Consider the following 144,179-nt stretch of genomic DNA (forward strand, 5'->3'; position numbering starts at 1 on the left):
ACTGTCAGGACAACACTTTGATACACCGTCAGGACAACACTTAGACACACCGTCAGAACAACACTTTGATACACCGTCAGGACAACACTTTGACACACTGTCATGACAACACTTTGACACACTGTCATGACAACACTTTGACAAAATGTCATGTTTTCCTTGTAATGATGTAGGAAGACAAGCCTTTGCAAGTCCGTATTGACCCTCTCCAAACTGTTGGCTTATTACAAGCAGGCGATTCATAAACACTCATACTGAACAACATGCTTATTGCAACCATTTTTATTTTTTCCTTCTATTCAAACATATAACATATAAGTCATAAATATTGAGTTAACTAGATATACACCAAAGTGTAATACTGAGTAAACCTGGACGGTTCTTTGACATGTATAAATCAAGGCATGAATAGAATCGTACAGTTCCTTCCAAAATATAGTGACAACAGCTGGTAACTTGTAGAATATAGGTCATTCTATGGTTACATTATCTGTGTGTTTCAAACAAACTGGGTTTAAAGAAAAGCATGAAACATTACCCAGACAATAGTTCCAAGCCTTTGACTTAAAAAGTCTGCATCAGATTTTTCTTTGGCATACATATTAGTTTAAGGTGTTGAACTTTATATTATGAATATGTGATGGACAAACTTCTTGTTGGCATATTTGCAAAAGAAATGAGACAGAACCCTACCTGCAGAAATATTTGATGACACATGTAATAAATAGATAAACTGACACACAATGAAAACGCATAATCAACTTTTACTCAAAATCAGAAAATATGACTTTGGGTGTAAAATGAATTTTGAACCCATTCAACGACATTGTTGTGAAATCTTAATTAGAATTTTGTAGCCATTTTGCCAAATATTACCAAAAATCAAATGTTCATTTTCAAAGTGTTTCAGTTTATTAAAATACAAATCAACAAAAAACAATAAAATAAATGTGAAATGTCACAGTTAAATCGCACAGAACAATACACAGAATATATTCAATATTATGGGGACACATTTCCCAGAGTGAATGAGTCAACTTTGTTTTATGCAGCACTCAGCAATATTTAAGCTATATGATTTCAGCATAAACATAATCATGTTTTGGCCATAAAACAAGTGGTTGATAGCATGACCAAGAGCACCATTTTTGGGGCACAGTCACACACAGTCAGTCTTGTCACCATCTGATCCTCATTGGCCAGCTCACCAACCCGTGGTGTAGTGGATAAAGCGTCTGCCCGGAGATTCGATCCCTGACCATGGCATACCAAAAGACGTTAAAAGATGATACTTGATGTTACCCTGTCTGGTCCTTGGCATTAAGGGGATAAGACAAGGACTGGTCAGCTTGGACTCAGTATACTGTGTCTGAGAGGGGTATCCATGTTAAACTATGGCATGGTATCTCAGTGGGCTGGCACCATAAACCTGGCATTAGTCCAGACTAGTACAAGCAGCCACACACGTATATACACATGAGCATAATCTTGCACATAACAGTAAACCCAATTTCACCTAACGATGACCCATGAAGATCCGGGTTAGGAAAGGATTTCAGCAACCCATGCCGTAACAGGCAACTATGCTTGTCGTAAGAAGCGACTAACGAGATCGGGTGGCCAGACTCGCTGACTTGGTTGATGCATGTCATCATATCCCAATTGTGTGGATCGATGCTCATGATGTCAATCACTGCATGTTCCAGGCTTGATTATTTCCAGACCGCTGTCATTTAGCTGGAATATTGCTGAGTGCGGCGTTAAACAAAAAGAAAAAAAATTTCAAAAACAATAATCACCTGACCTCATTAGTAGGCTCTTTCAAGCAAGAGGTACTAGACATCTACTGAGACCCAGGAACCCACAGCGGACATGTCACAGGAACTACTCACAGAATCCCAAACAAAAAACAGAAATTTTATGCAATGAAATTGAAAGTAAGGCAGTAATGGCTGTGGAATATAATGTTGCTACCATTGCCTGTAATCTGAAACTGTCACATGAATATAGGCACAGTCACTACCCGAGAAGATTCAGCACCTTCAAACATTGTGTCCAGGATCGGACTCCCAACATGATATGATACACCAACAATACCTTTTCTACATATATACAGGGACGCGGTGTGGTTCAGGAGGACTTTTCAATCACCTTTAAGAGTGGTAGAAGTGACCTCAATTGACCTCTGTGTTCCAGTTTGGCGTATGATCAAAGTATGAAATTTATAAATTGCCAGGACCCATACACATTTGAAACTTATGGGCCCGACACCACAACTACCTGCCACAGGCCTACAGTCAGGCACTTATTTCAAACACTGCATGCAAATACCGTCAGTGAGAGGTGTGGGACGAAATAGCTGCGTGGGGTCAGTGATTTAGTGACAGTAGCCTTAAATCAACAAATACAGATTATGGTGTCTGGTGCTGAAACAAGGGTCACTGCTCTTGACACAACCTTTCAGGGTGACCTTGACATTAACTGAATAAATTAAAAAATAACTTATCAACAAAACTCCAATCATCAAAAGACATAAATGGATCAACATATCCGTCAAACTCATGCACCATATCTTTATCAAACTTTGGTAAAAGCTCAAAGTCAAAGGAATAGAGTTATTGCAGAGGGAACGAGATGAACAAAGCATGACCAATGATGAACACCCGTCTAGCTGAACACCGTCTTGTCAACATCATGTGTGAAGGCTGAGATAGAACTTCAGGAACGTAGGGTAGATAGGGAGTTTTAGATATTCTTAAACAATAACAAATTTAAAGAGTTGAGAAAAAGTAATCAATCATATTCAAATCACAAGCTGACATCTTGCACATACACATTAGCAATGAGCGGACTGTATCACAGATTTGATAGGCACAGTCATACTGTACAGCACTCAAACAAGTAAAGTTGGTGCCACATGTTAAGCATTCAAAGAGTGATATTGAAATTGAATTGAAAGGGTCCTTTATTCCATCAAATTTTTAATAAAGGGAAATTAATAAGTCTTTCCAAAAACCATGCTTAAAGTTTTCTGAGAGGGATCATAAACATGAGTCTCAAGAGCCCTTATCAAAATATTTAAAACAGGAAATCACTTTGTTTCCATGTTTCATCTGCTCAAAAACCAAGGAACATTACTGGGCAAATCTGGGATTCAAAACTATGATCACAGGTTCCTGGCATGCCTAAGGGATGCAACTCTGCATCCAAAGTATTTTTCTATCACACTTTTTGAAGAGAGGCTATGGAAGGCACTACCTGGAGAATCTCACGCCACAGGATGTGCTCCAAGGAACTCAAAGTGTTTCTTACTCATGAAGGGCTCTCTGAGGCTCCTTGAGTGCAAGTGATTAAAATGACACTTATAGTTCTAGGGTTTCATGAGCATGTTTAATCTCCAGGGATCAGAAGACTTGTGGCTTCTCTAGGAGCCATTTTCTACAACTATTAATATTAGAGTGAGTGAGGGAGTGAGTTGGGTTTAACGCCGCTTTTAACAATATTCTAGTTATATCGCGGCGCGTCAGCTTAATGTGGGAGGAAAGCCTGAAGTGATGCAGGTCTCAGACGTTTACCACTACGGTGAAACCCACGAATACGGGTATGTATGGTGCTGACAAACCTAGAAACATAATTGGGGCGAACCGGGATTCGAACCCACAATCATAGGTTTCTGGCATGCCCAAGGGACGCAACTCTGCACAGTGAATCGCTGCGCCTTAGACGACTGGGCCACCCGTGCCCCCTATTAATATTAGAATTACTGCTAAAAAATAGACAGTAAAATAACAATAATCAGACAGTTCACGAGACAAAAACTTTCTAGAGCTCTGTTCATTACTACACCATGTGCACAATTCTTATTCATTCTTTGACCACTTAACACTTGCAAAGATTAAAACAACAACATAGTGTCAAAGTAACAGTTGGAATAAAAACATGGGAGTTGCCACTTTTTATACTTGGAAAGTGTAAATACAGTTAATATTCAATAAAAGGTCTTCATATATTCCTGGAACATATTGAAACATATCTATGTATCACAGATTTGCATCAAGAAACAGATACTTTTAAAAATGGTAAAATTGACAATGGAATAATGCTGCATAAAAATGGACACTGTCCTTTGGCGTTCAAACACTTTAGCAAATAACAAATCTGTACAAAGTTTGTTAAAATGACATTACCTCTGTTGAAATAAATACAGAAGCACTGAGCTATAAATATATTTACACAGAGAGATGCATGATACAATATCACAGTGATGACAGTTTAATGAGAGCAACAAGTATTAGCAGAAATTCTGCGAGCTTCCAAGATGAATAGAAGCTAGTACATTCACAAGCATGTCAACTTTAAGACTTTCAGTGTCAATACTAAAAATAAATTAGATCAATGATATTCAATGTGTCTCCTTGACGAGACACAAGGTATGATTGATTTAATTTAATCAAAGTTTCCAGTAATATTGAATAGCCTGCGACCTGTATATCCTGTGATGTGTATTCTAGAGAGCGTTACAGAATTGGAGTTGAAGGAGTACACCATATACAGCACACAATCTATATGACTGCAGTTTAAACACCATCAGCTAAATCATAAAGCTGAGATTCACCTATGCCATGCCACTCCTTCCACTAGGGGAACACGGCCTACAAAACACAAGCCTCAGAGAGTGGCAATGTACATCTTCCGGAGGCAAGGGAGTTAACTGAATATAAAAGTCCAGTTTCCACCCTTGCCGAACTAGGCTGGAATTATGGAGTTACATCTTGGCTGGACTAACGAGTCTATGTATAGTCCAATCAAAATCACGCCGAAATTGAAATCCGGTTAGTAAACTGTTGTGCAGATTTCGGTCGTTTGCAGGATTTGCAAAGAATCTGCACCGCCAACTTGTTGTCAGCAGATATTTTCCAAGTCTTTTCATGTTTTTAATCAAGGTGCTCACGTGATTTGATGCACTTTGCGAGGTAAGACCCATGTTATCACAATATAGATCTTGATTATCGATCAGATCATCTTGACTTGGCGCCGCCATTTTGTGTGAAACAAATGCAAGTGATACGAGAGGTGGAATCTGATTGGTCCATAGGAGAGGCTTAGAAAGGACATAGCTCATAATAACCACTGGTGGTGCTACGATCAAGCCCAGGAATCCCAACCTAGTCAGCAAGGGTGGAAACTGGACTTTTACAGTCAATTAACTCCCTTGCCTCGGGAAGATGGGCAATGTCAAGCCAGACTTTTGACACACACTCTAGATACACCAAGTGACAATCAAATCATCTTGTCATATTCAAATTTTGCTACTTACATTACCTACAGTATATTATTGTCACCAGGGCAGGTGTTTCGAGGTGGTCACAGCACTAATGCTGTCATATATCCTGTACCTCAACAAATTCTTACCGAAGATGTAGCGCTGTGATCACTTTGTGGAAATGGGCCAGGACCCGGTTCCACAAAGTGATTCAAGTGCCATGACTCTCATAATTCTATGTTAAACTATGGGAGTTAGGATTGCCTTAGTGCTAAGATCACTTTGTGAAACTGGGCCTGGTGATTACAATCACCTTTGGTTTAGTTGTTTAAACATTGCCATCACTTCTTCCCCAGGATGTAGATTGTGTGGTAGTTGGTACTCCTGTCTCTAACATAGATCTAAATCACCAGATTTGTAACTTTATTGTAATATTATTGTAACGTTATCGCAACTTACAACAAACACAAGCCCACCTCAGCCCAGAGACTTCATACACACCCTGTACAATTAGACTTCTTCTATGATGGTGTAACACCCTGTTCTACCATAGCACACACATAGATCATGGCCCTGATGGCCTGTCATACATAGTCAAAGTTATGTCCCCTATGGTCTTCCTTCCCCCAGCTGTAGTTCCTCCAACTGGACGATGGTTTGATGGTGGTCGCTTTCGAACTCGTTCAGCAACTGTTCAGCAATCCGACTGCGTAATCGTCCGCCCACCTGCAACATGCAAGGCACCTGTTGAAGCAGCAATATGACTGGTAAGATGAAAAGCAGCAATAAGACTAATGTGTCTGAACACAGCAATAAGAATCACGTGTCTGAACACAGCAATATGATCGACATGTCTGAACACAGCAATAAGATTGACGTGTCTGAACACAGGAATAAGAATCATGTGTCTGAACACAGCAATATGATCGACATGTCTGAACACAGCAATAAGATTGATGTGTCTGAGCACAGCAATAAGAATCATGTGTCTGAACACAGCAATATGATCGACATGTCTGAACACAGCAATAAGATTGACGTGTCTGAACACAGCAATAAGATTGACGTGTCTGAACACAGCAATATGATCGACGTGTCTGAACACAGCAATATGATCGACGTGTCTGAACACAGCAATATGATCGACGTGTCTGAACACAGCAATAAGATCGATGTGTCTGAACACAGCAATAAGATTGACGTGTCTGAACACAGCAATAAGATCGACGTGTCTGAACACAGCAATAAGATCGACGTGTCTGAACACAGCAATAAGATCGACGTGTCTGAACACAGCAATATGATCGACGTGTCTGAACACAGCAATAACATTGACGTGTCTGAACACAGCCAAATGATTGATATGATCAAAGCAGCAATTCAATCTCATTACAATCAGAACTTAGTTCTCGCTATTGCTAAACAAAGATCTGGGAAACTGTTAAGTGTTTGATGTTACCAGACTTCATAACTACCAAGTTATAACAGACAGAAGTGGTTGGTTATTGGATTTACTTCTCAGCTTCAAGAACACCATCAGACAACGCCAACAGTGATGTAATGCATATGTGCGTACAGTAAGGGAGGTAACTCTCAAGTCATCAATTCATAACAGACATCCCATTAAGAATCACGTCAGAATGACCTTTCATCCGACCAATCAAAGCGTTGCTTACCAGATCATGAAAGTGAGTCAAAATGTGTTTTCTAATCATGCAACCTCGAAAACGTTAACATGGAGTATTGCGAAGATCAGTTACGACCCATCCGTCAAAATTATCGTCCATCACGTCTGTGGGATAAACATTTGAATGGAGGAAGCATTACACAGTATGTGGGAGCATTGCCATACAATCCCAAACATTTATTAGACATTCCGGAATGTTCGTTTGTTCAGTTTTCAAAATTTGTATTGAGAACTGTGTCAACATATTTTTCAAGTGTAGTCTGAAATGGAAGTTGCCAGGTTGAAACAAGCGCCGTAAAACTCTAGAGAGCTGCTTTCTAATTGGCTTATGTTGGCTTCTTGTTAGTCATTTCAGTAGTCAGTCAAAGTTCGTCCTCAGATCTTTGTTTAGCAGCAGCGAGAATTTAGATCTGATTTTAATTGAGATTGGCAGCAATTATGATCGGTAATTCTCAATGGTCAGTAAAAATTATACTTTTTAAATTTCCCAACAACAGCCTACACCCATAAATGAGCAAAAAAGAATAAATACAAAACCAAACTTTACAAGTTTTGACATTGAAAATAAAAACTTGATTAAAATGCATGCCTAAGGAAACATGTCATGTTATCAAACATGTATTCATTAAAAAATAATTATTACAACACACAAAAGGTAAAAGATGAAAAATAAAACAAAACAAATAGGTTTTTAATTTCTGAGATGTAAGCACCAGCTGCAGCTGTAAGCATTATGGTGACCAGCTGCGTCCCGGCTCAAACACACACGTGTAGGGAATGTTGTCATCATCAGCATAGCACACTCTATGCCATTACCCGTTTAGCTCACTTATTAAACATACACACTACAACTATTGCAAGACCCTTGAAGATCCGGGGTAGAATAGGTCTTCAGCAACCCATGCCTGCCGTAAAAGGCGACTATGCTTGTCGTAAGAGGCGACTAACGGGATCAGGCTCGCTGACTTGGTTGATGTATGTCATCGATCCCAATTGTATGGATTGATGCTCATGTTGTCAATCACTGGATTGTTTGGTCCAGACTCGATTACTTACAGACCGCCGTCATATAGCGGGAATATTACTGAGTGCTGCGTTAAACAACAAACAAACAAACAAAGCTACTGCAATATTCTATTCAGTCTCATGATTGAGTCAATCTTGCAATATCTGGTCATCCTCAGAAACAAATGACAGTAGTGTACGAATGGACCGTATTGGTTGAGGTAAATGCCACACTCAGCAATATTCCAGCAATATGACGGCGACCTAATAATAATCACTGGATCAGACAATCCAGTGATTGACATCATGAGCATCAATCAATGCTGTTGGAACAATGACATGCCAAGTCAAAGAGCCTAAACACCAGATCCACTTTGTCGCCTCTTATGATGACCAGCATAGGTTGCTGGGGACCTCTATTCCTACCCGGAATATCTATGGTTTCTTGGTTGTGACTGGATATTGGCCTAGGGCCTTGGGACAGGGATAGTGGCATCACATGTGGATACTGTTTTGTTTGATTGTTGTTTAATGCCCGAATATTCCAGCTATATGATGGCAGTCTGTACATAATTGAGTCTTAACCAGACAATCCAGTGATTGATATTGTGAGCAATGATCCCCACAGCCCAGTATTAGGACAGGCCATCAACCTGATCCATTGAGTCGCTTCTTATGACCAGAAAAGGAGCCTATTGCAATCTGGAATCCTGATGCATTATCCTGACATCAGATGCATATGTTTAGTTACATCACAGCAAGAGAGAGGTGGGCATGGGTGGCCCAGTCGTGTAAGGCGTCACAATTCACTGTGCGTCCTTTGGGTATGCCAGAGACCTATGATTGTGGGTTCGAATCCCGGTTTGCCCTGATTATGTTTAAAGGTTTGTCAGCACCATACCCGTGCTCGTGGCTTTCACCGAAGTGGTAAATGTCTAAGACCTGCATCACTTCAGCCTTTCCTCTAACATTAAGCTGACACGCCGTGATATAACTGGAATACTGTTCAAAGCAGCATTAAACCTAACTCACTCACTCAGAATTAGGGAAGTATAAAGAGGGTAAAGTTTGTCCTCTATCTCCAGTAATCATTTGTTATATCTATTCCTTTAATCAAAAACTATTTCACTAGAGCTAACAGGAAGTAATTATTATTGACTAACATACCACAAAACATACCAAACATCTAGCCAACATTAATATTTTACGAAAAAAACAGCAATTACAAGTGTAAACTTTATCATATAAAACAAATAACATGTCATTTCCATTGTGTTGTGAAAGGTTAAACCACACATCACTACTCCAACAACAACAACCCCTGTATTAATCATATCATCCTGAACATGAAACATTCTACAATCTATCACTGTTACCTTCAGCGAATGGAGGGAAACAACTGAAATCAAATTAGATTAACAACTGAAAAAAAATTGTGATAACTAACATAGACTAACTAATATAGTCCAGTGAAACCATTCTACAGGACATATCTGCAGTGGTGGAGGTGGAGGTATACTACTCAATATAAGTTAAGGACCACCCAATTCTTTAGAATCAGGTAGTCCTTAACTTCTTTTTGGTAGCATCAAAGGTTTTATAATGGATAATAAAATCAGACACATCTATATCTCTCTGTATACAAATCACTTTGTCAGAAAATCTTGAGTGTTTTCTGTTAATATATCAAATTAATTTGGATCAACTTCAAAGATGGATTTGATGATAAGATACAAGAGTTTTTTGTTACGGTCATTTTTCAAATGCTAAAAGAATTGTCAGTTTTCGTTTGAGTTCATTGGTGTTCTGTTTTTTTAGATCTGATAGCAATTTTTTTCATGAAATGACACAATATCCTAAATAAGAGTAAAAGACCAAAATGTTTGTGATTCACAAGATCTTCCTGTCAGTGTATATTAAACATAGGATCATCAACATGCCAAGTATCGTCACACCACACCACACCACAGCACAACAAAACCCACTGTCACACCAGGAGATTTGAAAAACAATAACACCCCAAAAAGCAATCATTTGTCATAATTTCAGATTTAAAAGTGATGATATCAGCAACGGCTCCTGGTGCAACAATAAATAGACACACAGACAGATAGGTCATGACCCAACACATGCAGGTCAGGTGAGGTCAGGTCATGACCCAACACATGCAGGTCAGGTGAGGTCAGGTCATGTAGCGTGCATAAAACTGAAATAGGGGTGGGAGGAAGACTATTTCTCACCTTGGCTCTCATTAACTGGAAGATTAGCACAACAGTAAATATATTGTTGCTTAATTAGATGAGTTACGCCACATTCAACTCTTATCAGCCGTTTCATGTACCCAATTTGATATGATATTGACTTTGATTTTATCAGAAATAATTTTTGACAAGGCTAAATTTTGCAAATGACTTACTTTCTACGTTGTAAAAAGTATGTTGAACCTTACAACAAAATAACACATTTTTGGTAAATGTTTTACTAAAGCTGCTCTAACATAATTAGCCGGACACATGATTGTATCACACATTAGGCAGCAACACTCAGCAATGTTCCAGCTATATTCTCTTACTTATATATGAAGGCAGCCTGTAAATAATTCAGTCTGGAAAAGACAATCCAGTGATCAATATTGTGAGCACCGATCCACACCCTTGGGGTACGATGACACAATATCAATTAAGTGTCAAGGTCTGACCTCCTGGGCCCACTTGGACAAAGCAATCTTAGTGCTAGGACCATCGTAAGCCTATGTTAAAGTATGGGAGTTACGATCATCTTAGCACTAAGATCGCTTTGAGCAAATGTGCCCTGATCCAGTGGGTCACCTCTTATGTTCGCTTGTTTGTTGTTTAACGCCGCACTCAGCAATATTCCAGCTATATGATGGTGGTCTGTAAAATAGTCGAGTCTGGACCGGACAATCCAGTGATTGACATCATGAGCATCGATCCACGCAATTGGGATCGATGACATGTATCAACCAAGTCAGTGGGCCTGACCACCTGATCCCCTTAGTCGCCTTTTATGACAAGCATAGTCGAGAATAGGCAAGAATGGGTTGCTGAAGACCTATTCCGGATCTTCACCGGATCTTCACCGGATCTTCACATGTTGTCACCTCTTATGACCAGCACGGGTTGCATGGGGTCTATTCTGACCTCGAATCCCCACAAGGTCCATGAGGAAAGTATTTTATTGAAAGTTTGTGTATTGATATCCAAAGTTACCAGTTTACATAAGAGGAACATGCAAAAGTGTATGAAGTTCTATACAAGTTTTCCAGACACAGTCATTTTAATTGCCTAAAATGTCTAAATGTTTGGAGTTTTTTTTATTTCCTTGATGATGGAATATCTTTGTCAAATGTTTATATGTTGGATAATGTATTATGTCGTGACTATACTAGCAAGATATGCACAAATATAACCTTCTATGTAAATACACCTTCGATATATGCCAAAATAAATTTCTGATAATATATAAGCACTGATAAGGTTGAGTATGACATCAGGAATATTCATGTTACAGATCAATGACTGTTGTGTTGACTCAAGGTGAAGTCAGTGTGTACATATCTCACTCGTCCAAACCTTGTTACTATGGAAACCTCACTATCCAGATGACTGGTGAATAGTCTGGATATACAGGGCTGCACTGTAGGCTTTTGCAAATTGCAATTATTCCTCTTTGAAAAGCTGAAAATCTCATATTTCAGACAAAACTAACTGCTTGTTTTACATAACTACCTGTCGCTCACTGGACATTTAAAAAAAGAAAAATTCTGTAATTGGAAATAAGTGCCTCAAGTAAGCATCTATCTCAAAATTTATCAAGATTAACAATTTGCTTGTGAGAAGGAAAGCAAAAAATGAATTCCATTTTTTATGGGTGTTATACATAAGAAAATACATAATAGGCATAATGCAGTAATAGGTTTAGTCCCTTTTTTTAAAGAGGAGTTCTTTGAATTAACTTTCCCTTAAATCTTCAGGTACTTTGTTAATAACAAATTATAAAACAATAAATCAAACAAATCTAGCCTTAAAAATTTGTAGAATTCTTAGTCTTTCTTTTTTGTTTTATTAACAAATGTATTACATCCATTTATCGACTCTGAAATAAAATTTGATCGGTAAAACTATTGAGTTATCTTGTGCATGCTTGTAACCAACACCCAACTCTCAGTTTAGCTAGAACATAGAACACTGTATGAGGCAGGGACTCCACAACACTGATATAGAGGTGACCATGCACACACATGCTTATGTCTTGTTACGAATACAATCTAGGTCTGGTTAAAAATTGTAGAATGTTAAACTCTTTCCTGTCATTTTCTGATTTTCCAAAAGGGGTTGAAATCAGAAATATATTCTTTTCTGTAAATCAAATATCAAATATGTCCCGATTTCATACCAGTTCCTACACAGGTTAATTTCAATAAATGAAAAAGAAAACTTGATGCATATTCCCTACAATTACATAGATGGAATATCAGTCAACATTTTGTAAGCTAACCACTACTGGTAACCAGATGTGATGAAGTGAGTGAGTGAGTGAGTGAGTGAGTGAGTATGGTTTTACGCCGCTTTTAACAATATTCCAGCAATATCACGACGGGGGACACCAGAAATGGGCTTCACACATTGTACCCATGTCGGGAATCGAACCCGGGTCTTCGGCGTGACGAGCGAACGCTTTAACCACTAGGCTACCCGACCGCCCCAGATGTGATGAAGATGCACAGAGGCATTTGTGAACAGTGGGCACCAATGATCATGCAATGGACGATACCAATAGAAGTAGTTCTGTGTGCAATATACACACCTGGCAGCCACGTGCATGATACTGTTGCAGGTGACAGCATCACTCTCATAGGGAATGCACAAACCATGCACATTCTAGAGGGGGTGCACATCCTCCATTTTTTCAGACCTTACTGTGCCCTCGGCCAAATCATGAAGTAATCTGGGTATAACGTGCACACCCCATTGTTTACAATGATAAGAATAAAGACACTCTGTGGTTACACTTGACTGATTGTTAGTTTGTCATTAAGTGATACAGAAACATATCTTCTTAACAAAACTTCTCTGAATGTTTCTATGGTTTGTGTTTCTTTTCTGTGAGTATATATACCAATAACTCCTGCAAATGGACAGTGCCAATCAGTGATATTCATCGGGGATACAACACCGATCATCTCTTCTCTGTTTACCAGTAAGCATCACATAGCTTATCATCTACCTTTATCAGTCCTTCACAGGTTTGTATACATTGCCTTCCTCCATCACATCCTCTTGTGCATATACATCTTACAGTTTACTTGTAGTCGCCATTTTTAACCAATGAACCAAACAAAGGCCTGATTCACTTGATCGGTTGACCAATAAAGCACTCAGCTTACATCACAACAAGGGTTTGTTTGTTGTTTAACGCTGCACAGCCATATGACAGTGGTCTGTAAATAATCGAGTCTGGACCAGACAATCCAGTGATTGATATCATGAGCATCGATCTGTGCAATTGGGATACAATGACATGCATCAACCAACTCAGTGAGCCTGACCACCCGGATCTTCGCGGGTATCACATGTTCATTGCTTAACGACGTGTGCAAAATGTGCTATATCTGAGTGGCCGTCCACTCCGTGCACTGCCGCAATGGTGGGATTCGCTCAATATTGATGTAAAGAATTTTGGACAAAGGATGTGTATGAGGTATAAACGGTGTCATTTCACTAGTGACCTAAAAGTAGATATATGTCACTACCAGACAGCACAGCATTGTATGTATTCACATGTGATTGAAGAACGTAGTGATTACAAACCCGGGAAGTAATGACAATGATCATCTACACTTGCAAGTTCATCCACATCAAATCACTAGGCCGCTAGCTGCACTGTAATAAGTCTGTACTATGTTGGGGACTTACAGTCTTGGGTCTCTGCATCTTCTTATAGTCCAAGTTGTTGAGGAAGTTGTCCCCAACGGGTGTCTGGCTGCGGTTACCCGGCCACGTGATCTGGGGGGGCCACATACCCCCGGCTGATGTCCCCCGACTTCCAGGCACCACCGGCCGCCGACCTGTCACGCCTGCCGACATTGCCCGGGACCGTATCTTGGCAGCTGTAAATGTGGGGATAGATGTGTGGAATCTTGCAGCATCTGAATAGATACTAAGTCAGGACTGGCATAGTAAATCACAGTATCATTATATCACTTTAACTGGACTAATAAGGATTTTGACCATGTGCAATGATGATAGTAAAATTCTTGGATATTACCGTATTCTACATAATAAGCGCCCAGTGCACTCTCAAAATTAGAAATAGGGGGCTCTTATTAGAATATTATTTTGGTGAAATAAAGAGTTGAAAGATCGTTAATTTCGTGGTTTATGCTGACAGCCTGAAATGTTTATATACGACAGATATATTTATGAGTTTAATTGCCCATGATTGAAGGTGCATATAACACATGATCGAGTGCATATTATACACAAATAAATTTAAGTCTTGTGTACATTGATCAATCGAAAAGGGTGCTAATTGGGATTGTTGACTTGCTAATATATTAGCAAATATTGCCGTGGGTGCTTATTAGAGTGGGGCGCTTATCACGTCAAATACGGTATGTGAAATTGAAGATGGCTGTGTTCATGCCTTGGACCCCAAAAATTATTACTGAGAGTTTTCTGGACAGGAAGTGGAGAGAGCAGGAAAATTCCTGATTGATATATGTCTTTCCATGATAAAATGATTCACAAAAGGAGAATATTAATTTTAATCCAGAATCCCAGAATCTGTTTATCAATTGCTCAACCCTTGGGAGTGAGAGAATGACGAAGATTGATTCAAACAGTGCTTTGAATAGGTTTTCAGTTATACAGCTGAGTGACAGCTGATTGTGGACATTTTCCACGGGTATAATGCAGGCAAACCAAGGCAGATTCTTGCATTTAGTGAACAATTATTGGATCCTGATATGGGAAAGGGAAGCAGCTCGGAACAACTGGGCCAACCATGCCCAAAACAAAGTCACAGAGCATGACTACCCGATCTAATTGGTTGCCTATTATGACCAACATAGTAAGATTGGGACCTATTTAACCCAGAATCGCCATGGGTTAATACCAAAAGAGGAAATGTTGAGAGTTTGGGCCTATTCTAACCTGGAATCTCCATGGGTTAATACCAAAAGAGGAAATATTGAGAGTTTTGACCTATTCTAACCCTGAATCCCCACAGGTTAATACCAAAAGAGGAAATGTTGAGAGTTTTGACCAATTTTAACCTGGAATCCTCATGGGTTAATACCAAAAGAGGAAATGTTGAGAGTTTTTGACCTATTCTAACCCAGAATTCTCATGGGTTAATACCAAAAGAGGAAATGTTGAGAGTTTGGGCCTATTCTAACCCAGAATCCCCATGGGTTAATACCAAAAGAGGAAATGTTGAGAGTTTTGACCTATTCTAACCCAGAATACCCATAGATTAATACTAAAACAGGAAATGTTGAGAGTTTTAGAGTAAGATAGGAAGAGCCTAAGTGATGGTAGCTCTACCCTGAGTAGTAGTGTCAGTTACATACATGGAACTGGCGGCTGAAGTGCAGCGGAGGACTGGGAACGATTCACGACTGTCTCGTAGTCATACACCTGCACACAGAATACATACATAAACATAGTCAACAAAATATAGTTCCAACACAATTCTCGAATGGATACACAGTCTAATGTTGACAAGCTACAAACCTGATCTATAACAGTTCTACAAATATTCTATAGCTTTATTCTTCCCACCATTCCAATGCAGTAGTGACACATATTTTGGCCTGTATATACTCAAACACAAATGCATCAATGAGTGAGCATGTTTTTATGTATAATATTGTGAATTTTTAGAGGTAAGGTGAAATGTTGTTTAACGTTGCGTTCAAGATTATTGCACTTGTATAGCAACATGCATGCATGCATGCATACATGCCATGGTGAGTGTATGGCTGCTTGTAATTGTCTGGACTGATGCCAGTTTTATAGTGCCGACTTCAGTAGTGTTAGAAATTGGCATTAGTCCTATAACTCCTTGCCAAAATGCCCAATAGTTAAGTGATCCTAAGGACTAGTAGAACTTTGCCTTTTTTAGTTTTTTTTCTATATGTTATCATAATAGCTGGTGGACTAAAACTGATAGTTTCTATGGCTGTACTGATCATGAGACACCATGCCACCGTTTGACATGAATACTCCACACATACACATTATACTGACTCTGAGCTGACCAGTCCTTGTTTTATCCCGTTAATACCAACAAGAACTATCTCTCGATGTCTCTTAACATAAAGCTGCCGGGAATCAAGCCTCCCTTTAGTTCTCTGGGCAAATGCTCTATTCGTGAGACTACAGAGGTGGTCCGTCAATTTCTATAACCACACAACTAAAAAAATATCTCTTTTTCAAGATTTGAAGAGGGCTCAGTGCATTTTGACTTTGATGTGTCAGTAATTATTCAGCAGACTTCCCTATCACAGAATAGAAGTATCAACAGTAACCTTTGTTAAATCAACGAAACATTACGGAGTGGTAAACGCACCGCAGCCTGCAGTTCATCAACACGCTGGAAGGCATCCAGCTTGAGGTTCCTCTCGTGGGTCAGCTGTTTCTTGATGCAGGTAACATCCTTCCGGACCTTCTCCTGGGTCATGCTCTGGAGGCGGACATTCCGTTCTTGCTCGTCCGACAGAATCCGAAGTCGCACCTCCTTATCCTCCAGCTCATCAAGCTGACAGAGAAACAACATACAGTCGAGAGTTGTTGAGAGTTTTGACCCATTCTAACCCAGAATTCTCATGGGTTAATACCAAAAGAGGAAATGTTGTGAGTTTGGGCCTATTCTAACCCAGAATCCCCATGGGTTAATACCAAAAGAGGAAATGTTGTGAGTTTTAGTGTAAGATAGGAAGACCTTGAATGATGGTAGCTCTACCCTGAGTAGTAGTGTCAAATATAGTTCCAACACAAACAATATCCTAGTGCATCACAATTCTCGAATGGTATATGTGTTCCTGGCTATTAAACCCAGATCATTCTTGTGACAAGCTAGTGGTTACCTAATCACAAGAGGAGAATAGGACAAGGTCAGCTATTTATCATTTTACATAAAATGAAACATATGAAATAAAATCGTATAATTATTTAACAAATCATGTATAATATTTCTAATGGTAATACTTATTTTTTTAGTTTTTCACTAACTATTTATGGTAGCATTACAGTTTGTCTGTTTGGTGTATAACGTCACACTCAGCAATATTCCAAGAACATGACTGGTCTGGACCAGACAATCCATGTTTGTGGGTGAATATAACTGAATTTATTTATGACATGTATTCAAATCAATGGCTGATGCAATGTTAAGATGTTAACTCTTGTTAACTCATCAACAAGAGATATGAACTGCAAAGATTGAACAAGTCCAGAGACTACATTGAAATGATTAGACCAAACATATTTTGATATCGTCAGTGCAAGTTAGCAAGAATCTACTGACCAGTTTCTCTATGTTGGCTTGCTTGGCCTGCTCCAGCTGTCTCTTGCTGCGTTCCTTCTGCATGGTCTCGTGCTGCTTCTCCAGCTTCATCTTCAGCTGCAGCAAAAACCACAGATACACATGGGGTGCAGACATATACATGAGGTGCAGACACACACATGGGGTGCAGACACATACATGAGGTGCAGACACACACATGGGGTGCAGGCACACACATGAGGTGCAGACACACACATGGGGTGCAGACACACACATTGGGTGCAGACACACACATACATTGGGTGCAGACACACACACATACATTGGGTGCAGACACACACACATACATTGGGTGCAGACACACACATGGGGTGCAGACACACACATTGGGTGCAGACACACACATACATTGGGTGCAGACACACACATGGGGTGCAGACACACACATTGGGTGCAGACACACACATACATTGGGTGCAGACACACACACATACATTGGGTGCAGACACACACACATACATTGGGTGCAGACACACACATGGGGTGCAGACACACACACGTACATTGGGTGCAGACACACACACATACATTGGGTGCAGACACACACACATACACATGGGGTGCAGACACACACACATGGGGTTCAGACACACACATTGGGTGCAGACACACACATGGGGTGCAGACACACACATGAGGTGCAGACACACACATGGGGTGCAGACACACACATTGGGTGCAGACACACACACACATGGGGTGCAGACACACACATACATTGGGTGCAGACACACACACATACATTGGGTGCAGACACACACATGGGGTGCAGACACACACACGTACATTGGGTGCACACACACACACATACATTGGGTGCAGACACACACACATACACATGGGGTGCAGACACACACACATGGGGTTCAGACACACACATGGGGTGCAGACACACACACAAACATAGGGTGCAGACACACACATACATTGGGTGCAGACACACACACAAACATAGGGTGCAGACACACACACATGGGGTGCAGACACACACACATACATTGGGTGCAGACACACACATACATTGGGTGCAGACACACACACAAACATAGGGTGCAGACACACACACACATGGGGTTCAGGCAAACACATGGGGTGCAGACACACACACAAACATAGGGTGCAGACATACACATATGGCATTCAGACACACACATGGGTACAGAAACACACATATATGGGGGTACAGACACACACACACACATACATGGGGTACAGACACACACATGGGGTACAGACACACACACATGGGGTGCAGACACACACACGCATGGGGTGCACACACTAAATGGGGTGCAGACACACACATATGGCATTCAGACACACACATGGGTACAGACACACACATATGGCATTCAGACACACACATGGGTACAGACACACCAAATGGGGTGAGGACACACACACATGGGGTGCAGACACACACATGGGGTACAGACACACACATATGGCATTCAGACACACACATGGGTACAGACACACACATATATGGGGGTACAGACACACACACACATACATGGGGTACAGACACACCAAATGGGGTGCAGACACACACACATGGGGTGCAGACACACACACATGGGGTGCAGACACACACATATGGCATTCAGACACACACATGGGTGCAGACACACACATATATGGGGGTTCAGACACACATACATGGACAGGTGGGGTGAAATGGAGTTTAACGTCGTGTCCGAGATAATTGCACTTGTATTCAGACGTGTATGCACATGCGTGTGGCCGCTTCAGCTAGTCTGGACCATGCCACTGTGTAACATGAAAACCCCCTCAGACACAGTATATTGACTCTGAGACTACCAGTTGTTCTGTTAGCCCCTTAATGCCAAGCGCCAGGCAGAGTAACAACAAGTACAATCTTGGTATAAGACAGCTGGGGAACGCATCCCAGACCTTCCGCTCACCGGGCAGACGCTTTACCACAAACATGGACAGACTTTCTCGAAATCACAATATCCACTGCAGTCTTGAAATAGGATTACAAAGATGAAGAGACATTTCATACATTCTGGGAATCGGTGTCATTTGCTAATGTGTTACGTACACATGGCTGAGTGTTTAATGATACCTTGACTGACTGGCTTACATTATACAATAATCTACTGCAGTTGCATGTTGCTGTGAGATGAGTGAATGTAGGTGAGACAAATACTGTTCTGGACAATTAGCACTAACTGGCTACAGAGATCAATCAAAGTCTTTGTAATGGCACAGACTGAGGAGAGGGTGGGGGTGTGGGGAGCCATAAAATTGAAAATTGAAGTATCTTGCAATATCAAAATTATATACATAATTCATGTTGAATCAAGGTTACTTGACACGCCCCCACTAGCCATACTCTTGACATGCCAGTATTATATGTACAACACAGGTCAATCTCATTTAAATCAGACCTCAGTTCTCGCTACCGCTAAACAAAGATCTGAGGACATCCCATTAGGGGTCACGTCAGAACGACCTTTCATTCGACCAATCAGAGCATCGCTTACCAGATTGTGAAAGTGACAGTCGGAATGTGATGTCTAATTATGCAACCTCAAAAACTTTAACTCCGAACGATAGTTACGGGTTTAACCACTGAATCCATACAATCTAGACCATCTATTAGCCATCCCAGAATGTTCAGAATGTTTTTTTGTTCAGGTTTCAAATTTGTAATCGAGAATTTGTCAAAATATGTTTTGAAGCGTGGTCGCCACTTTGAAATTAGTGCCGTAAAACACGAGAAAGCTGCCTTCTGATCAGTCATTCCATTGGTCGGTCAAAGTTCGCGCAATGTCGGTCTGACGTGACCCGTAATGGGATGTCCTCAGATCTTTGTTTAGCGGTAGCGAGAACTAAGATCTGATTTTAATGAGATTGAACACAGGTCTCCCCACAACTAATGTAATGATCGTGTAGATTCTGTACCCAGCCACTGATAACACCCAATCAGGTTGCAGATCTAGCAGGCTGAGCTTATTAAGCCACACCTCCTTCTTAGGGCTTTAAGATTCGTTCGGGTTGTTACAAATACAGACCTCAAAATTTTAATTTCTTTTAATAAAGCGTAACAGCGCTAAGTTTACATTTTCACACTTTAAATCTCGGCCATCGTTTTGTACATCATACTGGCTACATAATGATGTAAGAAAACTCTATCACTATTTTTCATGATACGTGCATTTTAAGTTTAGAATAAGAACCAATCCTCCATCTCTACTGTTTCTACAGTACTAACTGCTGACTGGTGTTTCCCTCCCTGCCTACCTCCTTGTCCAGCTGTTTCTACAGTACTAACTGCTGACTGGTGTTTCCCTCCCTGCCTACCTCCTTGTCCAGCTGTCTCTACAGTACCAACTGCTGACTGGTGTTTCCCTCCCTGCCTACCTCCTTGTCCAGCTGTTTCTACAGTACTAATTGCTGACTGGTGTTTCCACCCCTGCCTACCTCCTTGTCCAGCTGTCTCTACAGTACCAACTGCTGACTGGTGTTTCCCTCCCTGCCTACCTCCTTGTCCAGCTGTTTCTACAGTACCAACTGCTGACTGGTGTTTCCACCCCTGCCTACCTCCTTGTCCAGCTGTTTCTACAGTACTAACTGCTGACTGGTGTTTCCCTCCCTGCCTACCTCCATGTCCAGCTGTTTCTACAGTACTAACTGCTGACTGGTGTTTCCACCCCTGCCTACCTCCTTGTCCAGCTGTTTCTACAGTACTAACTGCTGACTGGTGTTTCCACCCCTGCCTACCTCCTTGTCCAGCTGTCTCTACAGTACCAACTGCTGACTGGTGTTTCCCTCCCTGCCTACCTCCTTGTCCAGCTGTTTCTACAGTACTAACTGCTGACTGGTGTTTCCACCCCTGCCTACCTCCTTGTCCAGCTGTTTCTACAGTACTAACTGCTGACTGGTGTTTCCACCCCTGCCTACCTCCTTGTCCAGCTGTCTCTACAGTACCAACTGCTGACTGGTGTTTCCCTCCCTGCCTACCTCCTTGTCCAGCTGCTTCTTGATGTCCTCTCCCTCCCTCTCTGCATCAGCCAGCGCCTTCTTGACGGCCATCAGCTGCTGCCGCAGCAGAATCACCTCTTCTTCCGCCATCATCTTCACCTCAATGTACTCCTTCTTGCTGTTGTCGGCATGGTTACGCAGACGACCAATCTGTCAAATTTCAGGGTTTAATTTAATATAGAAAGCCTACAGGCCTGAATAAAGGCATTCTTCAGAAAAAATCTCTATCAGATGCCTAGAGGACTGTTGCAATAGAACAAATATGGGTACATCGATGTAAAATTGAGCCGACATGATGAATCTAGTTCAACCATACTTTTCACTTTGCACTCGGACAGGATTACTCAAATGGCTACGATGTGGTTTCAAGTTATTAGGTTTTGGTCCCAAATGGTTACGATGTAGTCTCAAATGGCTACAATGTGGTCTCAAATGGCTACAATGTGGTCTCAAATAGCAATGAATTGGTCTCCAATTGCTACAAAGTGGCCCCAAATGGCTACAGTGTGGTCTTACATGGTTAAGAAGTGGTCTCAAATAGTTACAATGTGGCCACAAATGGCTACAATGTGGTCTCAAATGGTTACAATGTGGTCTCAAATGGCTATGATGTGGTCTCAGGTTATTAGGTTATGGTCCAAAATGGTTACGGTGTAGTCTCAAATGGCTTTGTTTTGGTCTCAAATGGCTTTGATGCGGACTCAAATGGCTACATTGTGGTCTCAAATGGCTACAATGTGGTCTCAAATGGCACAATGTGGTCTTAAATGGCTATGATGTGGTTTCAAATGGCTACATTGTGGTCTTACATGGTTAAGAAGTGGTCTCAAATGGTTACAATGTGGCCACAAATGGCTACAATGTGGTCTCAAATGGCTATGATGTGGTCTCAAATAGCTATGAATTGGTCTCAAATTGCTACAAAGTGGCCCCAAATGGCTATTGTGTGGATGTCTACTCACAGTTTTGAGGAAGTTGTTGGTGGAGTGGTTCTGTCTCCAGCTAGTCATGGTCTTCATCTTCAGCACCAGGTTGTTGAGGGTGTGGTTCTCGTGCTGCAGACCACGCAGCTTCTCCGACTGACTCAGGTTCTCATTCATACGCTCATCATCTGACACAAAAACACAGATAACCTGTCGGTGCAAAGAAACCTTCTTTCCTAACAGCCAGATATTCTGTTAAATATCGAGTTAACCCTTTCAGAAGGCAAAAGCCCTTGTTACAAAGCACTGCTACAACAGTAAAACCGCAGGAATCCAATGTTATGATCAAAATATTTATTTAGTAAATTATTATCAAATTATCTGTGAGTATTTTGCATTAGAATAGGTCCCCAGCAACCTATGCTTGTTGTAAGAGGTGACTGCACGGAGCAGTGGTTGGGCTCTGTGACTTGGTTGATTTAACATCATTGTACCCTGATAGCAGTGTAGTCATATATAGAGTGGGATGTGGGAGTAAACAAGACAATGTTCCTTTTACATCACAACTTCAGCTTCCTGTGGCAAAAAAGTATGGGAGCACTTAGATCGCTTTGTGGAACTGGACTCAGACCTATAGGCCAAGCTGCCCCAACTTCAAACACTCCCCTGACCCGTGAAGATCCGGGGTAGAAAAGGTCTTCACCAACCCATGCTTGTCGTAAAAGGCGACTAACGGGATCAATGGTCAGGCTCTATGACTTGGTTGATGCATGTCATCATATCCCAATTGTGTGGATTGATGCTCATAATGTCAATCACTGGATTGTCTGGTCCACACTCGATTATTTACAGACCGCAGTCATATAGCTGGAATATTGCTGAATGCGGCGTTAAACAACAAACAAACAAAACAAATCAAATTCTCCTCCATGAAGGGCCTACCTCCTCCTCCACCACCGACTTTCTTCTCCAGTTTGCTGATGGCCTCCACGGCCTCCCGCCTGGTCTCGCTGATCTTCTCAAACACATCGTCGTACAACACATCTCTGCAAACACAAACATGTTTCAAAAATAGTCTCTCAAGTAACAATTTTCTGATTAAGACTAATCAAATGTATGTACCCCTCTGTCTGAAAATGTCAGGACACCTCCATTGGAGGTCGTCTGGGGAACATTCTGATCAGCCAATCAGTGTCGAGGCTTCTAAGTTATCTGTATGAGTTAGTGATACTACCAAAACCTTTAGAGAGAACATTACAAACATTTCAGGTCAACTTACTTGAACTCGTCAAACTTGCCCCGCAGTTGGAAGGTGCAGTTGAAGAGATTCTGTACCAAGTCCTCGTACTCCGACTTGATCCGGTCCCGAACATCTCGCTCCTGTGTCATCAGCATCTCTCGCATCTCCGCTATCTTCGCTCGCAGTGCTGTGATCTCTGTAACAATAGAGGGAGGGGGTCACTATCAGTTGAAAAGTGCCTGTCTAACGTTATACATCTTTGAGACGTGTTTACAGACTGCATCAAATTGGGCAAGTGTGTGAATAGTAGCTTTTTTTCATGTTCGGCAACATTACAATTGATCAGTATTGTCCATAAAACTTTAAATAACTCTCTTAGTTGATTTCAATCATGTTTTATGACCAAAATGTACTGCCACAAATACTATAACCTCTACTCTGTATCCTCAAATTTTACACATCATGATTTCAAACGAATACTGACAATGAGTGAGAAAGAATTACTTTTCAGGTAATATTACATTGTGTCAAATCAAATCAGCCAAGGATATCCAGAGGTGGTTATTGTTAATTCAAACTTCTGACTGACCACTCAGAATGGACTATGTTCCAAAGTTATGGTAGAAGTTAATAAATCACTGCTTGCACAGGACTGATGTATAATTTTCTGATAAGATATGACAGTTATTACCCATGAGGAGGTCATGTGCCTGGGTGGCCAGCTGACACTGGACGTCCACGCTGGCCGTGTGCTGTGAACCCTTCAACTGCTCACGCATCTGCTTGATTTCCTGAAAGCAAGTCATATATTAATGAGATCTGCGGCTTTTGTTAATGTCTTAGGTTCATATTGCTTTAAACTTTATCAAAACAAAGCAATACAGATTTGCAGAAAAGTCACCTTCTGGTGAAAACAATTGAATAAAGTCACGAAGATTACCATGATTCAAAGTTCTCTTACAATATCAACTTATCAGATTGCGACACACGGTGTCATTCATGGTATTAGTGCATCGTTTCTGACTTTGTAGTCCACACAACCAGTATCCCTCTGCCACCTCAGACTGACATCCATTCTCACACATGACCGTCAAGGATCCCTCACCCTCTCACAGCAGCATGCCCACTCTCCCTCAGGATGGTACATCAATGGAAGACCCATCTTCACCTCATCCGCCTAACCACCATAAGACTCCAAATAAAATACCTGTTCTCTCTGGTACAGCAACAGACCACCCACCTCTTTAAAATACCATCCTGTTGTCTCGGGTACAGCAACAGACCACCCATCCCTCTACAGTACCATCCCGTTGTCTCTGCTAGAACAACAGATCACCCACCCCTCTACAGCACACACCTGTTCTCTCTGGTACAACAGACCACCCACCCCTCTACAGCACACACCTGTTCTCTCTGGTACAACAGACCACCCACCCCTCTACAGCACACACCTGTTCTCTCTGGTAAAACAACAGACCGCCTACCCCTCTACAGTACCAGCCCGTTGTCTCTGGTAGAACAACAGACCACCCCCATCAATGCCCACCTGATCTCTCTGGTAAAACAATAGACCCCTCCCCCCCCTGCAGCACCCACCTGTTCTCTCTGGTACAACAGACCACCCACCCCTCTACAGCACCCACCTGTTCTCTCTGGTACAACAGACCACCCACCCCTCTGCAGCACCCACCTGTTCTCTCTGGTACAACAGACCACCCACCCCTCTACAGCACCCACCTGTTCTCTCTGGTACAACAGACCACCCACCCCCCTACAGCACCCACCTGTTCTCTCTGGTACAACAGACCACCCACCCCTCTACAGCACCCACCTGTTCTCTCTGGTACAACAGACCACCCACCCCTCTGCAGCACCCACCTGTTCTCTCTGGTACAACAGACCACCCATCCCTCTACAGCACCCACCTGTTCTCCCTGGTACAACAGACCACCGACTCCTCTGCAGCACCCACCTGTTCTCTCTGGTACAACAGACCACCCATCCCTCTACAGCACCCACCTGTTCTCTCTGGTACAACAGACCACCCACCCCTCTACAGTACCCACCTGTTCTCTCTGGTACAACAGACCACCGACTCCTCTACAGCACCCACCTGTTCTCCCTGGTACAACAGACCACCCACCCCTCTACAGCACCCACCTGTTCTCTCTGGTACAACAGACCACCCACCCACCCTACAGCACCCACCTGTTCTCTCTGGTACAGCAGCTGGTGGTTGACTCGGAGCAGGTTCTCATAGTACATGCTGTAACTGCAACCCAACACAGACGTACAAGGGAGATGTTGAACAGGTTAAAAAGATTCATGTATAGGATACATACACATATTTCAAAGTATGTTTGAACAAGACAGCATTCCAGTTTACAGTTTACCATTCAGCGATTCACTTCCATGTTTGGTCCACCAAATAGTATTTGTTACTCTCCATCAAAAATACCAAACTAATACCAGTATAATCATTTGGACAATAAACTACACAGGTATATATCTTTAAGTATTTTTATTATTTCCAAGTATCTATAAAATGGTATTGAGCTTGTAAGGTTTGAGTTTGTTTTATCGTCATAATTTATTTCATTCAATTTTCCTTGATAACTGGAGGTGAGGTGAGGTGAAATTGGGTTTAACGTCGCGTCCAAGGTTATTGCACTTATATAGTGACGTGCATGCACACGTGTGTGGCTGCTTGTACTAGTCTGACTGATGCCGATTTATAGTGCTAGCACACTGAGATACCATGTCGCAGTTTAACATGAATACCCCACTCAGACACAGTATACTGACTCCGAGCCGACCAGTTCTTGATTTTAGCCCTTTAAGGCCGAGCGCCAGACAGGGTAACAAGTACCATCTTTTAACGTCTTTTGGTATGACGCGGCTGGGGATCGAACCCCGGACCTTCCGCTCTCCGAGCGGACGCTCTACCTCTAGACCACGGAGGCGGTCTTTGATAACTGGAGTCATGGTAGATAAACTGTTTAATCAGCCAATCAGCACCAAGGCTTCTAAATTCTTTATACGAGTGAGCAAAGCATTCAGACAAGCATATCTGATTTCTGTATCTCAAAAACACTTTTGTGGCTTCATCTTGTGGATTTTGCACACCCAGTCACTTCTGAACACAAATGGTTTCACAAATTATTTGCATTCATTGAGCATGTTCCAAGTTCACCCTGTTTTTAAAAGAAGCTGTATCCATGCTCCTATCCAAACCATCACCTTTTGCCTACCTCTCAAATGCCAACTTCTCCCGGCCCATCACCCCCCTGGCGAGGCTCGCTAGACTGGAGTACAGGTGAGTCCTGTTGAAGGTGATCTCTTCTCCAGACTCCCAGCAGTCTGTCATCAGCTCTTCCACAAAGTTCTCCACAACATGCGGCCGTGCGATGGTATAACTCTCCTTCATCACCTTCAACACAGAAACAGGAGTGAGTTTGTTTGTCTGTTTGTTTGTTGTTTAGTGCTGCACTCAGCATTATTCCAGCTATATGATGGAGGTCTGTAAATAATCAAGTCTGGAAAAGGCAATCCAGGGATTGACACCATGAGCATCGATCCACGCAATTGGATCTAAGTCAGCGAGCCTGACCACCCCATCCAATGAGTTGCCTCTTATGACAAGCAAAGTCACCTTAAACGTCAAGCATTGGTTGGTGAAGACCTATTCTACCCCGGATCTTCACAGGTCGAGTGAGTAAGTGAGGGAGTCAGGGAGGTTTTATGCTTCTATTAGAAATATTCCAGCAATATCCTCCAGGGATAAATATTAACTTACAAAGTCTACTAGCCCGAATAGTGTTTTTTTTTTTGTTGTTAAACGCCAGACAATCCAGTGATTGATATCATGAGCATTAATCTATGCAATTGGAAAACAATGACATGCATCAACCAAGTCAGCAATCCTGACGACCCGATCAACAGACCACCTCTTATGACAAGCATGGGTTGCTGAAGACCAATTCTAACCCAGAATCTTCACGGGACCCAAAATAGTGATGGCATACACCCCCCAAAATGTTTGAAATTCTACCAGCCCTCAGGACACCTTTAACAATCGTGAAACTGGCCCGGTATAGCAGGCTATGCTAATACTCCCCTACACTGTCCACTACACTAGTCCTACTGATACTGCCACTCACGAGTGAAAGAGTCCGATTTAGCCCAGATTGAACAGTGTTTCTGTGTTTAACCTAGCTTCATGTGGTAGCTTTAATGATGTGGGAAGCCTGAAGGGAAATTCATGAGAACAAGTATGGAGCTGACTGACTATGATCATTATTTGATGAATCGGGTATATCTGAATCTCTCTCTTCCTATATAAATAGTGCTATGATTGTCTTTGTTTGCTGTTTAACGCATCACTGAGCAATATTTCAGCTATATGATGGCAGTCTTTTTAATGTTTTTTTTAAAAGCCAAGTTAATTGGCGCAGCTTGGTGATTAGCAATGGACAAATGGAGGCCAGCTGGCAGGATAATTAGCCTTGACCAGGGGATAATGCGACAGATTGATGGTGGAACAGATTAATTAAATCAATCAAGTCTCAAGCACTAGGCAGATATGTTTCCTGGGATGTTGTGTGTCTCATAATAACAAAGTTGACATCCATAATTCTCTCTGAAGTTTAAAACTATAGTGCCCAATGATACCACCCACCGGCTTCTTCCACAGGTCAGTGGACAGAGCACCCTCCTCCCGAGATCTCTCCGACAGAGCAAGGGTCGATTCCTTCGCAACTCGTTTGCGAACCTCGTTGATCATGTGACATTCTAGGTTCTCAAACAGACGCACAAGCTGGAAAACACAAAGTCACAAAAGTTACAAAATGATCTGAATTGATTACAAGACAAGAGTAGACAGACAAGAAGGAGTGGTTGTCAGTGGGGTTAACATCAAGACCATTGATCATGTTGCTACATGTGGAAAACAAATTAGTCATTATCTTAAAACATATACTTTCTTAATTCTATGACATGGCTATAATTAGGGACCAACCATTTGATAATCAAGGATGGAGGGAAGGCTTGGACTATGTATGGAGACTAGATATTCATTCAACAACAGATGCAAAATCAGAAAAAAAAATTCAAAACACACCTTTTAACAAAATAACTTTTGTGGCAGACATTTTCTATTTTTTTTCAACAGTCAGAAGCATAATAATACTTTTCAAGCATTTTCTGGGATAATTCATCTATTAAATAAAATACCCAGCCACCCCGCGAATATCAAATGGTCGGCTCCTTATTTAGCTCCCATTTCACTTGCCTATTTGTATCACATGATAATGGCGGATGCTACCTATAAAATATCTTGAACACATGAAACACGTAGGGCTTGGACGAGTCCAAATTTATTACCCGGGAACCCACACCCCTATTACCCGACCCTACCCGGGTACCCACTGTAGGTCTCAAGAGATAGGTCCAAATGTCCGACTGGGAATAGTTTGACCATAGTACCTGAGTTACCTGTCCAAGCCCTACTCTTAAGCACTGTTTTCAAAACTAGAATGAAGGAAAATGCTTCTATAATTTAGTTTCTATAGCAGATATCAGTAACTCTAAGAAGTCATATAAAATATTCTATGTCAGAATTTGGCAGCTCACAAGTGCTGTAAACCACAGTAAATATTAACTTCAAAATTATGAAACGCATTTGAAATAATCCAGTAACCCCCTGGGCCCTGTTCCACAAAGCGATCGTAGCGCTACGACTATCGTAAGTCTATGTTAAAGTATATGAGCGCTACATTCGCTTTGTGGAACGGGGCCCTGGTTCCCAGCTCACCTGTTTAGCTCGGACTTCAATCTCCGAGGCCCCTTTAGGCATGACGAGGATGTCCGTATCTAACACCAGCCCCTCGTACAGGTCGCCCTGACCCAGACGTCGAGCCACGCTCTGCAGCACCGGCAGCAACACCTCCATGCGGTACAGTTTGCTGGGGAGAAACCATTCCTGTCAGTAATTCATCATACTGTGGCTCCATGCTCTTATTTCCACAAACAAAAGTAATGACACACTCACTAGTATTTCAGTTGTATGCTGGCAGACAGATGTCAGCCAAACCAGCGGTTGATAGCATGACCAACATTCCGTGCCATCTGGGTGCAATGACACACTCTAAGCAAGATCACAGAGCCTGCATACAGTCAAGTCCCGTTAATCCGACATTGTTGGTTGCTTATGATTGTGTCGGATTAACGAGTATGTCGGATTAACAAAATTAGGTGATTTGTGATAGAAAATCAGCCATCTTCATGATAGATAATAATCATGTGTTAAGCTAATCTCTGCAGCCAGTGTGGGTCAAAACACGGGCTGTGTACTTGCGGGTAGATGCCTGCAGAGTACGCTGATCACTGTGTCGGATTAACGAGACTGATTAATGAGTGATTTTGGTAATTCATTGCAAATTAGGTGTGTCGGAGTGCGAGAATGTTGGATGAACGGGTCTAAATAGCACTGAATTAATCGGTTCCCATCATTTGTGTCGGATAAAGCCAAATGTCAGATTACCGTGTGTCAGATTAATGGGACTTGACTGTATATAGCTGATCTCCAGTTTAATTGGCCCTTACACATCTTCCCAAGGCAAGGGAGTTAACTGATACAAAGGTCCTTTTTCCACCCTTGCCGAAAAAGGCTGTAATTATGGAGTTACATTTTCGCTAGACTAGGAGTCTTTGCATTATCCAATCAAAATCACAAAATGAAATGAACATACGGTTCATAAACTGCCGTGCAGATTTCGGTCAATTGCAGGATTTGTAAAGCATCTCTACCGTCAACTAAGATATTTACCAAATCTTTATGTTATTTACCAAGATGCTCATGTGATTTGATGTGATTCGCGAAGTAAGATCCATTTCATAACAATATAGATCTTGATTATCGATCAGATGGTCTTCACTTGGTGTGACCATTTTGTTTGAAGAAAATGCAAGTGATATGAGAGGTGGAATCTGATTGGTCAGTAGAAGGGACAAAACTCGTTAAAGCCACTTGTGGCGCTATGATCAAAACCAGAAATATTTTACTAGTTCGGCAAGGGTGGAAACTGGACTTTCACAGTCAGTTAACACCCTTGCCTCCTACAACAAGATTGGTAGTGTGGAAATATTCTAACCCATACACTTTGTGTGGATATTTAGAAATGGTCATCAGTGAGTACATGATCTCACAATGTTCATAAAGATTTTCACCAAGTGTAAGTCATTTAAAGGCCTTTTTACAGTTTTTAAGGCCCCATTTTTCAAAATGAAATGTTGCTTGTGATTTGGGTTGGATTAATCAAAGCATGTTTCTCCAAGTCTCTGGCTGTCACTCTCCAAGTTTCAGTAACAAAATCAATAAGTAAGACACAGCAAGACTATCTTGACACAAATTACTCAAAATAAGTAGACATGACAAATTATTCTATGCTTGCACTGATAATCAAGGCATTTGGTCTGATTTCTAAGACTTCCAAAGCTGAATAAGCATTAACAGTTTTCAGGGTATTTAAGAATGTCTTCTGGTCTGTTAGAGAGTATTTAACTTTTGCTTTCAGAGGACTGAATCTAACTTCCCATTTGAACAAAAAGGAAGCATGCATTACATTGAGTTTTCAGCACTTATCATTGGCCTCACTAACTTCACACTTTACTATAGAGGAAACCACTCACCATGTTAAAACCTTTTGCAAAAAGGTATATTCAGTAACACTTAACTTTGTAAAATAGTTTACCCATAAACATATTAAATGTTCATCTGTAAGAAAACATTATAATTTCCATCAATATCAAGCAAATGGATAAAAAGATGCACATTTACATAATTCCCTCAGTTTCTAATTCGCAACAACAGTCCAATTATGACCTATGAGGTCACGTAACAAGGTTTCAAGGCAGCGATGACATAGCTACTCTCCTTCACTTCTACCATAAGAAATAAGTGACTTGTCATAAAATGTGACTTAATTCATTTTTCATTTGATATTTAACTCTTTTGACTATTTGACTTTTTGTCCAGGATTGTTGGATAGATTGATGTAAACATATTACATATACATTAGTTGTTGAAGGACACCTGATAAATGACAGTTCAAGGTGAACACAAAATCATACCAGCAGACATCTTGAAGGCATTGTCAAGACAAACATCTCAATCCAAGGCCCTTTCCAGATTAACATCTCAATCCCAGGCCATATCAAGACAAACATCTCAATCACAGGCCATATCAAGACAAACATCTCAATCCCAGGCCATATCAAGACAAACATCTCAATCCCAGGCCACATCAAGATAAACATCTCAATTCCAGGCCATATCAAGATAAACATGTCAATCCCAGGCCATATCAAGACAAACATCTCAATCCCAAGCCATATCAAGATAAACATCTCAATCCCAGGCCATATCAAGTAAACATCTCAATCCAAGGCCATATCAAGATAAACATCTCAATCCAAGGCCATATCAAGACAAAAATCTCAATCCCAGGCCATATCAAGACAAACATCTCAATCCCAGGCCATATCAAGATAAACATCTCAATCCCAGGCCATTTCAAGTAAACATCTCAATTCCAGGCCATATCAAGACAAACATCTCAATCCCAGGCCATATCAAGACAAACATCTCAATCCCAAGCCATATCAAGATAAACATCTCAATCCCAGGCCATATCAAGTAAACATCTCAATTCCAAGGCCATATCAAGATAAACATCTCAATCCCAGGCCATATCAGGACAAACATGTCAATTCCAGGCCATATCAAGACAAACATCTCAATCCCAGGCCATGTCATGACAAAAATCTCAATTCCAGGCCATATCAAGATAAACATCTCAATCCCAGGCCATATCAAGTAAACATCTCAATTCCAGGCCATATCAAGACAAACATCTCAATCCCAGGCCATATCAAGACAAACATGTCAATTCCAGGCCATATCAAGACAAACATCTCAATCCCAGGCCATATCAAGACAAAAATCTCAATCACAGGCCATGTCAAGACAAACATCTCAATCCCAGGCCATATCAAAACAAATGTCTCAATTCCAGGCCATATCAAGACAAACATCTCAATCCAAGGCCAAATCAAAACAAATGTCTCAAATTCAGGCCATATCAAGACAAACATCTCAATCCAAGGCCATATCAAAACAAATGTCTCAATTCCAGGCCATATCAAGACAAACATCTCAATCCAAGGCCATATCAAAACAAATGTCTCAATTCCAGGCCATATCAAGACAAACATCTCAATCCAAGGCCATATCAAAACAAATGTCTCAATTCCAGGCCATATCAAGACAAACTTTAGTCAGGTTACACACCAACAAGCAAGGGGTACTGGGGACCTGTCCTGGAATACCCACAGGGTGTCAGAAAAGGGTTGATTATTTCAGTGACAGATGTGATGGACATGATCAGGGCTTGCTTGCCTGAGCAGTCATTCAAAAATGTACAGTTAAAAGTTTTAGTTCTCAATGCTGCCTACCAGTATTCCTTGTACAGGTGATGGGTCTCTATCCTCTCCACGATCAGCTTGCGTCGGCCCCACTCCACCTTGGCCAGCTCCAGACACTTCCACAGCTTGAGGAAAGACTTGAGGAGTCGGTAGGCATCCATAGGCTGCTGGGTCCGTGACAAACTCTTGGACGGCTGGGCTGCTGGAGTGAGATCATGAGTGAGTGAGATCATGAGATCATGAGTGAGTGAGTGAGGTTTGATGCTGCTTTTAATTGGTGTTGTCGATGTGACAAACTAATGTGATAAACTTGGCATCACAATAAGCAATATATGCAAATGAGGTCACCTAAAAGGGATATCTTTAACCTCATACATCGATGCAATGTCTGTTTGATTAGTACATGATTGTCTGACGTTCCCAATACCCCGGCCGCGTCATACCAAAAAACGTTGAAAGATGGTACTTGTTGTTACCCTGCCTGATTCTTGGCATTAAGGGGATAATGGGCTAATATTTGGTGGCGTGGCACATAATTAACATAGCTATGCCATAAATGACAAAGAACAATGAAGAACTGAGCATGTTTTATTTCATGACAAAACATTGTTCTATCATGATGTCATTTCGATGTCATTCGAACATATGCTCGCAAGTTGATGACGTCTTAAATTGGACAATAACATTTATAAGAGGGAAGTGTCTCGTGAGATGTTCCCATAGATGCAGCTGGGCAACGCAGATAAACGCGATGGCCGAACAATCGCATCCAAAAGTGGGTGAGATATGACAATCGGTATTGGGAGAAAAGGTATAAATAATCGGTCTGACAATTATGAGAATATCCGGAGAATACAAACTTCACTCCCCTGTTCATAAAATGGACCTGCCTGACATTGCCGAGATCAGATGGTATTGAGGAAGTGATCATTATTGAAATCAAGTAAATATTTTCAAAGCTTGTACATGCTATTTAACCTTTAAACAGGATGTACATAATGTCGATATCTCATATAAGAAATAAACGACACATGGATTGAACAATAAAACACTGTAGGGAGAATAACCACTTACGCATTATGTTTTATGTCTCTCTGCAGTGTTTTACTGTACCATAACCAACTCCCACTGGACATTTATTTCTTATATGAAACATCATTGGAGAAAAACAGCTTTAAGGAAATACAAATTATCTATCCCTTGTGAATTGAAAGGATCAGGGCTTATTTCATTCATTCACTCGGGACAGATAAACCTGTAATCACTTGTAGCTCACCAGTTCACCAGTTATGTGCTGGCTGACTATATTGGATTCTACCTGCAGCCTTCTTGCCTTCTCTGCCCTCGCCAGTAGCGCTGGTGCATCTGGACTCGGTCGTGTCTGCTATAGACTTGACATCTGCATCTTCAGGGGCCTCCAGGAGCGTGTCCTGGTAGCCTGTCTGTAGCACATCCTCCATCAGCAGCGTCACCCCCAGGATCTCACCGTTAGCCACATGCCTGGGGGTCACACACACACACATGTAGTATACATCAATGTAGAGACAACAGCAGCATCACCCCCAGGATCTCACCGTTAGCCACATGCCTGGGGTTCACACACACACACACACACATGTAGTATAAATCAATGTAGAGACAACAGCAGCGTCACCCCCAGGATCTCAACGTTAGCCACATGCCTGGGGTTCACACACACACATGTAGTATACATCAATGTAGAGACAACAGCAGCGTCACCCCCAGGATCTCAACGTTAGCCACATGCCTGGGGGTCACACACACACTTACATGTAGTATACATCAATGTAGAGCCAACAGCAGCGTCACCCCCAGGATCTCACCGTTAGCCACATGCCTGGGGTTCACACACACACACACTCACACACATGTAGTATACATCAATGTAGAGACAACAGTAGCGTCACCCCCAGGATCTCAACGTTAGCCACAAGCCTGGGGTTCACACACACACACACACACACACACACACACACACACACACACACACACACACACACACACACACACACACACACACACACACACACACACACACACACACACACACACACACACACACACACACACACACACACACACACATGTAGTATACATCAATGTAGAGACAACAGCAGCGTCACACCCAGGATCTCACCGTTAGCCACATGCTTAGGAGTCACACACACACACACACACATGTAGTTTACATCAATGTAGAGACAACAGCAGCGTCACCCCCAGGATCTCACCATTAGCCACATGCTTAGGAGTCACACACACACACACATATAGTATACATCAATGTAGAGACAACAGCAGCGTCACCCCCAGGATCTCACCGTTAGCCACATGCCTAGGAGTCACACACACACACTTGAAGTATACACTACACACACACATGGAATATTCAAAATACAAAAATCGTTTGTTTGACCTGAAAAGATTTCTGGTGGTGACGTGTGTCATTAGTCATCCAATGCAATGAGGCCATGCATAAGTCAAATGAGCCCTGCCCCGTGCATGAACAGTGTAAACCCACTGAAGCTACATGCAGAGTGGGAGCCACAAGACCACGGCACATGCTACATGAGACATACTGGGCCTCCTGGGCCTCCTAACCTCCGTGCAGGACTTGACCTACAGAGGAGGCTCCAACTGCACCCAGTTCAGAGGTTCCTGGCACCCTACATCAGGCGCCAGGACCCCTCCGTATCCATCATCCTCACAGATCATCTCAAGCAGCATCTCAGCAACCTCATTGGTCTGAACACATGCTGGGTTCCCTCCTATTAAAGTCAAGTCTTCATTCATTGTTTTAAAATAGCAACCACACCACAAAACAGCCTTATTTATTCACAGGTGACGAAGGAATGTTGTGTCAACAAACCCACAAAGTTTTCCCAATGTACCTGTCGACATCTTTGAGTCCAGCCAGACAGCCCTGGATGTGGAAGTCAATCTGCTGCCACTGCCAGAACATAAGTGGGTGGGGGCCGTTCTGGCAGACGAAGGACCTCCAGGGGTACAGCTTCCTGGCCAGGAGGTCGCGGGGCTCCAGGGGTTCCGGCACGGACAGGTAGGCACTGGTCAGACTGGTCCGCTGGACGTTGCTGAGGGCGGGCAGGGCATGGTACATGTTCTCCGTGATGGCCTGCAATAACATCGGTCACGTGGAAACAATGATAAGCACATAAAAGACATTTTAATTCAAACAGTACCCTGTTTGCTGTATTTAGGGTTTGGCTCCAATAAATGACCAACTTGTAGACCAATCTGTGTAAATAATCTACATAATCACTCTGTGCTAAGCCCGAAAACTGACATGACAATTCGTATTTGCTTGTGTATATTACAGATCTTTTCTTCAGTGACATACACGCTGATACATACTTCTCGGCTGTGTCAGGTGACTTCCTGATCAGTTTGTTCATGGAGCACTTTGTTTTTATAAAAGCTAAAGGACAAGACAGGATAATGGCCCTTGTTTGCACACATAAAATGTCAAATTTTGAACTTGCTGTAATTTTTTAAACAACTAGGCATGGTTATTCTTACACTTTTTGGACTTTTACATGATTAAATACTGAGGAATACATGTGTAAATGGATGAAAAACGGTGATTGTATAATATTGAAGGACAATCTAACTGTGAACAAGTCTGAGAAGAATTTCTTAATAAATATGTGTTCTGTTTTTATCTACATCTTAAAATCAGCAGGTCAAAGACTTGCTTATGTTCAAACAGAACATTTCTTCCCAAAGATCCTTTAAATCAGCCTTTATGACATATTTTAGGCTCACCTATTTTTGAAGTGACCAAACATACAAGTGTTGAAATGAACAGTCTAATTGTCATTCATATGATCACATCTGATAACACTGTTACAAAACATTGTCTCCATTTCCTAAATTTTGTATTTCACATGGACCAAATAGGACACTTATCACACCCTGTCCGTGAAGAACTGTTTATTGAACAGCGTTATCTCCCAGCTCGTTTCAAGTCTGTATGACCCCTGACCTACCTTGAAGCCCTGTTGGTTGCCCGTGGAGAGGAAAGTGTCGGCCATGTAGTGTCGGACGGCAGTGTCGAACTCCAGGAACATGACGTCCCGGCGTAGCGTGAGGAACTCCACCACAGTGCCAGGGTTGGTGGGGTTGGGTAAGTTGTTGATCTGTTTCTGAATCTCACGCAGTTCAGCACCTGGAAGTGTTCAAACATTTCATACATTATCTCTTGCATCATCCTTCATTGAATTTACCAAAAGATTTAATCCCATGACCCTAAACTGACAAAAAAGAGAAATGTTAGGCTAAAAAAAAAGTCTTGGTTCCCAGGCACCACCCACATCATCATTTTTATTTCCATTTTCCAAAAAAATTCTAAATAAAAAAATCCTAATACTTCAAACAGTGCGATTCAATATACACACAGTTACTTCCCTTTAAATGCACACTGCTTTACTGTGCATCTCGTGTTATGGTCATGGCGGCAATAGGAGTTTGTATGCTTGTTTAAGTAGGGAGGCCCTTTCCCAGGTTGATGGTATACAACTGTTTTTTTGGTTACATACTAGAGGGTCCTGATGGGGGGGTCCCATAAGCAGTAAGCAGTAAAATTTAGGGTACTGTTTCATTAAGCAGTAATTTTTCCATAATATCGTTGCAAAATTTCCTAAATCGGCCATGGCGGGACATGGGATTTTTAATTCTGCTTTTGTTTCATCCTGACAATTCATATTTCTGATAATGGGTAAAATCTCAAATCGCTAAACATTCTAGACTGGTCCCCTGCGATAAAAAAAGATGAATTTTATGTTTATGATAGTGTTTGAAGGGTGTTTTACGTTAATCATTAAAACCCATCAGGACCCTCATACTAGTAACGCCTGCACCGCCCCCACGCGCACTATATTTTCGTAAGTCATTGCCTGAGAACCTAAACAAAAGATAATCAACCTCTTATGTTTTTGTGATCCCATCTTAAAGTTTGGTAATATCAAGGAGGATGTCAAAGGATGTTTACTAACAGGCTGAAAATCTGATACTGCATATTTATTTATCATAATGTAAAATGTATTTATCAATATGTCATCATGTATTTGATCGCTTTAATGACAACTTAGCAATAACATTTCCAACATGAATAAATCACTGTAAATGTATGAACTTCAACTGATTTACATATATCCAAATTACAAACAAATTGATTTCCAATTCAAATGCATTATCAGGCTAACATATGACCTATATACAGAAAATTATGAAATAATGCATCACCAACATAATGCTTGTTTAAAATGTGTCATGACAATAAATGTTAGTAGCCCCACGATGTTAAGTTTGCTCATTTATGGAGAGTCGACCTACCAATTCCTTCTGTTCCACCCCAGTCTGCAGACACAAACTCCATCTTCTGGGAGCCGAGTCTCGCGTGGGAACTGCCGAGTCGTGAGTGTGCACACAGGTAGTGCAGCATGTCGTGCTGCGCAGCAACGATAGCCAGCGTGTACTGCAACGCTCGCACACATTCACTGTCATCCATGGTCTTAAACATGATCAACACCTCGGTGTGATGGGGGATAAACCACAGGTTGAGGACATGGCGGCCATCCGGGGATAACAGTCGACGTGGTCTCGTCTTTAACACTCTGGGATATAAAGAGTGAAAGTGAGGGTGAGAAAGTGAGAGTGAGAGTGAGAGAGTGAAAGGGATGATTCATAAAAGTCAATAATTTAATGCCACACTCGGCTATATTCAAATAATCAATCCAGTGATGATTATTATGACTGTTTGTTTGTTTGTGTTTTCTTAAATGCCAAATTCAGCAATATTCTGGCTATATGACGTCTCACAGTATATAATCATGTCTGGACCAGACAATCAAGTGACTATCATTATGATTGTGAGTTTGTTTGTGTGTTCTTAAATGCCAAATTCTCAATACTCTGGCTGTATGACGTCTGACAGTAAATAATCAAGACTGGAACAGACAATCCAGTGATTGATATTGTAAGCAACGATCCATACCATTGGGGTACAATGACATGCAATCAACTAGTGACAGAGTCTGATCACTTGTTATTGATATTCAGTAGTCACTGTGTCAATCCAATCCCTAGTGTACTTCCCATATTTTTGCAAACAGCATGGGTACGAGACTGATACACACTATCAGATAATGGAACCTTACAAACCAAACATTGCAAAAACCTTTCATATTTTTTTTCTCTTGAGTTGAATAGCAAGACAAAAAATAACCAATGATGGCACATTAATACAATAATTATATTTGTATTTTATGGATATTCCAGCCCTAAAGTATGTAAAAGTAAATACAGAGGCTTGTCTAATGAAAATCCTGCATTCTTAAATTCTTTAATTCAAGGCATCGTTCAAGAAAGAATAATCATTGATAAGAATATTTCAAATCATTCCTTTTTACAAAAAAAAAAAAATATATATATTGAAACGTCTGATTGGAATATAAGTAACCATGACAATGACTCACTTTGCATCAGGCACCATTCCCTTAAGGTCATCTGTGTCCATCTTCTTCTCGTTCACTTCCCCTCGCATGAAGTACGTGTCCCTGTCGATGCAGCAAACTCTCATTAGGACATAACAAGTTCTTTATTAGATATTTTAGTCCAATATTTTAAAACTGTGAGACAGCATCCTTTTGTCCTTAATAATAAAGGCATCTGTGTACATAACTGTTGAAGGTGCTTCACATGAAGCAGGAATGTTTGTAAAGAATATATACTGAAACACTGTGAAAATGGATAATCAACTTAAATCAGTTTAAAGATTCGAGCATCCAGACTTAGAACCTAACTTGAAAGGGCTCTTGTGTGCAGCAAAAAATAGATTTGACCTCGCTTTGAGTAATCGATTTCAACTGTAACATGCCACACAATTGACAGGTTGTATTTTTTGACATCATCAACATCCAAATTCATCCAGACCAAGTACTATTTCACTTCCATGTCTGCAACATGGACGTCAGGGAAGTGATGTGAGTTATCTCCCCTGGTTGGATACCCTTGAAAGTCCTTAACATATGACTCAAGGCCATTTTAACCCGACACTGCACAATGAAATAATAATAGTTTGAATTAATGTTTATTCGGTAGACAGCTCTGTCTATGAAGGATTACAAAAAGAAAAAGATACAACTACCAAAGTCATACAAACTTAAAGTATTATTACTGACTGACTGACTGAGTATGGTTTTACGCCGCTTTTAGCAATATTCCAGCAATATCACAGAGGGGGACACGAGAAATGGGCTTCACACAATGACTCATGTCGGGAATCGAACCCGGGTCTTCGGCGTCACGAGCGAACGCTTTGACCACTAGGCTACCCGACCGCCCTTAAGTATTATTAACTTTTAAAATTCTAATTCATCAAATGCCTTGCATCATGTGTGTTTGTTTGCATGCATGTGTGCTTTTGAGTGGACTAATACCACTTTTATAGTGCTAGACCACTGAAATACATTCCCGCAGTTTAACATGGATACCCAACTCATATACCAACTCCCAAGACAACCAGTCCTTGTTCTCCAGGTAGATGCTCTATCCACTAGACCACAGACACGGTCCATTAAAATGTAGACATGTGTCTCACAGAGAGTGTGTGGTGTTTACCTGACTGCAGGGAAATCCTCGAGCAGGCGGAGTACGCTGTTGTAGTAGGCAATGATCTGCCCCCTCAGAGAGTACTGGGACACCCGCTGTGAGAAGTTCATGCAGTATTCCGATATCAGGCGGCTACAAACAAGAAACCAGTGTCATCAAACACTCATCCATCTATCCACTGGCTTCCACATACCTTTCTGTGGGGCACCCACAAACTATGTGTCTTTCTGTGGGGCACCCACAAACTATGTGTCTTTCTGTGGGGCACCCACAAACTATGTGTCTTTCTGTGGGGCACCCACAAACTATGTGTCTTTCTGTGGGGCACCCACAAACTATGTGTCTTTCTGGTTTCACACCTGACTCTAATCTGGAGCCCCACCCCACAATAATTCTCTGGAAAACAGCAACACGACCCCCCCACCCCACCAAAAATTGACGTTCCTACCACGTTTTGGAAGGACTGAAATAGGACGCATGTTTGTGAAGGAGGAATTTCATTGATTGTTTCTTGTTTAATGACACATTCAGCAATATTCCAGCTATATGTCAGTGGGCTGTAGATAATTGTAGACAAACCAGTGATTGCTATAACGAGCACTATCCAGGACATCAGGGTATAGTGACACACAATCAACCAAGTCACTGAGCCTGACCATCTGATCCGTTTAGTCACCCTTACTCGCGCATAGATGGTTTCTGCCCATCAGAAATGTTAGGCTTAAAATAATAAAAGAATTGGTTCTCTGGCAATGACTTTTGAAAATATAGTGCGCACAGTGTTTTTGTTTTGTTTTTTTGCTTGTTCAAACTAGTATGTAACCAAATAAACAGGTGTGTACCATCAACCTTGGAAAGGGCCTTCCTACATAAATAAGCATACAAACTCCTATTGCCGCCATGACCATAACACAAGATGCGCAGTAAAGCAGTGCTCATGTAAAGGGAAGAACTGGGTGCTATATTGGATCATATTCTTTTTAAGTAATAGGATTTTTTAATTCTTTTCAAAATAGAAATAAAAATGAAACATGTGGCAGACTTTATGGTGATATGGGCGGTGCCTGAGAACAAAGACTTTTTAGCCTTACAGACAGTTACACGAAAAGAAGCAGTTAAAATGTCCACTTTCACAAACAGGATTTAGCCTGATCACTCAATGAAAGGGAAAATGACTGAGCTCACCGCTTCAGTTTCACAATGTTAACACAAGATGCTACAGAGATGTTCGCGCACCGCTTCAGTTTCACAATGTTAACACAAGATGCTACAGAAATGTTAGCTCACCGCTTCAGTTTCACAATGTTAACACAAGATGCTACAGAGATGTTAGCTCACCGCTTCAGTTTCTCCTGTTCCTCGGGGTTCCGCAACACAGTGCCCATCTGCTGCTTCTTCTGGATGTAGTCATTCAGCATCAAGTCACGGCTCGGACGCTGCCAGGGAAAGGGAACATTACAGTTGACATCATCACTCACAAACATAACATTCATATTACAAGTCAAAGATGACTGGAAATCATCTATGTAGGATTTCATCACAGAGCACAACGGAAGATGCAGCAGCTTACCTTCTCCAGCTGCATGGAGATGAAGGCTTCAGGTGAGCGGCGGTGCTTCCCGGTCTCAGACGTGTGTTTAGAGGCAAGCCCTGTACCCCCCGTCCCGCTGGAGATGCTGGTGAACTGTGTCATGGACGACTTCTCACTCTTTGTCTCGGTGGGGCTGGCACGCCCACTGAAACACATTCATTTTAAGATGAAGAATGACTCATTTACAAACTCCAACTTCTTTTCTGTTCTGTTTATTCAAGTGACTTTTACTGGTGCCATTAGCAGGCAAGCCAGCGACTGATAGTCCAAGCACCAATTCATTCTGTCCTACTTGACATCCCCCATACATGTTTGCGTTAAATTTTGGCGACCCCCTTTTTTTGCTGTGTCATATTTTCATGACCCAACCACCCTCTACATCACCACCCCACTTCCACAACAATACATGACCAGTCCCTGATCTATTATAGATTGACAACACATTTTAGGAACCAAATTTGCTCAATCTCATTAAAATCAGATCTTAGTTCTCGCTATCGCAAAACAAAGATCGGAGGACATCCCATTACGGGTCACGTCAGACCGACCTTGCGCGAACTTTGGCCGACCAATGGAATGACCAATCAGAAGGCTACTTTCTCGTGCTTTACGGCACTATTTTCAAATTGGCAACTTCGATCGATACATATTTTGACAAATTCTCGATTACAAATTTGAAACCTGAACAAAAGAACATTCTGGAATGGCTAATAGATGGTCTAGATTGTATGGATTCAATCGTCACACCCGTATCTATCGTTCAGAATACTCCGTGTTAAAGTTTTCGAGGTTGTATGATTAGAAATCACATTCCATGATCTGGTAAGCGACGCTCTGATTGGTCGATGAAAGGTCGTTCTGACGTGACCCCTAATGGGATGTCTTCTGATCTTTGTTTAGCGATAGTGAAAACTAAGGTCTGATATTAATGAGATTGCAAATTTGCTCAGTATTATTTAGCCATTTCCACAAGTTCTAAAACAGTTGCAAGCTGCGACCATGTGAAGTCTACCTCTTCCAGTCCTGCTGTCTGACTGGCTGACACACGTTGGCCTGCTGGACGGCAGAGATGAGGGCGTTCTTGTGAACAGTCTGGGCCTTCAACACCACCTGCAGGTTCTCCATACCCCCGGGACGCAGCATCTAGAAATGGCGAGTGATAGTGCATGAGGGGAAATCAGTTTTACATGGGCACTTACATAGCGGCCTGCATACACATGTGTGTGGGTGCTTGTACTAGTCTGGATACATGCAGGTTTAAAATAGCTATTCCACTGAAATACCATGCCACAGTTTAACATAAATAGATACCAAGGCTGCTGGGAGTGTCAGGCTGGGTAACAGCAAGTACCATCTTGTAATGTCTTCTGGTATGATACAGACAGGGGATGGAACCACCGACCTTCTGCTTTCCAGGGGAGTGAGACAGTGAGCTGGGTATAATGCTATTTTGAACAGTAGTTCAGTTTTATTACAGTAAAACCTAATGTGGTGAGATCTTAAACCCTTTTTCACTTTGGTAAAACCCATAAGCACGGGTGTGGTGCTGACAAACCAAGAATCATAATCAGGGCAAATCTGATATAAGAACAACAATTTTAGGATCCTGGCACACCTAAGGGATGCAACTCTACACAGTGCACCGTTTAGCCTTAAATACCTTGATGACACACACTGTAACCACCTGATCCTCAGTAGTCAACTCTTATGACTATCGTGGGGTACTGGGGTACTTGGGTAATGGGTACTTGGGTACTTGGGTACTGGGGAACTTGGGTATTTGGGAACTGGGGTACTTACGTATTTGGGTACTGGAGTACAGGGGTATTTGGGTACTGGGGTACTTGGGTAATGGGTACTATACTGGGGTACTTGGGTAATGGGTACTTGAGTACTGGGGTACAGATTCTGCCATGGGACACCACTGTTAAAAAACCAGAGGTTAATAAACCTGGTCTGAAGCATTGTTTGTGTATATGCAAAGAAACACTTAATCAAGATTTCAGAGACAAAATATCACAATCCAGAAGGTTATTATACCAAACATCAGTCTCACCTGCAAGATTCCGTCCCGACTGCGGAATGAGAACCTTCCCACCTGCCCCTCATCCAGCTCATGGATAGCTAAGAAGATGACGTTGTTCTGGGGGGTGTATCTGGAGTGGAAACACACTGTGTCGTGAAAAAACATGCTGGGACTCACAATACACAGCCCTAAAGTATATGTATTCATTACAAGTAGGTTAGGCAGACTCTTTAACTCATCAATGTTAACAATAAGTTACACAAACTAATTATATTTTTTGTTATCAAGACACTGAGTTAATTATTGCACAAACAGCTAAAGAAATGGACAATCGAAGAGTTGACTTCAACATTTTTTGGCGTTTTATGGTATAAATATAAAAAACAGTGTTCACACTGTGTCAATCGGTGTAGCAGATTTAAGCAAAGTGTGCTCGCCAGATTTTATGTTTACAGGTATACCTCCATAAATGCAAGATAAGACTGAAGTAATTTCATATCAAATAAGTATTTAATCATTAACATAAGAAAAACTGTAGACAACGATACAAAATCAGTGCCATCGATCAGAGCACCAAAGCAGCACAAACTCTGTTCACTATATTTTTAGTCCATTAGGAAACAGTAGTCCGTTACTCGGTGTGGCATAATTGTGTTTAGGTTTATGGAAACATGAACGCCAAAAATATTGCTTAATTAGCAAATGAATTAGCCATGGTTTCAACTGCAATTTATTTATGAACCAATAATTAACTAGACTTTTTAACAAACAACTCTGCATATGGATGAAGTACTGTTGCTTTGTCACCTTTCAAAGGAGGATTCGTCTCCCTGGACAGAGGTGATGAAGATAGGTGGAGGTTTCTTAGCGTTGTCTTTGAAGGAGGCGAACTCGAACTGAATCGGCCGAAGGTACATGTGACAGTCAGGGAAGTTCATCTCCGATGCTTGTTGGCGGTAGATCTAGAACAATCACGCCAATTTTTTTATATAACTATACATGTAACTAGTAGGGCTGGGACAAGTGCAAATTTACTACCCGGGTACCCGCCCCCCTATTCCCCGACCCTACCCGGGTACCCACTGTAGGTCTCAGGAGATGTCTCAAAATGTCCGATTGGGAACATTTTTTAGCATAGCCCTGGCAAAACGTATTTTATCTTACTTTCAGAGATATTCCCACATTACCACACTGGGTTTTACATGTTGTACACAAGTGGGGAACATGACGAGTGACCACTGAGGCTGTTTGGCTACCATTTTGAACTGTAGTGAGCAAACAGAGTTATCTACCTTTGAAAGGATCTCTGTCTCCCATGCAGCGTCCATCAATCTGGATCTCAGTGTGACCGTCTGGGATAAAGACAAATACAATGATACTAAGAGTAACAACAACAACAATAATAATAAAGACGATGCCAATGATGATGATGATGATGATGATGATGATGACGATGATGATGATGATGTGTTTAGAAACACATGTTTTAGTACAGGTGCTGATGTCATGGCGCAAAGAGAAATAAAGAACTGGATACAGAAATCTGATGTGCTGCTGTGAATGCTTCATTCATTTATACCAAATATTACGAAGCATCCATTCTGATTGGCTACTTAGATGGTTCACCTGACAGGACATTCTATGGAAGGTTTGTCAGATCTTTAAGTGATAGTTTAAAGACCTGGTTTGACATCTGACCGACTGACCTCCATGACCCTGGACAGCACGTTGACCATGCCAAGTTGTTTCTCCTTGGTTGACCGACGGCTGCCTCCCTCCTGGTCCTGCTGGGTGACCAGACTCTGGGCGATCTCACACAGGAACAGCGGGTCGTCACAGTACACGTCCGAGAACAGCTGTAACACCCCCAACAGGAACTCTTTATGCATGTACAAAGCATGAACACATTGTCAGAGGGAACTGAGTGGAAAGGCGCAGGGAGTGAACAGGTCTTGAGTTATGTAAGAGAATGCTAACTGTGGGATGAAAGTGTAAAGTGTTGTGTTGATGTTTACTGATTTGGTAAAACACATGAGCACAGAGCTCAGAGTAAGCTGGATTTAATACAAATTTTAACAATATTTTAGTTTGTCAGCTAAATGTGAGGGAAACGTTAACCACTTTGGTTAAACCCACAAGTGTGGGTTTGGTGCTGACAACCAAGGATCATTATCAGGGCAAATGTAGGATTCAAACCCAAAATCATAGGATCTTGGCACACACCTAAGAAACATAACTCTGCACAGCAAAATGTGGTGCCTAAGCTACCTGGTCTACCTATACCCCACAGGAGTACTGATATATGTGGCGACATTTTCAAGTAAGATCAAAAAGGCAAGTGAGGGACTGGGCTAGGGCTGGGAAGGGTAACTCGGGTACTTGGGGCGGGTGGGTCATGAGTAGGACCCGGGTACCCACAGGACTACCCGAACCCGTAGTTAGTCATGTGATATATTGTTTCATGACAATAACAATAAAATTCCAAGGTTACATTAGTACGAGTCGCAAATGTTCGCATTTCATTCTGAGAATGCACACATTCCTTCTGACTTTCATATGTTTGAGAAAAGACAAAGCTTCAGTCAGCTTCAGTGTATGCATGATCCAATAATTTTATGCTACAGTATATCTAAATACTTCTTGCCAGAGCTCCAGTAAACAAATTCCCAATTGGACATTTTGTAACCAACTTGAGACCTACAGTGGGTACACAGATAGGGTCAGGTTACAGGGGGTCAGGTACCTGGGTACCTGGACTCATCCAAGCCCTAGACTGGACATCCTCAATGATCCAGGGTATTACATCCGGGTAATACCCTGTGATAAACACCCTGGACCAGTTAGAAATCAAAAAGCCTCGTCTGATCTGCAAAGATCTACTTTCAAAATCACTGACAAGCGACACGGAAGACTGTCATAAATGAAATTTCAGCTGTAAAAAATGTTTCCTGAGTATTAAAACAGGGGAGGAAATCCTTATATTAAAAGTCATTCAGTTGTATTTGAGACGGTACACAACAAAACGAATTGGGTGCTGGTGATATTGTTGTTTGTTGCAATGATGAAACAACAGTGTAATTTGACTGGATGGCTATCTTTAGAATGGGTCCAGGGTATATGTCATGATGAAATGGATGTTTGATACACAAGAGTCATGAGTGGTGACTGGGTACTGACATCTTTCTGAAGCTGGGGGGAGTAAGAGGCCCCCATGTTCTCCATCCTGTCCCACTCTCGCTGCGCCACCTCCAGCAGCTTCTTCTCCATCATCAGCGTGTCGAACACCGTCTCCGGCTTGTGGATGTGGATCAGCTCCTGGGGAGGAAGTAGGAGACGTGAGGGAGAGACGAGGGTATCATGAAAGAACGCATAAACAGATTTAAAAAACTGTACCTGGGTGTTTAATTCTGCTTGATTGAACACTAATGTTACGTTACTCCATTTCAACCATTTGACGAAATCAAGTAAAAAATTAGGCTACCGCAATTAAAATATATAGGTATATCAATTTAACCATAAAGCTTTGTCAATTCCTGTAAGTCTCACCCAAAACGCATGTTCCAGGGCCTCTGGGATCCTGCTGGCTACGGCCAGGGTAGGGTGGAACTCCAGCATGAACACATTTTTCAGGGCAGGTCTGTACAAGGAACAAGTAGAATGAAGTCAACAGGTGTATCACATAACAAAGAAACTAGTGCTCTGATGAGTCCAAATTTACTAATCTGGTACCCAACCCCCTACTACCTGGCCCTACCTGGGTACCCTCTGTAGGTCTCAAGAGATGGGTACAAAGTGCCCAACTGGGAATTATTTCACAGGAGCCCTGGCAAAATCTATTTACATACACATTTAAATTGATCTTATCATGTATACACTGAGAATTGACTGAAACTAATCTTTACTCAAACTTATAAAAGTCAGAAGAAATGCATGCATTGACCATTAAACAATATATCATGTGAATAACTACGGGGTCCGGGTAGTCCTGTGGGTACCGAGTCCTGCAAAGCATATATCCGATCCGGGTAATCGAGTAATTTGTCCCAGCCCTAAATGAAACAGCACATTTTCTTTCTGCACCTTAATGACATAATTGTATCTAAATTGATTATTAGCCAACAAATTTGTAAAACAATCTTCCTTACTAATGTGCCTAACTTGGCTGTGCAGAGTTGCATACCTTAGCCAGCCAGAAACCAATGATTGTGGGTTTGAATGCAAGATTTGCCTGTTAATATTTGTAGGTTTGTCATCACCATACCCGTACTTGTGGGTTTCAAAGTGTTAAGGCCTACATCCCTGCTTAACTAAGACAGACAGATGTGCCTCTCAGCACTCGACTCACCTGCTGAGGTTGATGGAGACCGGCTGTTTGGGTACGATCCTGTACGGCAACCCGAACTCCGTGTCCCCATCTCGACACACCCTCTGTGTGTACTCCCTCTGCTCCTCAATCTGAGTAACGATGATATGATAATAATGAACAATTGTAAAGCACCAAATGGATAAAATATAAAATAAACAAAAACAAACACACACGGATGCATGGTTACAGTACCACATAATTATTAGCTTTACAATGGATCGGTGTGCTTTCAAATTTCATTCTCAGCTCCCTCGGGAGTATAAAAGCAAAACTGTCCAATGAGACACTGGAAGGTTTACAGCCATATTTCAATCTCATCCTACCAGGTACCCCTTCACTGCTGGATGAACAGGTGAGGTGAAATGGGGTTTAACGACACGTCCAAGGTTATTGCACTTATACCCCACTCAGACACAGTATACTGACTCCGAGCCGACTAGTCCTTGTTTGAGCCCCTTAATGCCGAGCGCCAGACAGGGTAACAACAAGTACCATCTTTTAACGTCTTTTGGTATGACGTGGCTGGGGATCGAACCCCGGACCTTCCGCTCTTCGGGCGGACGCTCTACCATTAGACCACGGAGGCTGTCGCTGAGTGAACAGAGGTATATTTCAAACAAAGCCACTTTCCCAAGGAAACACCACATGTAACGTGTGCTTCAGTGGGTAGGACCCGATCCCTAGAAACTCTCTGGAGTCGAGTTTGCACACGGTCACCATCCACCTTCTCTGTCACCTGATTGGTGATCTGTACTGAGTGAGTGAGTGAGTATGATTTTACGCTGTTTTTAGCAATATTCCAGGATTGTGTACTCGCTGGCGATGTGCTTCATTCCGATTTGCTTTATAGACAGGGTCTATAAATTAGCATAGATTTTAAAGGCTTGTACAGGGGTGGCCTTATAGGTTGGGTCTCTTTATAGACGGCAGTTAGGAGATACACCTACTGTGTTTTGAAATTTGATGTAGTCCCACTGTAAAGTAGATACCTCTTATTTTGATTTGGAGCCGAGCACTTTAGGCTTAATATATTTGAAATTGGTTTCCGTAGCAAAAAGGAAACCTCTTTTTAACCAATCAGAATCAAGCATTCATCAATGTCATGGTAGAATATACAGAAATGCAATCAGAGTTGTTGTAACATTTTTGCAGAATTTCTGCAAATTCAAAAATATCAAAGACATTTCATAAACTTCAAAAACTTGAATCTTGGATTTGCTTAATCCAAGTTTTGCAAAATGAGATAAATATATTGATAGCTTTTCATTGCTTAAAGATTTTCTAACTGTAAGATCAGATATGACCTTGCAAGTTTCATTTTCAACTCTGGAAAAGGGGATAAGAATTGTGAAATGTCTTTCATGTTCTATTTGTCAAGGCCAGATTGACATTTCAAGTTTGTTTTTTCTTTGTTATATTTAGTTACTTGAATACATTTCCATGCGCACATTGTTCATTAAACGGTTCTTGCAGTTTAATCATTGTATGCACACCGTATGCACATTGTATGCAAGATAAAACAAAACTACTTTCCAGATTTCCTTTTCCAACTTTTGATTTTTTTGCAGTTGAAGGATAAATAAATATTTAATAACAAGGCAAAAAGTGAGCAGGGCTCATTAATACCCCGACTTCGACTACAACTTATTTCTAAGTTCAAAACATGATAAAAAAGCAATACTTTCTCAGGAAATCAACTTATAGAAATCAAGCTTTGCACTTCGCCTCTTTGCACTATAGAAACTGTACTCCCAATTAGAAAAGAATCCATGAAGTAATTATCAAGTTATAGTTTTCACAAATGTTGAATTAATAAACATTCTGAGTTCAAAACAAGAACTCAAAATCAATTTTTTCAGAAAATACACATGTCAAAATCAAACCTTGCACTGCACCTCTACTATTTGTAAGGCAACTGTTCATTAATTTGAAAAGGTCCCAAGCAGTAGTTTTCAAGTTGTATGTTGCACAAATGTTTCACTAATAAATTTTAAGTAAAAAAATGAATTCCCTCCCCCCCCCTCCCCCAATAATCCAAATATAAAAAAAACCCTTTGCACTGAACCTCTCCCATTGGTATAGAAAGTGTTTACCAAGTTTGAAAAGAATCTATGCAGTAGTTTTCAAGTTATAGGTCGCACACAAAAATTTCCTTGGAAGGACGGAATACCGCGGTATAACTATATACCCCCGCCCTTTTATCACATGTCTGTAACAAATTAAATACAAAACATCAGTTACTTTCTCAACAAATGCTTTAGTGACCATTTTGTTTAAATATCATGTTCATCTTCCAAATATAGGGTCCAAATCAAAGAAAACTGAATGGTTGGCTTTACAAACAGACAATACACATAGCTACCTGTTTGTCCAGAATGGTCTTGACAAGTGTGGCCTGTTGTCTCAGCAGAACACACTCTGCCCTGTAGGTCTTCACAAAGTAGGCTGAGCTGAAGTCGAACCTCGGCCGCTTGTGTATAATGTCGGTGATGACCTGGGCCAGTGACCTGCGCTCGTCACGGTCAAACACATGCTGGTAGGCTTCAAAGTAACAGTCGAGCAGCTGAATAGTAAGAAACATGCACTCAGATTAATCACACGGACACTGAGAATCTCACCCGAGTGTCTTCTGAAATCAAATAAACTGCCAGATTTTGATTGGTCAATCAGAGGTATCAAATCAAAATAAACCCCCTCTGATTGAAATAGCCAATTTTACGGCCGCATCATATTTTAGAAGTATTATTTTTAGAAAAGTACTTCTTTCAGTCATTGTCGGCATACAAACTATAGGCTAAAAATGCAAAGTACATTTTTGAAAGGATGTGTGGCAACATATATTTCATGCAGAAAATACAACAGAAATCTTCAAAGAGAAGGTATTTCAAGTTTTGTGGAAAACAGAGAGCTTGCTATTTGGCAGTTTTCTATATACACAATGAGCAATATGACGTCATAATAGTGACCATGACATCACGGTTACCGATGACATCACAATGATCTGCAAGTGATGCAATTTCACTTCAGCGATATCTCCTGAATCAGCCAGTTTCAGATGACAAATTGAGACTACGTTACACAGTGTTCATTTGTTTAAATATATTTATTTGTTGATGTTGACGTGCATTCAAAGTGTCATAAAACACAGTTAAAACATAAAGAATTATGCCTACTGTAATGTTGTTGTTGGTTTGCTGTTTAATGCCGCACTCAGCAATATTCCAGCTACATGACAGGGTCTGTAAATAATCGAGCCTGGACCAGACAATCCAGTGATTGATATCATGAGCATCGATCCACACAATTGGGATCGATGACATGCATCGACCAAGTCAGCGAGCCTGACCACCCGATCCCGTTAGTCGCTTCTTGCGACAATCATAGTCGCCTTTTACGGCAAGCATGGGTTGCTGAAGACCTATTCTACCCCGGATATGCATGTGACCTACTGTAATAAGTGAATTTTGCTTTAAGCTTTGAAAAGTATTTCAGTTATATCACTGCATGCCAATTTAATTTCCCATTATGCCTAAAGTGTCACAGGCCACTTGAGCACTTGTACACATTCAAGGGGCATAATTGTAGCTAATCTTGGATCCTGCTAAAGCAAAGAGCCACAACTCTACAAAGCACATTGCAGAGCCTCAGACCATTTGATCATCCATTTGTCCCCACATTGATTTGAAAACTGATGCAAATGTTTTCAACTAAAATTAACAAAATCCACATTATATTTTAATAACCATTTTTTAGGTTCTATCATATAAAAAAAAATCACTTAATTTTGAAAACCATAGTCACTTCACTAGTCAATACCAAACATCCACATATATTTGTCAGCATTTTAAAAAATATATGATCAGTGGTCAAAATAAAAAAAAAAGAGAATACATGATGTGGTAAGTTGGTGCGAGAATCTGCCAGTAACTCACCTCTCTCTTACACTCGAGGAAGGATGCCTCGTTGCTCCATAAGTCCAGCATCACCCCAAACCGGTCCAGTTCCTGATGGGCGTAGCTCTCGATGTCAAAGTCTCCAGCACTATTTTGCTGTAACACAGAAACAGCTTACAGCAACACTGAATGCAGAACCCAGCTTTTACACTTCACTTGCATACAATAACATCCTTCTCTATAAGAAACACGATATTATACAACTACTGCTTTGGACCATCAAATAAGTGTTGAGGTATATGTAGGACTCAGCCATGACCACAAAGTAACATTTCCTTAAACAAGAAATCAAGATAATGGAGTTACGAGTTTACAAGGATTTACAGGGCTCCAGATGATTTATTAAGCCACCGAGTATAATAAACTCAAGTTATAATTCACATTGGGTATTGGGTATTTTTAGGGTATTCAATATATTTTAACACCTTTGATCTAGTCTAACGGGTACTTATAAACCAATGGGTAGAAATATTAAAAACTGATAAATAAATTTTTCACTGCAGTAGAATTTATGAATAAGTGATGCCTGCATTCGATAATAAATACAGATGTGTATAGATATTCGGGTATGCAATCTGGAAGAGCTAAATTGGGTATTTACACAGTGTTGTTATATTATTGGTTTCAAATATGTATTCCTAAGTATTTGTACACAATCAACTCTAACTTATGGTGATTTATTGTGTCTATTACATAAATACGAATTAAAGCTTATCTGGAGTTCTGGTTTCAGTGTAGTTAGAAATCTTGCTAACCGATCGTCGTCGAGATGACTCGCTGAGTTTGATCCTTGTGGCAATGCGAAGATCTCGGTCCTTCTCTATGAAGTGTGTGGCTATCAGCATGAAGTCCTTCTCCATGTTTCTGATCATCGTATAGAGAGGTTAGAGCAACAATATTAAACAGACATACAGACATATAGCTCAACAGGATCAATTACAGAGGAATGCCATCTTTGGCACTGACAACTTGAATGAATATCTGACAAACTTTCCACTGAAGTTGGCAGGACACAAATTTTTCTTTAATAGTAATCCATTTTGTGTGTAAATACCAAGGCTTCGCTCACTGCATCCAAGACATTTGAAACCTTGATGTTGATTGGCTGATTAGAAAGGTCACCTGATAAAACCTATGGATGTTTTGTCAGATTTTAACACAGTGAGGGAACATACTGGAGAAACAGATCAGATTTTAATGAGATTGGTTGAATTGGGAGGAAATTTATGGTCTTAGAAGTTTAACATTGCTGTATAAATGTATGGGGTCATGTAGGTGCATACACGGTATGGACAATAACTGGAAAGAATCTGGGATTCAAACCAGTGGATTCAGCAAGCTCCTCACAGTGATAACCCATTCTCAGAGCTCTCTATACTAACACTGCAACCAGCCTCAACTCTCCACTGTGCTTGGCAGACAACTACCATGCAAGGAGTTGAAATCGTAACCGAGTGGCTGTTAACTTTACAATCAAGCCCTGACTGCAGCGACAACAACTTCTGTTCTCTGATTTCTATTCTGTTTCCTTAAATATAAGGTAACCAGTTATATGAGAATATAAGGGAAATGTTGGGTGTCTTACCATTTGCCTGCAATCTCAAACCAATCACTTACAACGAACAAACGTAGAATCATTAATTATTTACTAAAATGAAATTTTAGGTTGGAGGGAACATTTTCAAGATTCTTGGCTACGTTGATCCAGACTGGTGGCAGTGATGGTACAGGGAGGGTAACAAAGGCCCTGGGGAGAAACTAGCGGATCCTGTACGTGGCAAGGGCACACAACTCAGCAAAGCAGCTTCCTTGGACATATGAGACTAGATTGAGGTGAGGTGAGGTGAGGTGAGGTGAGGTGAGGTGAGGTGAGGTGAGGTGAGGTGAAATGGGGTTGGACATTGTCAAGATTATTTCACTTATTTTCACTAATTACGTGTGTGGGGCTGCTTGTACTTGTCCGAACTCATGCTGGTTTTACTGTGCTAGCCCACTGATATACCATGCTGCAATTTAACATGGATCACCCACTCAAACACAACATATGCTCTCTGAGGCGGGGAGTCTTTGGCAGCCCCAGGCAGAGTAACAAGAAATCTCTTTTAATATCTGTTGGTATGACGTGGGGATTGAAACGATCACCAAGGGTTGGTTCCTAGGTTAGGGAACAGGAACATAGTAAGACTCACTCGACATCTGAGACAGCCATGTCATACATGATGTAGTAACCTCTCTGGTCCACGACGTGGATGCGACCCTCCTCAATGGTGTAGAAGTCATCGTGGTTTTCTACCTCTGAGAATTCTATAAACTCTGATTCACTCATTCTGCAAATATATAATTGTCATTATAGATATAACTGGAAAAATTATTAACAATCATAATTTGTTTATGAAAATTGATAGGTATTATATATATTGTGTAATCTAAAAGTGAAAAATAAAATACGTGCTATTTATCATGAAGCAATGTGCAATGATATATGGGATTAATCAAGAAGGCACTTCCAGTATTGGTATCGGCTAAGATTAGAATAACATGAAAAATTGCAGAAGTTGTTGAAGGTCAATGAATGCCAAGAAGATCCTAAATGTGAACAGCACCATAACATATTAATTTTGCTCTTGGTACAACATATTTTACTCTGATCTGCAGATGCCTCTCTGCATGAAGATCTTGCATCCAATCTAAATGAAGGATTTGTTGGTTCTTTAGCCAATCAGATGTCAGCTTTCAAAAACAATCTGGTTTCATTTCTGAACTGCCTAGATATGGAAATTTTTCATTACGATCTCCCGATTATATTAATTTTCAACATACAGAAATCCGATATGCTTGTCTAAATGCTTCGCTCACTCATGCCAAGAATTTTAAAGCCTCATTGCTGATTGGCTGAAAAGAAAGTTAACCTGACACAACCTTCTGAGATCTTCACATGGTACTGTATTGGAGTAAAAGGTGTTAAAACAATTGCTCTAGGCACTGCATACAATATATAGCATCTGTGTGCACACAAAACATGATGTCCTGGTTGTATGTAATAAATATTGCATATGTCACTGAAGGACAATGCGTCTTTTGAGCATTAATGACAACATATCATTTGTGGTTATAAGCATATTTACAATCAAGGGGAATCAGAGTATTCCCCTTATTTACATACTTATCCAGACACAACATCATATGACAGTGTTGTGGACAGAATGTGAAAATGGATAAAGGATACATGTTCGAAATACGCTTTAATTGTGGAAAGTGCACGTTAAATCCCCAGTTAGAAGAAGAGTGAGTGAGTAGGGTTTTACACCGCTTTTAGCAATATTCCAGTAATATTACGGCGGGTGGCACCAGAATTGGGCTTCACACATTGTACTCATGTCGGGAATCGAACCCGGGTCTTCGGCGTGATGAGCAAACGCTTTAATATTACCAATAGGCTACCCGACTGCCTAATTAGAAGAAGAAGAAGGATACCTGTCGACAATATTTGTTTGATGCTTCTAGTTGGTTGGTTGGTTTGTTGTTTAACGCCGCACTCAGCAATATTCCAGCTATGTGACGGCAGTCTGTAAATAATCGAGTCTGGACCAGACAATCCAGTGATTAATATCATGAGCATCGATCCACGCAATTGGGATCGATGACATGATTCAACTGTGTCAGCGAGCCTGACCATCCGACGATCCTGTTAGTCGCCTTTTACGACAAGAATAGTCACCTTTTATGGCAAGCATGGGTTGCTGAAGACCTATTCTGATGCTTCTAGCCTAATGTTACTTGACAGCTGGCAAATTGAAATATATGTTCCAAAGCTATATTTTAGAAAAAATAAATCAGAAAGCACTTGTTTGGGTTTATAGAAATTATACCTCCAAATTCTCCAGTATACAGCAATCTACCCCTAAAGGACTCCAGTCCTGATCTTGCAGACACAAACTCTTCTGCTAAATGATCAGATAATCAAGAACATAAATTGAGGGAATGAGTTAAGTTTAACTCTGCTTTGAACAGTATTTCAGTTACATCAAGGCATGTCAGCTTGATGGGGGAGGAAGCGCAAAATGATGCAAGTCTCAAACATTTAACAATTTGGTGAAACCCACAAGCACAAGCATGGTGCTGACATACCAAACCCGGATTCAAACCTATAATAATTTTTGCTTGGAATACGGCCGGGCTTAACTCTGCAGGGCACATTTGAGTTCCTCAGACAATTGGGCACCTGTGTTCCCAGAAACAAGAAAACAGGATGCAGTATTCCCAATGGACATATCTGCCAGGCTTACTTGAAGTCAGCTGGTGTGTTGTGGAGGTAGCTGTGACACCCGAGACCACCGCCGCCACCAACTGTACCCTCCGTCTCTGTGTTGCGACGATGGTTCTGTGGGCTGGAAAAAATACAAAAATGTTTTTCAGACTTTGTACCTGGTTCATTGTTTGGTCAAGGGGAGACAACTCAGTGTCTAGAGATGCAATCAATGTTAGACTGCATGAAGTTAATTAAATGTTCCTGAGACAAAGAGTGTTTATTAATTTTACTTTTATATACAACACAAGCAATCATTTTTGTTTTCTGCTCAAGAACAGCTACACAAATTGTCTCTAGGCAGGGCTGGTTGATGGGGAATGATGTGATCACTTTTATTCAAGGCCCGGATGGATGAAGACGAACACTAGTGAAGAGTGATTGAGGAATAAGATCGTATCCCAAGTGCATGGATCGATGCTCATGATGTCAATCACTGGATTGTCTGGTCCTGACTCGATTATTTACAGACCGCCAGCATATTGCTGAGTGCGGCGTTAAACAACAAACAAACAAACAAACAAACAATGGTTACACTTGAGCTCTAGTTGTGAATGACCCAAATAGCCCAATAATCTACAAGGTGAGGTGATATGTCGTATTATCATGATTAACGTCTTGTTCAAGTTCATTGTCATTATACATCAAAGTGCATGCACGTGTTTCCGCTTGTACTAGACCAGACTGATTTTATAGTGCTGAGATACCATGCCACAGTTTAACATGGATACCCCACTCAGATTTTATACTAACTCAGAGCTAACCAGCCCTTGTTTTATCCCCTTATGCCAAGCACCAGGCAGGGTAACAACAAGTGAACGCCATTTGGAATGAAGCGGCCAGGGAATCCAACTACCAACTTTCTGCTCTAAGGGCAGACGCTCTATCCACTAGACCACAGAGACGGTCACAATCAATAATGGCTAACATCTTCTACCTTGAGTGCTATGTAGCAAGGTTAGTGATGTGTTTGGTTATTTGTTCAATGACTGATAAGTAATGTTTGTGTTACAGACGCTCTATCCACTGGGCTACAGAGGTCAAGGTCTCCCAATATTCTACAAACCTTTGCCTCTTCACGTTGCCTGATTCATGTGACAGTCCACCATCGTTGATGGTCAGGGTTCTCTCGATGGAGCGGAAATAGTTCATGATGCTGAGACACTGCAAAATAACATTCAGGATTAGAACTGGATCTGCCTTAATACACAGTATAATCAGGTGCTGAACAATCAGTTGGTGATGAATACAAATACATTGATTCAAGGATTCAGTGATTCAAACTTGCATTCATAGAGCCTTCACTTAAATGAGTGAGAGTCAGTTCAGCTAAAAAAATAAGTCTTGGTTCCCAGGTACGGCCCGCATCATCATAAAGTCCACCACATGCTTTGTTTTTATTTCCATTTTAAAAAAAATCAAAAAATCTAAATAATTAAAAACAATGCGATCCAATATAGCACACAGTTCCCTTTACATGCGCATCTTGTGTTATGGTCATGGCGGCAATAGGAGTTTGTATGCTTGTTTATGTAGGGAGGCCCTTTCCCAGGTTGATGGTACACAACTGTTTATTTGGTTACATACTAGTTTGAACAAGCCAAAAAAAACCAACAACACTGCCCGCCTGCACTATATTTTCAAAAGTCATTGCCTGAGAACCAATTCTATTATTTTTTAAGGCCTTATATGGCAGCGTCAGATGGATGTGAGAGTAATACTAGAAGTGATGCAGGTCATAACCTGCAAGAATCTGGGATCGAACCCACGATCATAGATTTCTGGCGTGCCTAAGGGACACAACTGTGCCACAGACAACAGGGCCACCTGTTCACCATGTTCACCTAAAGGAGATACCTCTGCAGCAACAGCAACACCCATGTTATCCTACCTCACAACATGGTTATAAAATAAAAGTCGCCACTGACCGATCTGCGGAGATCTCGCAGCCTCAGATGCCTCAGCTGAAGGAAGGAGAGGTACGCCCCCTGGATGTTGACGGTGGCGCTCTGGTCATGCTCTCCTTCATCAAGACCTGGGTGAGAACACCACATCATCAACATTAACACTCCAACAATTGTCTTATAGATTCATAAAATAACATACTGTCATCCCCTTTATCCTTGTTCCCATATTTGGAACTTGCAGATTTCCCATAAGCATGTTGACATTACACACAGGCTAAAATTAGACTCATTAACGGCTTTCATCTTTCTACCTTGAGTTCTGATTTCATAAGAAGGTCCTTGTTATTTGTTCTGTTAATGGTTTAATAATCTTTGTTTGTTTGTTGTTTAATGCTGCACTCAGCAATATTCCAGCTATATGACAGTGGTCAGTAAATAACCAAGTCTGGACCAGACAATCCAGTGATTTACATCATGAGCATCAATCCACGAAATTGGGATATGATGACATGCATCAACCAAGTCATTGAACCTGACCATCATATCCCGATAGTTGACTCTTACGACAAGCATAGTCGCCTTTTACAGCAAGCATGGTTGCTGAAGACCTATTCTACCCCGGATCTTCACAGGTTTAATAATCAACTGGTAATTGATCTATTGTGTCACAAACATTAAATACGCTGAATTTATAGATATAATTTTGTTTGCAAATATTGTCATAAATGTCCCTAAGTAGCTATTGTCACATGTGTTGTGTGCAAGAAGAAATGTTATGATGACATATTCAGGTTGTCATACTAAAAGTCTGGAAGCCATTCAGTGAAACTTGATGACATTCTCTAAAACTTCAAAAAGGAAGACAAGCCTGACAAAACTCATAACCTGAAGAACAGTTGTTCTGATTTATTGAGAACTTCATATATTTTGTGCCTACCAAGCATTTGCACCGTGTTCACGTAATCGTAACTCTCCTTCCTTTTACGAGCACTAGAAGCTCTGGTCTGACTGAAGTTGACGTCCTCCAAATCCCTCTCATCGAAATTCTGAGGGCTGGCCTGATCCTGTCTCTCAGCACTGAAACATACAAAACATCCTGTATGTGACATGAAACAATTACCAACACATTTCATCTGAAAACCATTCAAAGCCATTAATGTTATGTCTAAATCATTGTGGTCTGTAAAGATTGTGACTAGACCAGAAGAACTAGTGATTGAAAGTGAGAGCAGCAAGTCACTTAAACAGGGTTGTCTCCCCTGGTGTTCACCCTCTCTATACTATTAATACTAGGCTGCCATTTCTACCATAAGATACCTATTTTGTAGGGCTGGGATGAAACACCAACTGTGCCATCCAACATGTATCATGAGTGAGTGAGTTAGTGAGTTTGGTTTAAGGCCGCTTTTAACAGCGTTCCAGTTATATCGAGGTGTGTCTTCTAAATGTGGGAGGAAAGCCCGAAGTGATGCAGGCCTCAGACGTTTACCGCTTTGGTGAACCTACGAGCACAGGTATGGTGCTGACAAACCTAGAAACATAATCGGGCGAACCAGGATTCGAACCCATAATCATAGGTTTCTGGTGTGCCAAAGGGACGCAACCCTGCAAGGCAAATTGCGGCACCTTTGATGACTGGGCCACCCGTGACCCCCGCTGATAAAGGGAATCGTTGCTCATGCTGTCAACCACTGGTTTGTCAGCTCTTGACATGTTTATTTACAAATTATATGACATAAGTCATAGCTGACTCACAGCAGCACTAAACAGTATTCACGCATGCTCTTAAATGCAGTCATGCGATGTTGAACACATAGAGTCAGCTTGTATGATGTTTAGAAGTGATACACATATGAGAGAAAGTGTATGGACGTCAACGTCATTCACCAGATGAAGGAGTAAGCATATACTCTGAAACGACGAGTTCCTCATAATAAAAAAGTTGACATCCATAAATTCCCTTTTGTAAAAGAATTGATGGTACGCAGAACAGTGAAGGGTCGTATGGACAAAAAACATGGAAACACATGATTCACACAGTAAAATACCTACTCGGTGTACAGATCTGGGTTTGAGTATATCTTTTTCCACACCTGCGTGGTGTTGCTACGGGTGCGGTGCGACGTCACAGAAGCAGCTTGCACATGCGGAGGATCGCGCACCATGCCTGCTTGCTGGCGCAGGGTGTCTTGAACTGTCTGTGTGCAAAACCATAGGAGACATGCAGTGCAAGAAGCATCGACAATGCAAAGACCTGTATCACCAACTGTAAATTTAGGTCAACAAAATGGACACCAAAATGGCAAATATGTGTCTTAATCTCATTCCTTCCTTTTCGGTAAATGGCCACACAGGTCTTTGGAATATAAATAAAAATGGTGCTCATAATTGTTTCAAATTGCTAAACCGTTTTGCATGTGGACAAATAACACTGAAACAAAATATACCATATATGCATTATCATGCTTGTGACCACACCAGTTATGCATTCTACTTTCTTGTGACGACACCAGTAACAGCGCATATTGTAAGAGGCCTCCAAGTTTAGGTTTTCTGCAATTTTATTCTAAACTTGGAAATTATATTTGTTTGTACAACTTTAGGAACAGACAAATACAATGCAGAAACTGATCATGCTGACAAAATATAATCTAAATTGACATTATTTGATACTTAGAGTTCTCTTTTGGCTTAAAAATCCATGCATCCTTATATATTAATATCACGGCGGGGGAAACCAGAAATGGGCTTCACACATTGTACCCATGTCGGGAATTGAACCCGGGTCTTCGGCGGGACGAGCGAACGCTTTAACCACTAGGCTACCGGACCGCCCTGTATGAGTCAGGATAAGTATTACTATTAAGGATATTTTTACTCTTAAGAATACATATTTAACTTATCCTGACTACTAAATTGTTTGTTTGTTGTTTAACGTTGCACTCAGCAATATTCCCGCTATATGACGGCGGTCTGTGAATAATCGAGTCTGGACCAGACAATCCAGTGATTGATATCATGAGCATCAATCCACGCAATTGGGATACGATGATGTGCATCAACCAAGTCATCGAGTCTGACCACCCGATCTCATTAGTCGCCTCTTACGACAAGCATAGTTGCCTTTTACGGCAAGCATGGGTTCCTGAAGACCAATTCTACCTCGGATCTTCATGGGTCTGACAACTAATTACTGGAATCCCATAGAGGCGGTGGGTTCCACCTGTGTGTGGTTCAGAAAGAGATCTGTTGAATTAACCACCTGGGAACGTGATAATTTCTTTATATCCATGCGGGGTACCACTACCTTCTTGTGAAAGAGAGGAATAAATCTGATAGATTTGGTGGATTTAGTAAAGTTTGCTAAGGAAAATAATATTTCCCAGTTACTTTAAACTATAGTGTAAAAAGGAGGCAATAAGCTTAACACAATCATTTTCACTCATAGTAAAACAGTGAGTGAGTGAGTGAGTATGATTTTAGGCAGCTTTTTGCACTATTCGAGCAATATCATGATGGGGGGACACCAGAAATGGGCTTCACACATTGTACCCATGATGGGAATCGAAACCGGCTCTTCGGCGTGATAAGCAAACGCTTTAACCACTAGGTTACCCGACCGCCCCAATAGTAAAACAGGGGAAGATGGACTCTTGGCTATTGGTTATAGGACAGTAACCTGATATCAGGAAGTCTGCCTGATAATGGGTGAGTACTTGTAGAAAGGTCTATCTTCCAGGAAGCACTGTCAGTTGCTGCTTAACTAATGGTCCAACTTGGTGAAATCCAGCAACATCTTGTGTGGAGAAGTCTCTGAGATAATGATTAGCGAAGACAGTGTCCAATATCCAGAAACAACCTTGCATAATTGTCGGGAAGGAGCAGGTGCCATGAAGAGCTAAATGCCATGGCTCTCACTTCATGCGGAGGAATGTAATTCAAGTTTAAAAAATTATAAAAAAGGATTAAGTTTGATAGGATGGCTCGGATTACAAAGCTCAGGATATTTTCCCCAAACACTCAATTGGCCGAAAATGAGAAGAGCGACGAGTATACTGGTTTGGTCACGCAGACCAGGGGTGTGTTCGGGTGAGCTGCTCTCTGGTTTCCACTACATTTAGTACGAGTCAGGATAAGGTAAAATGATTTGAGTTCACTGAGATGGGATGAAGCTTCTAAAGTTAACTATCTAGCTCTTAATAGCAGCAGCTGGGCCCACTTGCCCAAAACGATCTTAGCGCTAAGACTATCGTAAGCCTATGTTAAAGTAGGGGAGTTAAGATCATCTTAGCGCTAAGATCACTTTGTGCAAGTGGGTCCTGGACTTGATTATCACACACTGTCACTTCTTTGGAGTCAGTGAAAGTTAAGCAAGAAGTCAGCAGACAAGATGGTGACATTTTCACTTTAAGTGATTCTATTTGTTGTCAAACTGAAAAAAAATCATCAACTTATATGTTTGATCCCCATGAACCATTTGCAACTATTTCATGTTTGGTGCATTCATATTCATTGATATCTTTCTTGATAGTATAAAAATTGATATGGTTCCTTAAAATGATAGGAACCCAGTCGCTCCCTGGAAGAAAATCAACTTGGAGGTCTGTGTCTGTCAGAACAATGAATCATGCAGAGCAAGTGACACTACATGTAAAGCTGGGTTCACAGCTAACAGTACATCCCCAACAGTCCCAACCAGGCATGTTACTTTGAAAAAAACACATTAAATTTAGTTCCTTACACTTGAGACTATTCTTATTTTACAAACGTATTCCAAAATAGTGCCATGGCACTGTAGCTCACCTAAATATGAAGTCAACAGTTTCAAACATCGACCAAGACAGCCACTTTACACAAGTTGTGGTCAGCATTGATTTTGAAATTCTTTCTGATAGAAAGACAATTTTCTGTGTTTTACATATTTTGTGATTATTTCTAATAAAACGTCTAAATCTCAGATATACATTGATATTTAACCTCAAATTAAATTCTGATACCAGACTGCAACTTCAGCCTCTAGTTGGAAGCCCGAGTATGATAACATTTATGTTGGTCAAGTAAGATCAGCCGATACTAGTCCATAAACAAAGACTACAATCTACTGATAATAATGCCTAGATACAAGTTCAGGTTTGTAATTTCAAATTCCATTTGTTCAAAGCTAGAGTCCAACTATGAGTTACACAGGATACCTCACCAGTCTGTGACAATAGCAACTAGTCAAAGCCACAAATTTAACAACAATTTTATTCAGTCTGTTGTCCCAATACTAACACCAAAGCTCCACACAATTTCCGTATTTGTGTAAAATATGCAAAACAAGGCACCATTACCCAGTTATTTTTAAGTAGCTTGTGAATAAATATGCATGAAAATTTTCAAAAATCCAATAGTTTATCTTTTCAGATCTTTATTTACTGATCAAATGCGGCATCATGAGAACTCTACTGTATAGAAAAACACAACAATACCATGTATTCGCTGTTGTGAGTTTATGCGACATGTTACCCACTTGGGCCAGCACACAAACAGCTACAATTTAGAAGTCACATCACACATCATTTTAAGCAGAATTATTTGATAAAAATGTCTAGTCATTGGTGCAAATTATATACACAATTGTCTGGACCCAAGGGAGTAAAATATATTGAAGATTCAAAGAAAGAGATCACTACCCAATGTGAGTAATTATTCTATGGCTGAAAAAATTACCTGAAGCCCTGTGACACAAACACTAGAATGAGTTTTTACTCATAAAAAGGTATGTTTCCCCCTCCTTTTTTGATACATTATTTCAAGTTGTTACTACAAATGTGTTTGCAAATAAAAAATATAATAAAAGCAAATTATCGCCTTAAAAAATAATGGTTTCATACAGAAATATTCATTAGCTGTAGAGTTTTGGAGGGAAGCAAACACTACTTGTTTGAGACTACGTGTTTGGACATGTAATGATGCCAAGTTGGGGATGGTAGACTAAACATATTTTATATACCGCACTGGTTTGACTTGTTGGAGACAAGCCTCAGCCATGAACCCTGATAAAGCATTATAGTTGAGCAGCGACAACGGCATGCATCCCACCTACCTCTGCATCAGTGACATGGAGGAAGTGAGCTTGTACTCTCAGAACTTCATCAACATTGTTGGTCTGTCGGAGCTGTGTCCATCTCTTCTCCTGAGTTGAATCCCGATTTGACTTGAGAGTGATGAATGACTGCCAGTTGGCATCCTTCAAGAGGGCGTGGTTCGGGGAGTCTGACCCCCACGCATCCTGCCCGCCCTACAAATAGGAGAGGTGAGGTGAAACAGGGTTAAAGGCTTAAAAATGAAAGAATTGGTTCCTAGGCAATAACTTTTGAAAATATAGTGCCGGCAGGTATTGGCTTTTTTGGTTTGTTTTTTGGCTTGTTCAAACTAGTATGTAACTAAATTAAATAGTTGTGTACCATCAACCTGGAAAGGGCCTCCCTACATTAACAAGCATACAAACTCCTACTGCCGCCATGACTATGACACGAGATGCGCAGTAAAGCAGTGTGCATGTAAAGGGAAGAAACTGTGTGCTGTTTTGGATCGCATTGTGTTTAAGTGTTAGGATTTTGTTTGTACATTTTCTTTAAAAAATGAAAATAAAAACGAAACGTGTGAAACGACTATTTGTTTATTTAGCCTGATATTGACTTCAACATTATGTGTGTGCGTGGCTGCTTGTTCTTGTCCGGACTAATGCTGGTTACAATAAGGACACATTAATCCCATCAGAAACAGGGTTATAATTAATGACCTTGTTTACAAGTTGATGGTATTTTGTGAACAAACAGCCTTCGTAATTGTTACAGCTTCTCACCAACTTTCTGTCATGTAATGAAAAGATAAAACACAACTGAACATCAACAGTTTCCCCACTTCAATATTTTGGTCCTTGTCTCCATGTTGAGCTGACACTATTTCCAAAATGTTCAGGCTTGTTGAACCACCTCTTTAAACTGATCATACCTTACCTTGTTGAGATCTTATTCTTATCTTGACCTTATCTTGTTTAGACCTTAGTCTTATCTTGTTTAGACCTTATTCTCAACTTGTTTACACCTTATACTCAACTTGTTTACACCTTATTCTCAACTGGTTTAGACCTTATTCTCAACTTGTTTATACCTTATTCTCAACTCGTTTACACCTTATTCTTAACTTGTTTACACCTTATTCTTAACTTGTTTAAACCTTATTCTTAACTTGATTACACCTTATTCTCAAGTTGTTTACACCTTATTCTAATCTGTTTATTCAGTACATGAGTGGGCCAGCGGCCCATAGTACAATTCGGTTCACCAGACATGTATAAAAATACAACTGTGTACACCTAAATACACAACAGCAAGGCATTCATAGATAAAGAATATTACTTCTGCAAAAATGAATTCCTTAACTTAAAAGCGTGGTAAATATAACAAGCCAGACTTCTAATTGTTGACTGATGCAGAGACGACATAAGTATGTAAAATTGTTCTATTGATGGATTTACATAATATTTTTGAGGAATATATGTCACTCGGAGAGCATAATATTTTTCACAAACCAATACAAAATGGTATTCAGACTCAACATAGCCTGTTTTACAAACCATACATAACCTTTGCTGTCTTGGGATACCAAAATATCTCCCGGTTTCTATGTGGAGCGAGTGGGAGCTAGCTCTAAAACGTGCCAGTGCAACGCGAAACTTATTGATTGTAATAGCCGATAAATAAAATTCCCTGCTAAACCTAAATTTATAACAAAGATATGATGAATACTTGGGGCTATTGGTCAAAGCAAAATGCCAATCTTGTTCATAAGAGCATTTTAATCTTTGTATGAACTCATTCTTAACTTGTTTACACCTTATTCTTAACTTGTTTACACCTTATTCTTAACTTGATTACACCTTATTCTCAAGTTGTTTACACCTTATTCTTAACTTGTTTACACCTTATTCTTAACTTGTTTACACCTTATTCTCAACTCGTTTACACCTTATTCTTAACTTGTTTACAGCTTATTCCTAACTTGTTTACACCTTATACTCAACTTGTTTACACCTTATTCTTAACTTGTTTACACCTTATTCTCAACTTGTTTACACCTTATTCTCAACTTGTTTACACCTTATTCTTAACTTTTTAATCTCTTCAATTTAACTTTGGTTATCATTTTCAACATGTTCAGACCTAAGTCCAAATTCATTCAACCTTTCTTCTTTTCAACTATTTCTAGGAGTTCAGATCTCATTTCAGTTAATTTCGACCTTGTTTTATACTGGTACCTTGTCATCATAACATAACCTAGCAACATGAGTAAACCAGTAGACCATCACTCGCTGTTTGACCTCACTCACCTCAACCCTGTCATACATCTTGAAGGTGTTCATGTGTTCCTGCTTGATGAAGATGTGCTTGAACCTGCGGTTGATGGCAGCAAACAGCTCCATCTCATCAGCAGTGCTGCGGATACTGTCCAAGTCCTGGGACAAAACTCTCACATGAATACAAGTCTGTAGATCATCTACACATATATTTGCATCAATATGGTCCAGGGTCTAGTTCCACAAAGCGATCGAAGGGCTATGATTGTCGTAAACCTATGTTAAAGTATAGGAGTTACGATCATCTTCGCGCTACTATTTCTTTGTGGAATGGGGTCCAGATCTTAGTAGAAGTAAATTGGCCCTTAATAAATTCTTGCTGTATACATTGGAATTCCTAACACAGAACATGTATACCAAATCATATATACACCAGCCATATATACTACAGCAAAAAACGTGTTAAAGAACACCTATTTCAGGTCAGATAAACTATACTGATATGAAAGAACTGGGTGTTCTTTAACTTCTTTTGCATGTTTTGAGTAGTATATATAGTATATATCTTTGTATATATCATTTATGTTCATAAACAAACACAGTTAAGTCACAAATATCTATAAGAGGTGTAATGTAAATGTTGAACAGAGTTTTGAATTGCCTCCCATTGTTCTGCCAGGATCTGCTGTTCATGTTTAGCTCTTGGTTTGTCAGCAACAAGCTCATGAGTCCATCCAAGAGGCAAACGACCTGTGAAGATCAGGGTTAGAAATGGCCTTCAGGAACCTATGCTTGTCGTAAGAGGCAACTAACGGGATCAGGTGGTCAGACTCGCTGACTTGGTTAATGCATGCCATCATATCCCAATTGTATGGATTGATCTGGTCCGGACTCGATTATTTCACCGTCATATAGCTGTAATATTGCTGAATGCGATTAAACTATAAGCAAACAATCAAAGTGGCAAACAATCTACATCATGGCTTTCCTCCCAAATTAGGCAGACACCATATTGCTGTTTAAAATGGAGTTGAACCCAACTGATTCAATCAAATGCATTGCCATGTTAAATGTTCCTTGTCTTGATTGCAGTTAACCTTCAGTCCAACATTGCTATATTACTGTTGCACCCTGGCACCTCTAAAGTTATCTCATAATTTTCCTGATCTACAATCTCATTAAAATCAGATCTAAGTTCTCGCTGTCGCTAAACAAAGATCTGAGAACATCCCATTACGACCTTTCGCAAACTTAGACTGACCACTGAAATGACTAACATGAAGCCGACATCAGCCGATTAGAAAGCATTTTATGGCACTCAGTTCAACCTGGCGACTTCCATTTCACACTACGCTTGAAAAATATGTTGACACAGTCTCGATTCAAATTTTGAAAATTGAACAAACGGACATTGCGGAATGTCTTCTAAATGGTTGAGATTGTATGGCAGTGCTTCCCACGTACCGTGAAACGCTTATTCTGTTCAAATGTTTATCTCATGGAAGAGATAGACTTTTGACGGAATCAGTCGTAGGGGCCGTAACTGTCGTTCGGAATACCCCGTGTTGACGTTTTTGAGGTTGCATGATTAGAAAAACATTCCAACTGTCACTTTCGTGATCTGGTAAGCATGATTGGATGAAAGGTCGTTATGATGTGACCTGTAATGGGATGTCCTCAGATCTTTGTTTAACAGCAGCGAGAACTTTGATATGATTTTAATGAGATTGCCTGATCTAATTCCCGTTAACTTGCAATAAAGAGACCCCATTACTGTCACTCACAAACTGGATGCCGTAGATGTTGACCAGGAAGGCAAGTTGTGGCTTCAAGGCGTCGACGTCGGTCACATGACGGGGAAGACACAGGTTGTGTTCATCTGACGCCAGACCACCTCCTGGAAACCATTGAACCACAGCCATATAGTACACATGAATTTGTTTGTATATTTATTGTGAATCGAGTCCAGTCTCCCCTTAAATTATGCAAATTTGGGGGCCAAACAGGACCCTTCTCCCTCCTCATCCCTGTAGTATCCGAACAAGAGGACAAAGTCATCAATATCCCCCACAATGGTAAATACTTGTGAATAAATATATGTTGCCATGGAAGCTTGACAAATATTTGTTTAAATGATCCCAAACTATCAAAAGGCACCAGTTCACCACTAGAACTATCTGTGTGCCAAGTTTGGAGTACAGAAGTACTACTTCAGAAACGAGCATTACCCCCAATTTCAGTCAAAGTCAAAGTTCTTGCCATGGATACTCACATATATATTTTTTTATAAATCCAACACTATGAAAAGGCACCATTTCTACACTAGACCTGAAGATTCATCCACACTAAAGTTATGTCTAAGGTTAACTTTAAATCATTGTAGTACAAAGTTAACAATGATTGTACAAGGGAACCTATGAGAACTACAGGAGTTTGACTGTAGTTGATAAATAACCTAACTAGAAAAGCCCCACATCCAATCACTGACCTGAGGCAGCAGCAGCATACAGCATGGAGGACGAGGCGAGGGGGTTGGTGGAGAGGAGGGTGAGGTTGATGGGGGGTGGGGCAGGGATGGGGGTTGACACAGAGCGGCTGGAAGCAGCAGAACTTGGTCTGGATGCGGGTCCTGAGCGAGGACGACTTCCAGGGAAGAGGCCCATACCATCATCATAACGGGATGCGAAGCGGGAAGCACCAGTTATCTCCTCCTGAAAAAAAGTGTTTTGAGTATAGGATGAAATGTCAACTGTTGAATGTCCTGGAATATCTTGAGAGGGTTGACCTGTAAGCTGCTTTGGTCTATATTTCAGTTACATCAGGGTATATCAGCTTATTGTGGGAGTGAAACACGAAGTGATGCATGTTCGGTGAAACCCACAAGGCATGGAGCTGACAAACTCAGAAACATAATCAGGGCAAATCTGGGATTCAGACCGGTCACAGGTTCCTGGCACTCATAACAAATGCAACTCTGCAAAGTATATTCTGGTGCCTATGACAACTTGGCAACCGGAATAATGTGCTACTTTGGTCCCAGAAGTTTCATTTTTAAGCTTAGATCAGAAATACAATGCTTCATTTTGTTATTGCATACACATCCTGAGAAAGTGTAGCCTCTTATCAGGAACTGAAATACGTACTATAGTCATCACAATACTGGAGGTATTAGAAGAGCAGTTCAGTTGTTTGCTTATTTGTTGTTTGTTTAGTGACGCACTTAGCAATATTCCAGCTTATGTGACAGTGGTCTGTAAATAATTCAGTCTGGACCAGACAATCAAGTGAATGACATCATGGGCATCGATCTACGCAAATGGGATACAATGTCATTCATCAGCCAAGTCAGAGAGCCTGACCACCCCATCCTGTAAGACTCCTCTTATGACAAGCATTGGTTTATATTTTTTGCTTTAAGTTAGAAGAATAGATTATTTCTGAGTATTTTCCAGGTTGATAGATATTTTTCCGAATTGTGATTTGTTGTCCATAATCATATCAGAAAACTGCCTTAAAGGGATTGGTAGTTAATATATTCAAACTTCACTGATAAAATATATGGGTAAGTGTTATGCAAAAAACAGTTATTTAATTTGAATCAGTTCAGTATAAAAACAGATTGTAGTTAAGTTCAACAGAAGTAGTTCCAGTACACAAATCAAGCCTCACCTGTTCAACTTTGTCCAGGTCTGGAGGGGCGATCTCCGTCTGGTGACTCACTGGCAACCACTGGAGAACCTGTAAGTACATGCAGGAGATCTAGTATCTATGTCTTAAACATCCCCACTGCAGCAAAACAAGGGTTCTTTGGGAAAATATCTATACCAAAAACTTTGAAAAAGATCTGGGTTGATGAAAATGTAACAAATTACTGGTAATCCTGATGATAGCAGTCCAAATATTAGTAAAATCTAAATATTTTTTACATTAGTATACTTATCCTGCATTACATCTTAAAACATTCACTGCTAACCTTACGACAACAAAAAGACAGTGTACGGCGATTCTCAATTCTAATGTGAGAAACACCTTTTCGATAATCAAATGGTATTATTAAACAAATTATATAATGACAATCTCATGTTGAGCCAGAAATGTGTGACAGCCATCATCATGTTCTGTGAGCTTGTGATTCTTCAAACAATCTCATTAAAATCAGATCTTAGTTCTCACTATCGCTAAACAAAGATCTGAGGACATCCCATTAGAGGTCACGTCAGAATGACCTTTCATCCGACCAATCAGAGCGTCGCTTACCAGATCATGAAAGTGACAGTCGGAATGTGATTTCTAATCATGCAGCCTCGAAAACTTTAAAACGATAGTTACGGGTTTAACGACTGAATCTATACAATCTAGACCATATATATGCCATTAGAGAATGTGCTTTTGTTCAGGTTTAAATTTTTAAAGCGAGAATTTGTCAAAATATGTTTCGAAGCGTAGTCGCAAATTTGAAATTAGTGCCGTAAAGCATGAGAAAGCTGCCTTCTGATTGGCTAATGTCGACTTCTTGTCAGTAATTCCATTGGTCGGTCAGAGTTTGCAAAAGGTCGGTCTGACGTGACCCGTAATGAATCTTTGTATAGCGGCAGCTAGAACTAAGATCTGATCTTAATGAGATTGTTCTTTAAATGGCCACTACATCAATGACAGGTGACCAGCAACCCTGTTAACAGAATCCAACGATTCTGTATCTCCCCCGTGTGTTTACCCTGAGGTACTGGTTGAACTGCTTGACAGAGTGGAGGTTGCAGATGAGCCAGCGGAGATAGATGAGCAGGTCCTCCATCTTGATGGCGGTGATGGGCGTGTCCTTGCCCTCCAGTAAACTCTCCCGGGCCACACTGAGACGCTGGGCGCGTTGCACGCAGTCGTGGTACTCGTTCAGGATGTGACTGCAAACATACATCAGGTCAGCTAGAACAACAACACCATACACGAGATCATTTTAGACCAAAACATAATACACCAGATCAGGTTAGACCAACAACATCAGACACCAGTGCAGGTTATACCAGCAACATCATGCATCAGATTAGGATAGACCAGCATCATCATATGCCACATCAGGTTAGACCAACATCATATACCACATCAGGTAAGACCAACAACATCATACACCAGATCAGGTTAGACCAACAACATCATATACCACATCAGGTAAGACCAACAACATCACACCAGATCAGGTTAGACCAACAACATCATATACCACATCAGGTAAGACCAACAACATCACACCAGATCAGGTTAGACCAACGACATAATAGACCAGATCAGGCTAGACACAACAACATCATACACCATATCAGGTTAGACCAACAACATCATAAACCAGATCAGGTTAGACGAACAACATCATACACCAGATCAGGTTAGACCAACAACACCATACATCAGATCAGGTAAGACCAGCAACATCATACACCAGATCAGGTTAGACCAACAATATCATACACCAGATCAGGTTAGACCAGCAACATCATACACCAGATCAGGTTAGACCAGCAACATCATACACCAGATAAGATGACAGCAAACAACTATATCCTTGTGGTGGAATCTGTCAAGCATGGGTAGGGTGTTGACAAACAGAGAACCATAATCAGGGTGAATCTTGAAGATTTGAATTCCAATCACAGGAGTCTGGTACACCTAAGGGACACAACTCTACACTGTGAATTGTGCTCCTTTGGCCTGCGGTACCTCCTCCATATCCCCAATAGAAAAAATAAATGAAGGACATGTTGACAGCTTACCTCAGTTTCTTCTGATAAAGTGGGTAGAGGGCTTCAATAGTGCTGGTATGTTCACAGAATCTCTTCCATCTCAGCATGTGCAGGTGCTTGCACTGAACCAGCTGCTGAATACGTTCCGTGAAATACTGAACACACAAATATATTGGTCATATTAGCACATGGCCACATTTGCTTTCAATCTCATTAAAGTTAAAAACTAAATTATAAAAAAATAAGATAATAAAATTTAAAAAAAATTAATTAAAGTCAATTCTTTAATCTGTTGCAAATCATCAATTCCCCCCCATCACAATTCTGAAATGTCCTGAAACACTAGCAAAACATAATGCTGCTTACAACATTGTTACAAAAGGTTTTATAGAAGAAAAACATTAGTTTCTTTTCTGAGTTTTGTTTTTCAGATTTGTATTATGATGTGACTGACTTCAGGCAACAATACCAAGTATGTACGGGTCATGTGGACAAATACCCAAAACAAAATTAAACAAATCTAATCCTATATAATATCCAACAGAAACAGTAAGCAATTGGTTATAACTAAAACAATTAACAGATGAACACAACATATATGAGCGAGTGAGTGAGTATGGTTTTTACGCCGCTTTTAGCAATATTCCAGCAATATCACGGCGGGGACACCAGAAATGGGCTTCACACATTGTGCCTATGTCGAGAATCGAACCCGGGTCTTCAGCGTGACGAGCGACCGCTTTAACAACTAAGCTACCCGACCGCCCCCAACATATATGAAGAAAACAAACAAACTGTATTTAACTGTATGTCAAGATAAGTAATAATAGTCTTATTCTTCTGACAGACAAATATGTTTTTTTCTGACACCATCACAAATAATTCTATAACACAAAACAATGGATAATGTCATGATCTATTACTGTAAACAATGCTCTGACGTGACATCCCATCCACCAGGCTAATGCCTGCTTTGGGGCATTCAATAGGTTGAAATACATGGAATGTCCTCCTACCTGATGAAGAAGCAACGGAAGACTCTGTGGGGTGTATTCAGGGGCTTCAGCGTTCATCATCTCCGTCTTCATTAGGTCAGCCTGCACCCTCAGTGGCTGGGCCTCGCTCACCTGAACATGGACGCATCATCTTTGTAGGCATCAGCACAAAAAGAAACATGGTTGCCAAAACAGACAGGGTTCCACCATTAACAAAAGTTAGCATTCAGACACTTACCTATTTACAGGTCATACCAACTTAATGACTCCTTTAACTGATATGCAGGGCCCACTTGCACAAAGCGATCTTAGTGCTTCGACTATTGTAAGCCTATGTTAAAGTATGTGAGTTATGATCATCTTAGCGGTAAGATCGCTGTGAGCAAGTGGGCCCTGGTTATTTTCTTTCCAGATGGGTTATGGGTAAAAGGCTAGTAGAAAAATTAATTTGCAAAACCTCTAGCTGGTGATCCTAAAAAAAAAGACAAAGGGAGGCTACTCTGATCATTAAAAACTGAGCCTCTTCCTCTTTTTTTAAGGTTAAAATTAAAACAGACATAACTGAGTTGGCCTGGCCCATCAATATCATATACATTCACCTGCATGGCTCTCTTAATGATCATCTTTCTCTCACGGCGGAAGTGCTCCACACTGCTAGGTATCGGCACTGAGCTGAAACAGCAAGCAAGAAATGAGTAGAACTCTCTCAGTGTGCTGTTAGTGTAAGGGAAACACAGAATTGCATGAAGATCTGGGTTAGAATTAGTCTTCAGCTTATGCCCATGTTTGTTGTAAGAGGGGACTTAAACAGGATCAGGTGGTCAGGCCTGCTGACTAGGTTGATGCATGTCATCCCGTTAGTCACCTCTTACGACAAGCATGTGTTGCTGAAGACCACTTCTAACCTTGAATGGCTTTATCTTCATGGGTGATATATGCAACATAGAACACCATTAGCCAGTTATATTTTAGTTTGGTGGCATACAAAAGCTCATGAACAATTTCAAAAACACAGTTGTATAACACAGTTGTAATTGATTACCCAATGTAACTTACGTGTCTGTATTTGTTTACAGATCATTATTTTATCGATCGACTGCACTTATCAAACAAACTCTACTGTAGTGAATACTGCATAGAAAAGGCAACATGTCTCGTTTTTTGTGACACACTTGGGGCAGCACATGACTATAAACTCACCTGAAACACCATTTCACACAGAATTGTTTAAGAAAATACCCAATAGACCCAATAATCTTCCTGAGGCAAGGCAGTTAACTGACTCGAAAAGTCCAGTTACCACCCTTGCCGTACAAGGTTGGAATTTCTGAGCTCGATTGTAGCGCCACCAGTGGCTATTACGAGTTAGTCAATTTCGCTATGCGATTGTGATTGGACTTTGCATTGGTTAATTAGTCCAGCCAAAAAATAACTCCTTAATCCCAGCTTTGTTCGGCAAGGGTGGAAACTGGACTTTTATAGTCAGTTAACTCACTTGCCTTGAGTAGTGAGTGACTGAGTTGGGTTTTACGTCACTTTTTACAGTATTACAGTCATCTCACGGCATGTCAACTTAATGTGGGAGGAAAGCCCGAAGTGATGCAGGTCTCAGACGTTTACCACTACGGTGAAACCCACGAGCATGGGTATGGTGCTGACAAATTAAACCTAGAAACATAATCGGGGCGAACCGGGATTCGAACCCACAATCATAGGTTTCTGGTGTGCCAAAGGGACGCAACTCTGCACAGCGAATCGCGGCGCCTTAGACAACTGGGCCACCTGTGCCGCCCTGTGCAAATGAATCTGGGTCTGTCAAGCCAACACTTTAATGAGTACCTCACTTATTCTATTTGTTTATGAAATATATTTAACTAGACTTTTTCTATTTTTTAAAAAATATATTTAACTAGCCATATGATTTTCAGATTTTGTCAGAGGCAGAAAATATTTTTTGCTATTCCGCCAAGGTATACAATGACTTTTACCAATCAAGAAAGACGGGAATTATTTGTCATTCACCTTCACGATGAAGGGGGGGGGGCGGTCGGGTAGCCTAGTGGTTAAAGCGTTTGCTCGTCACGCCAAAGACTGGGTTTGATTCCTGACATGGGTACAATGAGTGAAACCCATTTCTGGTGTCCCCCGCCGTGATATTGCTGGAATATTGCATAAAGCAGCGTAAAACCATACTCACTCACTCACTCACGACGAAGGCAATACACCAAGAAATTTATTTTCATCTTGTAATCAGTTTGATAGGCCAAATCAAGTTACCGTTTGTCCTGGACTAGAGTTTTTTGTTGAAAGAATCTCTGACACCTGTGAAAGGTAAACTGGTTGATACATGGTTTGAATGTTGTTTTTAGCTAGTCAACAATATTCAATGCATGTATACCATCGAGGTCTGTAAAATTAATAATCATGTCAGCACCAGACAAACTAGTACATGCAGCTGATTGCCCAAGCAGTGACTTCCACTGTTGCAGCGCAATGACACACAATCACACAGGGTACACCTTGTATAAGTTGTAACCGACATCACTAGTAAACATCACCAGTCAGCTCCTCTGCCATTATTATGTTACATTAATATCATTGTTTGTTTGTTGTTTAACGCCACACTCAGCAATATTCCAGCTATATGACACCGGTCTGTAAATAATCGAGTTTGGACCAGACAATCCAGTGATTGACATCATGAGCATCAATCCACGCAATTGGGATACAATGGCATGCATCAACCAAGCCAGCGAGACTGACCACCCGATCCAGTTAGTCGCCTAACAATGCAACATCAGTGACATTATTCATTGCAATAATGCAACACATTAGGGCTGGGACGGGTCAAAATTTACCCTATTACCCGACCCAACCTGGGTACTCAAACTGTCCGATTTGGAAAAGTTTGACCGTAGCCCTGGCAAAATGTACTTAGATAGTGACCATAGAGTTTTAGATAGTATTTGTGATTAAACAATATCTATCACGTGACTATTCACGGGTCCGGGTAGTCCTGTGGGTACCCAGGTCCTACTCAGTACCCACCTGACCCGAGTACCCGAGTTACCCGTCCCAGCCCTACAACACATGCCTGTGGCCCAGTCATCTAAGGCACCATAATTTGCTGTGCAGAGTTGCATCCCTTGGGCACACCAGAAACCTATGATTGTGGGTTTGAATCCCGGTTTGCCCCGATAGTGTTTCTAGGTTTGTCAGCACCATACCCATGCCCATGGGTTTCACCTAAGTGGTAAACGTCTGAGACCTGCATCACTTCGAGCTTTCCTCCCACATCAAGCTGACACGCCGAGATATAACTGGAATACTGTTGAAACCCAACTCACTCACTATTTTATTATCAGTAATCAAAAGTACTTCATTAGTGGGTATGGACTAATTGTTTTGTTGGGGTTTTGGAAACATAAATTGCTTGGTTAGATAATCAGTTGCCACAGAATCACATGCAAGTTATCTGTACACCTATGTTGGAAATGAACCCTGTGCATAAGGGTGAACACATTGATGACTCTGTTTATAGTAAGCTGTCTGTGACATATAGATTCCAGGGTAGAATTGGTTCTGAAGAACCTATCCTGGTTGTAAAAGACAACAGGGATCAGGTGGTCTGTAGGGCTGGGACAATACACCAAATGTGCCACGATGCCTTGCTTACGATACAATACTATCATGATACTTGCATGAGCTATTATCTGTGGCAATGTCAAGTTTGCCGCAATGGATGAAAATATTTACATTTTCACTACCTGTTTTCTCTAGTAATTAGTGTTTGGTGTTACATTTATCATAGAATACGCTTAAAGTAAGAATCGTTACTTCTTTTGCAATTGTGATCGTAGAAGTATCAAGAAGTAAAAACTTGACAGTTGACTGGTGACAGTGAGGGACATTAGGTGTAATATCAGACACAATTATTTACAGGCTGCAGTCCTTATGCTGGAATATTGCTGATTGTGCTCTCAAACAACAAACAAACAAACTAAATCAGTGTCAGGGTGACAAAACAAAAATAAAACTTGTTTCATAAAAGTACCTGACTGAGAACTTGGGTGAGATTCCATGAATTATTTCATTTTCCTCGAGTTCACTCTTCAGGTCCGCTAACTCAGTGCGGAGGTCCTTCTCAAGGTCAGTGACCTTGTCATTAGTGGAGGGTTGGTATATTTCTTCTAACTCCATCGTGGATCAGTGTTGTGTCTGGTCAGTCAGTATCAGCTGTAGTTGGGGGTTGGTGTCACTGTCTGGCTGGTAGATATTGCATGTCTTTCACTTCATGTCAGCAATCTGAAGAGCAAGATTAAACATGATACACTTGATATCTATTCACATATAACAAATCGTGCATGTACGTGTGGTGTTTGTGCGGCTGCTTGTACTAGTCCAGACTGATGCTGATTTATAGTGCTAGCACACTGAGATACCATGCCGCAGTTTAACATGAATCCCCCACTCAGACACAGTATACAGACTCCAAGCCGACCAGTCCTTGTTTTAGCCCCTTAATGCCGAGCGCCAGATAGGGTAACAATAGGGTTGACCTATTTTCCCATGAATCTAAGGGCCCCACATCTTTACAGGTTGACATTAGGATTATGACAGGTTCCTTGACTTTCATCAGTGAAACATTTGTTGCACTGAAGCAATGGCTACATATCAGTAATATTCTCTGAACCAAAATATGAAGTATATTGAGCGCTTTTGCTTGAGACAAATGGAATAAAAGAGCAAGTGCGTGGACCCTTCTGAAGTTATGTTTGTAAATATATGCAGATAACCAATAAGCTCGCTCGGCTCTGTTCGCCTTATTCTATGAGAGGAGTTCCCGCTCCAGTGACCACCCCGTGGGTGTAGGCTGATCACGTCACCAGACTTTTATCTCTTTTGTAAACAAACGCTCTTATTCTGAAATAAGAACAGCCGAACACAATGCAAGCTTTTTGGTGCGCTTTACATATGGTTTTGCATAATTATGTAGATCTGCTACTTCAACTGCAACAGGGAGATGCATGACAAAACAGCTTCACACATCAAAGCGATGTATCGCTAACTTTCCATAGGGCTTCGATGACAGCTTGTGGAGCTGTACAACCAATGTAAGTTAAGGATCATCCACATATTTAAATATTTTTCAAGTTTCAGGATATTTTCTGAATGAAAGTTAAACATTTCATGACATACGTTGATCTAAATGTGTAGATGAAAATTATGCAATATCTTGAATGGACTGTGTAAGATGTGATGATGTGGCAGAGGTATAGCTACAAGGCTGGCCACAAAGAAATGGCTTCAAACAACCGAGGCATTTATATTGTAATCTTGGCCTTGATAACTGGCCACTAATCCAATAAATCTGACAATTAGTATTTTGGTTTAACAATTAAATTGTGCATGAACTTAAGATGTGACATCACACTCGGAAATTATTTTTATGCAAGATTTAGAACACATGGAACCATCGACATACTGTCCCTTTAAGCAATTTGACATTGATCTAATCAACTTTTCATAAGACATTCTTTGATATTGTTACCAAATTTGAAAAAAGCATCATTAGAACAATCCAACATGGATAACAATCTAAAAATGGCAAAATAAAATGATCTAAAACCCTGAAAAAATCATTGCCATTATAAATTTGACTGACGCACAGTTAGGTAAAAAATAAATTATCTGCATCATCAAACATAACTGCATAGATTGACACTTTGGCATTCATCATAATCCGAAAATATAAGGATATATTGTGAAAGCCTTGTGAAAATATTATTAAGTCAGTTGTATCATTTCCTTTCCACTGCAAAATGACACAGAAATGGACTAATCAAGTCAGACCCAGGAATTGAAACCATTATTGACATAGAGTAATAGTAATGGCATGACTTTTAGGGTAACATAATCTACAGATACAGAGACATTGCATTTTTTAACAAAATATGAACTGAATGAAATAATAATGAACAGTGATGATTAAACGTATCAATAATAGTTTTTTTTGCAAGATCCTTGGTTCGTGACGTGAGTAGGTGATTATTGTTGACACCCAACTGATATTGCTCTTTCTGCCAAACACACTAAAATCTATTTCACAAACATAATCGCATACTTGGCATGCTATTCAAGGTGATTTCTATCATATAACACTAAGAAACTGGGAAAAATAAACACACCACAATACTTTCTTTTAACATTACTTTCATCAAGTGCGTCCAGTCGCTCGGCAACCACCGTGAGAGTTCTCAAAGGGACGTAACTCTAAAGCGTGTCCTTGATTCTGCATCAGCTTGATTTTCTTGTTCGCACATGATCTCGAAGACGGGTTCAAACACACAACAACGGTGATCTTTTTTTAAAAATGGTTTGCTTTTCTTTTATTGAAATATTGAATAAATACCAAAAAGACACAGTTTCATTTCATTTCGGAAACAAATGAAACCAAAACCATATCTTCATCATTCAATATGCACTATGGACTTGACTATGATTGCATGCGTTTACAAAGAAATCATTTCATGTTTAAAGGTCGAGGTATTTTTTATATCTCTGATAATTTAGTCAATGTCTTCTGTTGCAAAGTTTTATAAAATGTTAAGCGAGACAAACAGTGTATTTAAAAATGTAATGTGTGTTGATAGTTGATTCTAAAGAAGAAGGTAGTCAAGTATTTCCTCAAATTTCCAAAGTGAGTGTTTCCCCTTACTTAGGCTTTGTAGTGAGTGAGTGAGTGAGTGAGTGAGTGAGTGAGTATGGTTTTACACCGCTTTTAGCAATATTCCAGCAATATCATGGCGGGGGACACCAGAAATGGGCTTCACACATTGCTAACCATGTCGGCGTTACGAGCGAAGTCTTCAGCCACAAGGGCACCCGACCGCCACACATTTGTTTGTTTATGACTGAAATAGTGAAGCAAAAAGGTGAGCGTATCCTGCCCCATCGGTGGTACCTATCACAAACACATGCAAAGGCAAGCCAATTGTTCACCTGAAAAAAACCCACGAGAACACGTGGTACAACATATGGTTTAAACTAGGGCTTCACACAATGTACCCATGTCGGGAATCGAACCCGGGTCTCCGGCGTGACAAGTGAACGCTTTAACCACTAGGCTCATGATATAGTCGGAATTGTACAATCGACCCTGCTTTATGCAGAGATTTCTATTGGATATGGAAAGTTTTTTTTCGCTTTATTCACGCACTGTACTCGGGAACATGGGCCTTCGGACTGACGAGCGAACGAGACAAAATACAGGATGTGTATATTGGAGGTAAGTAATTAAGTTGGAATAATATTCATATATTCAGGAGTGAAGCCTTAACTGACGATTCACATTGTTGTGCATAATAATACAGTACGTGTGATACATGATAATAACAATAGCGCATCATTCACGTTCAGACAGGTGTGGCTTTTCAGTATTCAGTTCTCAAATATGTGTCCACGGTGGACCCAAACAGGATGAATATTTACACTTTTAACCATTAGAGGCCGAGGTTAAAGTTTTGTGTTCATCGGAGAGTGCATGAAGACTTGGACGTTAGCGAATTCTATACCCAAACCGCGGAATATCTAACGGCTGATAAGCGGCAGATCACCTGTAAACTGTCCTTTTCTTGGCGACAGTTCGAGCTTCAGGTAAGAATATAACAGGTGGTCGTTGATAAACATGAATGCCCAGACAGTCATCAATGTTATTACCTGAGTTAGTTTGTTCCCGCTGTGTGTTGATGTATTGTGTGGTTGATGCCCTGGTGTGATCTGTCATGAGCATCAATGTACACAATTGGGATACAGTGACATGCATCAACCAAGTCAGCGATCCTGACCACCAGAGTCGCCTCTTATGACAAGCATGGTCGACTGTTACAACACGCATGGATTGCTGAAGTTCTGGATCTGATTTATATTCGAAAGATGACACAGCTTATACTGTCATATATATATAAGGCCTGTAAACGGTCGAGTCTGTACCAGGCAAGCCAGTGGTCGACAGCATGAGCACCAGTCCAAGCTGTTGGGGAACGTTTGACTCAAGTCAGACAGGCCACATTCTCTGACCACATAATCCAAAATAAGCAATTTCCTTGTTGATTTGCAATCGCTATCTTTCGACCTGTATAATAATCTAGGTGTATGATGGCTCTCCTTAATACGTCACGCTACAGGTGACGGCATATTCATACGCGATACAAATATGTTTAGTATAATCCGTTCTACTCAGTAATACAACACTTATGTGACACATCAGCCTTGTATTATATCACTGATATCTCTAAATCTGTTAGGGGCGGTCGGGTAGCCTAGTTGTGAAAGCGTTCGCTCGTCACGCCGAAGACCCGGGTTCGATTACCGACATGGGTACAATGTGTGAAGCCCATTTCTGGTGTCCCCAGCCGTGATATTGTTAAATATTGATAAAAGCGACGTAAAACCATACTCACTCACTCTCAATCTTTTAATACTGATTTCATGCCGCGTTGTAACTGGAATACTGTTCAAAGAGGCGTTAAACCCAACTCACTCACTCACTTAGGCGGATTGACACTCAGTGTTATGACAGCCAAGCGCTGTAGAAGGAGAGTGCGGCGTTAAACATCATGGAGGAAGTGCATGGTTTTACTGGTTTTCTGTGGCTGTTCGTCCTGTGGGTTGAGAGTTGAGTGCATGGGCTTGGTAACACTTTTAGCCTGCGCGACTTACGAGACTTACGTATTCGGAGCATATCCGTGGTTTTGAGCACTTTCCTGTTTCAATACTCTGTGCTTAAGTCATATGTGTTAATTTGATAAGGTGTTCTAACAGGGACAGGATACGCTCACCTTTTCGCGAACACATGGTATCATTACTATTTGATAGCGATTCAAAAACACATGCTCATTATATTGTCGGAATCGTACAATTTCTATTGGATATGGAAATGGTTTTGTCGCTTTATTAACATTAATTCATGTGGCGATGAGGTACGTGTACCTGACTCCGAGGACGTGGATTCCAGTCTGTACTGTTACTTGACAAGTTTGCAATTTGTCAATGTGGCATCAATATTGGAGACATTACTACTGGAACCTGCTTGTGTTTGGTTCGCCTTGTATTTGTGTTTGTGTTTTGTTTGTTTGTTTGTTGTTTAACGCCGCACTCAGCAATATTCCAGCTATATGACGGCGGTCTGTAAATAATCGAGTCTGGACCAGACAATCCAGTGATTGACATTATGAACATCGATCCACGCAATTGAGATACGATGACATGCATCAACCAAGTCAGCGAGTCTGGTCACCCGATCCCGTTAGCCGCCTCTTACGACAAGCATAGTCGACTTTTACGGCAAGCATGGGTTGCTGAAGACCTATTCTACCCGGGTCTTCACGGGTCCACAGAACATCTAATCCACACAAATACAAATCAATTGGAGAAAATTCTACGTGTACATCTTGGAAAATAACAAAATGATGCTTTATTTGTTTTGCTCACTCTACCTCCATGATGCATGTTGCAATGTTGCATAAAATTGTATAGTCCAAGCCATGGTACACGACATGGAGTCTGTAATAGGAAATGTATACATGTTCTTTACACTTGAGAGAGATAGAGGGAAACCATTTATCATGATTCGAAAGCAAAACATTCAAACTTACACATGTCAAAGGGTCCATCAACGCATTCTTTGCTAGAATCACACCTGGATGCCGTTGTACAAAGCGATCTTAGAGCTAAGGTGATCGTAACTCCAATACCTTAACATAGACGTACGACAGTCGTAGCACTAAGGTTGTTTTGTACAACGACACACAGGGGTATATGGTAAAAGGCTGAAGATGACGTTTTTGAACGTCAGTACCGCCAACGTGGTGGCGTCGACCAACCTTGCTGCATCAGTTCCCTTTGGGTGATAGCACAGATTCAGATACGTCACCAGGAATCATCTGTAGAACAAGTACTTCAAGTGTTTGAATGGCATTTAGAAGTGAAACAACAAATACGAAGTAGTAGTGGATAGAGCTTCAGCTCCTAAAGTGGAAGGTCGGTGGTTCGATCCCCGGGCGCGTCATACCAATAGACCTTAAAAGATGGTACTTATTTTTCCCCTGTCTGAGAGGGGTATTCATGTGAAACAATGATATCTCAGGAGGCTATTACTATAAAACCGGCCTTAGTCTAGTACAAGCAGCCACGCGCATACACGTGCGTAGCGATATTTGAGCAATAATCTTGATTGTGACGTTAAACCCCATTTCACTTGACCTGACCTGACTGAAAATACCATCCAAAGCGGTATTAAAGCCAACCCACACTCCTGATGATGTACAGCAAACAAACGTGGTGGAAAGAAATGCTTTGGAATAGTATGACAGGCAGCATCATTAAACATGTTCTTAGTTGCTATTCATCATAGAAATATGCATGATTTTCTGCGCGTTAGCAATAATTTTGTTTTGAATCAATCTTTAAATGTTGGTTTCTTACTGATATTTTAATTTCTTTTCAGGTTTGTTGCACGTGAATTTTGTCCAGACACCTTGAAGTTTCCCAGCTTCGTGTGTTTCACATCATCGCCATGGATACAGTCCCACCTGCAGCGTCAGGCGTCCGCAGCGCCAGCAGTTTCCTGTTTGACAAGGCATTTGTCGATGGGCAGTGGGTCGGTGCAAAGTCAGGCTCAGTATACCAAAGTAAGATTATTCTTATAAATTCATGTAGTTATCCATGGTTATATTGACGAAGGACAAGGTATGTCTGCGACGCATTTTCAACAACAAGATTATTCAAGAATGGAGCAGAATTGTTTCGATAGTTGTCAGATGTATCCATTTAAATGATAATTAGACATCGGTGTTCTTTTAGGAAGCAGACCAAATAGGCTTATTCTAAATGTTTTCAGGAAGTGTATAGTTCATATTTGACCATGAGCAAGTCTTTCACCGAGAGTGATGTATTTTGTGCGAATTTAGGTGAAGAAATTACATGCGAGTGGAACATAATTCCTCTTGGTTAGGGACCTACATCACTGTAGGCTGTCTTACAACATAAGCTGATATACAGTGACGTAACTGAAATGCTGTTCAAAACCCAACTTTACAGGGCATTGTAACATCATCAGTTACCAGATGTAAAACACTTGATAAAGAAACTTGTACAAGGTATATGGTGAATGGTGAAAACAAACAACAAACCACAATTTACAAGATGCATCAGAACCAGCCTTCTTCCTTACAGTGGGTTAAAAGAGTTTTTAGTGCTTTCAATTAGGCCATTCGCAAAAGGTTCCAGTAAACTTGTCAAGACTGATCATGATGTGCACCATGGCATTGTTTTCTTCCTCCTCCTCCTCCTCCTCTTCTTCTTATTGTTTGTTATTTCTCCTCTATGTCTTGTCTCCATCGCCTGTTTCCCCGCAGAACCCGTGAAGATCCGGGTTAGAATAGGCCTTCAGCAACCTATGCTTGTGGTAAGCTAACGGGATCGGATGGTCAGACTCGGTGACTTGGTTGATGCATGTCATCGTATCCCAATTGCGTGGATCGGTTCTCATGATATCAATCACGTGAGAAAACGTGAGAAAGTAGAGTCTACAGTTTGTGACCTTTCTAGTTTCAAATGAAACCAGATGACGAGATAAGCACACGGAACATGAACATACAAACATGTTTGTCACCGTAAGATTAATAAAAAAAATTAAGCTTGAAAAATGTTATTATCAAAGTTAACGAGAAAGAAGGGGTAAACGCTCATTATTTAGATCTAGAAGTGACATTCAACGAGTTCAAAGATGGATCAAAGGTATTATTCTTGTTGGCCCACTTAAATTGCAAAGGGCACACCTTTCATATTTATGAGGCCCCCTTGCATTTTTAAAAATATATATATAGGTCCTCTGGATACTCGTGAAGATCCGGGGTAAAACAGGTCTTCAGCAAGTCATGCTTGCCATAAAAGGCGACTATGCCTGTCGTAAGAGGCGACTAGCGGGATCGGGTGGTCAGGCTCGCTGACTTGGTTAATGCATGTTGCCGTATTCCAATTGTGTGGATCGATCCTCATGATGTCAATCACTGGATTGAATGTTCCAGACTCGATTTAAAGAGATGGAATATTGCTGAGTTCCCACTATACTCAAGAAAATATGGTATGTATTCAGTCTTAGACTTCATCCAGTAAAATTCAGTTTGGTCTAGTAAGTTTAGCTAATAACAGCACATATAATAAAACTAAATTATACTGAAAATGATGATGGAGGCCATGTTCACGCTGTTGTCTCAAACGATTTAGCACACACTGTATATTATGTTTTAATAGAATCCAACTGCAATCTGTTTCATCAGTAAGTCTCTGCCTTACAATCAAATCAAGCTGTTGCAGTGATAGAATCTTTCACTGGCCTCTCTCCCTCCTCCCAGCTGGCCAAGGAGGCAGGCGTCCCGGACGGATTCTTGAATGTGGTGACCAGTTCCCGTGACAACGCCCCTGCAGTGGTCAACGTGCTGTGCCCCAGCCCCATCATCAAGAAGATCTCCTTCACAGGGTCCACAGTCACAGGGAAGGTGAGAGTACATTGGGGTCTGCCATCTGCCATCAGACAGGCTATACTTTTATCATATACTGTGAAACCTCGCTTATCTGGACCTCGTGGTGTTTTGTTGTAGATTCTCCTCAAACAGTCGGTTTCTACGGTGAAGAAGGTCTCGCTAGAGCTGGGCGGTAACGCGGCGTTTATTGTGTTCGACAGTGGCGATATTGAGGCAGCAGTCCGAGGGACCATGGTCAGCAAGTTTCGAGGTAGTGGGCAAGTAAGGCCATCAAAATGTTTTGTTTTGTTTGTTTGTTGTTCAGCGCCATCTATCCTTTTAAGTTGTGCGGATGTTGGTCCATAGTGTCGGGGCTATTCATTTTAGCTGTAACATGTGAAATGATATCTCATTGAGTAAATGAAGACCCAACTTGTTCCTTTTTGTTGTTTAACGCCATACTCAGAATATTCCAGCTATAACACTGCTGTCTGTAAATGATCGTCTGGACCAGACAATCCATTGAATAACATTATGCGCATCGATCCAAGCAATTGGGATAAATGTCATGTAATCACCGAGCCTGACGACCTGATCCAATGAGTCGCCTCTTATGACGAACATAGGTTGCAGGACCTATCTTCTTACCTGTCGATAACACAGAATCCAACCTTCGGTGTTCTGAAATAGATGGTCACAATTTCCTATTTTCTACAGACAATGTGCGTACCTACAAAATAGCTAAACAGATGTAACTGACCCCTTTGACCATAGCGCCCTCTATACTGCCACTGTTACAAGAATATAGAAGCAAACGTTTAATTTTTATCAATTGAACTGCATGGGTCGTCACTATTTCCCGTTTCCTCAGATGTGTGTGTGTCTGCCAACAGGATATTGGTTCAGGAAGGAGTGTATGACCGGTATGTTGCACGTCTCGGGGAGGTCATGAAGCAAGAACTAAGGGTCGGGGACGGTTTTGACGACAGCACCACACAAGGACCTCTCATCAACAGCAAAGCTGTGGACAAGGTAAGGGGGCCTATTGGGAAAATTTGATTTTATTATTGTCAAAATGTGATCAAATTTGATGAAAGAGATTATAAGCTGAGTGTGTTTCCGTTTCGTAAATATCCCATATTATGAATAAAAATTGTATCATGTGGGCTTTTGGCGAACATGATACAAATACAAATTTGTTTATTCCTAATACATGATATTTACAATACAGAAACACATTAGGGTAATAATATCTTTATCACCTAATGACAATCTTGCAATAATCGATTTGTAAGACATAATTTCATCATCTTCCCGAGGCAAGGGCGTTAACTGACTATAATAGTCCAGTTTCCACCCTTGCCGAACTAGGCTTCAATTTCGTGGCTCGCTCGTAGCGCCACCAGTTGGCATCAGGAGGTATATCCCTTCTATGATCCTCATATTGACCAATCAGATTCCACCTCTCATATCACTTACATTCAAGATGATCTGATCGATAATCAAGATATATATTGTAATACGACAGGTCTTACTTCATGAAATGCATCAAATTACTTGAGCACCTTCATTTATAAACATGAAAAGAATCGGAAACATTTGTCGACGCCAAGTTGACGGTACACATGCTTTGCAAATCCTGCAGTCGACCGAAATCTGCACGTTGAAACTGTGTATGAATACAATGTTTGAGTGAACTGCCCAAATTATGACATAGTGCCAAGATGTCTTCACAAACACAGCAACACATTGGGGAAACCCTATCTCAGCAGAACAGAATTTTACTAGACTCGGTTCGGACAATGGCACCGACTGGTGTGTGTATTTACACATGTTGACAAGGTGAGTGAGTGAGTATGGTTTTACGCCGCTTTTAGCAATATTCCAGCAATATCACGGCGGGGGACACCAGAAATGGGCTTCACACATTGTACCCATGTCGGGAATCGAACCCGGGTCTTCGGCGTGACGCGTGAACGCTTTAACCACTAGGCTACCCGACCGCCCCTGTTGACAAGGAGAAGGCATCGTCGCCAATGAGAAACTCACTTTTTCTGTGACATAGAAGTATGAATTTGTATTTTTGTTGACAGGTAGAAGGCGTCGTGGCCAGTGCTGAGGAAAACTCACTTTCTCTGTGATACTGAAGTAGCAGTATGTACCACTTGTTGACAGGTAGAAGGCATCGTGGCCAGTGCTGAGAAAAACTCACTTTCTCTGTGATACTGAAGTAGCAGTATATGTCACTTGTTGACAGGTAGAAGGCATCGTGCCCAATGCTGAGAAACTCACTTTCTCTGTGGTAAAGAAGTAGAAGTATATGCCATTTGTTGACAGGCAGAAGGCGACGTGGCCAGTGCTGAGAAACTCACTCTCTCTGTGATAAAGAAGTAGAAGTATATGACACTTGTTGACAGGTAGAAGGCATCGTGGCAAGTGCTGAGAAACTCACTTTCTCTGTGATATAGAAGTAGCAGTATATGCCACTTGTTGACAGGTAGAGAGCATCGTGGCCAGTGCTGAGAAACTCACTTTCTCTGTGATAAAGCAGTAGAAGTATATGACACTGGTTGACAGGTAGAAGGCATCGTGGCCAGTGCTGAGAAACTCACTTTCTCTGTGATATAGATGTAGCAGTATATGCCACTTGTTGACAGGTAGAGAGCATCGTGGCCAGTGTTGAGAAAGTCACTTTCTCTGTGATATAGAAGTAGCAGTATATGCCACTTGTTGACAGGTAGAGAGCATCGTGGCCAATGCTGAGAAACTCACTTTCTCTGTGATACAGAAGTAGCAGTATACGTCACTTGTTGACAGGTAGAAGGCATCGTGGCCAATGCTGAGAAACTCACTTTCTCTGTGATACAGAAGTAGCAGTAGATGTCACTTGTTGACAGGTAGAAGGCATCGTGGCAAATGCTGAGAAAAACTCACTTTCTCTGTGATACAGAAGTAGCAGTATATGCCACTTGTTGACAGGTAGAAGGCATCGTGTCCAGTGCTGAGAAACTCACTTTCTCTGTGATACAGAAGTAGCAGTATACGTCACTTGTTGACAGGTAGAAGGCATCGTGGAAAATGCCAAGAGACTTGGTGCGTGGCTGGGATGTGGAGGAAAGAGGTCAGACAAGGGAGAGAACTTCGTTGAGACGACACTGCTCTCCGATGTCACGTTAGAAATGAGGTGTGCTCAAGAGGAGATATTTGGACCCGTTGCTGCAGTTATCAAGTAAGTTGCAAACATGGCTGTAGTCAACACCACAGGCTGCAACAAGTTTCTTTCAATTTTTATATTCTACTGGATAAAATAAACATGCAGGAAGGGAATTCTAATATCGTGGGTTTGCAACATTTTTTAATCGAGTTGGGTCATCTGTTGATATATGCTACTTGAAAGAGTTAAAGAACACTCAAATTCTTTCACATTACTAGAGTTAACCTCTCATGGCGCCAAATTCTTTCATGTTACTATTGTTTATCTCTCATGGCAGTCGAACACCAGATGCGAAAGAATCGGGCGTTCTTCAACTTCTTTTGAGTAGTATACAGCCATAAAAAGCAGCACATATACAATAGTGGATATGCAATTGCTATTGTTGTCTGGCACCATCCTTTCTTCTGAAAACAAGGAACTGAATAAGTCTTTAACCGGGCACAAAAAGTTTCTGCAGATATAGATATACAGATATAGTGTTTCAAATGATTTTGACCCATAGGTTACATGTTTTGTTTGAACTAAAATTTATTAAAGAAAGCAAACACCTGAATATTGAAATTTATCACCAACCATCGAAACCATATGTGCTTAAATCTCTACAAGTGCGTCACCAATAGGGAAAGGAAAGATTAAAATTCATCCATTTTGAAAATTAAATTCTTTGAAAAGAGGAGAAGAGAAATAACAAATTTTGTAACAAGCTTTGTTATTTTATTCCCTGAAAGCACCACTTTTATGAAAATAAGGTTTATATTCTCCAAGGTTCCTTCTCATTTATACTTTATAACTTTTTTCTGTAAACGTTTACAAGGGGGGACTATTCATCATTGACAAGCTCACAGGCATATTAACCTTTTGACTGAATGGGTTGAGCATTTTACCTCCAAAATTTAATATGGATGTTGTAAGTCGAATAAGAAAATAAAAACACTTTTGAGTGCCCAAAATGTATGTACACATGTGGGAATCACACTGGGCAAGATGCTGATGCAGAGTGGCTCATTTTGCTGATATTTTAAGATTTCATATATATGACTAAGCAGGGAAGGTACAATTGGCGCTAGTTTTGTTTTTGTGATTCACAAGAACTAAATCGTTTACATCTGAACATAAAAGTACAATCAATTTTCTTGTCATCTTGCAGGCTATTTCTACTCGCGAAACCTGAGCCAGATCTGGCGAGTCGCAGAGAAGTTGGAGGTTGGTCTGTGTGGTGTTAACAAGGGCTTCATCAACGCCACGGAGGCGCCTTTCGGCGGAGTGAAGGAGTCGGGTCTCGGAAGAGAGGGCGGCATATAGGGAATGGATGAGTTCCTTGAGATCAAATATCTCTGTATCGGAGGTATATGATTGCCATGTGCTAACATGGCTCGTGTTGCTTATCCACGCACCTCAAAATCACAGTAGGATAAAAAAACAACATTAAAAGACAAATGCTGGAGAGGTGTGATAAAAGCGAGTCCAAAAGGAAAGTAGTATCGACATATCAGTCGGCTCCGGACAATCAACCTCTCTCTCCATATAAATGTCTTGGTACATGAGGTGACATCGGAGAAGAATGAATGCATTATTTACTTCACCAACTATTGTGCACGACTATCAATCGCCACAACTGCAAATGTTTCCTTGATCTCCATGCATCACATTGACCTAACGGGATCGGCTGATCGGGCTTGGTTGATGCATGTCATCGTATTCCAGTTGCGAAGATCGTGCTCAGGAGGTCAATCACTGGATTGTCTGGTCCAGACTCGATTATATACAGACCGCCGTCATATAGCGAGAATATTTTTAAGTGTAGCGTTACATAACAAAAAACATGGAACTATGAGAATGTGAAAGAAGATAGTGAAATAACAGCGGTTTGGGTTGGTGCATGCCTGTATTACATGTATAGTGTCCGCATTCGCTGAATACAGTGTTGTTGTTTATTTTTGCAGTCTACAAGCGCAAGTAAGCAGATATTAGATCACTCAGCCCTTGCTGTGTGGGACGAGTGCATGGGGTATTTTGAGATTAGGAAATCATATTTTCGGGGTCCAAGTCCACAACCGTTGCTAGAGCATTGTGTACAGAGGATTGCAACGGGACGTTAGTGTATTAGTTTATTGTGTTTAACCATGTCGGGAGTTACTGGAGTTACCACATAAAATGCTGGTTCGCTGCCTTTGCCACTGGAGGTTGTGTAACCACTATCCCCTATCCAAGAACTATTCTGTGTCTTCTGATATAGGAACACATAACATCATGCGTCCGGACGACCTCGGCTGACACTACAACTGCCTTTCTACGGTGACTGGGGAATCATTGGGTGTGGACAGCACCCGCAACTCATTCTTACACTTCACCATGAATACGGAAGGTTATACTTTTCCCGACACTCGGAACAAACTGATCAGAAAAATACACCCCTATATCTACTGACCACTTTCGTCACAGGGAAAGTCCAGCATGTCATAGCTTTCTCAGACTGGAGCCCACGTGACCGCGGACAGTTGTAGTGTGTAACCCATGTCCAGGCACCTTGGTCGTCTAGGTAGAACTCATAGATATTAAAACAATCGGTATCTGGACCATGGATGCTTTGTGTCTATAAGCCTCAGCTAACCGTGAATGCAAAATTAGCTGAGTAAGTCCTTGTTATTCCAGCCGTGTTATCCTAAACATTCTAATGCCTTGTATCACAAACACGATAAAGGGGCGGATCCAAGAGTTTTAAAAACAGTGGTTTTTTTGTGTGTGGTCCACTTGGGCTATTTGGAAATCTACTGGGGCGTTCACCCTAAAGACTACCCCACGAATCACAAACCGTTATGTGCTTTGCTTTAACAACCAAATCAACATCACGTGGTGGTAGGCTTTGTGCAAATATAATGTCATCAGATGTAAAAGAGGGGGGGGGGGGGGGGCTCGGCCACTAGAGTTGAGCACGAAGCACCCAGTGAAGAGCTCACGATATAACGTTGTGGATCTGCATGCGGACAAGTGTTGTCAATTCAAGATGAACAACCTACGGTGGATACTAGCGCCGCAATAAACTTCCATTCGTTCCTTTGTTATACACACTATATACCCAGAGAAAGTAGTATAGTTTCAACGTATTTATACGTTTCAAATGGATCAATCATATTTAAAAACCCGTGTGTAACATGCAGGCTATTGTTCAACCCGTTTATCCTCACTAAGTGATTTGTTTGTTTGTTGTTTCACGCCGCTCTCAGCAATATTTCAGCTATATGACGGCGGTTTGTAAACTGTTTCTGGACCAGATAATCCAGTGATTGATATCATGAGCATCGCTCCACGCAATTGGGATCACATCTTTCTGAGGCAAGAAAGTTAACTGACTATGAAAGTCCAGTGGAAACTGGACTTTTAAAGTCAGTTAACTCTCTTGCCTCTTAGCATCAACCAAATCAGCGAGCCTGACCACCCGACCCCGTTAGTCGCCTCTTACGACAAGCATAGTCGCCTTTTACGGCAAGCATGGGTTGCTGAAGACCTATTCTACCCCGTATCTTCACGGGTGTCTCACTAAGTGAGCATGGTCCCACACCTCTAAGCAATATTTTATAACCATAATCATATCGACGCGCAGCAAAAAGGATGGCCGTCACGGGTAGTAACCATCTTTGGAATCGAACCCCGGTTTTCGAACCGAACGCATTAACTGCAATGCGTCTGCACCGCCTCGTTAGTGATGTAAACATCTGCCAGTCACTGTGTGCTGCTTCCTCAGTACTGAATGTAACAGTTCAATTACCCTGACTAAAATCCCTATTAGAACAAGTCGTTATAACATTTATCAGTTTCGAGGTAAATGTAACGTTTATAATGTGTTTCAGTTAATATTTGACACTGCAGTCAGCAATATTCCAGCTCTTGTCTTCCCTTGAGATGTGGACAGATGTAAGACAGTAGCCAGCATCAATCAGTTAGTTAGCATGAGACCGCCGCAGAGTACACGAACCCATACCCTCACCCAGTTACAATAAGCGTTAGCATTAGATATTTAGTTTCTTTCATTGAAGTTTATTCATCTTTTTGGTCACATGATCTAGAGAATCACGTTCAGTTCCTTGTAGATCTTCCATAGTTTATTAACAGGTTATCACGTTTATAGTTCATAGAATAAGTAATAGGTTATCACGTTTTGTTGCTTTGTCATTTAACAGGTAAGTCGTTCAAATTTTGATAAGTTTTCATGTAAGTTAACCAGCTTTAAAATACTTAGTTCCACTGCGCAACACTTATGACAACGCCTGCGCGGAGACGGACATACTGTTCTCCAAAAATAATACTTTTTCCGAAGCCAACAACGCACAGGCACAAAGTACAACCAAGACAATGTGCTATGTTGTAAAACAAAGTAAATATCACCATTTATCTATGGAATGTCAGTTGAAACTCTTCGAATCCTTGGTAAAGCCAATTTTATTGTATGGCTGTTCAGTTTGGGTTATTTACAAAATATCTGAAACTTCCTGAAATTCCTGAAACTTCTATTCTCTGTAAAATAAAAAAGTACACATTTGAAAATGTAAGATGGAGAATCAGGTTGACATCAAACTGTATATTTTATTGTTAGTCCAAACCTGTTCAAAGTAAATATAATAAGTTCGCTTACGATGTATATAAAATATTATTAGATATCTGCATCTGAACATTACAAACGTGAATGGATTACATTTGAATAATTTGGGGTTCAGTTATTTAAAGCTGATTTATATTTTGGACCATGTCTTAAAATTTTGGATAATAAATATAAAATACCAATACTTCACTTTCGCGGAGCGGATCCTTACAAAAGTTTGCAAATGAACCGAAAATAATACACGGTCAAAGCTTATAATTACATTCGACAACGTAAAACATGTCTTATCTACAATAATTTAACAAAAAACAGTTGTATATATAAAAGCAGACAAAAATGACGAGATTGATAAACATTCCAGGTGTATGAATACATACTGTGGCGTGACATGAATCTCCGATGTTCATACAGTCTGGCCCTCACTCTATGAAGGTTCATACTCCAATGAACTCACACAAAGTGAAGGTAAATGAATGCAATAACACGTGACCAACTCGGCTAATCAGAATGCAGAAATGTTAATGAACACAACCAACGTTGAATTATAATGTAGTGAAACATGTTGTGCATATACAGTACGTGCAGTAAATAATATTGATACAAATGCATATTAATTAACTTGTGAATGCGTGTGGGTTTTCAGTAAACGTTATTCTACAGTAAATAGGGTAAATAAATATGTCAGCGGTGGATAAGTAGAAATATTCATCCTCGCCTCGGATCTATAATATTATTACGAAATGACCCGAACAGGGTGAATATTTACATGCTTAACCATTAAAAGCCGAGGGAGAAGTTGTGTGTTCATTGGAGAGTGCATGAAAACGTGGACGTCAGCGAACTCAATACCAAACCCGCGGAATATCTAACGGCTGTGAAGCGGAAGGTCACCGGTAAACTGTCCTTTTCTTGGCGACAGATACAGGTAAGAATATAACAGGTGGTCTTTGATAAACATCAATGTCTCAGTATTTAGAGTGAGTAAGTGAGTATGGTTCTACGCCGCCTTTATGCAATATTCCAACAATATTACGGCGGGGGGGACACCACAAATGGGCTTCGGACATTGTACCCATGTGAGGAATCGAACCCGGGTCTTCGGCGTGACGAGCGAACGCTTTACCCAGTAGACTCCCCCCCACCGTCCCCTCAGTATTTAGAAGCCCAGGCAGCCATCAACATTATTACTACAGTTGGTTTTTCCCGTGATCGACGTTTGTGTTGGCGTATTGTGCGGTTGTGCCTTGTCACCTGTCAAACATCAGTGATGTACACACCTCGGCTTCATCAGTAACGCAAATTATTTTGTGAAAGGTTACTCAACATATACTGTTATACACTGATGGAAATGTATAAGGGGACACTTAGTTTTAGACACAGTAAAATGATATGATATAATGTGTTCCCAGCCTTGTCTCCCAAATACACGACCGCCTCCGTGGTCTAATGGTAGAGCGTCCATTCGGAGAGCGGACGGTCCGGGGTTCGATCCCCGACCGCGTCATACCAAAAGGCGTTAAAAGATGGTACTTGTTGTTACCCTGTCTGGCGCTCGGCAATAAGGGGCTAAAACAAGGACTGGTCGGCTCGGTGTCAATCAATCAATCAAACTTTATTGTATGAAACACATACAGATAAACAATATCATTTACAGCTGTACAGCGCATTATGTAATTATTGGATAACTAATATGATGCTTGACATGTAATAGAGGTATTGTAATAACAGTGGTAATAACCACAGTGGCAGCAGTAGTAGTATAAAATACAAAAGGAATACAAAAGGAATTGAATAGAAATATGAAGTTTGACGTCGCGAAAGCTTTCAGCCATAGCACGACGTTCAATACAAAAGGATCTATCAGTAATATACAATTTGACAATTTAAATGTATATGCATTTCATATAGTCTGTATACTGTCTGAGTGGGGTATTCATGTTAAACTGCTGCATGGTATCTCAGTGAGCTAGCACTATAAATCGGCATCGGTCCGTACTAGTACAAAGCAGCCACACACACACACACTCGCGCGCGCGCACGCATGCACGTCGCTATATACACATTGGAAACAATGCACACAAACTCACTTCAATATTTGATTCTGATATGTCTTGAATTTGTAGGTGCACTATTTCAAATGTACTGACAGTAAAGCTGATTTCCCATTATGTTTCAGTGTTCCCTTATTCCTTCCCATCAGTATGCCTAAACGTGGCTCCCGAGATCCGGGGTAGAATAGGTCTTCAGAAACCCATGCTTGTCGTAAGAGACGACTAACGTGATCAGGATAAACTTGGCTTCTTATATTAGGCACCGACCATTTTATATTAATGGGAACATTGTTCCCTTATATGTTTCTATCAGTATATGTATAAGGCCTGTAAACGATCCACTTTGTACCAGGCAAACCAGTGGTCGACAGCATGAGCACCAGTCCAAGCATACTCACTCACTCACTCACTTAGGCGGATTGACACTCAGTACTATGATAGCTAAGCGCCGTCATGTAGCTAACATATGAAGAGTGTTTGTTAAACATCAAACAAACAATAACATCATGGAGGAAGTGCATGGATTTACTGGTTTTCTGTGGCTGTTCGTCCTGTGGGTTGAGAGTTGAGTGCAGAGCCTGGTAACAACATTGTCAGCCTGTGCGACTTATGTGATGACACGTATCTTCTTGATACGTGAAGATCTAGTCAGGTCACTCTGTCTGTTATATATATAGCCTACTTCGAGTGCGTTAAAGGGACAGGGACACTGTCAGAAATGGTCAGCTGCATCAGTGAGTGAGTGAGTTGCCATAACCACCCTTTCAATAGTTTTTTTCCAGTTTGCCACGATGTGTCATCTTGCTGTGGGAGGGAAGCCGGAAATGATGCATAACAGGCCTACCAAAGAAAACCACCCGAGAAGATTCCGGGGTAGAATAGGTCTTCAGCAACCCATGATTGCCGTAAAAGGCGACTAACGGGATCGCTGATTTGGTTGATGCATGTCATCGATCCCAATTGTGTGGACCGATGCTCAGGATATCAATCACTCGATTGTCTGGTCCAGACTCGATTATTTTACAGACCGCCGTCATAGAGCTGGAATATAGCTGAGTGCGGCGTTAAACAACAAACAAACCAAACCAAACCAGCAGTGGGCTACCAAACTATGGAAGGTGACGCCTTGCGAGATTTACTGAGTTTGATGCCATTCCACAGTTTGGCAGCTCTCTGCTGGTTTTCTTTGGTAGGCCTGTACGCAAAGGGACAGACCTTTTGATATTCTGATATGCGTCAGAGAAGTTTTTGTTATGGTGGTGGTTGTATCGAGATTAAATATTTTTTCAGCTTCAGCTACAAATCCAGATAATTTCGTACTTAAAAATATGTACCTTTTTTTATGGATGGGTGGGGGTGTCCCCGAAATATCTTTATAAATAATAATAAGCCTGTTGTAAAAAAGGGAACTGTCTGCCACAAAAAAAATACTTTGTTACAAGGTGTTTTGTTGGGTTTTAATTTTTTTTAAAAACAACAAGAAAATAACAAACCTTCAGGCTCGTCGTATAAAATAATATCTGGTTTTGAAATCTGTAGCTATAAAAATATCTAACCTCCAGACAAAATACTGCGCCGAATGGTTGGTGGCACGCAATGTGACAAGTCACCACGCCTGACCCACCTCGCCTCGTACAACTAGCTTATGACACAGGTTACTGGGGCAAGACCTAACGGATTCCATCGGGGAACAACAGAACGTGAATGACCTATTGCAACCTACGCTCGTAGGTGATCATATTTCTGGCAAACCAGGGTTGACCAGATTCAACACGAGTTAACCAGTGATTTAAACAAAATGATTAAATGCAACTGTTGATAAAATACAAAATGACTGCCACGATGAGAAACACAACAGCCAGGTCTGTTGCCATATTTACACACAATTATGAGATGTAAAAAAGGTTTCTTTGCTTGACAAGGCTAGCACTGTACCTTTTCCGTTGAGTACATTAGGCGTAGAACAACAAACAGAAATCATCATCAAAGTTGTATTATTTGTTCCAAAGTATTTATATCAACATTCTGAAATTAAATTTCTCTGACGCACATCAGAATATTTATACAGAATATATATACATATACATATATTCTGATATGCTTCAGGGAAATTTACAATCAATAATAGTTAATATATATATATATATATATATATATATATATATATATATATATATATATATATATATTCTGATATGCTTCAGGGAAATTTACAATCAATAATAGTTCAATAAGTATGTTCAACTTAGGTTACAGAAGTAGGCCGTAAATCAGTTAATATGCTCAAACGTTGGTCAGCCAAAGTCAACTTGGGTTTTATCTTGGTCAACACGTGTTCACCTGGGTCGTCTAGGGTTTTGAGATCGAACGTAAGCATTATAACAAATTATATATTACAGATCTAGTCTGTAAAACCAGCAATGTCTAAAGATAACCCAGATATACATTAACAAGTACGCTCAAACTCGCGCTGCAATAAATCTGAAATTGTATCGACCTTAAAAGTGGTACTTATTGATGATCCGAACGGTATTATACACTAACCGTGAACAATGAATGGTCCCTCAGAGTGAAAGGGGTTGGGTCATACGATAACGTGACAACACATACTGAGAAGGATTCAGCATGGTACGTATCTTCTGTGCCCTTAAGTCGACAGTAGTCTGTGGAATGTGTCATGTAGCATTACGTGTGTACCCATGTGTGTATCTGCGGCTGCATGAGATAAGCGAGACGCAGCTGGTTCAGTATCAGCTGTGACAGTGTGGGCAGACAGTTTGAGAAGCGACGCTCGTGGGACATACTCTGTACTTCCTTGTAGACGGTACACGAAACTCGGTAAGACTTCCGCCCGTATCCCCACTAAAATATATGTATGTAAGTTGGAAAAAATGACTAACTGGAGGGAAATAACATTAGTAGTGCATTACCTCAGTGTGTTAATGGAATTCCCAACCAATTTCCAATTGATGTAAGAGGAATCCTAAGATTAATATATACTCTACAAAAGAAGAAACGCAAAAGCGATTGTTGATGTGTATTTGATATATAAAAAATAATCAATTATAGATAATAATCTATTGTTCAAAATTAACATAAATTTCATTGTCATTGATCTAGTGTCCACTTGACACACATGGAACAGTAGATTTTAAAGGTGAAGGTCATCTGTTCTCAATATTTTGTCCAAAACCGACGTGCATCGTCGTCCCACGGAAGCAATCAGATACCGAATTGTGCCTGCAGTGCTTGTGCCAACTGTCGGGGGGTTCTGTGGTCGTTGCTGACATGCTTGCAGTCGTAGATCCAGTGCATCCAATAAATGTTTGATTGGGTTTAAATCAAGAGACCGAGGGCCATGACAGGACCTGGATGTTGATTCCTGTAAACACGAGGAGGGCACGAGTGGCCCAGTCGTCTATGGCGCCGCGATTCGCTGTCCAGAGTTGCGTCCCTTGGGCAAGCCAGAAACCTATGATTGTGGGTTCGAATCCCGGTTCGCCCCGATTATGTTTCTAGGTTTGTCAGCACCATACCAGTGCTCGTGGGTTTCACCGAAGTGGTAAACGTCTGAGACCTGCATCACTCCGGGCTTTCCTCCCACATAAAGCTGACACCAAATTTCTCCAGTACCTCATTCCCTCCACACAAATCAATCCCAATCCATGCAGAAATGACCAACTTACTTTTTATATTAATTTTGTATGGATACGGGCGGAAGTCTTCACTGACAGAAATAGATAGTGAAGTTTACCTACTTAGTGAATTTCACTGTCCACTCACACACTAACATGCCAAGAGGTCTTACGAACCAGTTACTAAATTTTTGACAAATATAAGTATCGTTAATCTTCTTCTCATAATTTACTAACCCAAATAGTATGTTTACTACTAGTTAGCCTTTAGCTGTTACTACATTTAAGAAAATGCTCTTTTCTTTGCCATTCTGCTCTTCCTGTAGGCAGTTACTGAATAGAATATGCAAAAAAACAAACAAGTCAATAACAAATAACATTGTAGGTGAGAGATAACACATTAATTTGCAGTGGCACGCTTCATTTAAACCCCTTGGCTCGAAGCGCCGAACAGGTTTAGATCCATTCGTCACCACTCGCCCCTTTTCGTAACCTGAAAGAAGATACTATTCGGCTTGTCCCGGAATAACACGAGTTGTTCACGAATGGTTTAGATCTCTTTTAAATACGGTTATCAGAACAATGCTGTTTAAATATTTAAGGTGCTCTGGTTCTTTGAATGAATGTTAACCATTGTGAAAAAGGTTATTTTATGAAGGCAACGTGCAACTGAGAACACTGTGTGAGTCGGCCTTGCGTGATGCACGTGAAATATGCTCCCTCACCTCACCTGACTGGAAATACCATCCAAAGCAGTATATTAACCCAATTCACACTCCCGTTGATGTACAGCAAACAAACGTAGTGGAAAGAAATGCTTGGGAATAGTATGACAGACAGCATCATTAAACATGTTCTTGGTTTCTATTCATCATTGAAAAAAGCATGATTTTCTGTGCGTCTGCAGTAGTCTTGTTTGGAATCACTCTTGGTTCCTCAATGATATTTTTCAATTTTTCAGGTGTGTTGCACGTGTTCGCGATCAGTACAAATTTTGTCCAGACGCCTGAAAGTTTCCCAGCTTCGTGTGTTTCACATCATCGCCATGGATACAGTTCCGCCTGCAGCGTCAGGCGTCCGCAGCGCCAGCAGTTTCCTGTTTGACAAGGCATTTGTCGATGGGCAGTGGGTCGGTGCAAAGTCAGGCTCAGTATACCAAAGTAAGATTATTCTTATAACTTCATGTAGTTATCCACGGTTATATTAACAAAGGACAGGGTATGTTAGCGACGTTTTTTCACCCACAAGATTATTCAAGAAACGAGCAAAACATTTGTCAGATGTGTTCGTTTGAATAATAATTAGATGTTGGTGTTCTTTTTGGACGTAGAAGCGCACCAAATAGGCTCATGCTAAATGTTTTGTTTGTTTGTTTGTTGGTAAACGCCGCACTCAGCAATATTCCAGCTATATAACGGGGGCCTGCAAATAATCGATTCTGGACCAGACAATCCGGTGATTGACATTATGAGCATCGATCCACGCATCGAATCGATTTGCGCTGATTATGATTCTTGGTTTCTAAGCACCATACCCATGTCTAGGTGGAGTCAACAAAGTGGTGACACCCGTGCAGATCCAGGGCTGAGAAGGTCTTAAGCAACACATGCTTGCCATAAAAGGAGACTATGCTTGTCGTAAGAGGCGACTAACGGGATCGGGTGGTCAGGCTCTGATTTGGTTGATGCATGTCATCGATCCCATTTACGTGGATCATGATGTCAATCACTGGATTGTCTGGTCCAGGCTCGATTATTTACAAAAAATAAAGGATTATGAATAGAATCTCACTCTCTCAGGGGGATACAGGAATGGGTGTTGTCCGTGCGTCCATCCGTCACGTTTCGTTTAATATTTTAAGAGATGGTGCATATGTTACTAACACATGTTGAACAGGTGCCTTTTGATGTTTTGGTATTCCTAAAAAATGATTTTTGGTCGTAACTCAAAAACCGCTAAATATTTTATTATGAAACTTATTCAAATAATAAACGCATTCTGAACTGGTGCCTTTTGCTGTTTTATTGGGACTGAACCCAAATACAGGTTACTTTCATTACCACAGCGTTCATTCCAACAGATGGGTTGTTGTGTTCATATCTGGATAAAAAGTATCCATGATTTATTTACTACATCATCCATAAAACTGTATACTTATATATGCAGAGTACTGACATTGTCATGCTAATTTGGATTTTCTACAAAAAAAAGATCTACGCAGAGTTCACTGAGAACCGAATTCCCTAATTGGGATGTTAACACGTGTACAAGGATCATGATGAATGGTGAAAAATATAACACAGACAACAATTTCCAAGTTTCACCCGAACCAGCCTACTTCCGATCAGTGGGTGAAATATTTTTTAGTGCTTGTATTCACAAAACAAAACTTCCAGTGAACTTGTCAAGACATGCCGAACGTGTATATTAACTACTATATGAACAAACAAAATTCTAATGTGCCCCATGGCAATATTTTCTTTTTCTTCTTATATATGGTGAATGCTGAAAACAAACCACAAACCACAATTTGCAAGATGCATCCAAACCAGCCTTCTTCCTTACAGTGGGTTAAAAGAGTGTTCGTGCTTTCCCTTAGGCCACTCGCAAAAGGTCCAGTAAACTTGTCAAAACTTATCATGATGTGCACCATGGCATTGTTTTCTTCTTCCTCCTCCTCTTCTTCTTATTTGTTACTGCTACTCTATGGCCTGACTCCATCGCCTGTTTCCACGCAGCACCCGAGAACATCCGGGTTAGATGAGGTCCTTAGCAACCTATGCTTGTCGTAAGAGGCGACTAACGAGATCGGGTGGTCAGATTTGCTGACTTGGTTGATGCATGTCTTCATATCCCAAATTGCGTGGATCGATGCTCATGATGTCAGTCACTGGATTGACTGATCCAGAATCGATTATTTACCGTCATATAGCTGGAATATTGCTGATTGTGGCGTTATTTGTTTGTTTGTTCGTTGTTAACAAACAACGTTTTCCCGCAGTCACCAACCCGTCGACAGGCAAGGTGATTGGTTCCGTCCCAGACATGAACGCAGACGACACCCAGCAGGCCATAGAGAAGGCTAATCTGGCGTTCCTCAAGTGGAGGGACACCACTGCAAAGGTAGGCACCATGTGGATGTGGTGAGGTAAAAATATCCTGAAGTCTTGCTTGTCTGCTTCAGTTTCAAAAGGGTCCCGCCTTGTCTGGTATAGTGTTTAGTTGTTTACATATTGCTGTTGTGTGTAATGAACTGCTTCTCTATTTGGACAAGATACATTCACACAATATTAGTGAACCTTTCCATTGAACTTTTTTGCAGGAACGGAGCTTGATTCTCAGGAAGTGGTTTGATTTGACCAACCAAAACACGCTGGAGTTAGCTAAACTAATGACAGCTGAAAACGTAAGAAAATAGATTTTACAGTTTATGGCCTGTCCAGTTTCATTTGAGACCAGATGTTGTGATAAGCACGTGGAACAGGAATGGAGTGAGTGAGTGAGTGAGTATGGTTTTGCGCCGCTTTTAGCAATATTCCAGCAATATCACGGCGGAGGACACATTGCACCCATGTCGGGAATCGAACCCGGGTCTTTGGTGTGACGAGAGAACGCTTTAACCACATAGGTCACCGTAAAACTGATAAATAATCCTGGCAATTCAGACTTTGAAAAGGTCATTATCAATGTGAAAGACAAGGAAGGGACAAACGTTCTACTTGCACTGCTTTTAATCTAGCACTAGAAGTGACATACACTAGTATTCACAGAGTTCAAAGATGGATCAAAGGTATTATTCGTGTTAGCACACTTATTTTGCAAAGAGCACACCTTACATATTCACGAGGGCCCTGTTGCGCCCTTCATTTTTGAAAATAAATTTCTATCCCCGACTGTAGGTCCTCTGGCCTTAATTTATCACAGGTAAGGGTCACAGATAAAATTATTCCCTTTGATCTAAAGCTCTGCAATGCCCATCCATACTGTCAGTATCAATATTCACTTGCTATTTCCCGGTCCCCAGGGCAAACCCTTGCAACAGGCCTTGGCTGAGATATCTACCGCTAGTGGGTTTATCGAGTGGTATGCGGAGGAAGCCAAGCGTGTCTACGGTGATATAATTCCGTCAACAGCTGCCAGCAAGAAGATGCTGGTCTTGAAACAGCCTATTGGTGTGGCCGGTATGATCACTCCCGTAAGTCAAACATCATCTATATCCCCTGCCATTTTAAATATGTGCATCAAGTCACAAAAGGTATGTCATTTACCTCATTTTGTCCAAAACTGTAAATCCTAAAGCTTGTGAGTATAACTGGCATTACCAGATTTATTTTGACAGATTCGGTCGTACAGCCTGTAAGTGCCGTTCGGAATCCCATGTGTTAACCTAGAAAGCATGTTTTAGACTTTAACTTTCGCGATCTCGTAACCGCTGCTTTGAATAGTCGGATGAAAGGTCATTCTGCCGTGACCTGTAATGGTATGTCCTCGGACCTATGTGTAGCGGAAGCGAGCACAAATTTTTTTAATCAGATTGATAACAATGTTCCATATGATATTTTCAAAATCAGTTCCACTAAATCGCATCCCCGAACTTCCGCTCTCCGGGCGGACGCTCTGCCACTAGATTACGGAGGCGGTGCTCAGGAAACGAACCCAACCCACATTTGAACATGTCCAACTTGCTACCTTGGAAACGTCGAAAAAGGAAGCACCTTTAGTCAAAATTGTGAACAGCAAAAAGTACCAATTCAATGCATGCCGGTTTATGTGTCTCGAATGCTCCGGGAACAAAACGTGACAGACGGACAAATGAAGCCCATTTCTATATCCCCCGCACAACTGTGTTCGTCTGGGCGGGGGATTATAAATAATTTCTTCGTATTGGTCAGATGTTCAGTTTCACAACACATAGACCCAGTTGGACAATGACCGTATTTGTGTTACAGTGGAACTTTCCCAGTGCTATGATCACAAGGAAGGCCTGTGCGGCCATTGCTGCCGGTTGCACCGTCGTCTTGAAGCCAGCAGAAGACACGCCGTTCTCAGCTCTGGCAATGTGTCAGGTGAGTGGAAGGTATCAAGGACACTTACTGTTCTCAGCTCTGGCTATGTGTCAGGTGAGTGGAAGGTATCAAGGACACTTACTGTTCTCAGCTCTGGCTATGTGTCAGGGGAGTGGAGGGTATCAAGGACACCTACTGTTCTCAGCTCTGGCTATGTGTCAGGGGAGTGGAGGGTATCAAGGACACCTACTGTTCTCAGCTCTGGCTATGTGTCAGGGGAGTGGAGGGTATCAAGGACACCTACTGTTCTCAGCTCTGGCTATGTGTCAGGGGGAGTGGAGGTTATCAAGGACACCTACTGTTCTCAGCTCTGGCTATGTGTCAGGGGAGTGGGGGTTATCAAGGACACCTACTGTTCTCAGCTCTGGCTATGTGTCAGGTGAGTGGAGTGTATCAAGGACACCTACTGTCGTCCAGGGAAAGTACAGAGGAACACTCGGACCAGCATGTTCCTTTCATGAATGTTTGAGCTCAGTTTGAGAATGTCAGGGGAAGCTTGTGTCATCATTGTAAGTTCTTAACAATTGCAACATCCTCTTCCACACAACTTTAGAACATTACTATCAAATTGGAGCAAAATGTACATCTTGGCGACAGACTTTCAAGACTTTCATTTTTAAATGTTTTTTTTTTCAAAATTATACAGAAGAAACAAATGTGTTCTTTTCTGGTTAACATGATTTGTAACACTGATTAACACAGCTGCATTTAAAAAAAAAAGAACTTCCCTCTTTCTCCAGAAATTATGGTACATATTCTAGTAAAATTCTGTTTGGTCGAGTAAGCTAAGCTAATAACAGACCATATTACAACACTAAATTCTACTGGAAATGAATAGGGGCCATGTTGTCTCAAACATTTTAGCACACACTGTACATTATGTTTTTATAGAATCCAACTGCAAAGTGTTTCATCAGTAAGTCTCTGCCAAACAATCAAATCAAGCTGTTGCAGTGATAGAATCTTTCATTGGCCTCTCTCCCTCCTCCCAGCTGGCCAAGGAGGCAGGCGTCCCGGACGGAGTCTTGAATGTGGTGACCAGTTCCCGTGACAACGCCCCTGCAGTGGGCAACGTGCTGTGCACCAGCCCCATCATCAAGAAGATCTCCTTCACAGGGTCCACAGTCACAGGGAAGGTGAGAGTACATTGGGGTCTGCCATCTACCATCTGCCATCAGACAGGCTATACTTTTATCATAAACTGTGAAACCTCGCTTATCTGGACCTCGTGGTGTTTTGTTGTAGATTCTCCTCAAACAGTCGGCTTCTACGGTGAAGAAGGTCTCGCTAGAGCTGGGCGGTAACGCGGCGTTCATTGTGTTCGACAGTGGCGATATAGAGGCAGCAGTCCGAGGGACAATGGTCAGCAAGTTTCGATGTAGCGGACAGGTAAGGCCATCAATGTTTTGTTTTGTTTGTTTGTTTGTTGTTTAGTCCAGCAATAATTATGACGGCTGTCTGTTAATAATTGAGTCTCTACTCGACGCAATTTGGGATAGATGACATGCCAGGAATAACCGTTATGATTCTACCTGGGCATACAGGTAATCAATCAATCAGTTAAGACAATCGATCATGGTTGGATGTAAGGGATTAATCCTTCTGAACTCTACAGTTAAGGTAGAAATAGGTCACATGTGCCAAATTAAAGTTCCAGTCAAGTAAGGATTTTAACCTTGAGCACATACCAACAACGGAGACACACAAATTTATCTACATAAAAAATATACTTTTCTCGGTTTTTGATAACCCTTTCCTTGGTACACTGTCACTTATCCATTTTCCTCTCAGAATACTGTACGACGTACATTGACTTATCATTGAGACGTGTTTTATCGTGTTTAAGTGTCTAAATACATATTTCATATCAAATATACAATCTTGAATCGTGAGATTTTTATTATCCAAAATCAGTCTTCCAACTTACTTTGTATTCATTTCTTTTCAGTTTGTAAATAGTAATAACCAGTGTCTTGAGTGTTACAAGTCCTTTAACAAGCTTCAGAGGCAGAGATTAGTGAGAGTGTGACGTCATGGTAACCGATGATGTCAGAATGGTCTGGAAAGCATTATCTCCCAAACAATATCTCCTTTAGAGGATGATATCTATATAACATCCATGATACTGCCGCTGTTAACACGAAAATAGAATAAAACATTTCATTTTTATAAATTGAACTGCATGGGTGATCTGTTTCCCGTTTTCTACAGGCGTGTGTGTCTGCCAACAGGATATTGGTTCAGGAAGGAGTGTATGACCGGTATGTTGCACGTCTCGGGGAGGTCATGAAGCAAGAACTAAGGGTCGGGGACGGTTTTGACGACAGCACCACACAAGGACCTCTCATCAACAGCAAGGCTGTAGACAAAGTAAGAAGGCCTGTCTTATTATTCTCAAAATTTGATCAAATTTGAAGAAAGAGATTATTAGCCGTTTCGTATATATGCTATAATATGAATAAAAATTGTGGGTTTTGGGCGTATTTAATACATAATTATACATGTGTATGTACCACTTGCTGACAGGTAGAAGGCATCGTGGCCAGTGCAGAGAAACTCACTTTCTCTGTGATAAAGAAGTAGCAGTATATGCCACTTGTTGACAGGTAGAAGGCATCGTAGCCAGTGCTGAGAACTCACTTTCTCTGTGATACAGAAGTAGCAGTATATGCCACTTGTTGACAGGTAGAAGGCATCGTGGCCAGTGCTGAGAAACTCACTTTCTCTGTGATAAAGAAGTAGCAGTATATGCCACTTGTTGACAGGTAAAAGGCATCGTGGCCAGTGCTGAGAAATTCACTCTCTCTGTGATAAAGAAGTAGCAGTATCTGCCACTTGTTGACAGGTAAAAGGCATCGTGGCCAGTGCTGAGAAACTCACTTTCTCTGTGATAAAGAAGTAGCAGTATATGCCACTTGTTGACAGGTAAAAGGCATCGTGGCCAGTGCTGAGAAACTCACTTTCTCTGTGATAAAGAAGTAGCAGTATATGCCACTTGTTGACAGGTAAAAGTCATCGTGGCCAGTGCTGAGAAATTCACTCTCTCTGTGATAAAGAAGTAGCAGTATCTGCCACTTGTTGACAGGTAGAAGGCATCGTACCCAGTGCTGAGAAACTCACTTTCTCTGTGATAAAGAAGTAGCAGTATATGCCACTTGTTGACAGGTAAAAGTCATCGTGGCCAGTGCTGAGAAATTCACTCTCTCTGTGATAAAGAAGTAGCAGTATCTGCCACTTGTTGACAGGTAGAAGGCATCGTACCCAGTGCTGAGAAACTCACTTTCTCTGTGACATAGAAGTAGCAGTATATGCCACTTGTTGACAGGTAGAAGGCATCGTGGAGGATGCCAAGAGACTTGGCGCGAGGGTGGGATGTGGGGGCAAGAGGTCAGACAAGGGAGTGAACTTCTTTGAGCCGACACTGCTCTCCGATGTCACGCTGGAAATGAGGTGTGCTAAGGAGGAAATATTTGGACCAGTTGCTGCAGTTATGAAGTAAGTTGCAAACGTGGCTGTAATCAACATCATAGGATGCAACAAGTTTCTACCATATTTGTTTTTCAACTGGATAAAATAAACACGCAGTAGGGGTATTCTAATATCATGGGTGTGCAACACTTTTATCATTAATCGAGTTTGGACATCTATTGATATTTACTATTCAACCGAAGTTTAAAGAGCGCCCAATTCTACAGTTAATCTCTCATGGCGCCATAGCATGACAGATTAACCATAGTAGTACTCTCCTGGGCAGTATCTAATCACAGAGTCATGTGTATGCAACACATATAAAACAGGGGACTGATGGTATACACTTGTGTTTAAGTTCCTGATATTTGAATTGACTCAAATGTAGTAAATATGTTTTAGTTGGGCTTCTATTTATTCCCAATGCGGATGCAATATGGTGTCTTCGCCATACAAGCATCGTGTTTTCATGTATTCTATTGATGGAATAGGGGCTCCTTACAATATAAACATATTGTTTTCATGTATTCTTTTGATGGAATATGGGCTCTTTACAATATAGAAATGTTGATTTCGTGTATTCTTTTGATGGAATAGGGGCTCTTGACAATATAAAATATTGTTTTCATGTATTCTTTTGAGGATGCAAACGTGATCTTACAATTGTATCATATTGCATCTTTTTCAATAGACCGAATATTTCTTTGTGAGTCCAATTCCCATAAGCAGACATGGATGCTAAATACTCCAGGTACGATGGCTCACAATCACAGGTCACACATTCTAATGACCTTATGACATTTTAGAAGGATCTTTAAAGATATAACCATGTTCTACCCCATAATTGAAATTGGGGATTTAGCTTGGTAGAACTGGAAACGTCAGTAACTTTGGTTTCTTATCACAGGTTCAAGACAGAGGAGGAGGCAGTTGCCATAGCAAACTCCACCAGTTATGGCCTGGCAGGTAAGGCAGTATTTCCATGGCAACGTTCTCGTTGCATTTCAGTTAGTTTGTATGGCCACTCAAAGTTCGAGATCTGTTTTGAACAGATGGCGACTAATGAGATTAATCAGGCTATGATGTAACGTTGGTTGGTTTGTTGTTTAACGCCGCACTCAGCATTATCCCAGCTATATTACGGCGTTCTGTAAATAATCGAGTCTACGAGTCTGGACCAGACAATCCAGTGATTTATATCAGGAGCATCGATCCACGCAATTGGGACAGATGACATACATCAACCAAGTCAGGGAGCCTGACCACCCGATCCCGTTATTCACCTCCTACGACAAGCATAGTAGCCTTTTATGGCAAGCATGGGTTGCTGAAGACCTAGTCCATCCCGGATCTTCACGGGTCCTATGATATAACGACTCAATCTAGTTCTACTCAGTAAACATTACGCAAGGGAAAAGCCAGTCGGTATTGTGTCATTCATTACCTGTAAGAGCTCGATTTAGCTTTAAAAAGTATGCAAAATAATTCAAATGTCAGGCTAACCCTTCCTTGTCAACACATCGATCTTTGAACGTTTAATTATTCTGGGCTTTACCATACTACATCACAAATCCCTGTGTTGTGTGTAAATTTGTCATGCTTTCTTCGGCCTGACGTCATCAAACTGTGGGTACTTCAAGATCACGTGCACATTGTCCGGTGGAGCAAGATTTTCATATCAACATGCAGTTGGTGCCTTATATCGAGCCCGAACCTATAACTTGGCTGAAACGTTTCCACAGTTTCGAATGATTTTGACCTATATGTTACTTTTGTGTGTGAATTAAAATTTATAGAAGAAAGCCAAATTTTTTGTAAATGATCAAGAGAATTTCAGGGCAGTTCAAGACTTCAACCTTTGAAACGATGCAGCAAACACATTTTCTGAAACTGTCCTCCAGTTTATGCTTATACCTCAACATGGATGTACGACTTTCTTTGTTTCTTTGTTTGATGTTTAACGCCACACTAAGCAATATTCCAGCTATATGGTGGCGGACTGTAAATAATCGAGTCTGGACCAGACAATCCAGTGACAGACATCATGAGTGAGTGAGGAGTGAGTGAGTGAGTTAGTTAGTTTGGTTTAATGCAGCTTTAAATAGTATTACAGTTTATCAACTTGTCAGCGTAATGTGGGGGGAAAGCCCGAAGTGATGCGGGTCTCAGACGTTTACCACTTCGGTGAAACCCACGAGCACGGGTGTGGTGATGACAAACCTAGAAACATAATCGGGGCGAACCGGGATTCGAACCCACAATCGTAGGTTTCTGGCGTGCCCAAGGGACGTACCTCTGCACAGCGAATCGCGGCGCCTTACACGACTGGGCCACCCGTGATACGATGACATGCATCAACCAAGTTGACCACCCGATCCCGTTAGTCGCCTCTTACCCAAGCATAATCGCCTTTTACGACACGGATGGTTTGCTGAGGACCTTTTCTAACCCGGATCATCACGGGTTAGCTATGTTTTGGCTTGATAACGTTGTAAATGTGAATTGTTACGACAAGCCTTGTTGCCTCCTTTGAGAAGCATTCTAACTTGGATCTTGGATTTTCACGTTTTGGAAGTATGTCACCAAAAGGGGAAGGAAATAATAAGATTCATCCAAATTGATAAATGTGTTCTTTGAAAAAGATGGGAAGAGAAATTATTGAAATTGTTTTATTTAGTTCCCAGAAAAGACCACCTTTTGTGAAAATTATGAAAATACGTTTTAAATTCTTTACGGTATCTACTCCTTTTTCAATTTGTCTATGAGAGGATAACAAGGAGATACTACTCATCACTGACAAGGTGTTTGTCCACAGCCATACATAACGTCACATGGTTTATACATTTCCCCTACCAATATTATATGGATGTTGTAGGTTGAATAAGAATACTAGAACATTTTTGAAAGATTTGTGGGTATCACAGTGATGCCGACTGGCTGGTATTTTAAGAGTTTTGAATGTGTGACAAAGCAGGAGAGCTACAAGTGGTGCTAGTTTTGTTTTTGTGATTCACAAGGACGAAATCCTGAACATCTGAACATAAAAGTACCATGAAATTGTCTTGTCATCTTGCAGGCTATTTCTACTCACGAAACCTGAGCCAGATCTGGCGAGTCGCAGAGAAGTTGGAGGTTGGTCTGTGTGGTGTTAACGAGGGCTTCATCAACGCCACTGAGGCGCCTTTCGGCGGAGTGAAGGAGTCGGGTCTCGGAAGAGAGGGCGGAAAATACGGAATTGATGAGTTCCTTGAGATCAAATATCTCTGTCTCGGAGGTATATAACTGCCGTTTGTCTTCAAAATTAGTTTGAAGCACGTTCACGGGAAATATATCAACATGACCATCTATGCTGATGTGAATAAATGTCATGCCTAAAGGATGTATTTATGTAGTTCATGAATGGCGCATGACTTCATAATGCCAAGATTCACAAGCCCTGTGTCTTTTCTTCGTTGATTCATTTACTCAAGAATCAAAACATTGTCAGAGCATTTTAGAGGTTCATGATTGTTTAAACTTTTATATCTGACCTTTGTTATAGTAAACACAAAATATTTATTATTATGAGAACAAATTTATGGTTAGTCTTTAGCCCGGCATTAATTGACATTAAAAGTGGCTATTACATGCAGCCAGTATAATATTCATAATCAAGTGTGACAAAACCGATAAAACGGCGACATAGCCATCATTATCATAATACTGAAATACAAGCCCCGTCTTACGGATGTTTCCTTCCATTAATGATCACAATACCTTCATAATCAATTCACCTTAAATTTGTAATTGTAAAATACCAGTCATCCTGCCATATCCGAATAAAAAAAATAACTGTCTCTTGTCTTCAAATGATGCCTCTTCTTGTGAGAAGTTGTCATTGAAATTTTGTTTTTTTGTTGTTTAACGCCGCACCCAGCAATATTCCAGCTATATGACGGCGGTCTGTAAATAATCGAGTCTTGACCAGACAATCCAGTGATTTACACTTTCACGGGGCTGGTGTACTGTCGTGGGAGAAAATGATATTGGTAAAACCCCCACGAGGAGTAATGTAAATGCTGTCATGAAACGAATAGCTGATTGAATACTTCCTAATTAACAGCGGGGGGGGGATGCTGAGAAATATTTTCGAGGAGAATTTTGGGTTGATTTTCTCGATCACATGCTACAACAGTGAATGTAAAATATAATAAACTGTGGATGGTGGTTGTTGCAGTCCTTTCCACAGGTATGGCCACAATGTCATCCCTCGCCATATCGCTAACTTCCTGCAGATGAGGTAATTACATGTATTTGTTTTACCACGTACGTACATTGTGTCTGCGAGATGCAAACAATATAGTACTACTGAACAGCACGTGTACGTTACTTAGGAATTTAACCGATAAACCATCTCTTGTTGACGACATTTTGTCGCTTTCTGTTCACGAGCGTACAGAGTTGTACAGACAGCTCCTCCAATCCCAAAGCAAGGCCAATTTACTTGGTTCTTTATTGGGTGAGCATATGTCTCCACAGATTAAAACTGATGCCGATTCCTTTGCTAGACAGTTCAAGGATATTGGTTACATTTCTGAGATCGATTCAGATGTTTGGCTCGAATCTCGAAATTCAACGCTGATTTCTTTTCTCAGCAAAATCACTTCTTCACCGGACAACCACTACCTCCTCGCTGGCACCGTCGAATCAATCTACAAACTTTCTGTCCCTTCGCTCATTTCGCCCTTTGCCTTTCTTGTCAATATACATAGCCACCGGAAGTAAGTATGCTGTCGATGTCTTGGGGCACTGTAGTCCGTCAGGTGGTTATCACACCATAACCACTTGGATAGCAGACCTCAAGACAGCCCCAGCACCAGTACCTTCAGGTGTGTTGTGCAATGTATTTGACAACGAACAAGTGATAGGCAGGAAGTACCAGATCAAACCCAACCATGCTACGGAAGTGTCTGTTATCACCACAAAGGGTTTCGTCGTGCTTTCCGGATCTGACAATCAGGCCCGGGCAGACCTATTTCCACCACCCTTGCGTGAACTCTCGAAATCTTCCACTCCCGCAGTTGACTCTCCTCTAGAAGCAGCCCTGTCGCGCACCTTACATCAGGTTTCAGGGAAAATACGAGGCAGTGCACATGGAAAAATTGAAGGTGTTCATTACCGCAGCGATAGAGGAGGTTCTGGATGATAGTAAGGACGATGATATGGACAAAGTCATCCATACACAGACTGACCAAGGTAGTCTCGTGTATACTTTGTGTTAGGCCTCCAATTCCAGGCGGAAGCAGATATGTAGTGGCTGTGGTGCAAGGGAAGGTCTTTCCCAGGCGCGGCGCAGTGACAAAGCACTGCCTGACGAATTAGTTCCCCCTCATGACACCTTCGTGAAGGTCACCTTTGCTTTGGGTGAATCTCAGACAGAGGTGTCCTCGCAGCTGAACGAGGAGCGCTATGCTCACATAGTCAGTAATCATGAGGGCCCGAAGGAACTCATTCTTACAGATCCGGTGTTCTGCAATCCAAACAGCCTGGAGACTGTGGCACAGGTTTTAAGACAGATTGGGAGAGAGAATGGGATTGCAAGATATGGAGGAAAGCAACGGAATTGGACTTTTGTATGCTGCAACGGATGACCGTTTTTAATTTGCAAGAAGCTATCTGAAGAGGCAGTTATTTGCAAAATTTGTTAAGGTTCCTTTCTATCTACGGATGCCTACAAAAAACATCACCGGACTGACCATCGGGGTAGAAAAAAGTGAGTTCTATCACAAATTCGACTGGTTCTACCTCAAAATTGATTCTGCCCATTATGAACTGAATCTCATCAGGTCATTTCTTTAACTCAACTGGCTTCCATTACTTGAAGTCTTGAGCCATGACATGGGATTCAAGAGTGAATTGGCCAAAAGATTTGCACTTTCGTGCAAAGACTTCCACAAGTCATGGACACTGTTGTTGGTATTCCATGTGGGTGCCCTGAGGGAGCTTGTTTGGCCCTATGTTCGACAAAGCGTAACGGCCGGTCAACACCCAACCGCCAACCAGTTCCTCGAATGGTCAAATGAAACCTACACTGACCCCACAAGGAAGTATCTACTCTTCCAGATCACGAGATACTCTCAGGGCATTATCAACTTCAGAATGGCCATCCGACGAAACAACGCTGACTTGCTCGAGAGTGCAAAATTCAGGACCAGGGAACTATTTATTGGAAGAAATCATCCCAAATACCAGGAGATAGAAGTGCATGACACCATACAAAAAATGATGATGCCAAGCGAAGTTCTTGCGACGTTCAATGCAAACTCATCTGTTACGACCACTGGGAATTGTTCACTTGGGGAAGGTTTTGATTTTATCTTGGTAGAGAAGAACAGGGAACTAAAAGATTGGATTCCGAATTGTGTTCCCTCGAGTGCCACCTGGCTCCACGCATGTCGGAACCAACGAAGACTATCGTCTCTGAAACAGATGATTTCAAATCTTGTTGGTGTACCCGACAGGAGACACTGTGTTCGCTCAATTGATGTGGAGGCCGCCGTCTTTGCGTGGAGAGCTAGGTTGCGTCACTATGTGGCTGTAGCCAAGAGCAGCCACCTTGGCATACGAGGTGAACCACTTGACGACGCTCTACACAAGTTCACTGTGGAGGCAGGTAAACGGCGACAGTACTACATTGAGACCGTCTGTCTTCGCCGTGAGTAACCCAACATTCCTGAACTTCGTCATCCGAGGCCAATTTACTTGGTTCTTTATTGGGTGAGCATATGTCTCTACAGCTTAAAACTGATGCCGATTCCTTTGCTAGACAGTTCAAGGATATTGGTTACATTTCTGAGATCGATTCAGATGTTTGGCTCGAATCTCGAAATTCAACGCTGATTTCTTTTCTCAGCAAAATCACTTCTTCACCGGACAACCACTACCTCCTCGCTCGCACCGTCGAATCAATCTACAAACTTTCTGTCCCTTCGCTCATTTCGCCCTTTGCCTTTCTTGTCAATACACATAGCCACCGGAAGTAAGTATGCTGTCGATGTCTTGGGGCACTGTAGTCCGTCAGGTGGTTATCACACCATAACCACTTGGATAGCAGACCTCAAGACAGCCCCAGCACCAGTACCTTCAGGTGTGTTGTGCAATGTATTTGACAACGAACAAGTGGTAGGCAGGAAGCACCAAATCAAACCCAACCATGCTACGGAAGTGTCTGTTATCACCACAAAGGGTAGACCTATTTCCACCACCCTTGCGTGAACTCTCGAAATCTTCCACTCCCGCGGTTGACTCTCCTCTAGAAGCAGCCCTGTCGCGCACCTTACATCAGGATTCAAGTAAATACGAGGCAGTGCACATGGAACAATTGAAGGTGATCATTACCGCGGTGATAGAGGAGGTTCTGGATGATAGTGAGGACAATGATATGGACAAAGTCATCCATACACAGACTGACCCAGGTAGTCTCGTGTGTACTTTGTGTTCAGCCTCCAATTTCAGACGGAAGCAGATATGTAGTGGCTGTGGTGCAAGGGAAGGTCTTTCCCAGGCGCGGCGCACTGACAAGCACTGCCTCATGACACCTTCGTGAAGGTCACCTTTGCTTTGGGTGAATCTCAGACAGAGGTGTCCTCGCAGCTGACCGAGGAGCGCTATGCTCACATAGTCAGTAATCATGAGGGTCCGAAGGAGCTCATTCTTACAGATCCGGTGTTGTGCAATCCAAACAGCCTGGAGACTGTGGCACAGGTTTTAAGACAGATTGGGAGAGAGAATGGGATTGCAAGATATGGAGGAAAGCAACGAATTGGACTTTTGTATGCTGCAACGGACTACCATTTTTAATTTGCAAGAAGCTATCTGAAGAGGCAGTTATTTGCAAAATTTGTTAAGGTTCCTTTCTATCTACGGATGCCTACAAAAAACATCACCGGACTGACCATCGGGGTAGAAAAAAGTGAGTTCTATCACAAATTCGACTGGTTCTACCTCAAAATTGATTCTGCCCATTATGAACTGAATCTCATCAGGTCATTTCTTTAACTCAACTGGCTTCCATTACTTGAAGTCTTGAGCCATGACATGGGATTCAAGAGTGAATTGGCCAAAAGATTTGCACTTTCGTGCAAAGACTTCCACAAGTCATGGACACTGTTGTTGGTATTCCATGTGGGTGCCCCGAGGGAGCTTGTTCGGCCCTATGTTCGACAAAGCGTAACCGCCGGTCAACCCCCAACCGCCAACCAGTTCCTCGAATGGTCTATTGAAACCTACACTGACCCCACGAGATACTCTCAGGGCATTATCAACTTCAGAATGGCCATCCGACGAAACAACGCTGACTTGCTCGAGAGTGCAAAATTCAGGACCAGGGAACTATTTATTGGAAGATTTCATCCCAAATACCAGGAGATAGAAGTGCATGACACCATACAAAAAATGATGATGCCAAGCGAAGTTCTTGCGACGTTCAATGCAAACTCATCTGTTACGACCACTGGGAATTGTTCACTTGGGGAAGGTTTTGATTTTATCTTGGTAGAGAAGAACAGGGAACTAAAAGATTGGATTCCGAATTGAGTTCCCTCGAGTGCCACCTGTCTCCACGCATGTCGGAACCAACGAAGACTATCGTCTCTGAAACAGATGATTTCAAATCTTGTTGGTGTACCCGACAGGAGACACTGTGTTCGCCCAATTGATGTGGAGGCCGCCGTCTTTGCGTGGCGAGCTAGGTTGCGTCACTATGTGGCTGTAGCCAAGAGCAGCCACCTTGGCATACGAGGTGAACCACTTGACGACGCCCTACACAAGTTTACTGTGGAGGCAGGTAAACGGCGACAGTACTACATTGAGACCGTCTGCCTTCGCTGTGAGGAACCCAACATTCCTGAACTTCGTCATCCGGCGCCAGTTTCTCCCGAGGAAAGGTTGAGGTTCGAGGACCTCAACAACATGCGCCGAGATGACATCCTCCGAGAACTGGAGCGGAATCTTTCCAAACGACCCCAACCCCTATGTGACAATTTCAGGCAGATGGCCAAGGAGCTAAGTAGGAAAGGGAAGCCGGAAGTCATCCGGGTCCACCAAATGGTGTCTGAGGCCTTGGCTGAAATAAACCGGCCAACGTCCGATGACTGAGTTCATCTAGTCGCCGATTTTCTTGATCGAATGTGATCAATATGGTTTGCAGTCGCAAAAAGCCACATTTGTACATCAACTTCCCATCCGCCTAAAATTATTAATCATCTCATTTTAATTAATTAATTAATTAATTAATTTCCTTTCAATGTGGCGGCAGATTCATATATCATAAAACCCCATATAAATATTTGTCAAGCGATAACCACCCGCGTTATCATTGGTTTAATGTATTTAAATCTGCTGTCACAAATCCATCACATTTCTCCTGCTTTTGACTGTTTTCGTCATGCATGCAAAAATTTCTTCATGAAATCTTGGTAATCGACGTTCTGTTTTTCATCCATTTGTCACGCTTAACGCATGGAAATCAATCATTATTTTAATAAATTCCAACACTTTTTTTCACTGTGTTGGCTAAAAAACAACCGCGTTCTTGTGTTTCGAAAGCATTGGCGATACAAATGATATCAATATTTTACTAATTTCTAAATCATTATGTATATGAGTATATATATTATGCGCTTGTCGTGCCCATATAAGTATTTTTTCGTGGTAATAGCCGTTCTCGTTTCTTCGACTTCTTCTGATGAGGACAATCAGGATTTTATTATCGATTTCAATTGTGTGGCGGCAGATTCATATATACTAACCCCAGATGCATATTTGCAATTATTTACGCATGGAAATCAACCACGATGTCATGCTTCTATACACGAAAGCTGCTGTCACAATTGTATTAAATGCTAATAAAATTCCGTGTGTAAGTATCCAGACTGTTATAGCTGAAGTGCGGTGTTAAACAACAAATCAACCAACATGCATCGGTTGAACTTGCCTGTCGACTTACTGCACCAGTTATCGTTTTAACAGCTCGTGCTAAGTGATCATGCATACGCTTCAGTTATACAAATGATATTATCAATATCGTCTGCAAACTGAGAAACCAACATTCCCCAAATTCGATATGTAAATGCCTGATCTATGTACTATGGATTTCGACATATTAACAGACTATGGTCAGCTCAACATGCTCAAAGGTTTCAGAATTGTATTTTTTGGAAGAAATGAGACATAGAAAGCAATGCCAGAACTGCATCATTGTGTTGTTTATTTTCTCGTAAATAAGTCGCGGTGGACAGCATTCTAAGGTTGTATTTAATGCAAAGCGATTATGTTTTTTTCTTCAATATTTCCTCAAGTTTTGTTCATCATTTTCGGACAAATATAATAAAACGAGACCCGTGGAGAATCCGGGGTAGATCTGCAGCCACCCATGCCGTAATGAAAACGAGCAATACGAGCGATAACTTATAGACAGTAGTACTACAGTTATAATAATAATGCCAAACTATATGTAAAGCTCACAGAAAGGTCTGCATTTCTCATTTTAGAATAAGCCCGTTTGATTACGAGTGTTTACATGGAAGTGTGTGTGTCACATGATATGCAAATTAGGTGTAATGCCACGTCATCACTGCACCGGAACATAGCTTTCTGCCGGAGCAGAATGTGGTTGGTCAAATTACAACAAACGATACCGTTTTGCTTAATCGTTATATTCTGAACTCGAGCGGATGTTAAGATATAGGACTTCGGGGATATATCGTCCTAGGTTACCACATGTGACAAATTCTCATGTATATATTCAGGCAACTCGAGATGGCACATGGCGACTAAACATGACACACTCGCATGCTCAAATATGAACCCGAAGTCAAATTATTCCGTAACATTGAGGTGAACATCGCCATAACACACACACACACACACACACACACACACACACACACACACACACACACACACACACACACACACACACACACACACACACACACACACACATATGATGTCACAATTAAATTAGCTTATACAATTCCACACGCCCCTCCATTTCCAACATTTCTCCAGTTTTAGATCTTTTCTGACCATGTATTTATATTTTCCCGTAATCGCCGTTCTCGGGGACTGTAAATTCCGAATCATTTCTGTGGTTTAGGTTTATATATAATTAAACTCCCATTGGCGGTATCCCGCAAAACCAACAGCGTTATCATGATTTTAATATCGATTTATTTCAATCTGCTGTCACAATTCCAACACAACCCTCCTGTTTTTACGACACCGCGTTACGCATGGAAGCTGCAGTCACAATTCCAACACATTTCTCCTGCCTTTTCCTCTCTTTTCTTCGCCACATGGCAGTAGGCGAAAATAGTTAAAAACAACCGTGTTATCATCGTGTTCCGTGATTAAAATTATCACACAAAACTCTTGCAAAAATCCTGGATTCAAGGACATGCGATAAATCCCAACTAAAAAATGTCATACAAAATACGTGGGTTCGAGGAAATGGCAGCCCTGATTTTATTATCGAGGCGCCATAAATCCCTGTATAAATAACTTCGTGACACTGACAAGTTTATTACACAAACAGAACACCGGTGTCAGAGAGTGGGATTTCCCCCCTAGCCTAAATTCCCCCCGGAAAAAGGGCTATATAGCAAAATTTTCCCCGGGGGAAAAATGACTACATAGCCATATTTCCGCTTTAGAGTTAGATTTCCCTCCTTAACACAAGGGGGAAGTATGGCTATAAAGAAGAATTTCCCCTATATCCCTCAGATTTTTCAATGCTGTATTAAAAAAACATAACCTACTGCACCATTTAACAAACATTGATCAAACAGCAATGGCAAAAGCGAACTTCTTGCATGCCATATTTGACAGAGAAATTGGAGTTAAACGTGTCTCAATTGAAAACAAGCTTTTAGGAATCCTGTATAACAAGTTTAGTGTTGAAAACATAGACGATTCCGACTTGCCACTTGTTATTCATGCCAGAGAACTTATTTATGAACTGTTGCTGGATACAAGTAAATACTTCACGTCAGTGATTTTCTACAATGCAGTGATTAAGGGTGTGTTGGAATCAACAAACAGCAAAACAGTGGAAGACAGTTATATTTTAGAATTTCTGGACAAAGTTTTTCTTGTGTTTCTGGCGCAATAGACCAGCTTGAACTCCAACTCCATTAGTATTCAGTAAAATGAATATAATTCTTTTTACATTGTTATTCTGTTCACCAATGTTATGGTTTTAATGGTACTGAAAATTTCACTGTCGCCTTTATCATGCTGAAGAGCAAGAGGTCCCTGTCGAACCGCGTTAGTGTTATTTTGAATAAAGCTTTATTAACCCGAGGGGAATTTGGATTATATTTGAAGTGAAAAGAGTATACATAAACTCATTACGAACAATACAATTTCAGACCAACACATATATCTGCACTCATACATAGCACTCCATGCAAACATACATAACACTCCATGCATACAAACATACACACAGAACATATATGCATAACATAAAGCAACAAAATATGCACTATTAAAGAAGATACAATATGAATTAACACTAGCACATAAGAATCAAACAATGATTAAGAGACAGGTTGACTTGGTTCATCATTTAAAAATAAAATACTAACGGGAACAAATGAAGATTTGGCTGTATTTGATTTAAAACAAGGTACACGATATCTTCTTCCAGATGGTAAAACGTCATAACAAGGGTATAAAAAGTGATTTGGTTGGTCTAAAATTCTATTTGCAAGCTGTAAAACACAGCTGTAAAGAGAGTCCAGATTGTTGAATTTGCATCCTGAGATTGTGCTAGCCACTATAGTTATTTTATTTATTTAACCTAAGGGCAGACATTAGTACAGGTCCTAAAAGTGTTGTCGCAAGCATAGCCTGCAGTTCACAACCCTGTGCACGAAACAGAATCCGCTCATCAGTTGGTAAATGAACAGATGACGGAAACAGTACTCACGGATATATCTTCCACTGAAACACGAGTTGAAAAACTTTCGGCGTCGCCTTTGGCAAGTGATCTTGTTCATGCATGCCTCTGTCCACAAACAGTAAATGGGTACTAAGGAGTTAATGTGGTAATGGTAATGTGAATGGGTAATCTTCTAGCGCCTGACAGGCAGCTTTGGTTGCATATTTCACATGTAGCTGGGAAGTTCTGGAATGCAAACTATACGGACCTCTGATCGGGGCAAGAAACGCCATGAGCACGCAGAGATATATGCTCTATATACGTTGTAAATATACTTTATAATATACTCGGCAGTGAGCGACTAAGGATTCTCCATGACAGAAAAGTGATATGTCACTGCAACCATGATAAGGAGAACGACTGCCGTTCAAGTTTACAGTGCAGACCTGATAGAAATCAACTAGCAAAGTGTGTTTCCACTAGCAATGTGGCGTATTGTTGCTGAAGACAGTTGGAAGATTTTAGATTCGCTGATTTACCTCAAATACACAACAACAAAATAAAAACAAACAACACATAACCTACTAAATAAATATATAATAAATAAAACATTTAATTTCGTCAGTGACAAAAGGCTGATCTGATCTGTTGAGTGACAGATCCGCCATATCTTACTGTCGAAATGAACTATCCTCTATTTATTAAAATTCAGAATGTATGGCGCAAAAAACACAAGATTTTAATCATGGTTTCTCTTGTAAATTACTCCATCAGCCAACTGTACATCTGGGTACTTTTGATAATAGACATATATTTAATTATGGGGGAAATCTGAAATGCAAAGCGGAAAATTGGCTATATAGTGTATTTTCCGGGTGGGAAATATGGCCATATAGTGTGCTTTCCGTGGGAAGTATGGCTATATAGCCAGTTTTCCGTGGGAAATTTCGCTTTATAGCCTCGTTTCCGGGGGGAAATTAGGCTAGGGGGGAAATTCCACTCTCTGACACCTGCCCGAAATGCTCATTACATAACGTTTCCTGTGTGTTACAACGAAGATTATGATTGTATGTGCAGGAATTACCATAACAAATTCACACGGTGTAATTTGCTTTGTCAATAAGATGAAGCCTGACTTCACAGATGATCCGGTTGAAGACCTCTAGATGCCAGCTGATTCGTCAAGGAGCTCTCAAAATGGGATGAAATGTCATTCCCTGGAAAACTGAGACAGTCAAAGCTTTTGGGAATTTCCCCATTCTCCCTCCAATGTCTTTTTGGTTGAAGACAACATAATATTACGCTTAATAATAATGGTGTATATTTTATTGCCGCTTCTTCTTCTTGGCAGCTGGTGGTAAATAAGCCGCATTCGGTTACATCTCTTGAACCCACGCGAACAGCTTACCCACCAATTCCAACACATTCCTCCTGCTTTTGATATTTTTTCGCCGCTGCGTTACGCGTGGAAGTTGGCGAAAAACATCGCGTTACGGTGCGTTATAGTGTTCCTTAAGCATTTGCGATTCTAATGATATAAGTTTTATAACAAAATTCAAAATATGAAGTTTGCAGTTACCAGTTGAAAATACCCTACTGTTTTGCATGATTTTTTAAACATTTTCCCTCCCCAAAGTCAAGATTACTGTTAATTATTTTTCAAAAGTACATTAATACAAACATAATGAATGTATGTTACTATTTGTGTCTTACTTCATGTAAGTTATTACTTTAATGGCAACAAATGAGGAAAAAATGCAAAAAACAGGACAAATTGAATTTCTACATGGAGGTATGGGAATTGTATTGCCGTGTGGGCAAGAGGCCACCAGAACTGCTGACCACCCGATCCCGTTAGACGCCTCTTAGGACAAGCGTAGTCGCCATTTACGGCAAGCATGGGTTGCTAAAGACATATTCTACTCCGGAACTTCACGGGTCGGGGCTTATGTAAAACAAGAGTCCAATTTTAACAAGTGAGTCAATAGTTCATATATAACTGAATATTTTGAATAAGGATATTCGTTGCAAACATATATTTACTTAAGACATAATAACAGTAATCCAGCTGATCAATCGTTGCCTATTTAACAGCCTACATGTACAACAAAGAGGATATACGCCGCAACGCTACTTAACCACTTTATCGTCACAAAGTGAGCGAATATGGTCCTACACCTCTTTTAGCAATAACCTGCAGCCATTAGTCATGGGGCAGCAAAGGATGAGTTCCCCACATAGCACTGCAACGCATCTACGTCGCGTCGCCATGGTTAGTTAGTAAATATCTGCCAATCACATCGTACCAGAACTTCTTCGTAAGTAATGAATATAATAGTGTCAGTTACTATTGCTGAAATCATCCATGAGAACATGTCGTTATATCATTTATCAGTTCATAGTGTAAATGTTATAAAGTTAATGTGTATTTGTCCAGCTGTTACACTAACACCACGGGGCCCGTGAAGATCCGGCTTAGAGAGGTCTCAGAATGCTGAACCCATGCTTGCTGTAAAATGCGACTATGCTTGTCGTAAGAGGCGACTAACAGGATCGGGTGGTCCAGACACGATTATTTACAGACCGCCGTCATATAGCTGGAATATTGCTGAGTGTGGCGTTAAACACCAACCCAAACCAAACCAAAACTTACAGCACGGGGTATAAAGTAAAGGAAAGGTAATAGTTATCCATACAGTTTACTTGTTTTGCCATATGTTTCCATTAGTTTACTGTTTGTTGTCCAATCGAAAAAAAGAGTGTTATGTCAACATGTTTCAGTACCTATGCGATTTTGCTAGCAGAGGAGGTCTAGAGTTTTCCCCACTTACAATTCAGTTGGACTTTGAACGTGCAGCTCACAATGCCGCGACTGATGTATTTCCTGGGACATTAGTTAGAGGGTGTTTCTTTCACTTCACCCAATGTATCTGGAGGAGGGTGCAGAAAGAAGGTCTGGTGATGGACTATAAGGAAGATGAGGAGGTGAAGAAGCTGGTGAGAAGAGCTGCTGCCCTCCCTCTAGTACCTCGTGACAAAGTGGATGATGTGTGGCTTGATGCCATTGGTGACTCTCCTGCTGGCCCTGAAGTGACTGCCTTCATGGACTACGTGACAACCAGTTGGGTTCAAGGAGGGGCCTTCATGCCAGAGATTTGGAACCATTTCGAAAACCAAGGCCACCGTACCAACAATCACCTGGAAGGGTGGCACAACAAGATAAAGAAACTTGCCAAGAAGTGCCACCCGAACATCTACGAGGTAGTGAAGCTATTTCAGCGAGAGCAGTCACTCAAACAGGTTGCAGTCCTGAGACTCTCTCACCAGCGGTGAGAACCTTCACGAAGAAAGAAGTACAAGGCAATCGATTCACGTATTGCAGTAATGCAGTAATGACATTAAATCCATTATGATATTCATATGCTATTCATATTCATCAATGTAAAGTTTTGATGAATATGTTATCCTTGTTGAATAATAAATGAGAAAACAAGACTTGTTTTGTTATATACGGTAACCTGTTAGAATCACAAAGCATGTTTTGACAGCATGGCCGCGAGAGCCACATTATACAATCACGCAACCATAACCATTGCCGCGAGAGCCACATCAATTTGGGCTATCTATTTTCGAAATGTGGCTTTGCCGGCCTGTAACCGCACACCGGCCATAACGCTCTTGTCTATACCGTCATCAAAATTACAACCCATTCCCTCAACATTTATTGCTTTTTATCAATTATAACCTGCACGACACCTACACCCGTATGGCAAGCCGTTTTCACATTTATTACGGAATTACAGATATCTTGAATTGTTTTAAAGATATCTTAAATTGAATTGAAGATATCTTGAATCGAATTGAAGATATCTTAAATGCAGATAATTGTAGATATCTGCAATAATATTTAAGATATCACGATATGAAATAAGGATATGGTGAAGCGTATTACTGATATCTTCAAAAAAATTGAAGATATCTTAAATTCGATTATTGATATCAAAATATGATTTAAAGATATCAAAATGTCATGTTTTGTTATGATGTCATTAATTCAATTCCTGATATCTTGAAACTAAATACAGATATCAATAATTAATTATTGATATCTTCAATTGTTGCCATCATTAAAGATGTTACATTAATAATGTTACTTAAATTAGATAACTGATATCAATAATTGATATAAAGATATCATCAAAATTATTAATGATATCTTTAAATGGATTTTTGATATCAGTAACAGTCAGAATTAATGATATCTTGAATTGAATTAAAGATATCTCTAATTGAATTAAAAATATCTCTAATTGAATTAAAGATATCTGTAATGCATTTGTGGATATGTATAACTTATTTCAAACTATCTTGAATTGAATTTAAGATATCTTGAATTTATTTCTAATATATTTATGTACTGTAGGATGGTAAATGTTAAATGATATCTTAAATACATTTAGAGATATCACAAACTAATTTGTTGATATCACCGTAACATTTTAAGACATCAGTAATTATATTATGGATATCAGAAATGAATTTAAGATATCTTTAATTAATTTTTGATATCTTAAAAACATTATTGATATCTTTAAATAAAATACCGATATCTTTAAAACAATTGAAGATATCTGTTATTCCTTAATAAATGTGAAAACGGCTTGCCATACACCCGCACTTACGATCCACGAATTTAAACAATTTGTGACTGTTATCCTTCGATACATGCACGCAAAATGAAAAGCAAATGTATGGATTTACCTCATCGTTATTTCCAAGTTTGCCTCAAGATTACTGCTGGAGAAAAAATCGTATTGAAAAAACGTTTCGTCGTAAATATCCCACAAATCCTGTAGAACGTTCACTGTAGCGCGTAAATAGAAGAAACAACAAGTGTCTAAGCTCATGTACATCTCTAAACAAAATTAATTTTTACCACTTCGTCGGAAATAATTAGACAAAACCGGTGCAGTTGAATTATCTTCTGCTCCCATTCGTGGAGTCTGACATTAACGCGCATTAAAAACTCGTGCAACGGAAGTGAGCTGATTGGTTTAATTCGTAATCATGACACCTCGTGACAATGCTGGGGGAACACCTGCATGAAATGTACAACGCGTCAACCTATTTTGACAGTTGTTTATGTAAGTCGAAAGCGACAAAGCCAACTTTAAGCGCGAGTTTGGCGGTAGGTAGCCTTGTGGTTACAGCGTTGGCTCGTTTCGCCGGAGTCCTGGATTTGATTCCCCACGTACTTTTGTTTGTTTGTTTGTTGTTTAACGCCGCACTACGCAATATTCTAGCTATATGACGGCGGTCTGTAAAACTTATTCTACCCTGGATCGTCACGTGCTAATCTGTGTCGAACATATGCCGCGATAATGTGATAAAAGGCGTAAAATCAAAATGGGTATCACGAATATTTAGGTGAAATTTGAACAGATTTTTTACAGCTAATTGAGGGCAGCTATGGTACAGAAAAACGATGTTTAATGAAGGCTTGCGGTTCTAAAGTTGACTACCCTCAAAATCTTTTTCTATAATGTTTGGTTTGTTTGTTGTTTAACGCTGCACTCAGCAATAGTCCAGCTATATGACAGCGGTCTGTAAATAATTGAGTCTGGACAAGATAGTCCAGTGATTGACATCATGAGCATCGATCAGCGCAATTGGGATAAGATGAAATGCATCAACCAAGTCAGCGAGCCTGACCACCCGATCCCGTTAGCCGCCTCTTTCGACAAATATAGTCGCCTTTTACGGCAAGCATGGGTTGCTGAAGACAAGGCCATTTCTGAAGACACCTGTATCATGTGTGTACTAGTAGTTCTGTCACTGGTACAACAAACATAGAACTCCTTTGTTCACGCTTGAATTTTATTCAACATTAATATAATATAACAACAATATGACATAGCAATTTTAAACAATCTATGAAGTGTAGAAGCACCGGTTTATAACATTGTTTTTTAAACATAACATATATAAAGCATGTAAAACAACCTTGATATATGACTTATCATTGCTCAAATATATTTTTGTTCGTTTCTATTACAGATTCGTAAACACTGATGCATAAATGTTTAACTCTATATGTACATAATATCTCAATATCTGAAAACACGTGGTTGAGGTATGTAGCCGGTTGTTAAACTGTGCTGAAAATAGCCAGTACCAAACAGTGAAATATTACATCTTTAATTAAAACAATATACCAAACTAAACACAATATGACCATTGAACTATCAGTTTAAATAACCATGGGTACTTTGTTTTCGAGAAAAGCAATCCTTTCGTAGACAAGAGTGAGATGTTTTAGACCATAAGTAGACTTAGTATACTGCTAGTAATTGGTGGAAAATCGGTTACACAATCCCGGACTGAGAGTCGCGGATTACCCTTACATGGGTTGAGACTCTCAGTGGTGAAGAGCTACAGTGCGGGTGGACAGCTGCTGCGGGCGAGAGGATCCGACGATAGAGGGTGTTGAGGCTGGTGGTGGTGAGTAGACTGGGGAACGGGGTTGAGGATAGGTGTGGTGGGGTGTGGGAGGTGGTGTGACCAAACTGGTGTGGTGGCAAGATGTGAGGGTGTGGCACGAGTGAATTGCTTGATAGATGGTGGAGAAAACAAGATAAATGTTTAACGTATACAATAACCACAGGTAATGTATAAGGAGTGTTATAAGTTGGAATTAATATAAAATGAAATTTCATTCAATGTTCGAATGTTTCAACTGCTTCCAAAACTATAATGACAAGTCAATGAATTTAATTATCAGCATAAAGGAAATATTCGACACATCTTTTTTAAATATGTCCCAACTCATGCATAGTGTCCATCCTTTGTACTCATGTGACACCCAGTCCATCCTCTCTACTCATGTCACACCCAGTCCATCCTCTCTATTCATGTCACACCGGGCTCATCTTCTCTATTCATGTCGCCTTCTGCTGTTCGCAGAGGCTCTTGAGGTCCGCCCACTCTCCTGAATATCCTGGTGATCACGTGGTACACTGCCGACAGACGATGTTTCATGGATCTGGGAGAAAACAAGTGGAATCCTACTGCGTCGTCTGGGAGCGTCTGCATGTGGACCTGCCGGTGGGGTGGGACAGATGTTGCCCAAGGATGGAAGATGGGTAGGAGAGTTACCTCCCTTATTCTTGGAAGACATAACGACCTTGTTGTTGTCTGTGATTGGCGGCAGAGCTGTCGTCTGCTCATCTCTAGTTTTGCCTGTGTACGGCCGTCTGTGCCTGTGACCTTCAACTGGAGAAGGTGGCACCCTTGGGACGAATTCTGCCTTCGTCTCCTCGTTTTCATGCATGTATACATCAGCATCTAAGTTGAGGGCCTTGAATTTGTTGTTTTCCTTCTCGAGGCGAGTAATTGTGTCCTGCATCCGCCTCATCTGTCTCTGGTAGGTGTGCAGTGTCTGGACACGAGCCTTGAGGTCGTTGATCTCAGCCTGGTCCATGGTCCAGCTGAGTTTGTAATTGTTGAACTCAACCCGGTAATGTTTCAGATCCTTCTCCATCTTAGCGTTCTTCTCTCTCTCCAGGCGGAGTTCCTTCCTCGTGGCCTCCAGCTGCTGTCTGTAGTCCTCGTTGAGGCTCATGAGATGCTCCACAAAGCTGCAACAGGGAGAAGGAACATTACGATAAAGTCAGGAAAATAAGAGGCATTTCTATGTTGTTTTCTTAATTCAAATCTTCAAAAGCTGTTCCTGTCTTTCTAAGAAAATTGCGTTCGGTTAGCCTGGTCCGAATTTAAAATGTGAAAATGTGCAAAAAAACATTTTTTGGCTCTAATATTTCTACAATGATGCTCAGTGCATTGAAAACCTCATTCATTTTATCTTCTATCGCGGCGACAGTGGGCAGTGACCAAAACCCTTGTTTCCAATGACACGTTACATACGGGTTTAAATGAAATACCTTTCTTCAACGTTGATTCTTTGGCTTTTTGAACTTTCGAGTGAACTGCTGACATCAGGCTGTGCCATACTTGTCTCTGTGTCAGTTATTGCTGTACTACCCGTGTCATGATCAGCATCTAAAGGGAATAAAATGGTACATTTGTTGAGAAATAAGAAGAGAAAAATGATTAAGATTTAGTTTTGCCATTTTCTCGTTTTTGTATATTCTATGCAGTGCAGTGTTATTGGCTACCGTGTTATATATGATCGTGTAATACTTGATTCAAATCATAAAGGCGGAACCACCCCAACCCCTACCACCCCCTTTTGAAAACCTAATGTAGTAATGTAGCATGTTGTAGGGAGTAAAATTATCTGGGAGAGGATTTTGATATTTTGGACCCCTGCCTTTTTAAAATGCTGGATCCGCCCTTGAAACATTTTATTGACAATCAAAATTACAGAATGTTTCTTTTATCAATGCATGCAATCAACAGTATATTTATAGCAAACATTGTATTTTTAAATATATTAATACTTAATGTTAAATGTAATACGTGTACGTGTCTCACCACGTCTATGGACTCACTCACCGCTGACTAGGGTGGGCGACATGGATGGCGACTCCGGGATGGGGGACAGGACCTGTGTCCCTGCTCTCATAGCTATCTTATGTAGTAACCGACCCATCTGGGGAACAGATTTGAAATGATATATATACACACCTCAGCACGTACAATTTTATATAATTCTAGTGAGATGTTTTATGTTTTCTTACTTCGTTTACGGAACCGCCGACACTAACTCTAGAGCTCTTATTTAAATTCCGTCGAATCTGTGTCTTTGTTCTCAAATGAACGCTATATTTGTTTAACGTTCTTGTCAGATTACACAAAGTGACAAATGAAATCTGAGAAATCTATTTTCGTATTCTACCAAACCTATTTATAATAAGCTCTAATTATGGTCTTATTTTCATTGCGATCACCGACCCAAAGTTTTGAAAGAAATATAACCCTTAAACCATCTCATACAACAACCATAGTTAAATCTGTGAAATATATACTTTGGTAAAAGAGTAACACTTCAACTAAGTATTGCAGGTAGTGCAATAATTTTACATTGGTTTTCAAACTTCATGGAAATCTTAATTAATAATTTTACATTGGTTTTCAAACTTCATGGAAATCTTAATTAGCTCTAAAGATTTTACTTAATAAAGTAAGAACCTGCTTTTACAGAATAAACACAATACTTTCCGAGCTTCAGCTTCTGAAAGTTCTAATCCGGCCGGTACACCAGCAATAGTTTTGACTGCTACTAATATATGTGGCTGTGATTTATTATTTTGTTCAATGGCAAACCTATCCCAAACCATGAAGCAATTTCAAAACAAAGTCTTATGAACTAAACAATGTGAATAACCGTTCTGGCGGCTTACTATACAATACTTACCACTGTGTTGGCACCACACTGATGAAATATAACTCTTCTTTTACCAATTCCAGACCTGTACTTCTAGATATCAGCTGTAATAATGATACACGTGCGGAGCTCGGACGAACGTAACTACTTACCACGCCTCCGAGGTGTGATTGTGATGACGTCATGTCACGTGACACGTCACTGAGGAAGTAGAATACACCGCGCGACGAAATCGTATTTCCCGCGCGTATAACTCCATGCTCTCAAGAAGTGAAGTACGTTTGAGAGCAATTCGCTTCAGGAAAGAGTACCTCACGTGAGCTCTAATGGGTTCGTTATCATACTTTGTGGTTTTAGATTTGATTTGAATGAAATTGACAGTATCGGAGACGATAAGAATGTGTCTTTATAGGATAATGTTTGTTTAAATTGTAATATTGTTTTCTGTAGACAAAACGAATGTTTTGATGCATAGTATGTTAACTTGAAATGGCCAAGAGTCAGATTCTGACTTTACACCAATCTTAAAATTGCCATCAGAGTACACATTGAGGAATAGCATAGATCTATTTCTGCCACACATTTTTCAACCATTTAGTTTTCAGATTGAAATGGGGGTGGTCGGGTAGCCTAGTGGTTAAAGCGTTCCCTGTCACCCCGAAGACCCGGGTTCGATTGCTAACATGGGTACAATGTGTGAAGCCCATTTCTGCATGGTGTCCCCCGCCGTGATATTGCTGGAATATTGCTAAAAGCGGCGTAAAACCATACTCACACAGTCACATTGAAATATGCTAATCTTTTCCCTGTCGATGTATTTGTAAAATGTCAACAGTTACATCTGTGGTAAACCTGGATTATCCAGCCTGTTCTATCTCCAATATATTAGGATAAATAACTTGCATCCAATCACCTTTGAGCCCGGTTTAAATGACACGACTCAACAAATAGCCGTAATGTCGTATTACATTCGGTGAACCAGAGTTAGTGGTGAGAGACCGAGATGGCAACTTGACTTCTAATATGAAACTATTGTAGAAAATAGACCAAGAAACTGTATCGCAACATAGTGACGACATGGTACAGTTGATGATCGAGGGTGTGCCGTTGATAACTACTTTGTAATCTTCTCGCAAGGCCCGAACATGTTCACTTTCCACCAACCCAGACAGCCTCTTTCTTATATGGAGATCGAGTGCCACGTTCCTACTGATTACTGCTGTTCTTTGCGGCTATTGGGGGATTTTTCTATGTTTCTGTCGTGCATATAGATTTATAACTTGTGTTGTTTTATGCCCCAATTTAATATTCCAACAACATCACGGCGTTAATATTCGAAGTGATCCCAAAATGTTAGTGTTTGATGCTCATGATGGCAATCACTGGATTGTCTGGCCAGGAGTTGATTATTTACACACAAAGACGTTAAACACTGATACCTGTGATCATCCTAGCTCTTCTGTTTCTACAGATTCGCGATTGTTTCTGCTCCATTGCAACCATGCAGTCTAATTAAATTCAAACTAGTTCATTTGTTGACAAGATGAATGTATGGCTTCATCGAGGTTTGTAAAGACCCATAACAGTGCGTGTATTTGTCTCCCACGCCACGTCGTACTTCAGTAATTAACCGACCTTTTGTCACGTTGGGTGCCTTCTGCAATGTATGTGCTGGGCTAAAGGCTGTTATAACGTATGCTATAACTCTGTCATTAAAGCGGACTGGGCTGTTGGTATGTTGAAAATGGGTAGGATGTAGGTGTGTAAAGACAAAGTGCCTGTATTATCTCCCAAGCCACGTTGTACTTCGATCAGTACGTAGGCGTGTTAAAACTAGGGTTCTTTATTTGGGCTTCAGAAGACAGCCAAACAGGAATAAGACAAACAATTGGTGTCAAATGAGATGATTATTTATTGAAACGGTTTTCTAAATACGGTAATCAGATAGTTCACAAACGAGATGGAAGCAATATGCAAACTGGGAGCGCAGTGGCTTTCCTTCCTTAGATCTTAGTGTTACGAAAGCCGTCTCCCCGACTCACGATTTTTCACGTAGTTTTATTTGTCTTTTTTTTAAAGCACTGTTTGTCTTTTTCCGAATAGGCCTATAGATAAACGCAATCATCCATTATTTATTGAGGTCAGTCTCTCAGCTCTTTAACGTGTATTATTCCTAGCTGATATTTATTCTGTGACTCCTAAAATTAATTGTTTATAGTCAATTTTGTTTCTCCAGAATAGTGTGTAATATTTATGGCTGTTGTCGCATGGTCTCTGTATGATCCATGCAAATTGTAAACATGCTCCAGACATTATTTTCAAAAGTATTGTAGATCTAGTTATGTTTTGTTTTGTATGACTTGTTGTTCTTGGCTTTACTTGATCTGCAAATATACAGTAAACTAAAAAACGATGCTGAATCAACATTTGAATTCAGCGCGCGATGTACATTTTCTTTCACGTTTTTGTTTTCATCCCATAAGGCACTACGAATTTCAAGATGGCGTCGCCCTATGTGAGCACGTTGTTCGGTCAGTCGGTGAAAAGTGTGCTCGATGGCTGGACCGCACTTCAGGTGAGATTGACTTCTCTTGACATGCTGAGCGAATGTAAACAGTCTGATAATATACACAGTATCGGAATCACGTTGTGGTGTCAGTCTGTATCAAGCTGCATGTTGTCGTGTTAGAGTTGTCAGGTATCTTAACTTCGTGAGTATCCTAAGTTCGTGATATCTTGAAACACACGTGTAGCAATCGGAGGAATGATTTCCTCTCATAACAATATCATTCCTCACGACCGATGATCGACTAATGATAAGTAGAGAGTAACGCATACAGTGTCCATTCAGATTCTATTAATGGGTAGAATTACAGCAGAATAAAGAAATTGTTTAAATCGATAATAATATACAAATGTCCGTTTTGGGTCATGAATTCACTGCCCGTAGAATACAATCTAGAATTCTTTGAAGATGTTTAACCTGTGAAAAAGAAACATCGGAAACAGAAAAAAAATATTCACAGTTATTTCATAGCCGAAACCGCCCACGAAATTGCATGATTTTTTTTATATCTTTGAAATACTGTCAGTATTTTCATATACAAAGAAAACCGTTTGGTGTATAGTTTATATTTTGTACAATTTCCCTAGGCCATGTCCATTTTACCCAATTGGGAGAAGTTTCTTTCCAAGGGGAGGTAATTTGTGTCAGCATATTCTCAGATGTTCATTACAATGAATGGTAAATCAGACTATAATTATTGTCAATGGGACCTACATTTTGTCAGACCAAAGTTACCACAGTTCACAGTTACCAAAGAACTAGTCATGGCCACTGGTTCCTAACTCACATATGAAATGAGCAAGTTTCAGCCTTTTGTTAAGGTGTTCTTCATCAGTACAACCCACTGACAGGAAAGCCAAAGGGTGTTAGAGTAGTGAGTGAGTTGGGTTTAACGCCGCTTTTTCTTATTTTGTATAATTAATAGGAATGAAATCATTTTCAGAGAAACATGAACTGATGGACAGTATTTTACGCCAAAGAAGACATTTTTTTAGTGTTAGTGTTTAGTAAATACCAGAATGTTTTTGTTTTCAGCTGGCAGTGAGTCATGGTTCTGGTGGGCCCGACAGTCAGGAAAAGGCAGAGTGGATGGTTTATGCAATAGAAACATGGTTCAAAGAAAATGGTAACTAACGTTTTCTGTATACATGGTATTAATCAGTCAAGATGCGCAAACAACCTATTACTCATTTCACTTCTTCTTTTCAGCATGTTTAGTCACAGAGGCAAGGGACACGGGTGGCCCAGCCATCTAAGGTGCCTCAATTAACTGTGCAGAGTTGGTCTAAGGTGCCCCGATTCGCTGTGCAGAGTTGCGTCCCTTGGGCACGCCAGAAACCAATGATTGTGGGTTCCAATCCTGGTTCGCCCCGATTATGTTTCTAGGTTTGTCAGCACCATACCCATGCTCGTGGGTTTTACCGAAGAGGTTAACGTCTGAGACCTACATCATTTCAGGCTTTCTTCCCACATTAAGCTGACACGCGGCGATATGACTGGAATACTGTTAAAAGTGGCGTTAAACCCAACTCACTCACTCACTGTGCAGAGTTGCATCCCTTGGGCACACCAGAAACCTATGATCATGGGTTTGTATCCCTATTCACCCAGATTATGTTTCAAGATTTGTCAGTACCATACCCATGCTCGTGGGTTTTACCGAAGTGGTAAACGTCTAATACCTGTTCACTTCGGTCTTTCCTCCCACATCAAGGTGACACGCCATGATATAACTGGTATACTGTTCACTCACTCACTCATAATAGAGGCCAAAATGGGTTCCTAAATCAGAGTTATGCTATTAGATGTTAATGAAGTGTGTCTTTTATAACTCTTTCTACTGATTCCTGTTATTTAATGGATTGTTTTTAATGTAAAACTTGAGGTGAAATCTGGATAACGATTTCATTCTCTTTCTTTATCATACTAAGGGATTCTTAACTAAGTGCCTTGGCATGCACATGATGGAAATTGGGAAAAGTTGTTCAAATTTGGATGTATTTTATGTTCTTTTTTTCCAAATTTCTGAGGTATTTTAACATAGAATTTTACCACTGCAATTGACACATTTGATGTTCAGCTAAACATAAAAAGACACTTCCTCTATATTGATCCTGTTATCAGTGATATACAAGTTAGTGCATGCCACCTACAAAGACAAAATGTTAGCTATGACCACTGACTGCATGAACTGGGAAATGTTTAATTCCATTTTCGGAATATTTGCTGACACTTGCTGCTGACTTGGGGAAGTATATCAGCCTCTGAGCAGGTCTAGATAAATCTCTGTATTTATTTGGCATATATTTTCTTTTTCTGGTGAGCATGTTGAGCTAGTGGACACAAGGCTCTTTTTACTTCCTCCCAGCCAGATGTGAAAAAGAAATTTCCCAATTTCTGTCTCCCACTTTGAGGACCGCCTCCGTGGTCTAGTGGTAGAGCTTCCGCCTGGGTTCGATTCCAAAAGACGTTAAAAGATGGTACTTGTTGTTACCCTGTCTTGCGCTCGGCATTAAGGGGTTAAAGCAAGGACTGGTCGGCTCGGAGCCAGTATACTGTGTCTGAGTGGAGTATTCATGTTCATCACAATTGAGGCATGGTATCTCAGTGGGCTAGCACTATAAATCGGCATCAGTCTGGTCTAGTACAAGCAGCCACACACACGTGCATGTACATCGCTATATAAGTGCAATAATCTTGGACGTGACGTTTAACCCAATTTCACCTCACCTCACCTCACTTCGAGACTAAGCGTATTAATTATGAGATTTTCATTATGCTCACAAACACATTCCTGAATTCGGGTCTTGGCCCAACTCCCTCGAAAAAGTACGAAGGTGGAACAAGGTTAACAGAGGTTATATGTTTATGCGCAGCTCACATAGAAAGTGACGAGTTGGAGGACTTCCTGGAAGACGTGATGAATGCTGAGTTTGATATGGTTATAGAAGACAACAGCTTGCCACAGGTAATTGTAGCCCGTAGGACAAGGCTAACCTTGATGACTGTTAGTTTTAGGGCTGTGTATTGGCCAAACAATTGTACAATGTATGAAGCCTCTTCTTGGAATCCCTGGTCTTGATATTGTTGGGAGTATTGCTATTAGATATTTAAATAGAGATTAATAGCCAAGTGTGTTCTCATATCATTGGCAATCATGATGCATACTTTTTATTCCTAAAGTATGATATTTATGATACAGACGGGGTCACTTGGATGAATGTACTTATACATCTGTATGACGGTGGACGTTCATGTAGCAGTAATGATTATTGATATAAGTATCGTATTTCACATAGACGTCATAAAGGGGCGGTGGTGTAGCTGAGTGATTAAGGTGTTACTTCATCACGCCAAAGGCCCAGGTTCCATTCCAGGTATAAACGCTTATCTTAAAGTCCATTCTTCGTGTCCTCCACCATCATATGGGGTCGTTGCAGTTTTCGAGTTTAAACATTTAAAGGGTGACTGTCCCCGGACAAATTGTGTTTAACAAGTTTGGCTCAAGTCGTTTAAGGGGGCACGGGTGGCCCAGTCGTCTAAGGCGCTGCGATTCGCTGTGCAGAGTTGCGTCCCTTGGGCATGCCAGAAACCTATGATTGTGGGTTCCAATCCCGGTTCGCCCCAATTATGTTTCTAGGTTTGTCAGCACCATCCCCGTGCTTGTTGGTTTCACCGAAGTGGTAAACGTCTGAGACCTGCATCACTTCGGGCTTTCCTCCCACATTAAGCTGACACGCCATGATATAACTGGAATACTGTTAAAAGTGGTGTTAAACCCAACTCACTCACTATGATACAGACACACATGAAGGTAATTATCTCTTTGTCATATAATTTCATTCTTAAAATAATCAAGGTTTAACATGTTTCTAACGTATCTACATGCACTGCAGCAACTTTTGAATAGTGTAGGAATACGATACCTGAGTGAACTGTCCTATTCATAATATAGTGCCAGATGACTTGCAGCTGCATTGTTTACGCATTAGGAAACCTAGATGACCTTTTGTGGGCCATTATATGAAGGCTTGTGGAAGCTGGTATGATATCTATGTATAGAGTTTATTGAATGCTGTTCCTGGTAGATTATATCTCATTTGCATATTTATTGGATCGTGATACCAAGTTTATTGGACTGATCGCATCCATAAGGCTTAAAAAAAATAAAAGAATTGGTTCTCAGGCTATGTTTTTTGAAAATATAGTGCAGGCGGGCGTTTTGGGGGGGGGGGGGGTTGTACAAACTAGTATGTAACCAATAAACAGTTGTGTAATCAATAAAACAATTGTGTACAATCAACTTTGGAAAGGGCCTCCCTACATAAATGTATTCCTTGATGAGTAAATTACTGGAATACAAGTTGGACTTGGAATATTTAAGGATATTTTATATATTTTTTGTAAAAATTGAAATAAAAACGAAAGGTGCGGCAAACTTTATGATGATGCAGGCAGTGCCTGAGAACCAAGACTATTATTTTTTTCAGCCTAAGATTATCCATTATTTGATAAACAATACTCACTCACCTGTTAGTTTCAATCACAGTATCAAATTCCCTTGTGTGTGATCAGGTTGCTCAGATGATCTGCAAGTACTTCCGTCTGTGTGGGGAGGGGCGGGAGGCCGAGGTGCGACAGAGCATTGCCAGCCAGCCCAAGGCCGCCCTCCGGGGCTGCACCCAGGGGGGCAGCAACCAGGAGGTGGACGGGGAGGAGGGAGAGGTCAGTACCACCAGGGGGCGTAACCATCTTTGGTTGGTGATACATTACATTGATGGTCAAGGGTATTTCATATATACTACTCAGAAAAGGGAAGGACCATCCGATTCTTTTATATTTCTATAGTTAATCTGTCATGGCATGACACCTGATTCTTTTATATTACTATAGTTAATCTGTCATGGCATGACACCTGATTCTTTTATATTTCTATAGTTAATCTGTCATGGCATGACACCTGATTCTTTTATATTACTATAGTTAATCTGTCATGGCATGACACCTGATTCTTTTATATTACTATAGTTAATCTGTCATGGCATGACAGATTTATCATAGTAATATGAAAGAATTGGGTGGTCCTTTACTTTGTTTTCAGTAGTATATTTAGCTTGTCTATATTAACTCAAGTAACCTGACCAGAGCTTATAATTATGTATTTTCTTGCTGATTTTACTCTGAAAAGAGTAATGTAATTGAAGTCGTAGGGACATCAGAAGACTGGCTAACAAGAGAGTATAGCTCTAAAAGGGTAAAACTTTGTCCTGACATGGAGGCTTTATAACAGGTATAAATTATTTCGCTCAAGTGAAAATATGGATTTACTGTATTAATGAGATTTATCACCCAAAACTGGCTCCAAAAGTAGATATCATTTTGGTGAGATCAAGCTAATGAAATTGCATCACAATGCTTTGCCATTGGTTACCATGACGTCTCAATCAAATGACATCACTAATGGTTCTGCTACTGAAGCTGTAAGCAGTACTTTTCACACTGAAGACACTGCTTATTACTGTCTACAAACTGAAAATATTGGAAGAATGATGTTGGATGATAAATAAAATCTCACCCCCGTGTCTTTTGATATCAAATATATCAACACTCGTTGATAAATGTGGAAAAAAATCCTCGGTGAGCCTTGGAGTTTTCCCATTTTTATTAACTTGTGTTGATATATTTGATATAAAAAGACACTCGGGTGAGATTCTCTATACCTCTCGAGAACTGTTGACTCGTGTATTAATACAGTCTTCTGTTGTCAGAATGGCGAGGCGATTGCATGCTGCAGCGGTGCTTGTGATTCTGTGAGGGCTGCAGTGTCTCAGCCGGCCCCTTCACACCAACCTTGACTTGTGTATTAATACTGTCTTCTGTTGTCAGAATGGCGAGGCGATGGCATGCTGCAGCGGTGCTGGTGATGCTGTGAGGGCTGCAGTGTCTCAGCCGGCCCCTTCACACCAACCTGCACAGCACAATAACACAGGTAGGTGTAGACACGTGACGTGAAGAGAGCAGATTTTATCCGTGTACATAGGAAACAAGAAACCTGTCACATTAATTCAATGTTTATACCACCTTATTGTATGTTTTGTCAGCTAGAGGTGAAATGAGGTTTAACGTTGCATTCAAGATTATTGCACTTATATAGTGACACGCATGTCCGTGTGTGGGTGTGTACATGTGCTAGTCAGGAGTAATGAGGGCTTTATAGTGCTAGCCCACTGAGATACCATGTCACCGTCCACTATACCATGAGGCAGTCTTTATCACTTTATCTTTATGTATTGCAACGAAATCATCTTATGGAAAATTATCAACACTTTTTTTGTTTTCAAATTTGTGTTCATGACCAAACAGTTTAAGATGTAACTGTATTCTTTTGCTAGGTCTTCAGGCCATGATCTACTGTATAACACAAATCTGAAACATGTTGTCTCCAGACTAAAAGTTTTGAGTATTGGTGTCCTGGTGGTCTCTGGCATTGCAGTTATCTGAGTTACGCTTCTTAGTTGTTTCTGGATCCGCTGGTCAAGGGTTTGAATCCCAGATGTATGTCCCTTGCTATCTCATCAACATACCCTTGCTTGTGGGTTTCAAAGTGAAGATCCCGGTTAGAATAGGTCTTCAGCAACCCAGGCTTGCCATTAAAGGCGACTATGTTTGTCGTAAGAGGCGACTAACGGGATCAGTTGGTCAGGTTTGCTGACTTGTTTGATGCATGTCATCATATCCCAATTGCGTGAATCGATGCACATAATGTCACTCACTGGATTGTCTGGTCCAGACTTGATTATTTACAGACCACTGTCATAAGGTTGAATATTTCTGGGTGTGGCCCTTAACAACAAACAAACAAAAGCAGGATAAACCCATTCTCACTCACTCTTCACATTAAGCACTGAGACTGACTGTTCAGATAGTGGATGGTTTCCTGAACTCACTGCCTGACCTCGTTACAGATGGGGAGGACATGGAGGTGGAGGATGGCTGGGAGGTCGTCAAGCGGGGCAAGAAGAAATGACCCACCTGACTGTTACATCACGCAACATGAATCATCTCCCGACCCTCGGGAACCCATCCTCTAGAATGCCACCTCGAACTGTCTGGGGAAGAGCAGCGCTCCGCTTCAAGCATCCAGAGGCTCATTGAAGAGAATATTCATTTCACCGTGATCACTTGCGGAATCCTTTCTTGCCCTTACAAGAAATTAATCATTTTCTGAAATAATATATACCACTGTAGACATAGACGATAAGAGAGTTTATCCAATTTGGTAAAACAGTGACCCACATCACTCCCAGGGTTAGAAATGTCTTCTATTTGAGTGCCGACGTCATGGTTATGATAAGTGCTAGTACCTGAAGGACATACTTAGAAGTCATGTTTTTTGTGTTATACCCTGTGACAATGTTTCTGAAGTGAGTGAGTAAAATATGGTTTTACGCCGCCTTTAGCAATATTCCAGCAATATCACGGCAGGGGACACCAGAAATGGGCTTCACACATTGTACCCATGTTGGGAATCGGCATGATGAGCAAATGCTTTAACCACTAGGCTACCAGAACCGCCCCTTTCTGTGAAGCCGGTGATACATTTGATATAGGAACAATATGGGATATATTTGGCAACGATTTTGACATCCTCGACCTTAATGATAGTTTGATGAAATGACAAGACATTACGACGGTATATCGTTTTGACATGGGAGATAATCCTTTTAGGGACATGTTCTGTAATTTTCTCAATGAAACAAATTATAATAAAAGCAACAAAAAAAAGTATTACAAAAGTGTAAAGAAAACTTTCTACATTGTACCTGACAATATCTGGTGAACAAACCTTTTTGACTGATGGTCGTCCCCACCTCTGTCAACCAACATTTGAGCATCTCTTCTACATGTTGCGTGACCAAGAGTTTGTCAGTGTGAAATGTCTTTTGGGGGTGCTGAGAAAAAATAAGAGACTGTTTTAGAGAGGGGTTTCGTGAAAATCAGAAAGAATGAATCTGTTCATATGGTTAGCCTTCAGAGCAAGGTTTGGTTTGATCTGACGTTAAAATTTGGCATTTGGGGGGTTTTGGTCAACATAACCTTGCCCTCAATCTTTCCGCGTTGAGGTTGATGGCGTAGGGTGTTTATCACCTGCACACACAGTGAGGTGACAGACAAACACTGAAGTGATCTTTGTGATTTAAACCATGCATTTATGCAACTGGTATTCCTTCTTGTGCTGTTGCTTCATTTATGTTGTCCGGGTTAGAATAGGTCTTTTGCAACCCGTGCTTGTAAAAAGCGACTACGCTAGTCATAAGAGGCAACTAACGTGACTGTGTGGTCAGGCTTGCTGACTTGGTTGATGCATGTCATCGTATTCCATTTGCATAGATCGATGCTCATGATGTCAATCACTGGATTGTCTGGTCCAGACTCAATTATTTACAGACCGCTGTCATATAGCTGCAATATTGCTGAGTGTGGCGTTAAGCAACAAACAAAAAAATCATTTAGTTTGTATCTGTCAAATGTCAAAATTACATCCAGAAGATACTGCACTTTTCCGAAGACTATGAAAAATCACAACATTCACACTTCAACGCTGTGAAATTATGAAAATGCCCACTCCTTCATGCCATGCAGTGCTGTCTTCAGCTAAAAAATGGCGGTATTCAGCAATACTTGGGGGTGGTTCCAGTAGCAGTTGCCTTGTACCAGTAGGCATACTCCAGTAAATCAATAAGTTCATATTGAGCCATGCAATAGTCCTGGATTGTCCTGGTTTTTAAAAAATAAAATTAACAGCACATTGACTGTGAACAATTTCTTTGGCAGCCATTAACCATATAATGACAAGTTAGCTGGTATTGGGGTAATAGGTAAAAGAATGTTATTTAATAAAGCTTGTTGAGAAAAAGATATTGTCTAGTGTTATTTGTAACTAACCTGTGACACCTGGAAATTTGGGTAGGATTGGTCCCCAGCAGCCTAATCTGGTGGAAATAGGCGCCTTAATGGTTCAAGTGGTCAAGCAGGTCACTTTGTTGATGGCGTGTCAGTGTACCCACATGGCATGTATTGTTTTTTATAATATCAATAACTGGATTGCCTGCTCCAGACTTGATTAGGTACAGGCCACCAGTATCTATTAATTGAAAACATCATTTTGACTATCAGTGGCGTTTTGGCGAGGGATTACAAGTTTGTCCAAGCTGTTGCCAAGGTCATGTGTGTGAATGTGTTCGCTTTAACAACCTGATCAATATCATATTAAATGTAATACTGCGAACAGATGGTACGGTTCCCTGCTGTTTTTCGCTTACTACCACCATCTGATCTTGAATGATGAATCTCACACTTTATACTGACTTTTATACTTAATCAGAACATAGAACCATGCTCTGTAGCCTTCCTCCAGTCAATTGTGCCAAGTAGGAATTCTGGGTAAGAATTTAGGCCCCAGCAACCTATGCTTGTCGTATGAGGTTACTAATTAGTTCAGGTGGTCAGGCTAGTGACTTGGTTGCTTGTGTGTCATAGCAACCGGATAGTGTGGATCATTGATCATCATATCAATCGCTGGTTTGTCTGGTCCGGAATTGCTTCGTTACAGGCTGCCTCCTAATAGCTGGGATGTTGCTGAGTGCGGCGTTAAACAACTCACAAATGGTAGGGGCTTGAAATGTACGAGGGGTGTTCATTAAAGATTTCCCCTAAACCACTTAGGGTTATCATATTTGGTTGAAATTTCACATGTGTAATGATACATGTATCTATGGGTTATGTCTGAATTTGCAGCACCGAACTATTAATCTTACCATTTTTACAGGTGTTATGATCGAGTAGGGTGTTACAATGGAGCCAGTAGAATACAGAGCAGTGATTAGGTTTTTATATTTGAAACTTTCGATGAAATGAAAGCAACTAATGGGGAAGACGCCCCATCATATGACGTTAAACACTGGCATCGTCAGTTCAAGTGTGGTCGGACATCTGTGGAAACAGCTGCCATTCCTGGTCGCCCCCATTCAGCCATTGATGAGGACACTATCCATCAAGTGCAGACCGCCATTTTGGCAGACCAACGTACAACTGTTCGCCAGTTAGCACAAGATGTCAAGATCAGTGTAGGGTCTCTGGAAAAAATCATCCATGACAATTTGAACATGCATAAGGTGTCTGCACGATGGATTCCCAGGGTGCTTACACCTTTCCAAAAGCAGGAACGAGTCAATTGTTCAAAGGATCTTTTGGACATGTGCCAAAAAAAACAGGCAAACTTTTTGACAGACTTATCACACAGGATGAAACACGGGTCCATCACTATGATCCTGAGACTAAAGTTCAGTCGATGCAATGGAAGCATGTGGAGTCACCACCCCCAAAGAAGGCATGTGTCCAACCCTCTGCAGGCAAGGTCATGCTCACGGTGTTTTGGGACCAGCACGGAGTAGTGATGATGGATTTCTTGGCAAAGGGTACCACAATTACAGGAGCTTATTATGCTTCACTGCTGCAGAAATTGCGGGACGCTATCAAGCTTAAGAGGCATGGCATGCTGACCAAGGGTGTCCATCTGCAAGACAATTTCCCCAGTACACAACTCTCATGTTGCCCAGACAGAAGCACGGTCCTGTGGCTATGAAATCCTTGCACATCCTCCTTACTCTCCTGACCTTGCACCATCTGACTTCCACCTCTTTCCAACCATGAA

The 144,179-nt window shown here is 40.9% G+C and overlaps 3 protein-coding genes and 2 pseudogenes across 3 annotated transcripts; 4 read left to right on the forward strand and 1 right to left on the reverse strand.

Annotated features, from left to right (window-relative positions):
* Positions 1–2,170: 2,170 nt before the first annotated feature.
* LOC139445222 (uncharacterized) lies at positions 2,171–80,315 on the reverse strand. Its single transcript, XM_071226360.1, has 51 exons — positions 80,262–80,315; positions 78,128–78,378; positions 74,673–74,745; positions 74,095–74,205; positions 73,109–73,233; positions 72,061–72,244; positions 71,016–71,084; positions 69,835–70,057; positions 69,131–69,243; positions 67,380–67,505; positions 65,091–65,285; positions 61,055–61,200; positions 59,940–60,079; positions 59,024–59,130; positions 58,162–58,259; positions 57,076–57,177; positions 54,979–55,116; positions 53,545–53,653; positions 52,769–52,885; positions 51,199–51,399; positions 48,816–48,925; positions 48,017–48,107; positions 47,648–47,785; positions 46,177–46,326; positions 45,763–45,822; positions 45,278–45,432; positions 44,501–44,600; positions 43,457–43,587; positions 42,424–42,589; positions 42,192–42,289; positions 40,863–40,985; positions 39,719–39,799; positions 38,577–38,857; positions 37,232–37,410; positions 36,116–36,357; positions 34,522–34,703; positions 33,234–33,405; positions 29,533–29,683; positions 28,399–28,536; positions 26,972–27,150; positions 25,929–25,992; positions 24,412–24,511; positions 23,760–23,916; positions 23,423–23,526; positions 22,520–22,668; positions 21,537–21,707; positions 17,508–17,603; positions 16,551–16,739; positions 15,550–15,616; positions 13,892–14,085; positions 2,171–5,989 (listed from the first exon to the last, which is right to left on the reverse strand). The coding sequence occupies exons 2-51, from the start codon at positions 78,271–78,273 to the stop codon at positions 5,873–5,875; spliced, it is 6,858 nt and encodes a 2,285-aa protein (XP_071082461.1). The 5' UTR covers positions 78,274–78,378; positions 80,262–80,315; the 3' UTR covers positions 2,171–5,872.
* A 4,334-nt stretch (positions 80,316–84,649) lies between these two features.
* On the forward strand, positions 84,650–91,164 carry LOC139445520 (succinate-semialdehyde dehydrogenase, mitochondrial-like; annotated as a pseudogene).
* Positions 91,165–99,034: 7,870 nt separating this feature from the next.
* LOC139445135 (succinate-semialdehyde dehydrogenase [NADP(+)] GabD-like) lies at positions 99,035–112,731 on the forward strand. Its single transcript, XM_071226236.1, has 12 exons — positions 99,035–99,087; positions 101,056–101,254; positions 103,096–103,217; positions 103,417–103,500; positions 104,119–104,289; positions 105,044–105,160; positions 106,153–106,296; positions 106,406–106,549; positions 107,372–107,530; positions 108,486–108,655; positions 109,536–109,594; positions 111,705–112,731. Exons 1-12 carry the CDS (start codon positions 99,085–99,087, stop codon positions 111,908–111,910), a joined length of 1,578 nt encoding a protein of 525 aa, XP_071082337.1. The 5' UTR covers positions 99,035–99,084; the 3' UTR covers positions 111,911–112,731.
* Positions 112,732–112,771: 40 nt separating this feature from the next.
* On the forward strand, positions 112,772–116,141 carry LOC139445521 (uncharacterized; annotated as a pseudogene).
* Positions 116,142–133,394: 17,253 nt separating this feature from the next.
* LOC139445209 (pre-rRNA-processing protein TSR2 homolog) lies at positions 133,395–142,357 on the forward strand. Its single transcript, XM_071226341.1, has 6 exons — positions 133,395–133,474; positions 134,501–134,591; positions 136,342–136,433; positions 138,041–138,190; positions 139,352–139,454; positions 140,431–142,357. The coding sequence occupies exons 1-6, from the start codon at positions 133,400–133,402 to the stop codon at positions 140,490–140,492; spliced, it is 573 nt and encodes a 190-aa protein (XP_071082442.1). The 5' UTR covers positions 133,395–133,399; the 3' UTR covers positions 140,493–142,357.
* The last annotated feature ends 1,822 nt before the right edge of the window (positions 142,358–144,179 follow it).

The sequence above is a fragment of the Haliotis cracherodii genome, unplaced genomic scaffold (genome assembly GCF_022045235.1).
Source record: "Haliotis cracherodii isolate W230 unplaced genomic scaffold, xgHalCrac1.p SCAF_6, whole genome shotgun sequence".
Taxonomy (NCBI): Eukaryota; Metazoa; Mollusca; class Gastropoda; order Lepetellida; family Haliotidae; genus Haliotis; species Haliotis cracherodii.

Excerpts from the sequence above, each read along its gene's own strand:
- LOC139445222 (XM_071226360.1), bottom strand. The coding sequence starts at position 78,273 with ATGGAGTTAGAAGAAATATACCAACCCTCCACTAATGACAAGGTCACT. Across the intron at positions 48,108-48,815 it reads GTCTCCATCAACCTCAGCAG|ACCTGCCCTGAAAAATGTGT; the intron begins GTGAGTCGAGTG and ends TTCCTTGTACAG. Across the intron at positions 27,151-28,398 it reads CTGACCTGTGGAAGAAGCCG|GTGATGAAGGAGAGTTATAC; the intron begins GTGGGTGGTATC and ends TCTGTGTTGAAG.
- LOC139445135 (XM_071226236.1), top strand. Across the intron at positions 103,501-104,118 it reads AACTAATGACAGCTGAAAAC|GGCAAACCCTTGCAACAGGC; the intron begins GTAAGAAAATAG and ends CCCGGTCCCCAG. Across the intron at positions 105,161-106,152 it reads CAGCTCTGGCAATGTGTCAG|CTGGCCAAGGAGGCAGGCGT; the intron begins GTGAGTGGAAGG and ends CCCTCCTCCCAG.
- LOC139445209 (XM_071226341.1), top strand. The coding sequence starts at position 133,400 with ATGGCGTCGCCCTATGTGAGCACGTTGTTCGGTCAGTCGGTGAAAAGT. Across the intron at positions 134,592-136,341 it reads AACATGGTTCAAAGAAAATG|CTCACATAGAAAGTGACGAG; the intron begins GTAACTAACGTT and ends GTTTATGCGCAG. Across the intron at positions 138,191-139,351 it reads TGGACGGGGAGGAGGGAGAG|AATGGCGAGGCGATGGCATG; the intron begins GTCAGTACCACC and ends TTCTGTTGTCAG.